The 139,671-nt window shown below is 38.0% G+C and overlaps 3 protein-coding genes across 20 annotated transcripts; 2 read left to right on the top strand and 1 right to left on the bottom strand.

Moving 5' to 3' along the window:
- The first annotated feature begins 31,650 nt into the window (after window positions 1-31,650).
- On the top strand, window positions 31,651-87,557 carry ZRANB3 (zinc finger RANBP2-type containing 3). Of its 13 annotated transcripts, XM_068949232.1 has the most exons (24): window positions 32,032-32,485; window positions 32,777-32,903; window positions 33,153-33,261; window positions 33,911-33,993; window positions 40,142-40,300; window positions 55,985-56,003; window positions 60,177-60,355; window positions 63,265-63,496; window positions 65,505-65,590; window positions 68,332-68,503; window positions 70,147-70,275; window positions 71,681-71,800; window positions 72,525-72,644; window positions 73,172-73,351; window positions 73,649-73,801; window positions 74,463-74,931; window positions 76,684-76,887; window positions 77,739-77,830; window positions 78,024-78,125; window positions 80,680-80,822; window positions 82,040-82,183; window positions 82,723-83,116; window positions 85,312-85,443; window positions 86,496-87,557. In XM_068949232.1, the coding sequence occupies exons 3-24, from the start codon at window positions 33,223-33,225 to the stop codon at window positions 86,595-86,597; spliced, it is 3,453 nt and encodes a 1,150-aa protein (XP_068805333.1). In that variant the 5' UTR covers window positions 32,032-32,485; window positions 32,777-32,903; window positions 33,153-33,222; the 3' UTR covers window positions 86,598-87,557. The 13 variants fall into 13 exon arrangements, with proteins under 13 accessions (XP_068805336.1, XP_068805334.1, XP_068805343.1 ...); XM_068949235.1 differs by lacking the exons at window positions 32,032-32,485; window positions 33,911-33,993 and adding an exon at window positions 31,651-31,826 and having other exon boundaries at window positions 33,032-33,261; XM_068949233.1 differs by lacking the exons at window positions 32,032-32,485; window positions 33,911-33,993 and adding an exon at window positions 31,712-31,826.
- A 1,044-nt stretch (window positions 87,558-88,601) lies between these two features.
- On the bottom strand, window positions 88,602-117,734 carry RAB3GAP1 (RAB3 GTPase activating protein catalytic subunit 1). Of its 4 annotated transcripts, none has more exons than XM_068949213.1 (25): window positions 117,672-117,732; window positions 117,507-117,562; window positions 116,169-116,244; window positions 114,707-114,839; window positions 112,100-112,178; window positions 110,377-110,496; window positions 109,544-109,709; window positions 108,561-108,660; window positions 105,821-105,902; window positions 104,743-104,811; window positions 103,876-103,949; window positions 103,019-103,111; window positions 101,776-101,945; window positions 101,315-101,413; window positions 100,757-100,929; window positions 99,920-99,974; window positions 99,240-99,617; window positions 96,989-97,126; window positions 95,139-95,366; window positions 94,515-94,611; window positions 94,322-94,425; window positions 94,107-94,222; window positions 92,723-92,825; window positions 91,104-91,124; window positions 88,602-89,888 (listed from the first exon to the last, which is right to left on the bottom strand). In XM_068949213.1, exons 1-25 carry the CDS (start codon window positions 117,687-117,689, stop codon window positions 89,646-89,648), a joined length of 2,991 nt encoding a protein of 996 aa, XP_068805314.1. In that variant the 5' UTR covers window positions 117,690-117,732; the 3' UTR covers window positions 88,602-89,645. The 4 variants fall into 4 exon arrangements, with proteins under 4 accessions (XP_068805314.1, XP_068805316.1, XP_068805315.1 ...); XM_068949215.1 differs by having other exon boundaries at window positions 112,108-112,178; XM_068949214.1 differs by lacking the exon at window positions 91,104-91,124 and having other exon boundaries at window positions 117,672-117,734.
- A 114-nt stretch (window positions 117,735-117,848) lies between these two features.
- MAP3K19 (mitogen-activated protein kinase kinase kinase 19) lies at window positions 117,849-136,033 on the top strand. 3 transcript variants are annotated; one of them, XM_068949212.1, is made up of 10 exons: window positions 117,849-119,327; window positions 122,519-122,649; window positions 124,670-124,740; window positions 125,285-125,369; window positions 126,192-126,433; window positions 127,114-127,157; window positions 129,306-131,768; window positions 133,067-133,216; window positions 133,430-134,127; window positions 135,691-136,033. In XM_068949212.1, exons 2-10 carry the CDS (start codon window positions 122,636-122,638, stop codon window positions 135,755-135,757), a joined length of 3,834 nt encoding a protein of 1,277 aa, XP_068805313.1. In that variant the 5' UTR covers window positions 117,849-119,327; window positions 122,519-122,635; the 3' UTR covers window positions 135,758-136,033. The 3 variants fall into 3 exon arrangements, with proteins under 3 accessions (XP_068805313.1, XP_068805312.1, XP_068805311.1); XM_068949211.1 differs by having other exon boundaries at window positions 133,064-133,216; XM_068949210.1 differs by having other exon boundaries at window positions 118,446-118,641; window positions 133,064-133,216.
- The last annotated feature ends 3,638 nt before the right edge of the window (window positions 136,034-139,671 follow it).

Here is a 139,671-nt window from a genome sequence, read left to right as displayed (position 1 = left end):
AAGTAGCCATAATAAAATTCTGTTGGTATTTATAAGCAATACTCTGCTTCTAGAAGCAAACAGGTATCTTCTAGAGTAGCCTGAAGAGAGTTTGAATTAAGGAGACCAGCAGGCGTGGAAGAGTAATTGGCCATTAAAGCTCATCAAACTATGTTAGTGTAACTGCAGCTTCCTCTGTTAATGATCTAGAAGTACAATATATAATCCATGCTTTGAGGCAACTTGTGTTAGAGCAAACATTTTTATTCTATTCAAATTAAGTAATTGTCCTCAAGTGAGGATTTACAAATACCTAGAAAACTCTTTTCCAGATTTGCTTTCCTAAAAAAAATAGCATCACCACCCACAAGGAAGCATGTATTTGAAGTGGTAGGCAATGACATCTAATATCAAATGAAACAAACCATGAACATAACAAAAATATACTAAAGCAAAGAACACAGGTAATTTCATCTTTCAAATATCTGTGAAAGACAGGTTGAAATAAAACAGCAGAAATGTGTTGCATTCCCACTTTCCTGCTAACTAGTGAGGGGCTTATGACAAACAGCACAAGTGGGGTGTGTTACAGTAAACACCAGAAATATTTTCTGTCTCTCCTGGTGAACTACTACTTTTTTTGTTTGTTTGTTTGTTTTCCTGAAATCATTCTAATTATAGTAATCACATGAAAATTAAGACCATCAGAGTTTTGTTAAGTGAAAGCAAAAAGCAATAGACATTTATTCAATGGTTATAAATAAAATTTGGATCAAAGCATGTAAGAACTGACACTGAATTATTTTCATTTTTAAAGTTTCAGCTTTTAAAATGAATTTAAGAGTTGCTCTACACGCAGAGAGAAGGGATGTATGGACAAGTCCTACAGGATCCTAAATGCCCCCAACAAGCTGCATCTTAGCTCAAAAGAATTTGAAAGCATTTAAGTATTCTGCAGTATGAGGTCACTAGAAAACAAACATATATCAAAATTACAAGGCTAGGCTCTGACAGTGACCAGCCTTTTATCAGTTTAATGTTTTCTGAATGCAATAATTCCACAAAACATTAATATAAAATAGCATAATAGCTAACACTGATTTTACATTATGAGAATATATATACATACACATGCCACTACAGTGAATACCCACAGAACTGAGGATGGGAAGTAGGATGTGCAAAGAAACAAAAGAAAGCAAAAAACTTTCTTGACAAAATACATTTTCTTATGTTCTTTACATTGCACAACTGTAAATAATACCAACGGCTTATACTCAAAGTGCCTTGTACACACATAAAGACCCCTAGCTGAAAGGCATCAGCTGTTAAAGCAGCACAACGCAACACTTCAGAAGGTGCACACACATAAGGAATGAAATACTGAATCCAAAAGGAAATTGCAGAAGAGAGCTGGGTAGGAAGGACTTGAAATTATCCTTTCAGCAGTGTGTGGCAGTTAATATCTCCTTCTTAAGTGCTAAGGGATCTTTAAGAAACGGTTACAGATCTGAAAGGAACACCTTGAATATCTTAGTATCAGACTGAACTACTCCATCAGTAGACTGAGAAGACTGCAGTGACATGAAATAGCAGCACAATGGCCCCCAGACTTCCAGGTTTATTTGGAGGTAGGATTAAGTCTAATGACAATTAGTTTTTAGATCTGAATAAATATATAGTTTGATAAGATATATACGATACTACAGATATAATTTGACTTAATAAATCTCATAGTGAAGAAGCAGGGAAAAAAGATACAAGAGAAGTGGACTGTGCTTCAGGCCTGTAAAAGTTTTTAAAAGCCCTCTATTCATTGAATCATCAAGGAGGGAGGAGTATAGATGAAATAAATTGAAAATAAGAAAGGTACAGAAATGCAACAAAAGATATGCAGCACTGTTGGGTTATTGAGTTAATTTCTCAAGAAGATCCAGATGGTGATTTCAGTCTTATGAAGAAGTTGGCATTACACTTTACTGTCAGCAAGACTTAAATATATTGTGTGATTTTGCTGACTGATAAATTATTTGTATTGCATTCAGAGAAATCTCTTAAAGGCTATAGGTTGAAGGCACCGAAAAAAACCCATTTAAGTCTAGTTGCATAATTTTAAGGACCTTAACCTGATCTTGAAAATTAAGTGTTATTTAATCGTTATTCCCTATACAAGTCATAAAGATAGTAGCTGTACTCAAGATTTACTCAGTACATCCTGAAGGCTTTTTAAAATTCAGATTCACTACAAGCTACTGTCCCTTTTTTACCATCACTTTAAAAAAAAGCATAGTCAATTTCATTAAACTCATAACTGCAAACATGCTTGCTTGCCTACGCCAATTAGAATGTCCTTGTCCATTCTAGAAGACCGATGCACAGAAACAGTATCCTTATATTTTCTGAAAGAACACCTATAAACCAGCATCAAACTTGTTAAGAACAGATCCTTTTGTGTACAGATAGATTTGGAGCCTGTGGATGTTGTGCAGCATAACGTACAGTGAAAGTGACAAAAATCAAGGAAAAGTTGTGCAGTTTCAATTCACATGCAACTATGAATAACATGTTTTGTTTTTTTATTCTGAATCAACTGGAATTGCCATATGTACACCCATGGGTAAATGACGTACTCTGAGCTTCTGATTAATAGAGAAATATATATAATAGAAAAGTGAATCTTTGCTACCTGAAAGATAATAAGGACCACAGATTCACTGTAACACACTTGTGGTTTGTGAGCCACAGTAATGAGCTACAGTACTCAGATAATGCTCCATCCCCAAAACTGAAGTTTCTGCCAGTTGAGACAATTTTCATAGCTGAGATAATTTCTACAGATTGAGTTAAAAAGACCTTAAGTATGTACTATAAGCTGAAGGGGAGGCAGACCGCAATTCATCCTTATGAACCCCCTTTTCACTTCCTTATATATTTTGATGCTAATTCCTTGTGTCCTATGCAGGGAAGGAGGAGGGAAAAGAATGAGAACGGGCAGATGATAGGACTCTGTTTGGGGGGCAGGAAAAAGCATTCTAGCAAGTTAATACGTATTTTCTTATTTTTGTTAGATTAATCTAGTCTATGTGTCCACTACAGTGGCATTTACGTGGCAGCACTGGAGGAGTTTTAAATACATACGCTCAGAACAAAATATTCTTCATCAACAGCTCTGTTTTTCCTTGGATACTGAAGCATGAAGTAGATTTCCATCAAAATCCAACACTGTCCGTAGACTACACAGCAATGTAGAGGTTTAGCAGATTTTAATAAGGAGGACATGATATATCTACCCTAAAATTATCCAAAAAGTTTTAAGGATTGGATTTGAATATTGAAGAGTAGAACATCAGAAAGCCACACGAGGACAGCTTGCAGTGATTACTTGCCTGAATCAAATGCATAGCAACAGGTCTCACTAAAAATGGCCTCCAGTTTTAGCATCTTTTATTAACAACAACTATAGACACCTACTTTAATAGGAAGTACAATGACAGCTGTTTCAGGACTTCAGTTTAGACAGTATGCAAGGGAGGAAGACAATATGCCATATTTATGCTCTTCAACCTTTGGAATCGCTGTCCCTAACTGAATACTTATTGTTGAAACGTATACATTTCCCTTTCTTCATCATGTTGATAACACTATACCACCACCAATGATCCTAAATTCTACCTCACTTTTTGGAAAGTGATAATCACTTTATCTAGGCAACTATTCTGAACCTCTCCCAATTCAGAAGGGAAATTTACTAGCAGCTAAGGAGCTGGCAGTCTACAGCTAGGTAGACATACACTTTTCAGTTAGAAAAATCATAAAACACTGTCAATGCGGTGCTCTTATTGCTTTCTTTCCTACAACCCAAAGGACGAGCGATTTAAAAAAAAAAAAAAAAAAAAGCCACGAAAACATCAAGCAAAGCCACTACTGAATGTTTTGACAGAAGCCTCCTGAATCATGACACATGGAAAACCACTAGATCCTTTGTTTCAATTTTCCTATTGAAAATCATCAATGTATTGGGTTTGCAAATGATTTGTAATGAGTGAGGATATTTCTAGGAATAGGATCTACTCAGCTTAATCCAATTTCTGTAATAAGCATCAAGACTTACATCTCCCTCTTGTTAGGCAATGTAGATAGAGATAGGAAGCTTTGCGCTGCCCATGACAGAAGAAATCGATTCTTTTTCTTTTAAAAAGAATACAAGAAATAGAAGGTGATTTTTCTTTCTTTGTTAAAGCTATTACTGATACTATCATTCTGGAAAAGACCTCAGGAACAGCTGTCAAAATAACTGGTATCAATCAAATTCAGGGCAGGAAATTGGATTAGAAGGGTGGGGGTGGAAATCTATATGCAACACAAAGCAGAAACTGTCAATAGAAAGGCAAGATGAGAATACATTTCTGAGAGAGGCTTCTGTTCACCAGATATTTGAATAGATTCTTGCACAGGTCTAAACAATATCCTCTGCCCTGGGCAATAGTCAGCTCTCTCACATTTACTGGAGTTATAAGTAGTTTACCCTCTAATCTGACAGTCAAAAAGTCACAGTCAACGCTAAATTCCAAATCAGTCTTGTTGCAAGTCATTCAGAAATCTCCAAACTGTATGAAGCAGCTGATCTTGTCTCAGTCCTGAAGATTTGATCTACATACTTGCAAAGTTGTACTTCTCTTTAGAAATGGTTTTAACTTTATTATCCTAGAAGTACAGGCTGAAACTCCATCTGTACTTTCCCGGAAACCAAAACCCTCAAGTTTATGTCAAATAGCATGGAGAAAGCCATACCTGCTGTACTATATATCGACATTAGCGTTACAAAAAGAAAGCATAAAGAGAATTAACAGATTAAATTTTGAAGCTAAAAGCAGCAGTATTTTGAGTTTTTCTGTGTGTGTGTGTGTGTGTGGTTTGTTTGTTTTTTTTTTTTTTGAGAAAGGACAAGATCTTCCTCCAGGCTGGGAAATCTTTGAAGACTCTTCTATAAAGGGCTTACCACCATAAGAGCTTTTCCAGTTATTTTTCACCTTGATTATCTTAGGTAACATTTAAAGAAGACAAACTTATTACACTAGCATCATAAGGTTAGAGCAAATATCACCCCTCCCAACCAAACAAAACCACAGACAGTTACATATGTTTCTTTGTTAGGATTAAAGGGGAAAAATGTTTCAGCCCTCAGCAGAAAACTATAGGTCTGAATTATCTCATTCTTATGTTAATAAAAAATAAAGGCGATTTATTGCATTCAACCACTGCTCAGTTCTTGGGGACCACAAACTACATACAGTTCTCTGACAAACTCAGAGTGGACGAAATGGTTAATTTTGGCAAGTAAGACTCTGGTCATCAGCAGCTATATCAAAGAATTCACGGCTGTCAAAAAGGGCAGGTCTCAATTTTTCCTTCTCTAGAAGCTTCTGCTCCTGCTGGAGTGCAGTCCCACCTCCATGTCTGGACCAGCCCTGGCACTTGTTGAACCTTTCCATGATGTGATTCAACTCAAAGTGACAAAAAACTGTCTAGCTGTTTCTCTAGGGAAGTTTTTGCTGGGCTAGTGAGTTATAGTTGTGCATAGCAAGTTTTGATGAGCACCTGCCAGCACAAAGGAAGCAGCAAGAAGGACAGAGACAGATGTGCCTCCCTGTTTCTGTAGTGATGAGTTCTGTCAGCTCTGTGTTCTATCCTTAATTTCCCACTGGAACACATCTCCTTAGTTTTAATTTAGTTGGGCTGGTGCTGTTGAAGAAATAGGTGAAGATGAAGATTAATACTTTGGGGGGAGGGGAGCGTGCGGGGGGGGATCAACTGCTACTAACCAACAGCCTGTGGAAGAATCCCAAGACTCTAAAGCTGGGCAAGCTGATAGTCACCTGTATTTGGTGTAGATTAATCCCTTTTGGGATGCTTTCCTTAGGCAAGGGGAGGGAAAAGGACTAGAAGAAATGCTCTCAGGTGAAAAAGAAAAGGAGGAATTAAAAAAAAAAAAAAACCCACACCACACCTAAAATCCTGACTTGCAGAACAAGGCAGGATTCCAGAGGGGACCACAATTCTCCTGCCTGTCAAGGGGCCAAGTTACATTCACACAGATCCTTTGGGTCCTCACTCAAAAGCTTTGCTCTCCCTCTTTCATTTAGTGCTCTCTCTCTCTCTCTAGCCTGTAGATGCAAAGACTATAAAAGCTGTGTGGTGCTTTAAAAAAAGATGTAGCAACTGATCTTACAACTACTATTCATTTAACAGAAAACGCAAAGCAACTCTCCAGGTATAAGACACAAAAAACAGAATTATGCAGGGATAGCTCCTTCCTTCTTCCAGAATGCCAACATACAAATAACTCTGTGCACATGCTTCCTACATGTTTTCTTATGTCTTAAGTTTGAGACCCATTAAACTACTAACTAGGAGTAAAGACCTCCCCTGGGCTCCCTATTAACTATATTTTGATCATGCAGGATTTATTATTTATGTAGCATTCAAATAAAAAAAAACCTGTCTATCTTTGAAGTATGAATCAAAACAAAAAAAACTGATCTTGTTTACATCTATATACTGAAAAAATGCTATACAAATGTATCCATGCTGCACTAACTTTAATACAGTTACATAAAAGATTTAGATTTTTCCCCGATGCTAGCATCTACAGAGATTTTTTAAGCTACACATTAATCAGTTAACAACTGAATGCTATTTACTGCATTAGCATTGAAAGATGCTAAATTGATTCAATTTAGCAAGCTATTTAGTAATCCAATTTTCAAAGAAACAATATGATAGTAAATCAGAATACAAAAGCATAACATATTGTTGCTCTGCTTCTTCAGAAATGAATTAAGGACAGGATGGGTTCCACCATCTATGCAAGCTATGTTCTATGACCTACTGAGTCTAGATAGCATTAAAAAAAAGTCAATTGGATAAAAATAGCATCGAGTTTATTATAAGATATTTGTAGATTTACTTGAGAAACCTCTCTCCAAAACAAATTCAGAAGACAGAAGGAAAATCCCAGAACTGTGATCCTGATAAAAGGCTCTCATAGATGTGCTCTACTTAATCTTGCTCCACTGGATATACAAGGTTATCTCCTCCCTTACTTATCTGTCCTGTTCCTCTATCAGAGGTACTACTCCAACAGCAAAAGTTCGCAGAAGAGATGTTTACACCTCAAGCGCTCATGCTTGGTCTGGCGTCTTAGCTCACACAGACCTTCACTGGCTGCCTACACTAAGATATGGGGCTTCACACTTATGTGACCAAGACATCGTCATATTACCTTCCACTGACTTCAGTGCAAAGTCAAACAGCCTTGAAGTAAGGGAAGACAGAGACGTCGTCTTAAAGCACTGCAGTAAGATTCATCAGAACATAATCGTCAAACACCTGTCTACTTCAGACCTATATGCACTTCAGATAAGTACAGGTTAGCAGCACTATGTTATCTGTGCATCGCAACAGTACTGCACGTCAGAAAGAAAAATTGAAACTTGACCTCACAATCTTGTAGTTCATTGTACTTAAACACCTCCTTTTCTTTACTTTTGAAGCTTTGCACATTATTTGTATTTAAAAATTGTTCGAGATTGTACAGTGCTGCTCTTTGTCACAGTTGGACTGACTTGGGACAATATCATTGTTCATAACATTGCTGACAGGTTTGTAAAGAGGACACCTTTCACAGTAATATGCATATGAGAAGCCACGAGATACTATTACTAACTGCCCCCTGCCCCTGTCTCCAAACAACAATCCAAGCCTGTTTACCACTGCCTCTCTTTCTCCTGTTAGTATACTACTGAACGCAATAAAGACACTTGGCTTTCACTGACAAAGAATATTAAGATAGTGCATTCAGCAATATAGTTGCCTAAATGAGAATAAGAAATTTAAGAACCAGGAAGACCAGAGTAGTCTTTATTCTACATAGCAATAGAAAACTACAATATTAAAGCACTTATGGAGATCAGCAGAAGTCTACTGTTGGCCTTTGTTATCCATAAACTCAAGAATTCTACCCTAGAAAGGTTTAAATGTACATTGATAGTCTGTACAGCACTAGCATTATAAAGCGCTTCAAGGTCATCTGCAGCACTGGATCTTCAGGAGGGTCAGCTGCTCCATTCTGGACAAAGCACTATTGTTCTGGTATTAGTTCTCTTCTTGGACTTCACTTTGCACTTTCAGAATACAAACAATCAGACCAAAGTACCTCAAAGGAAGTAAACAATTCAGACTGGTTTCCTCACGGTGAATGAAACTGTCTTAAGGATATAACCACTGTTACAACGGAAGCTGACAAGGAGGCTCCTCTAAGGTTCCTTCTTCACAGTGCCTCCCTCTTACAGTTAGATTTAACAGGCTTTATGAATTTTTCTTCTTGTATACTGCCAAAAGACGTACTTTTTGTATAAAAATGCAGACAACTAATCTTTTTAAGCAAAGAGGTCTGCACAGTAGGATACTGTCTAAAAAATGCAATCCTTGTTTTGACTAGGGGAACTATACAACATCAAGAACAGAGGTCCTTCTTCTGAAAGACCAGGAAAGTTCATGTTCCGATTTTCAATCCACACGTTTCAATAGATGCAGGGTCCTGATGAAACTGAAATTCTAGTATTGAACAATTTGTGTAGGATGAAAGGAGAGGTGGCTGACATATGCATATTGTTATAAAACATAGGTCTGGGGCTATTCCCCTCTCATTCAGGCAGCTAAACCATCAATGAAACGGTTGTAAATGGTTTATGCACTATTTAAAACTGCAGCGCCATTAAGATCTGTTCTTTTTATTTTTTGGCTGGAGGGAAGAAACTGAAAGAATTTCTGAAACAGATTTCATGGCAGTTCATTCAAAACAGTTTTTAATATTATTGTTTCACTGGCAAGCATCTGCACAGGGCACCTTACGATGTCAGAGAAAGCCCATTTTAGCCAGCATAACATTATAGCATATACCTTTCAAAAAATCCACAGACTTCTGAAACAGCAAAGCATTAGGTTAGTGGGAACTACATATATCGAGTGTCTGAGCACCTCCTCCCCAAAGGATGCGCATGTCTGAAAAGGTATGAGGAAAGAACTATTCAGAAATGCTTAAAAAACACTACATGACTTATCTTTAGACTTTTGCTAGTGTAGTTCTGTTGGCTTAGGATGTGAAAAATGAATGCCCTTCTCACATGACATTGCTGTGCCAGCAAAAGCTCTATAGATACAGCTATGCTGACAAAAGATTTTGTTGGCTTAGCTTACACCGTTCAGAGAAACCTAACTGACAGCAGAAAAACTACTCCTATCTCTTAAGCTGCTTCTAGTCTGGGAGCTCTGCTGCAGATGTACAGACAGCTCCACATCCATGATTCCACACGAGCGCTCTCCCCAACTTCACGCCATTTTGTTTCATATAAACCACAACTCTTCCCTTTCTCCCCTTGTTTTCATCCAAAGCGCATGCTTACCAGTGCTCCTATATCAGTTATTTTCATTGTCTTACCTAATTTTAATTTTTCATATAATTTATCCTTATTTTCAAATATATATTTAAAAAGTCTCTAACAATTCCATGAAACAAGCTGTGACAATACACAGCTGCACAATACAAAACTGTATAGTACGGTCACGTAGAGTTTCCTTTTAATATTTTTAGATCACAGTCATTCAGATCAAACATGTAACATCAGATAAAGTATATGCCTGTCCTTATCCTCAGATAATACAGAAATAAACTAAAATCTCAAAATATTCAAAGATTGATTTTCGCAGTAATGCTTTGAAAAAAAAAAAAATCTTATTTTAAATGGGTATATAGAAGTATTGCCTGTGACCATTTTCAATGGATAGCTTTCAAACACTTAGCAGCTTTCTTGATAATCCAAACCTTCATTTCAAAACAGCCACCTAGAGCCGCATGCAGCCTCTAACAAGAAATGCTTATACGTTCTAAGACTAAAACCTGAATTTAGCATGAGTTTACATTTTTCCTCTGATCTTTACGTCCATAAGAATATGAAAAAACGTCCCTGGAAAAAGATGCTTTAAGTTTTCAATTCCAACAGCGGGTGGTAAAAAATAGACTCTTAGAGTTAACAGGACAGATGAAAGATTCTGTTCAGGGCCCTAGATACTAAAGATTATGAAAGGGGTTTGGTAATCAAAAAAGTTACAAAGCAAATGCTTAAAATATAATAGACACCATTTTCCCCATAAAAAAAAAAAAAAAATCACCCCCCCCCAAAAGAAACCAGGCACCACACCAAACCCAACAACCCACATGCAACTTTCCATGGGCCAACATCAATACTTTCATTTGTGTGTTGTCAGATAAGATGCATACATATATCAGCTGTAGTTAAAAACAAGTCTGTTGATTATTCCTATTAGACATGCAGTTTTAAAATTCTGATCTGCCATTTATAACCTAATAAACTTGAAAAAAATAGTCCTTCAGCAGTGTATTTTCGATGGTCTATAATAAAGCCATAACAGTTCTGAGGGTTGACTTGTTAGTGCCCTAACTTTTTTTAAAGAGATAAATGAACTTGATTAAATCAACTGTCATAACTTTTAATAACCACCTAAAAATTACTTGTTATCTCAAAGGGAATTTGATCCACAAAAAAGTCAGTGTCCTGCATAAGAAAAAAAACATTTTTGTGCAGCCTGCTGTAAATAACCTTGCTATCTTGATTTGAAGTCTATTCTTCAGTTCAAAGCATCTTAATATCTTTATAAAAAGTATTTTAATCTCAACTATATTTCCTTGTTAGAACGGAGATAACAGAAAAACTATAAAGAAAAAATAGATTGCAAAAGTAGAGGGAGCCATAAGTAAACTGTCTTGTCTTAGCAGAAGACTTTACAATGGTTTTTCAATCTTAATATAAGCATCCAAGTAAATAAAAATCAGCAAAAATATCTTTATTAAGCCAGATGATAGGAGAAAAAGCACTATTTTTAAAGTCAATGTTTTAAGAAAAGATTTAAGGACAATAATCTCTCTGCTCATTGATTAGGCCTGAAATGGGTTTAGCGGAGAAAAAATGCAATCAAATTTGTCTATAGACATTTTATTCCTCTACTTTCAGAATATTATTTAAATACTCTATTTCAGAATTCACATACCTGCATCATATTGTCATTTCGTCTCATTATGCGGAGTGACCGAAGACATGCTTTCCATAGAGGGCTCAGTGCTGCTCCTTTAGAGAGCTTACTGCACAGACACGCTTAGCTGATCACTGGGGCGTTCATAGGGCCGTGCAGAAGCAGTCTGCTAAGGCACTTGCTGAAGCTCCGAGACAACAGAAAAATCAACAGCTGGGCACCGCGCTGCCAGTGACACCCAGCCAAGCCACTGTAACGCGCAGAACTCAAACTGAGCTCCTCGTTAGCAAGTCGTAAGCAACCAATGCAAAAGCTCTGTAAAGCTATGAATGTGCTATAAAAAGGCTGTACAGATTTTAATCACTTCCTCCATTAACATTCTCTAAAATAGTCAGACTACTCCCCAAATAAAAGTTTATACTACACTAAAAGAAATTCTGGTGTTTGACACAAGTAAGTAGTACAAAACTGCTCATACTGTAAAGGTAACAATTTCCTCTCAAAACACTTATTTCCAACCGATTAAAAAGTTGGTTCACAACGCCAGCAAATAAACAGTTGTGACCATGGCTTTCATACTGCCATGCCAGTGTTTTCTGGACTAGCACATAACAACCATCAGCACCCAAATAAGGGTGAAAAGTATTTTCAAAGTGGAGGGGCAAGAAAAAAAAAAAAAAAAGGGCAATTATTGCGATACATTAATTAACATACTTCCAAAGCCAGTGTCCTGACCAGGGATCTGTAGTTTCTCATGGAGAAGAAAGCTATCACTACCTCACACGTAGCATTAGCATGACACTCAGCAGTACTACTGCAGAGAAACAATCCTCACTTTTATAGTTTTCTAACTACATCTCTGAAGAATCTTGCATGTCAAGTAAGGCTAGTAGGGAAACAGGAGCAGCATTTCTCATTTGGAGACTCCACAGAAGGGAGGTGGGATCTTGGAAGGCCATCATTCCTGGTAAACAGGAGATCAGGATCATATATTTTTGAGTGACAAGGGAAAAAACAGAATAGCTCTTTTGGTGCCTAGACTGCTACAGGCCATGACAGCTCTAAATCTTCCTGTGCTGCTTATACTCTTCCTCTCCTCCCTTCTGTGCTGCATCTTCAAAGCCTCCATTCCTACTGGCTGCAAATGGCAGCAGAGCACACTCCATGTGTCTCAGCTGTCACCTCTGACCAGCAGGATCACACAGAAAGTGCTACACCTTTTTCCTTCAGCTAGAGACAACAGCTTCTTGGAATAGCTAGTCTTTCTTACACATGCCATGCTCGAGGTAATGGCTGACAATACCTCTCCTGTGCTCAACAGTTACCGCCTCATCTTAGCATGCAAGTCAGCTATCGCTTTCATTGTGCCCCAGGCCATGGCTTCACGTATACAGACTACAGGTTTTTTTTGATCTAGATAACGCCATTCCATCTAACACAGGGCTCACTGACAGATTTGATTAGCTTACTCATTCAAAGTACAGTTGCTGCTGTCCCAGATAGGTTGGTGCAGGAAGGTATGCTTTTTAGTGACAGATTGTATTACAGTGGGAGACGAGAAAGGAATGGTGAAGTGAGGGGGAATGAAAGAAAAAAAGATAGTGGCAGTCTATGGTAGGAGATCCCAAAACATAGGTCTAGTTATCATAACTGCACAGAGGCTTGTTTACAAGCACTACAATGAAACCAGAGAAAAATCACCAATGCCTACAAGGATCAATGTTTCTCAAAGAGCTGAGAAAGAATTTTCAGCTTAACATTAAAATAGTCTTCAGTGCTTCTGTGCTCAATATTAAGAGGGAAAACAGAAGTTAGGCAGGAAACAAGTTACCCCAAACTGCATGGATGGTTATTTGATGTTGTGTCTACAGCTTCATGAATGTCTTTAGACAGAGATTATGCCAAACCCAGCCATGTGTTAAAGAATATAGAAATAACTCATTATAATATGTGAAGTAGGAGAATAATTTGGACTGAATATATAGTAAAAATAATGTCTGTAAGACTTCTCAATAAGATAACACACAAAGAATACGCTTGGAATAAATAAAAAACTTACATCCTGGGAACAGGAGTTAGAGTGCTCAGTGCTAGTTTACAAGTGCATTAGTGACCTTGAGTTAGTTGATCTTCAACTAGAAGCATGTGTAAGTTTTATCTGTGTTATTAAACACCCAATTACACATGCTAAAAGACTATCTGACAAAATAGGCATTATAATCTCCAAAACAGATATGCAAATATCAGTTTCGACTCAATTTAAATTTCAAAGTAATACAACAAATACAGCTCATCAAACACACAGAACGGTTATTTAAGAGAGAAATCATCTAGGAAGCGATCAGATGCTTGCTAAAGAAGGAAGGATTCTCTAGGCTCGTTGAAGAGTGAAGATGTGTCACACAGCCACTTCGAAAACAATTCTCCTGACAAAAGAATACATACCCTCTATGTTAGTTGCACTGAAAGACTAAATATGAATAAGGGATTGTGGAAATTGTCATCTTCACTTTTTATATATATATATAATTCAGGGAAATATTATACAACCTATTAAATGGACAAAGTTGCCTCAAAAGTTGCCCCAAAACTGGTATGTGACCTACAAAAGAGACTGAACCACCCCGAATTAAGTTTCCTTAAAATCTGAACATGAGTTTACACACAGACAGTAAAGCAAATTGACCAAAAACCCCCAAAAGATAGTATGCTCTGTTACATCAGATACACTTGGGAGACAGGCATTAGTGACACAAAGGCTCTATATTCCTCAAGAAAAACTCATGACGTTTACAGGCCTTTACATTGCAAGAGCAGAAAAAGAAGGACAAACTCCTGGAGGAGGCACGTGGCTAAAAAAGATTGAAATGTTTTTAACTGTAGGCTTTGCTTTTAGCAAAAAGGCTGAAGAGAAAGTCAATGAGTTCTTCCAAGACACACAAAGAAAGAGCTAAAAAGTAGGCTTCTAGACCAAGAAGACACTGAAGAAAAAAGGTAAACAAACACACAAAAACAAACAAACAAAAAACCCCATACCCCAAAAAGGAGCACTTCTTTTACTAAAGAAAACAAGATTAGAATGGGATACCTTAAGTAGAACACTTACCAGAATTGCAAAATGAAGTTCATCTATAAACCTAAAGGAAAAAAGAACAACTTTTCTCAGTTAAATAAGAAATTGCTCAAGGAACACAATTAACAGCATTAGTAATGTTTGGTACATCTACACACACATAAAGGTTCCACACGAAGTTTTTTCTGATCACGCTCTGAATTTTATCCACTTTACTGATTTATGTTTTCTGAACCACTAGTAAGCATCAAGACATTTGATTGAACAGAACGAAATATCTTGATCTCTGCCCTTGGAGAAATGACATTAGTCCAGAGTGGTCATGAATGCCTACTCTGTATTTAGTTCATGTGATCTCACTATAAAAAAACCCCTTCCGGGGGGGGGGGGGGGGGGGAGATACAGACTCTCAAGTCCTGCAATTTCATTCATTTGCACCATAAGTACAGTTTAGAAAGCATAAGGATGAAGCCACAATAAATATCTTTCTCTGTTCTTATTTTTCTTCCAAGAAATGAAATATACCCTCTTTGTTACTAGCATAAAAGAACCAATTTTACTAATGTTTAGAAACTAATCACCAATTAGCTATTGCTACAAAATTTGACAAAGTGACATACAGACCTAAATACAGTAGACCTCAGGCTACACGCAGCTAGTCCTAAAGACTAAATGCAATTACATTTCCCGTGCCTTCTGGGCAACAGATACTAAACGTGTAAATGTCCGTTTGGTGGGGATGATTGTCCATGAAAGACTACAAATAAAAAGCCTAAGTCCAGTATGCTAGGAAATAAATAAATAAAAGCTGGGAAAAATACTTTTAGCATCCACAGAATATCAGACAAAAAAACTCTCACGAGTACCCCTGTAACAATCTACTAGGTAAATACTTTAAAAACACCAAATGTTCACTTATACCTAGAGTTACGAGTGTTACATACATGTCATATTATTTATAATTTCTATAAAAAGAGTAACCTTCACATGACCAGACTTTTCAAAGAAAAAAAGAAAGAAAAAAAAAAAGCATCTCTCACAGTTAATAAAAGGTATTACTAAGAATGTGGAAGGAACGCTTTTGGGAACACAGGGTGAATGAGGCGCTGAAAGATAAATTCTCTCCAAATCACAGAGTGGACAAGGTTGGAAGGGACCTCTGGAGATCATCTAGTCCAACCCCCCTGCTCAAGCAGGGTCCTCTAGAGCACGTTGCACAGGATCATGTCCAGGCGGGTTTTGAATATCTCCAAGGAAGGAGACTCCACAACCTCTCTGGACAACCTGTGCCAGTGCTCAGTCTCCCTCACAGGAAAGGAGTTTTTCCTCATGTTCAGATGGACCTTCCTGTGTTTCAGTTTGTGCCCATTGCCTCTCATCCTATCTCCGGGCACCAATGAGAAGAGTCTGGCCCCATTCTCTTGACACCCTCCCTTCAGATACTTGCACACGTTGATCAGATGTGAGAATCTTCCCTCCACAACCAGGTAATTCTAGTCTTGGCTCTTAAGAAGAGTGAGGAAGACTCAACAGAAAGCAAATTTTGGTAGGAGAAAATCCTACAGTTATTAAGCAGTCATCTGTTTCATTAATTCTGGTCCTTAAGGTCATGCTTAATGAAGTGGGATGGAAAAAAAAGAAAAAAGAAAGCACTATCACAGAATCACAGAATGGTTTAGGTTGGAAGGGACCTCTGGAGATCATCTAGTCCAACCCCTCTGCTCAAGCAGGGTCCTCTAGAGCACGTTACTCAGGATCGTGTCTAGACGGCTTCTGAACATCTCCAGGGAAGGAGACTCCACAACCTCTCTGGACAACCCGTGCCAGTGCTCTGTCACCCTCACAGGAAAGAAGTTTCTCCTTGTGTTCAGATGGAACTCCCTGTGGTTCAGTTTGTGCCCGGTGCCTCTCGTCCTGTCACTTGGCACCACGGAGAAGAGGCTGGCCTCATCCTCTTGACACCCCCCTCCCTTCAGACACTTGTACACATTGATCAGATTCCCCCCCCCCCCTCAGTCTTCTCTTCTCCAGGCTGAACAGGCCCAGCTCTCTCAGCCTTTCTTCATAGGAGAGATGCTCCAGCCCTCTAATCATCTTGGTAGCCCTCTGCTGGACTCTCTCCAGGAGCGCCATGTCTCTCTTGTACTGGGGAGCCCAGAATTGGACACAGCGTAGAACTACGAGTAGAAGCTCTAGCCTAACTTCATGATCCTGAATAAGAACCACTCAGATTACATTTAACTACAGATTGACTTCCGACATCTAGAGAAAACACTGCTGATTAATAAAGTAAACAAAGCATGACTTCAGCAGTTTAAGCAAACAATCAAGAGCAGCCTCATGCTAAACAGTGTGCAAAGCCAGGAAGAGGGACAGACTATGTCATAAAAACTTTTAGTTACAGACTAAAAGTCAGTTACCTAGTTTTGTCAGATGTGTTTTATCACTGTAACCTTCTGTCCTTCCACTCCCAGCTGTTTGTATTACTGACCATTCTCATTCACTGGGTTAAGTCTAAAATAGACTTCTATAGGCCTTTCAAGGCCTTCATAATTTCTCTGCAGATGAACTAACCGATTTCCTTGTCCAGAAAAAATAAACTAAAAGAAAAATTTTGACCAAATGTCAGTTTAATCTCAAGAATAACAACTTCATGCAAGCCTAATGAACACCGTATGTTTGTCTTTGAATTTTAACTTTCTCGTGAACTGTAGTTTATATCAAGGTATGAATACAGTCTGTTCTAGACATGCTCCTTCTATGCATTCTCATCCAACTTCTTGCTTCCCCAGAAGTGGCTGAATAAGCAGACTGACACAATAGGGTGCAGATATATGAAAGTCTCAGATGCTGAACAGGAAAGTTTTTAAATTATATTATGTATTTTAAGTACCAGCACTCAGAACAAGCTTGTGTTGTTATACTGGATTCCTCCCCCCCCCCCCCCCCCCATTTTACTCCCAAATATCAGACAATTTTTTCCTGTAAAATAAAAGCTGGTCTCCATGAGGTACAAGGTGCGCAAATAATCTTTCTTTAGAATGTACCGATTTTGAAGCCATGTTGTCTAGAAACCATGAGCAATTCATACAGGGCTTTCAGATTTGCGTGGGTGGATGGGTGAGTGGGATCAAACCTTTTTTGGTAAAGTCATTATTTGGCTACCAATAAAACTAAGCATTTGTCTATCCCAGAAAAAAGTCCTAGCAACCATCAGATTTTAACAAGGGAGAAGTGAGAGAAAATAGTGATCTGCAAGAAAATGTTTATTCTAAACCACCGTTAATTTCTGCAAAGGGACAGCTGAAATAGAAGTGCCCAAATAATAACATCTATCCCCCAAAAAACAGAAATAACAAAAACCCAAACAATAAACCTTTTCTCATGTTTGTAAAAATCCATGTTTGGAAAGTTGACTTTAAATCGTTGTGTTATCATCCCAAAGAATTCTAAACAACTATGAGCATGGGAATAGGGCTTCAGATGTCAGACACCTAAAAGCTAGAAAGATATGAAAGAGGGAAGGTTCACCTAGAACACACTAAGAGCAACGTAGTTGTAATCTCACAGATCTCCCTTCAGTTATTCCTTATCATACTTCTCTACAACCTCACATTTAATGCATCTTTAGTTATCAGGTGCCTAGATTACCCTTAAGATCACTGTAAACCAAAACTAGATGTTTCTTAAAAATAGTAATATTACTCCAGCCTTCTGGAAAGCTTGTAACTTCTCAGAAACCCTTTCCAACTATACTCTCTCTTTATAACTCTGTATACTCTTAAAACATTCCAGACTGGCAGTAATGGCTACCAGCATTCTTTTGTGTCAGTAAGCATACACTACCACCACCCCAGAGGAAAAAAAAACCAAAAAACAAAAACCACAAACTTCTCATCCAGAACTTCAGAGGAGTCTGCTAATAAATATTTTTGTAAAAGTAAAGGTTGACTACGGCTTGCTAATTTGGTAGAAACCTTTTTGGTTATCTTCTACCCATACAAAAAAGGGAAGGAGAGCAACTGTGGGAGAAAAGTGAATAAGGGACAACACAACATGGAAGGTGGATCTGAACCACACAGAATAAAGGGTAGGAGCGGGCTTTGGCTTTTTACTTGCTTTATGTCAATATAGAGGATTTGAAGAGTTGTGTATTTTTACTACTTATTTTTCCTCCCTCCAAAAAAATCCAGAGCCTCAGCTCTACTCCTTGATATTACTCCAGAAGTAGATGGTATTGGTGTATTTTGAAAGATGAACACATTGAACTCCTAATATCAAGACCTGAAGTTGTGTGAGAGTTTTCCTTTAGCTGTGGCATTAACAGTTTCACAAGCTTTGTTAAGTCTGCCATCCCTATTTGGCTACTGTTAACCTCACAAGTGCAAAGGCAGGAGGGGGAGGAAGGAGGGAAGAGAAAGAAGGGTAGGAGACAGAGGGAGAGAAAAAGGCACCCTGAAGACACCAGAAGGTAACATGTGATCTTTTACTTTCTTGCATAGCTGTACAGCCTAGCATCTCTACTCAAATGAGATAATATAGCTGTACTATCACACACTGAAGTCAGACGCTTTCCAAAAAGGACTTTGAGGTAAATAATTATCATATTTAATACTTATGAATAGTAAAAAAAAATAAACAGAGAAGAAATTTCAATTAGTGCCTCATAAAAGGACATTATTTTTTTAAACAACTATGGCTGGGACCTAGGAGTATCCACTTGAGATGCATCCTGCAATAATACAGATTGGATAGTGGGCTTTTCTAGATAAATAAAAGCTTTTCCATAGATGCAACACTAATTTTGAGCATGTTGCTAGGGCAACAGCAGACTAACCAGAATTTCTGAATAATGAGCAGGTGGCAACACATGAAGAGCTCAGACTCCAGACTGAATTATTCATATGTACTCCTGAATAGTGAGATTTATAAAAGGAATAGCCTTATTCCATCACCGCAAGTGGAAACACTATATACCCTATCTGGAATATTTATCTGAGTTCTAAACATACATCTCTGTTGCTTTAACACAATATAGAAGATGATTGCTATACTGAACAAAAAGCCCCATGGCTCTAGTGTAGAGAGAGACATAAGCAGCAATCTTGCATAAAATCATGAGATACATGATACACAATTTAGAAGAGTAGTTTTATAAGCCAAAGGTAAATCTAATTTTCTGTCCAAGATTCTGCTTGTACTGATTCAACAATTCCAGAAGGACAGGAATAAATATAACCGATTAAGATGTAGGGACCAGAATAACTGAGTAGAACAGTATACATTTTATCCATCATGCATATAAGCAGCAGGACACACACAAAACACCAGATGTGTGGGGAAGCCATACGCACAGTCTAGAGATACTTCTGAAAAGCAAAGGCAGCAAGATGTGGCAAGATCTTCTTAACTTGAAACCTTTGATCACTTCTGATCAGTCAATACACTATTAAAACTTCAGAACTAACGTTAATTCCTTCATTGGTTTTCCAGTAAAGTCTGATAAGTGGCCAGTAATGATCTGAATACCTGGAGAAGGCCAGCTGTGACTACTACTCTTTCGCCGAGTGTGACAAGAGATAACTATTTTAACTCATTCTAGGTCTCATCTGACCCTCCCTGTGAGTTCACCAAATTCAGACACTGTAATGGGATAAGCAACCCTTCTCTCTCCCCAACGTATTTTTTGTTAAAGATCTCAGGCCTGTTTTTTAAAGATCAATAAAATCTGCAGTTATTTCAAGCAAAGTTCCTAGACAATTTCTAGAGATTAACATATTCTGCTCATTGAGGAGATAAAAATTCATGTCACAAAAAAAGTATATTAATGTTTTTAAATGACTGTTTTTCAAAGCTGACAGTATCAAAAGGACTTTGCAAAAACACAGTATAGATAGACAAATGATCAAATTATTTCATACTGTTGTACTGATGAGAACTGTTCCATCCTCCATAAAATATCTTTATTTACTGTAGTGCCATCGTTTGTTTAGCCAGTTTTCAAATAACGTGGATTAATATGAGGACAAGCTCCAGAACAAACCACACGTTAAATTGCCATGTCATCATGTGAGACAGCTGTACAAATCTGAATACTTCACAGACAGCTAGAAGTAGTTTTCAATCTGAAGTTCATCCAGCGAAATCTCACAACAATAAAAAGTTGACATCTAGTCAAGTCTCAAATTCCTCCATGTCAACATAACTTCTCGCACTAGGTTATGGCTAAACCCCTTCTCTGCAGAATCCACAATTCAAAGAATGTCCAGGGGGAAGATTTAATTCCAGATGCTCTTCCTTACCAGAGGATTAAAGTGGCTCTTAAAGCCATCCAGTCCTCCCATGTTGTTTATAAATGAGCTACTGTCCTCTGCAGCAGCTTCAGTCTGAATGGGTTTAAGATCCAGTGCTGAGCAGTGCCCTGCACCGCAGTTGAACAAAAGAATAAAAGAATTTACAAGATTCAGCTTTCTGGGCAGAGAGATGACAGAAGTCAATTGCCTCACTACTATGATGGCATCATCCAACAGTTGTTAAGCTTTTTTTTTTTTTTTTTTAAATCTCTAAACTGAAAATCCCGGTAACACAGGAAAGTATAGTAGAATTAGCATCCTGCTACTTCCTAATGAACATGGATGATAGCACATCATCACAGGAACAGCAGCATAATTGGTCAGATCTAAGCACAAGGGAGATGGAGAGCCGACCCTTCCCTTTCCTGTAACAGGAAAATATGGACCATCGTCTTTGCTTTGTGCACTTTTGCAATGGCATTTCACTTGCCTAAGCAGTGGAGGGCTCAGTGAAGGAAACTGTGCTAACTTTTACACTAAGTTTCATGTTTTTTGCAGTGGCATTCCCCCCCCCCCCCCAATCTTGGGTATAATCACTGAAACATGGATACACATTAAAGAAACTTGCTAGGGTCAAACACTGCACAGTTATGTATCTCTTTGGAGGAGAAGGAGGAAGAAAGAATGGACTTAATGAAGACTTTTTGTTTAGCGTATGATAGAATTTCCTTTAAACAAAATGAACATAAGACAAATACTACTACAAAAACTAAAATGAGTTTATATTCTGAAGGATCTTTAACTCTTGCCCTTTAAAGCTTAGATGTGGAACTAATACAGTGCATTAGAACATAAGGAATTTTTATTTGAAAGTTTGCTGGAAAACTAATTTAGAGATGAGTAAAAATGCATGAGGCAGATTACAAAAACAAGTACCTCTGTTTCCTTCAAAAACACCTCAAGGACTGTATGAGAGAGTCATTTCCAATTTGATAGGAAAAACCCAAATACCAAAGGCCCTTTTCCCTAGCTAAGTACAGGCATAATTACCCAAATTTGGAGGCAGAAAGGTTTTCAAAGCCTAAAAAACAAACAAACAACCCACAACCACACACAAAGAAAGATGTTTAAAGAGACAGCAACCTTTGACTGATTCAGTAACAGAGCAAGGTTAATCTTTAGGAGTCTTATTCATATTTTCAGACTATTCACACAAAGAAGAAATAACAATAACATTAATAGAAGAGCTGTTAATGATTATTAGAATCCTGCATCTTTCTGACTAAAAGGCTTTACTTCACAGGAATCCAGGACAGGGACTTTGATATAACCTCATAGTGCAACAATCCAGGGATAAGGATAATCCGGGTGTCCTTGATCTATTTTTTTCTTTATATAGATACAGCAGTTACAATAATCTATATGAAAAAATATATTCATGCATTTTACATAATATGTAACAGTGTTATGCATGTAGCTTACTTAAGGATTCCTCTTTAAATTACCTATGCCACTTATCCTCACTTCCAGGGCAGAGCAAAGAAAGGTCTGGGAAAGGAGAAGAGCCCTTTATATGGAAGGGCTGCAAATTCAGCTGGATGAATACATGCCTCAAAACAAAGCACAGAAGAAAAAAAAAAAAAAAACCCTTACAAAAATCAGACTGATCAACCAAAAGGTAAATCTTGAAAGTCAGATAACAGAAATAGTTAGCAGCCTGAGTCAGAACTTCCTAACAAGATGTTCATTATCCCTGAAAATAGGAAGAGAACAAGGAAAACTACTACAGCACATATAGCACAACTGAACTGAATTTTAAAAGGCTACATTCAAAGGAAAAACAAGATTCAGTGTTACATGCTCAAGACAGCGTACCCAGTAACTATAGAAAATTAAAATTGTGTTTTTAGATCAGAGGTCCCAAAGCAGAGATTTTCCACAACAGTTCAAAACACAGAACAGTATTATTTGACTTTAGAATGAAAAAAAACATAAGGAAAAAAATAACAATGCCTGAATTTTCAACAAATTTTAAAAGAAAAGCACGAATCAAAGGCACCAAAGTCAATGGAAAATGAGCTGAGAGAAAAACATGTGTAACGCTGACAGATTGCGCCAAATAAGCTCCAATAAAGTAGTATTTCTTAGGAAAGGTAAATCAAGTATGCCTAATCTATTTTAACTGCACATGGTATCGCATAGGAAATTGATAAAGTGGAGAAAAGAGATTAACAAAATAAATGGGCAAAGGATGGAGGGAAAAAAACGGGCAAGGGGGTTAGCAACGGCATTTCATGACCCTGGGACCAGTTTTATTTCATTTTGACCCTAGTGCATAATAAGGTGTAATACTAACATATTTGGATCACAAACATAAGAAGTACCATCAGAGGCGAAAAAGACAAAGATGGATGATCCTGAGGACTTTGATGAAGGAAGAATACAGTGTATCACTACTGTTAACATTAGAACAATTCTTAAACCAAGCATTCTTCAGCTGGAAGCAGAGATGGAAGGTAAACAGCTAAACACAAAGGAACTATACTCACAATGCAATGTAGCCATGAGAACAGCAAATCCAGTAAGAGGTACTATCCAAGGTAGTCCCAAAAAAGCTACAGAAACATACGCCATTATAATAAAGCCCTAGTGAGACCTTACACGAAAAAGGGTATTTTCACTGCTAAGAATTTATATGCAAAATGGCATTTAATTCTAAGAATAAGGTTAGCAAAAGAAGGGACTGAAGGAGACTGTCTTCTTTAGCTTAGTGTCAAAACACAGACTGTACAGGAGCAGGTCTTTATTAGACGGTATGTGTGGCTCTGGGACACAACAGGGGGGTAGAAGAGCTATTTAGGCTGGAGGAGAATGGTTGTCACAAAAATACACGTCTAGAAACCTGCCACAAGCAGCCAGGTTGGAAACAAGAAGACATCACAGAATCAGGTTTTGTAACAGGTAACCAGCAGGAAAGATGACAACTACCATTCTAATTAATTTTAAGATACAATTTGAGACTGTTATGAATGGATCATTATTCCCTGCAATAGCAAGGAACTGGGCTAACAAAGTCTCTCTTTTCAGTCTTCAGCCACATTCTTGCAGTACACAGCGCATTAAGTTGCATACTTGTCCAGAAATATTCCATTATTTCGCTGATAATTACTGTTAATTTAACACCTGAGCACCTGGAAGGCCTAAATTCAGTGGGCGCCTAGTAAACTTTTTCTTTATCCAATCCTACTTCCAATTAGCCTGGTAAGAAGTCTTGTTAGCATTGGTATGGGTATTTTCCCTAAAAATTGGAGAAAGTCTGCCTACTTGAACAGGAAGCCTACTTACGTGCTGAATACATCTGCTTTTTCTTTTATTTCTAAAATTAATTTTAAATTTTTGTTTTTGAAGTTATGACCTCCATTATTTTCTATGAAATTCTATTTTATAAAATTGACTATTTGAGAGAATCCAGTTTCCTTATAGTAGCAATGCTTACATTTAACCTATATATGTAAGTCCATACACAGTCCGTATTCCCAGTTTAAGATTTTTTCATCTGTTTTTATAACCATGTACTTGCGTGGTATGCAGAAACGAATAAAATATGGATACAAAAAACAATGACTGATACTGCAAGCGTAAAGAGTCCTGAGGTTAATGAACAGTATTAAGGTTGAATGCCTATCAACTTTATGCTTGAGGACTGCCTTGCTCATCATAGTAAGAGCTAATCAGCTGCCCAGATACAGACATCTAGTGCAAACAGATATAATGCAGTTCTACAGGAGATCCCACTGCCCTTCTGGAGTGGCAGAGGGAGCCCAGATATTTAGGATGGCGCTAGAGAACCAGATCAGTCTGATCTTAGTCAAAGAGGAGGCTTCAGAACAGTCACCACTAACCTAAACGTGCCTGAACTCGCATATCTTGACTGATCAATGCTGAAAATTTTGTCGAGGTCCTTCCCCCTGCACCATTAATCTCACATTAAAAATGGGCTAAACTGTTTACTACTAGAAATTAACATCTGTTTTGTTGCATGTTGGAAGTTAGGACCAAATAAAACAAACAAACAAATCCAGATACTGTTTGAATACCTAGACACTTACACTTCCTGACCTTTATGGAGCACCATAATTTTAAGTCTTCATATTGCTATAGACCAAGAAAGATGAAAAGATGCAAATCTAGCTTCTAGCATCATCCAGTATTTTAACAGAGAACACTAGAAAAGAAAAAAAAAGCTGATTGTATTCTGGCATGGGACAGTTTTCTCAACAATTTTGATAATGCAAATCTTGAGACTTCTGTTCTTTGTGATTTGCAAGTTAAACCTTACGGTGTCAGTAAAGATAAGATTAGGTAGCAACTAACGGGATGCAGTCATGCCTAATGATGAGCAGCCAACCACTGGAACATCATAACTTGCAACAGTTGGGTTAGTTCAGTAATTTCATTTATTCTGTTCAGATTATTGCTGTAAATATTTAGAATAGAAGTACCTTTCAGAGCTCAAAAATCATAGTCAAAACATGGTCTTACCTATGAAGCAGGATGAAGGCTGTGCTGTGTTTAAATTGTTACTAGCTAAGCTCAGTCTGCACTCAACTGCTTCTCCCAGTAATGAGAAGGCCCATAGAAATACAGATGGTTCTCTCTAGCAGCCATTATTTGAAAAGGTGGGGAGGGCGAGGGAGAAACAAGGAACTGGATAGTCTTACACACAAAGCAGCAGGTTCAAAATGCTATTTTTTTTTAAATGAAAATAACACAAAAATTGAAGTGGTAAAAGACTACCACCCTTTTCCTAGACCACAAGTCTAATCAGAAGGCATCAGTAGTCCTATAGCAGCCTCCACAAAAAAATCACTTGTCGTCTTTGCACGTCCTTTTCCTCCTCCCCAGCTGTACCACACGGATGATACCTCAGAGCAATACCAGTACTGGCTTCTAGTACAGCACTTTAATCCCTTGGAAAGGGTAGTTTATTTTTCCATAGCAATAATGCAATGTGCAGTGAAACATGTGCCTAGAATCCTTTTAAAGATTATTTGCATTGAAAATACATTAAAGATCTCTTTGATGTGCTTTAAAAAAAAAAAGAAAACCCACAACACAAACTAGGAGGCTAATCACTTGCAATCTTCACTGCAAGTAAAAGTCAAAGACTCATTATCACCAATTCTAACAGTAAAGCTACAATCAGCAGATACTATCAGGATCTAATTACCCATTTTACCAGTTTCTTCCACTGATGTATATGCAACAGTCATTAACACAAAAAAATTAGTCAGCTTCCCTTGGTTGGGAGGATAGTCCTTTGGCAGAAAGTTCTCCTTTGAAAATAGTCTGGCTTTCCAGAGTAAAAAGGATAAGGCTGCATCAACTCAAAAGGACAAACCAAGTTTTATTTTGAGTCAAGGTACTGCTGTCCCACCTAGCCATGCCAACCAATCTAGCTAGTTTTATAAGACGACAGAAATCAACAAGGGTTCTAGCTTTAAGTTAGGGAATACATGCAATAGATTGTTAAAGAGAGGAAAGAATATACTCCTGGCAGCAAGTTTTACTCTTTAAACGTCCTCAGGCCACCCTGAATCTGAAATGCAGCTCTTCACTCAAAGATAGGATTTATGACACTTTCAAGGAAACAGGCTTCTTTCTGTACCTTCTAAAGAGATGCTCCAAATAACTCTGTGATGACATGGACAAGAATTCCCCACAAACTGATTTACTGATTTTGCTGTTTCATCATTTGGGTACCAGAGCTGAACCTGTGATCAAAGCCTGAATCATACAAGGTCCAATTTTTCAATGTCCCTCAAAACTCTTGCTGCATTTCTAAAAGGACATATCGAATTCTTCTGAGCTCACTTAGAATAAGTCCACAGATGGAAGTCTTCTTGTGGATCCAGCAGGCTGGTCAATGATGCAGCTGCTCCCAGCTACTCACAACCAGCAGGACATTTTTATGCCCAAAGCTCTCACGTCAAAAGGGACTGTGAGAACACTCCTCAATGTGCTGTTGGCAAAAGCACTTGAATTAGTTCAAGCTTCCTTCACCAGCTGTGCACCAACAGCTCTTCTAGATTTGGCTGTGCTAGGAAAAGAAGTCACCAATCTTGTTCCCAGTCAGTTTCCTCCACCTGCCAGTTAAAGTGCTCCTGTGAGTCTCCCTAAACGTGTTTCAGTTAGATAGACAGTCTAATGGAGACCTACATCTTGCACATCTAAAGTGAAATGTCCAGAAACTGCTCACAATAACAGCTCAATTAGCAGCTTCAGATGAGATGATACACAGGAGCAACAAAAAGCTAAGGATATATCAGCGCGATAGCCTGATGGACGCAGACACAGCTATTTGCAAGAAGAACCTCTATTTATTTCATGTTACAGGAAGATGACTTCACACTAACAGACAGAAACTATATCTCACTTAGCATTAAATATACCTCTTCAGAACAAGCGTGGTAGCTTAACTGCTAGGCAACTCTCTCATCACACAAAACATTTTAGAAAAATTGTAAATTCAACACTGGATCTTTGCTAAGAATGGTCCATTACACCAAGAGTAACAATAAGAGCTTCTACGTTTATGCCTTTCAGAGGTTACTCTTTGCCCTAGTAATATAAGTTGTCTGAAACTATGCTTTCAAAACAATGGACTAACTATGCTACGCTATTCAGCCATAGCTTTAATGATAGTAAAGACGTTTGTCCTGACAAGCTTCAGTCTTCAGATCATTCTATGCACGTGATTAGACAGAGACGTTTCATAAATGGGAGTACAAGCTTACTAACAAATAACTTGGTGGGGGGAAAGGGGAGAGGATTATTTTAAAGCAAAGGACAAAATTCCATTTTAAACACAAATATCCATATTATAGAGTAAAGAACAACAACAACAAAAATATGGATATTGGGAAGCAGGTAGAAAAACAGAGGAACTTAGCAGCAGACAGATGAGCAAGGTAGTAGATAAGAATTTATGCAGAAAGCAGTGGCTACACAGAAAAAGCCCCACCCCCTTTAGAGATCAGAGATCAAAGATCAAGAATAGAGAATAAATCCTTGAATAAGCACCCCACAACCAAGCTCTCCAAGTCTACAGTTTATTTCAGCAACCTGGATTCAAGACTATAATAGCCAAATATAATACTCTTGGGAACTTATTTCTTTGTACTGGAGAAGAATTCCTATTGCAGAATGACACATTGATATGATCCTCATAACACATTCTCGTACTTTAAACTGGAAGAGACTAGACTAGCCTACGTACAGGAGTAGCAGTGGAGGCTGTTTTGTAATTAAAGCTGCTGAGCTTTCATAAATCTGGTTTCAGACAGTATTTCCTCTAAAGCACTCCTCCAAAAATGAGCAAACAAACAAAAATAAGATTACAGGCAGGCCTAAAGTACAATTTTTCCCAACAATATTTAATCACAAACCAGTGCTGATGTATGATCTCCTGAAAATAGAACTTTCCAGTTTTATCTTCCAAAACCTCTTAACCTAACAATGTTATACAGTGCATCCATCCACCACCTCAAAGAAAAGCCAACAAAAACTCACACAGAAATATGTAAAACCCATTTTAATGGGCTTGCACAGATGCTACCTATCATTCAGAATCAGCACCAGATGAAGGCATTCACATAAATTCTTCTCTCCTAAAAAGAAGTACAGCATGAATGACCTTATATGCAGCTCCTACACAGCCAAACTACTCAGCTATTATCAAAAGGCTTGATTTTGAATGCAGTGTTTGAAAGCTCCCGGGTCATTCCTATCTAGTCATTCCTGCATGGGATACATGAGAAAACTGCTACAACAAATCTTAACTGGGCTCCCAAACCCAAATATTTCTGCAGTACTCCCAACCTAATAGTGTGAGGATCAGAGAATAGTCTATCACTTCCATGAAGGCTAATTAGATGAAACACCCACTACTTAAAATATTTTGCTTTTACTGGCTATTGTGTAACTGCAGATATTTATAGAATATATGAGCACAGTTAGAGTATACTAGAAAACTTCAGAAGCTATACCTGCCCTCTATAGTATTTGTATTTTCTAATACTATCCAAGACATCCAAAGTTATTGCTATTTTTGCAAGTAGTAAAGTTATAATAGAGTAGTTCCATTCATCAAAACTGAATATTCTCAATATATTTAAAGGTTAAGAATTGAATCTATAATACATTGCAGCTAATTCAACATTTATACAGCTCCATGGAGATAAATTGACAGTCCAGCCCGTAGGAACACACTATCAAAAGTCCTACACACTCCAAAGAGACCAACAGATGCAACTGTATCAACTACTTTGAAACCTAGAATATAGTGCCTTGAAACTTGAAATATATCATCTCATTTACAAGATGTGGCACTACATTTCTTAGTCAAAGTAGCTTTGGGAAGAAATGAACATGTGAAAGTGGTAATGTGTTACTACAGGAACAAAGATACACGAATTTAACAAGTTAACCCAGGCTAATGGAACAAATCACCAGGACTTTTCAACTGAATAAAACACAAAACAAATAGGAGATTCATGTTTCTTATTGAAAGCTATATTTAAGGTGATGAAGCACTTCATCTAGAACATCCAACTGGTTTGAAGCAGTTTCATAGACAAAACTTGAAGCTAGTAGTATAAAAGAGGTAAGATTAGAATGTAAGGCAACTATACCGAAACATGAGAAGAAACAAAAAAAAAAAAAACAAACATAAACAATTCACAGAAGTTAACAGAAGTAAGAAGCAGCTACAGACAGAATTATGGATAAGAGAAGAGAAAGGAAAGAAGTAGCATCTGTCCCCTCAATTTTTTTTTTCCTCCCCTCTTGAGGAATAAAGACAATCATAGGACCACTTCCACTCAAGCAGTTCACCCTCCCTAAAGCTTCAACAAATAGTTTTTGGAAAACTGGTAACAAACCTAACCTGGTGCACTGCACAGCCGTCACAACTACTGGTATTTAGTCATGTTCATTTTTGCTCCTCAGAAAAGTAGCAGGAGATCTTGACAGCAATTTACAATTTTGTAAAATAAAATGCAGAAGTGACTTACGATAGTAAACAATGCAGCTTTACATGTTTTTGATCTCCCAAAGTTTAAAAGACATGACTTGCCTTAATATTTTCTTTAACTTAAAAAAAAAAAAAAGCCCCAATGATAAGAAGCACAAGCTATAAGTTACAAAATACTGTGATTTACAAAGCTTGAGTATTTATTGTAAAAAAAAAAAAGTTAAAAAGTTAACACTTTAACAAATAAAAGAATGCCCAAAAGAAAAAGATCATTGTTATTTCTTCTTCCTGAACAGTAAATTGTTTAAATAAAACCTTTTGAAAAATAATATAATTTCAGTTTCCTTTATGTCATTCATTTCAGCAGTAAATTCATAGTCCTAATCTAATATTCACAAGAAATATTGCACTGGATTGCTGGCATCATGTCTTCTTATAATTGAACAAAAAAGTAAGTACAGCACTCGCTGTAGAATACAAGACTTAACAGAGTAACCCACAATTGAAAACTGCAAATTTTCAATGGAAAAAAAAAAAAGCTAGAGTCTCAGACACTCTAACAAATAAAAGACAAATCAAAAGCCATCCCCTATCTGCATTATAGGTACAAGATCATTTCAGGCTCAAGAAGGGTGCATTTAGAAAACAAATTTTGTGGATTCTGCTTTCTGACAATGCACCCGTAAACAGACAAACAAAACCTAGCACTCCTTTTGTTTTTGTCTGCCACCTTCCTCCTCTAACTTTCTATACGGTTCACAAAAGTGAGATTTGCCTTGGAGTATCACACAGATCCGCTGAGGTGAATCTTACACTACAGGCTTAACTATGAAGAACAGAGATTGTCCAAATCTCACAGTGTGAATAACCTGAATTCTTCTAAGGATCACTGTAAGAGACATTGACACTTCATTTATTTTTCTTTTTCATTTCCAGATAAAGTGAAATCATTCTTCAGTGCTGAAAACCCATTTGAAAGTATTATTAAGAAAGACCGTAAAAATAGACTGTGACATAGCTTGCACTCAATTTTACCTAGGCACTGAATTATACTATGCTAAATACATCCACTTGCAGAGTAACTGTCGGCTATACTATGGGGAAAAAAAATTGAAAAACCATCTTCCAAGACTACCATAGCTAGCATGAATAAAACATTTTCTTTCAGCCAACATAAAGAAAGGATTAAATGACAGCCTATGTACAGCACGCTTACAGAGAACTACGGTTTAACCGAGCGGTTACACGCAACAAAAACGACCCCTGCAACATTTTGGGCATCTAGAGCCCAGTTGAAGGGCTCAGAGCCCACCCAGCGATTGAACACCCCTCACCACCTACGCAGCGGCATCCTCCACAGGTGACCCCAGGCACACGGCAGAGCCGCGGGACAGAGCCCAGGCCGCAGCGGCGCAGGGCTGCGGCGGGGCGAGGGCGCAGCCCCGGCGCCTGCCGCCGCCGCCGGCGGGCGGCCCCCGCGGCGTAGCGCAGCGTAGCTCCGGGGCGGCCAGCCCTGCCTATATTAGGGAAGGGAAAGCGGGCCAGGCTTTCCCCGCCGCCCCGGGACGGCGCCGGGCAGGCACGGCGTGCAGGTGCAGCCAGCCCGCGCCCTCAGCCGGCCCTAACGGCCACCAGCCCTAACGGCCGCCGCCACACCCGCCTCGCGCGCCCGCCCGCAGCAACGGCTCGGCGGCGCCCGGCCTCCCTCAGCGGCTGCCCCCCACTCTCCGCACTGCGGGCGCGGCCGCCCCCCCCCGCCGGCGCGCGCCTCAGCGGAGCGCGCGGCACCGCCGTAGCTCCGCGCCCTCGGAAACCGTCTCGCTTTCCCGGTTGGGCTCCTTACCGCAGCGGCGGCGGCAGCGCGGCCGACGGGCTCGGGCCGGCTCCGCGACGGGCTCACGCACGAGGGGCAGTTAACCCCATCGCCAGCCCCGACAGTCGCTCGCCTTCCTCCTGCTGCCGCGGCGGGGAGAAAAGCCCGCCCCGCCGCCCCGCAGCGGCCAATGGCCACGCGGAATGCTGTTGAATTACGGCCATGCCAGCCAATCAGCGCCGCGATTCCCGCCCCCGGCGCCGCCGTTGAATGGTGCCCCGGGCGCTGACGCGCGCGCGGGCCCGCCCACGAGGCAGCGACCAATCGCAATGCCGCGCCGCACTGACAGACGGCAGCGACCACCAACAGGAAGACACCTTGGCGGCGAGACCGGCACACCGGCGCCTGCCCACTGCGAGCGCCCGGCGACCATTAGAAGCGCGGCGGCGCGCAAGACCGACCGTCCCGGCGGCTAATGACAGCCTGGCCGTCACCTCTCCCTCTGCTCCCCGCCCCCGGGGGACGGTAACTCCTCCCGGAGTGCAAAGTGCTCGAGCAGATCCACAGCCGTGCGGGATCCGCCTTCCCTGACCTGCGAGTGCCCCGTGTACCTCCCCCCCCCCCAAATCCGCTGGGAGCCCCCGCGCGGGGAGGCGGCCGCGGGGCAGGCTGGGAGTTGTAGTCCTGCCCCCCCCCGGCTCTGCGGGACCGTGTTTCCGGCTCCTGCCCTCAGCCGCTCTCTTCCGTCAGCCTGCAGCCTCCTGTCCGGGCCTCTGGCTCAGCCCGACCCTTAACTACGCTCCCGGCTTCTGTTCCCCCCCCGCCCGACCAACCCTTCCCTCCTCGCAGAGCAGCCTCCGCTCTGTCAGCTACCCGCCCCGCGCCGCTTTTCTTTCCCCTTACCGCCCCCTCAGCCTCCTTCATTCCTCCCTCCCCCACACGCCCTCGCGTCACCGCTACAGGGCACCACCAGCCGCTTAATTCGCTCCCGGGGAGGAGTGAGGCGCGGGGTGGGGGGGAGGGGAAGGGGGTTGGGAACGGTCCTTGGCCCCGGAAGAGCCGCGCGCGCGCGCGCGCCGGCCGGCGGCGGGAAGCGCGCGCCGGCCCCCTCCCGGTGGCGTCACTTCCGGCTGGCGGCAGTTTGAGCTGGCAGCCCGCGAAGGCGCGGAGTGACGGTTGGAGCCGTGAGTGGCTGTGGGGGCGTGGCGTGGCGTGGCGTGGCGTGGCGTGGCGTGGCGTGGCGTGGCGTGGCGTGGCGTGGCGTGGCGTGGCGTGGCGTGGCTGTGAGGTGGTGGTGGCGGCGGCGGCGGCCCTACCTGGGCCCTGCGTTATGGGGGACCCTGCTCGGCGGGGGAACTGCGTGCCGCTGGGAGGCAGCGGGCTGTAAGGTGCTGTGAGTGGCGTCGGGGCGGGCCCCAGGCCTGGCTTGCTCCTTGCCAAGGGACGAGCCTCCAGGTGCTTCTTGTTCTCCGTAGCTCATGTTTGTCCCAGAAAGTTGCGCCAGTTCTTCTTGCCTCACCTGCTAGCGCTGCCGCTGGGCCATCGCAGCGCCTGCCTGGATAGCTGTGCTGATACAGGACGCTGTTGTATACAGTGAGTTGTGTAAGTCAGAAAGTTAAGTAGGTATTAAGTATCCCGTTGCCTCGTGCCCAGTGCATTGCCCTATGGAAGAAGCTTGTTGTGTGCTACCAGAGCTTTATGATGTCCTTTGTTCTGATTGTTTTTTCTAGTGACTTTTTTAAAAAAAGCTCTATTTTGCTATCATGATTGGTTTTTCAATTTGTTTGCTACTGAACTGATGGAAGAAAGTGGATGGTGAATCAGTCAGCTGAGGTCCCATATTTTTCTTAGATCCTTACTTCTCTCTCAAGTCATTTGAACGTGCACTCGTGGAGCAGCTAAGGCTGTCAAGAGGAGATTTATGAAGCAAATGCTTGATGAAAATACTCAACTGTTTCAGGTGTGTGCTACTGAGGTGCAATTAAAAGGCTGTACTTATGGCCCGTAACATAAATAATGAGGATTATATTATGATATCAGCTTGTGATGACAAGCAACTATTGCAGAACATGAGGCCCCTCTTGAAGTTCTTGTCAATATTGGACCCAGCTTTCTAATAAAGAAATATACCATCAAGGCTAGCATCTTCAACAAGTTGAATCTCAATGTATAGCTCTTGTTCTGGAAGGATGCTGAGTGTGCATAGTAAAATGCAGTGCAGCAGCTGCAGTGATGGAGAGAATTCCCTTTTTTTTTTTTTTTTAAACTCTCCTTTTCTTTTAGTAGTATTTCCACTGTTCTTATCTCTCAGTGCTTACTTCCTTTTCCAGGTCATTTATGAGTCCATTGAACAGAATGGATGCTGGAGCAGATTTCTTTGAAATAGTCAGTTTTTGCTTAAATCTTCCTCTCATCTAGGACTGACTACTTACTTGCATTAAAAAAAAAAAGGCAGTTAGTGCAATGACTTTCCCTTTTTTTCCCTATGGCTGCTCAGTTTCCTTAAAAGTTTACATTGAGGGACCTGGAAACTATAATTACTGTACCAATATGTTAAGAGAGCTTATTCTCTTACAACTTAAAACTTATCACTTAATTTTGAAAAATAGTGGAGCCTGGACTACATCAAACAGATTATCTGCATGAATGTTCTTGTAGACCACCTTCAAAGAAACTTCAGGAGGTGTGAAAGGTAGGATTTACCTTTACAAAAGCTGTGTTGACTCCCTCCAGGTAGATGCATTTATCCTGCTGTTCACAAATTCTGTACTTCGTTATTTTTACTAATTTACACTCTATAAGTGGATCATGCTTATGGGTCTGCAGATCCATGAATCTTCCCTTAAAAAAAAAAAGACGGCATCACATTTACTGCTTTCCAGTCCTGAGGCACCAAAGCAATTTTAGATGAGCAGTTACTACTGTTAGTAATTCAGCTGTTTCATCCTTGAATTTCTTTAAAATACTTGGGGAAAATACCGTACAACTTTTAATTTGTTTTGATGGGGTTTTTTGCTGAAGTGTCTGTGTAGAAGGGTGTGTGTTTTTTGCTTTTGTTCTTTTTTTTCTAAAAAGAAACTTCTGTGGCTGCTGTTTACTCACTGAACCCTCTGAGTGAAAAGTTTGGTGTCCAGCTGCTATTCCTCTATCGCTGTTTAAGAACCCATGTTTCAGTGTTTGTGATCTCATGATACAGGAGGGTTGGCAGGATGCATATTACAACGTATTAAGAACACAAGCAAACAAAGAATTTTAGTCACAGAAAATGTGCACTAATCCTTTCTCTCCTTAGGGCTTCTGAATCTGCAGTGGGTAGAACAGCAGAAACCTACTGGTCTCCTTCCTCTCAGTGTAGAGTAATGCATCTGTTACACTACTTGACTGAATTTTAAAAAGACAAACTATTTTTATTTGATTAAAATTACCCGCATTGGTGTACACAATTGATCCGTTTCAAAGCAGACACAAATGATACTGAAGCACAGAAAACACTGAAGCAAAATCTAATGGTTACATTTTCCTTGACTACCTTTACCAAAGTGATTATGCACAATTAAGACATCAATTTTTCAATTTTACTATTACTTTAACAAATCAATAAAAGGGAGTTTGTTAAAAATCTATTCTCGCTCTGCCTTATTTTATTACTGTTCATTCTCTTGTTTTCTGTATGCCCAAAATACATCTGTCACAGGGTCAGTGCGTCTTCAGCAGTGACAGTGATTCTACAGCATGTGGTATCATAAAATAATTTTGCAGGTATGAATTTTGCAGATGTGAAGGTAGACGGAGTATGGGATTTTATCACTGCTGTTTAATTCAGAAATTGTGGCAAAAGTCTTTGAATACTTGGTGTATGTTTTTCTTTTTCAAAATGACTTTACAGTGTATTTATATCATAACTTGAAAAAAAATAAAAGTGGTGGGGAAGTACTGCATAACACTGCTTTTCTTTAGATGTTCACTAAACTATACCTAACTTTTTAAGATTGTATTTTGAAGTGATTGTTCTCAGGCAATCATATTTTGAGCATCAGAGATCTTACTTGAGGAGTTTTTTACTTGCTATGTACTCCATAGTAATCAGTCACCAGAGTGTAAGTTATGTACTCACAGAAAGACACTGTCCCTCTTCAAAAGCTTAGAGTCCAAGCTAAGATAGTGTAGATAAAGCAAATGGAAAGGAATGGAGCATAAAGATGGTAGTCATGAGAATATTCGGATTAGTTGATGATGCATGCTACTTTGCAGTTCCAGAGCCTGATACATGAAGTGTTTAGTAATGCACAATTCATATCGCTCCCTTGTCTCGTGCTCTCACTAGACATTGCATTTCTTTATAATATTCAATGTCCAGTGTATGCAGATGTATTGTTTTTTTTTAAATTGTTCACCTAGAGAAAAGGGGGCGGGGGGAAAACACTTGTGCGTATTTGGGAGTTAGTGCTTTGTAAGTGTTGCTGTTGCTACTTTTTAAAAACAATTTGCAAAGCTAGTTTTAACTTAATTAGTGAATACAATCCAGAAGCAGTTTTTGATAGTACCATTATGTTCCAATGAATCATGTGTTTCCTTTCATTTGAACTTACACTTTGGAAACTGCATCTTTTTATTCAATGTTTCCGTCAAAAGAACTTTGTCATAATCTTATTCAACAAAGTTATTTATGCTAACATTTCATTCTCATGTTGTCACTTAAAACAAGCTATATAGCAAGCTGGTCAGAAGTATACGATTTTCTCTGCTTTTACAGAATGGAAAATCCTCATAGAAAATGAGTCAGATTTTCTTTAGGGATGAATCACCAAACTGAGTGTTGAACGGATTTGTTGGATCAACCAGTCCTCCAACAAACTTGTTTGAGGTTGGCTCTAGAGAAGTGTTTAGTGTTTGCTTTTGCCACCAGTCTCAAAGAACCTTACTCAACTTTTAAAGGAAGAAACCTACTTCGTGAAAAATACTGTGGTGGAAATACTGGAGTGGCTATGATAGCTTTCTCAGCTGTTAGAGCTGAAATGTTTTTGTTTGCCCAGCTCAGAGATAGAATAAGTATATACAGAAAAGAAGCCATAACGTTCTGGTGAAATGCATCTCTTGAGCATAAAGAGCAAGCCATAGGTTTTCCTTCCTCAATTAAGCAAAATCCAGTGATGGAAATAAAGAGCCTTGATAGCGATCATAGTACTTTTATCTGTTGTTGAATGCTCCATAGGCCTAAGATGAAAGAAATGAAAGAACGTTAATTCCTTAAAGATGTGAAAGAGATTCCATTCACAAAAGCCGTCACCAACAGTGGATTCATACTTGAATCACACAGTGATAGTCTGGTTTGCAAAAGAAATCCTAACTTCCTTTCCTCGTAACTGACTTGCATCAACATTAGAAAGATATATCCCCCTTTACCTTTGTATTGGTTGTGTTCTGGGGGGTGTTTCATCGGAAGTCTTTTTCACAAGTAGGGTTAGCAGCACTGGTCTTGTCTCTCGGTAGGTTAGGACCTGAGCGCACCACATAGCGTACATCTATGCATCCTATCTTTCTGCTAATAATGCTCTACAGGTCACTTATGAGAAATGGACTTTCTGCATCTTCATAATGCTGTTGGAGGCACAACAGCAACCTCTGTTTCCAGCCATGAAGTTCTTACTGCTGCACAAATCACTATCACAAATCATTAGCAATCCTTCATTGATTAACATCAGGTGTTCCAGGCCTTTGAGTTACATGCTTTGGAGACTAGGGATGTTGAAACCATGCTCATACATGAGTCTTATATGTGTGTGTGTGTGTGTGTGTGTATATATATATATATATATATGTATACACACACACACGTACATATGTCAGATTCCAGTTTGCATTGATGTCTTCATCCATGTGTAATTATATAGTTAGGACTTAACACACAGGGCAAAGGATAACTCAAGTCAACACAAATATGCTTCTTAAAAATAGATTCTCTGGTAGCTGAATAATTTGATTTAGATGAAGAACCAAATCCGTAGGAATGGTAAATACAACTCTTATGACTCAACCTTTGTGTGTTGCTTGACGTCTTAAATTCAGAATCAAATGTATGGGATTGTTTCCATTCCTCAGCAGAAGGGTACATGAAAACTATTGTTCTGTAGCACCTCATTGCAAAAGTGATGATAGATGCCCAAGAATGTATGTATGAAAGTTCTAAATGTTACTCTGTTAAATACTTTAACCGTGATAATCTCCTGTAGCTTGGCTATGAGGCTGGTCTGTAGAGTTTTCCTTCAGTTCTCTAAATATGTGACTCATACCTTGACAGGTATTCCTATAATTCACTGAATAAGCAAAAAAGCACCTACTCTTTTTTTTTTTGTCTACCTGAATGTCGTTAGTCTGGCCAGTGATGCCATTGACAGGATAATCCTAAATCCTCATTTTCTAGGATTCTAAAACATCTTAGTGGATATCCAGAACAACCAGGTTGTTGTACCACAGGTCTCTCCCCCCCACCCCCCCCATCCAGTTATAGACCTTTTTAGCAGCAGTGTTGGAGCTGTGCCCCTCCCACCTTTTTTTTTTTTTTTGCTGCAGAGGTGGCAAGTTCCTCTCAACTTCTTTTGGCAGTGGCCCTGTTCCTCTCTTCTTTGAATTTCCCTGACTTTTGAGATGGCATTAAATACCAAACAAGACAGAACTCAGGTGGCCCACTTGTCATCTTACTGGCAGTAGCCGTTAGATAGATAGATACATACATGTCAGTGAATCCAACCCCTGGGTTACTCGAGTTGTATCTTGCAGCACCATGGCCAGAGTCTCCACATGGAGACTATGTTGGCAGAGCTGCTACCTGGATAAGCACCATGGAGAGAGTCTTTATAGGCCAGGAAATTTCAGTAGTCTTGGAAAAAATCCAGCAGAAAAATCCACCTCTCTGAGTGGAAGAATTTGTGAGTTTTAGTAATCTTATGTGGACCCTTGGAAGGTAGAGTGTTAGTCAAAAATCTTCTATCTGCCCTAGAACAAAGTCCAGGCTGTTTCAACTTAGGATATATATTAAAGCAATATTAACCTGTTGTGCTGGAACTGCAACAGTGCAGTTATAGCTAGATTCTATTCACTAAGGTATAGAGAACTTCTATGAATGGTTATGGGTTTAACTGTTGTTTGATGTTCTTGTAGTAATTTTTTTTTCCCAAATTTTATGAATATTCCTTTAAGCTGTATTTGTAAGATAACTTTGTCTGGAAGAGAGTGCTTTGTTGCTTTCTTCATCTTTAGTTGGGGCACTGCTACTGAACTCTCTAACCTATTTTCTATGGAAATCTTAAGAGAATGAAAGTTAGCATTTCTCCTTTGACCTTGTCTGCCTGGACAAAAGTAAATGAAGAATCCATGCTTTTAATATGATGCATGGCCTGAAATTTTTAATTCATTTAGTCTGTGGTTTAAGTTTTTTTTTTTTTTTTTCTCCCCTTTTGGAAGGGCATAAAATTTCCTTCCTTTTTCAGGGAGAGGAGGGGCATGTTATGACCTTTTTTCCTAGCTTGAATCTTAAGATTAAAAATTTTAGAGGACTATTTTTCATCATCAGAAGGTCAAATAACCTTTTTTCCTGTAACTTGTCTGGAAAATCTTTATTAAAAAGAGTGACTTTAATGTCTATTTAGAAAACAATTATTGAATGACAAATAGCTTTGGTTTATGAATAGGGAATGTTCTAAAATAGCTATTTCCTTCTGTTGAGGAAGTAAAGCAGGCTAACATCTTTATACTAGAGTAGTTTTGACATTTTGTTGATGCTAGCTTGTGGTCTGTTTCTCCGTCATCTGTATTAATTTCTGCCTTCTAGAGAGACTTCTCAAGACTTGATACTTCATGAAACCAGCCCTCAAACTGGCTCTTGCAGCTTACAGGGAAAATAACTCTCAACTCATAAAGATTCCCAAGCTTGTCTCCTGTTGTAGCCATCTTAGGAGCTTGCCTCTGCATGCCGTTATAAGTGAATTTCTTGTGTCCAGCCAAACAATGCTCCTTATGCTCATCAGGTCCGCTTGAGATCCCTATTAATGCCAGACAAACCTAAAGATGTAAAAAAATTAACTTCAGAAAAACAAAATTTTTTTTGTTTTAGAGGGTATTGTTAGAAAAATAAAGTACATTGATAAAACACTATTAAATGCATCTGAGGTCAAGATCTCACTAGCTTTCTTTTATTATCTTGGTGACATATTTTTTTGTGTAGAAGTCAGCATTCTCCCCCTACCCCCTTCCATGAACAGTGTCTTTTGCAACTGACTTTTCATGGGTAAAACTGCCTAGTTGCACCCAGGAATTATTAAGATTTTATTGAATGCAAAGAGCACTTGGAAGGTTTTCTTTTTTTCTCTAATTCTGAATTCAGGCAGACTGCTTTGTTGCATCTTGAATTAGTTCTTGGTTTCTGTGACAGCGCAAATGAAACTATGCTACTTTGGAAATAGGAAGGATGCATGAAGCGTAGGGGCATTTTGTTTGTGGGTGGTGTGGGGTTTTTGTGTGTGTGTGGTTTTTTTTTTTTTTTTTTGGAGAATTTCTAGTGTGTTGTTTTGATGGTGTTAGTCTGTGACAAGTATTAAGTTGTCATATGTGCCATCCATGGAAAGCAAGATGAGTTAGGTTTGAGAAATGCATAAGTGATTAGTCTGAGCATTTCCTTTTACTTTCTTCCCAGTGTTGTCTATATTAGACCAACTTATGTTGTGGGTATCGAACATTACAAGGTAGAATGATGACTATTGTTCCACGAAGTAATGTACCATTCTGTAATGTACTGCAGACCTGTCTTTTAAGTAAGATACCTTTTTTCGTTTTGTTTCCTTCAGGCTCAACATGGCTAGTACGTTCCAGGAAATGCCTACGCGTGATGCTTCTCTCTCTGAAAATGTTGATGCTAAGCTGTCCTTTCTACCTGAAAAACTGAGAAAGAAACTGCTTCCCTTTCAGGAGAAAGGCGTCATATTTGCACTTCAAAGAAGTGGCAGGTAAAATCCTTTTTGTATCCTGTGCTGAAAAGAATTATCTTAGGAAAACATTAATGAATGGTTAGAAAAGCTGTGCGAAATAGCATCTCTTAAGGTGAATTGTATTGTAGAAATCTTGTAAACTGTAAGTCAACATGGTTTAAAATGAGGGGTTGTTTCGCCTTTTTTTCCCCCCCAGGAGATGAACAAATTTTAATAGTACATTATGCAAAAGTATATTATGCTTATATTATCAAAGAACTTCTCACTTGAGAGAAGACTGAAATCAGTAAGACCATTCTTTTTGTCCTGTTAATAGAGGGTTCTTAAAATAAGTTAATTCACGTTTGTTTCTGTAGTTCCTAATGGCGTGGTAGAGCTGTTAAGAGAATGACTAACAGATCTTGACGCATCTGTGTAGCGTTCTATTTTAAACTTGGTACAATTGTAGCATGTAGTCAGGATGTTCTGGAACTCGCTGAGCTGCAACAGCAGAGTCTAGCAGCGTGCGTTTTGTAAGTGCTCAGTTAGCAAGTGCAACAACTAACAGAGCAGGTGTTCAACAAGTAAGTACCTGATAAATTAGAAAAATAGCTTAAGCAAGAAGCTGGAGATGTGGCCAGCTCTTAGTGACTTACAGAGACAAAGAAGAGGGAAGGGAGATGCTATTTCTGCTTAATACATTTTAGAAAACTTAGACAATTGCAACTCAAAGTCACGGGACTACTGCATGTTGTTCTTACGGGAAATATTTCCATATTTTTTCTCCTAAATTATTTTTATAGTTATTATTTTTTAAATATTTTTGAAAGTAAAATTTTGAGTCTTGTACAAATGAAACAGCTTTAGCTTTGGTGTAAGGAAGGAATTAAGTTTTTTTTTTTTTTTTTTCTGCTAACTTAATCATCTTGCTCATAACAAGAGACAGGTTCTAAGGTGGTGTTTGCTAATGTTTGAAATTATTTTGCAGGAGAAAATAAAATGTGCATGTCTTCTCTAAAGATGAAAAATTGGAAATTAAATGTTTATCCTCAGGTCTTGCCATTATATGGAACTTTTGATCTAGTCAAGTTTCCTCTGAAATTCTTCATTTAATTCTCTTCACCTGGCCAAACAACATCCGCAATTACAACGTTGCTGTCTTGAGGGGACCGAGTAAGCTGTAAATGTATTATGCTGCCAGGCTAGACAGCAGAGTGGAAAGATGGGTCCAGCCATTAAGGCACAAGTCTGGGATTGAAAGAGCTTCAAGCTATGTTGCACTAGCCATGTTAGGTACTTTCCTGCCTCACAGTAGGACTGTGAGAATGAGTGTGTTTTAGCGTGTCACTTAAGACCTTGATAGAGTAGACAGCAAAGTCTGCACTAAAGATTTGAATGTGATAAATCCAAAGCCTTAGGCTACCAAGTCTCAGTTGATCTCTTCCTAGTAATAGGAAGTGAGGCTTGTAATGTGCAGTCGAGGTACAATGAGGTTGAGTTATATACAAATATACAATTGTTTGTATAATGAAATAACAAAAGACACTTCAACGTATGTAGTTGCTTTAATGCTAACTAATATAGGCTAGTGGATACATTCACCATGGCTGCAAAAGATCTGATTTGTTGGCATAGTAAGTTCTATGTTACCTGGGTCAAAGTAAGGAGTTATGTGCATGCTATCAGCCTTCATATAAAGTAAGATGTATTAAGTTGAACTTTACCAAAGAGTGTTTTGATTTTTTTGTTTATTTTTGTTTTTTTTTAAATTTGTCCCTTACTCAAGCAGATCTAATTTTCTTTCAGTCCCAAAACAGAAAACAGGAGCCTGTGCTGCTTGTAGCTGACTTTTATTATTGGTCTGTCAGCCCTTGGCTCACCCAGATCTCTCCCTTTTGTGTGCTTCTTTATTATTTAAGTTTTCCTTCAGTATTCCGACTGGTGCGTTTTAGCAAGATCTGGTACTTTTCCATGAAAGAGTCTTTTTGAGTTTTAAAAATGTATAAGCATAGGACTTGAAGAAAGCAATATGTGGATTTGAGCTCTTCTTTCTTCTATCCCTCAGGCTGTGCACTCCCTGCGCAGTCATCACTTAATCCATGCTTTGCCATAGTGGCAAGAAACTGCTATAGAGAAAGTGCTCTATTGTTGGCTGGCTAGATCCAATAAATACTATCTTCGGTTAGACAAGTGCCTGGGATCAAAGGAAGACTTTCTGATAGAGCAAAACTTATTTCTTGCATGAAATATACCCTCTGAGATGACTAATGGGACTGGGATTAACTTATTAATCCTCTCCCTTCCCTTCCCTTCTGCCCCTCTCCCCAGTTTTCCCCCATCGTAAAACAAATATGCTGTTGTGATTTGTGCTTTTGCTTTTTTAGAAGAAGAGGGGCAGCAGAGGAGGCAGACAGATCCTAGCCTTTTCAGTGAAATGTTACACTGGCGTTATCTAATCTAACGCATACTGCCTAACATTTTTCTAAAACTATATATATATATGTGTGTGTGTGTATGTATACATATATATAAAATATTCTGGAGCCAACAAGATAGTGTAATTCCACATGTACTGAAATACTTTCTAGCTTACATACGTGCCTTAAAGATATAGAATAACTGTATAGCTGCTTATTCCTTGCCAGATTATTCTTCAAAAGTGCACTTGGGAATAGGTGCCTATGACCGCAGATATGTTCAATATTAATATGTTCAAATATTAATGTGCAGAAAAGATATGTCCACACACATTCTATCCATGAAAACTTTTTTATTTTTGTAAAACTGTAACTCACTTTTAAAAATAAATATGTATTTATCTTTCTTTTTTTTCCTTTCTCTCCTTTAAAGTATCTCTTGAAAAGAACAAACTTGCCCCTTTCGTGACCATGAGTTCTTAAATATGGGATTAGCAGATCTTTAGGGCCTTCCACTTGTTATTATTAGTATACATTGTACAGGGTGGGGAAGAGCAAGTCTTTCTGCTGCTCTTTGCAAGCTGTTAGTTACAGTGTGTTGGGCAAACCTGGATAAATCCCCATTTCCTAAGAGCTCAGCAAAACCTAATGGCAAGTGAGAGCCATAAACTGAAAACCTTAAAGCAAAGATGTCATCGTGCTTGTAGGGCTTGGGAGTTCTGAGTAACAGTGTGTACTTTTCAGGCCTGTTTTATTCTTCCTTGTAAAATCTATGAAATATGCAAGAAGAGACTGACTTGAGAATAAAGGCCTAAACTATACTGAGAAGTCACCAGCCAATGGCCAGGTGTTAGGCAGGAGGAGATGTGACAATGCTGAAGAAGATTACTTTAGATGATATAGTAGAAGTTTGGCCAAATATCCAAGATGGGGAGATATATCAGCAAATGGCTTAATTGTATTGATAAGGACTGTAGTCTGTCTTTTTTCCTGAAGCCCACATCTCTCTTTAGATGGTAATGGTTTTTATTGTTGTGATCGCTTGGAAACTCAGTCTCTTAATAGCCTGCGTTCTTGTTTTGTATCCTGTCTGTATAAAAGTGTGCGACTTCCTACCTCATGTTGCAGCCAGTTTGCAGACCTGAATATGTATTAATGTTTGAAAGTTAGCTCTCTTGCTGCTGGGTAACATCTACAAATCATGTCACTAATTGCTTTTTCAAGTCATAATGAAAACCATCAGCCCAACATTGTTATTTAGCATTGCTTGTCTTGCCAGTGGTGTCAGAGAGAGATGACTTCAGAGACACAGATATTTTTTCTAGAAGTGTTGGCAGAACAATTTGTTTTAGCTATCTTGCTTGTGGATGAGAAAGAGGATTTGAAGATGTTTACCACTCATGAAATAAGCCTTTTCCATTATATTTGCGTGCTAGAACAATATTACTGAGATAATCTAATTGCTTGCTATGTGTTTTTTGACATTTCCTTCCATAAGACTCAATGTGTACAAGCCCATTAATATTATAATTCTTATTTATTTGGCAACAATTTTTGATATAAATTTAGATATTGCAACACTTATTGGTCTGTTTGCCAGTGCTGATGCATAGATATTTCTTTCTTTTTTTAATGGTACTTTTATAAGTTTTAGAGGTAATACATTAACTCATTTATACATTCTGAAGCATGTCATTTTTGGTTTTATGTACATACTGGCTTTGTTTATTATGATTTGGCACAATAATAAGGTACATGACAACAGATGGCAGTAAAATAGTATTCATATGCTCATATCTGGCATTTAGAGCTATCAGTTGTAATGAAAAGGCATGTCTTTTGTTAACAGTTTTTCTTGCTCTAGAAAACATGCCTATATTTTTTAATGTTGTTTTGGATAATAGTCTACAGCACATCACTGATGGTAAATTCATTAAGGAAAGGAGTGTTTTCCCTAGTGTAATAGCAAGTCAATTAGATATACTTCAAAACAGTATGTTTTTTCCTACTGATTGCATCTATGATCTCTAGCAAGCTACACGGGGAAAGCCCATAGTTATTTTTTTCATTAATTAAAACAAACGTTTACCTTAAAGAATTTTCAGCTTTTAGATAAATAGATGTTTTCCCTCTCCTCAAAGTGGACCAGAAAAACAGAAGCTCAAATCAGAATTTCCTCAAACTTGCAAATATGGCTGAAAGGTCCTAGCTCCAGTTTCTCATTGTAAAGATAGAGTGCAGACGTGCAATCTGCTGAGTGTTTAGTACTTGGATCATAGAAATGATAGATCTAGGGCAGGAAGCAAATAGCTGTGTTCAGAATTCCCAGCTGTGCTGTACTGCTTTGTGGGGGTTGTGATTTTCTGATATAAGTCGTACCTAAGTTCTTGGGTCTGCACAAATTTCTTTAACTTCCTAAGATGGCAGTAGTTAAGGAATGAGAAAAATGTCTGCACAGAAGTTGAATCTGGATGTCTTTGCATCGCAGTGGACTAACGTTGTTCTCTCCCTTGAGATCCAAAGCTGTTAAAAATCTGTATTCAGAATCTGCTTTTTTATGATTGGCTTAGCCTGCCTGAGCATATAAGTACTACAGTCTGCATGTCCAGTGCATAGAGAGGAAAAGACTTCTTTTAATAGAACTGTTTAAACCTTGAGGAAGAGGTTATCTTTGTTAAGCTTTCTTTTTCTAGACTCTGCAGAAGATAGCCTGAGTGAGGTGGATTACTCTGTATTAGCCAGAGTAGTATGAAAGGTATCATTTCTATTTAGGTTAAGTATTTAAGGCGGGGGGAGTATTTTTAGTTTTTGCAAGCTGACTTAATAAGAGAAGATATATTCAGTCTACGTTTTTTCATGCTGATTTTAGTTGCTGCTAGAACAGTAGGTTCTTTTCTCATGTATTTTTGTTTAACCATTTTTCCCTTCCACTCTTTCATCCTTTTTACTGAGTTTGATTCTGATTTTATATTATCTTTTAAATTTTCTTTTTCCTTCTGTGTGATGCCACTGTCCCCTTTGTCTACATGTAATTTCTCTCTCCTTTGTCTAAAAGGTCATAAATTGCTGAAAGTCTATTTTATGAACAAATATTAGACCATTGCTTTTTTATATTTTGTTAAAATCATCTCTCTTTCAGAATTAGCTACATGGTTTAAAATAAGACTCCTCAAAAATATTTTACAGGTTCCTATTGGATTGTTCCCCAGCAGTGTTTCTAAATATTCGTCTTTGGAGAGATACAGCGTATTTGTTTTCTGTTAAATTTTGCTTTAAAATTATCATCCCTGTTTCTGTAAGTCCTCAAAACGCTGCAGTGTTAATTTATTTCAATATTCTCATTTCATTTAAGAGAGTAGCATACAACCTTTTTTATGAAGTAAAAACATTAACCGTTCATTTCTAAAGAGAGAAAAATGTAGTAGAAGAGCTTGGCATGGAGAATTCACATATTTTATGCAACTGTAGCTATTTGATAAGTATCAGTATATTCTGTTTGACATAAGTATTCATGTAGAATATTTTTGAAAAGAATTTTCCTTCAAGTTTTATTCACGATGGACTTTTCTGAGCAATGTGCTGGAAATCTGAGCGAGCGAGCCTTCTGACTGTTTCCTTGTAAGCACATAGCGACGATCCATTGATCATATATGCTACAGATAAGGAAGTAAAATTGGTGTAATTACCAAATAAAATACTAAAATATCTTTTACTGACCCAAAATGCTGTAATATAACTCTTATTGTGAGATCTGAGTTCCTATTTTTAAACTTTTGACTAATTTGATCTTAAGATGGAGAGTTCAGAATTTAAAATAAAACAAAAAAAAAACCCAGGACTTCCAAAATAGATAAGATGAAGTTACCTATCTGCCTTCTGTGGGGGATCTACTTACTCCCCCCCCCCCCCCCCCAGAACATTTCTAGGAATGTTTCACTTTTTTAATTTGTAAGCCTCAAGTGCCATCAGCAAGTGCCTCCCTTAGTTGTAGATCTTCAGATGAAAAAGAGACTTGGGAACAGTGACGGGGGAAGGGGAAATGAGTTCAGTGTTAGCTGTGTGCAGTGCAAGTTGGCAGCCAGAGAATCTGTGGTGATAAATCAGTATGTCGTTCTGCCCTTTTCCTGCTACTTAAGTTAGAAAGTGGTCAAGTGATTGGTTTTAAGTATGTGAAGCCACCTGCTTAAATGCGAGGAAACATAAGGTCTAAAGCAAATATTCCAATTTGCTTAAGGGAAGCTGGAAGGAAAAGAAGAACATGATCACAAAGAGAAATTTACCCAAAAGGCAGATGGCTAAACAATTTAAATCCACGTACTTTATGATGCCTTTCTACTGAATAGAAGGGGTTACAAGTTATAGTAGAGAAGATCAAGTCAAAATGGAAAAGATCAGCAGAACTGCTTAGTTCATAGGTAAATGCTGGAAAAGAAGTGGGATGCTCTGTTGGCAGTTGAGTGGATGGTTGGTTTGGAAGTATTTGAAGGGTGTGGGGAAGGAACCAGCTGTGGGAGAAAACTAAACACTGGGGCTGAGAGCCTGGGGTACTGGAGGGGAAGGATATCTGAATTGGGGACTATTGAAAATGGGGAAACTATGAAAGATGAAGAGTACTATTAAATGAGAGGCTATTTACTTTTCTGGATAATTCTTTCCTCTGTTTTCTGATTCAGCGAACTTTAAAGAGGGAAGACCTGAAGAGATTAGTTCTCTGCCTCTTGCAGTGCCAATCATGCTGTCTTTACTAGTATTTTTATCAGTTAACACAGTCCAATTAACATAATCTGATAAACCTGTCCTAGTCTCTGAGCTTAACCTTTAACTTAACAGCCTTGATATATGTTAGCCGCACATCCTTGTCCATGCTGAAATATTGGAATGTGTTGGCTAAAGTGCTCTCATACCTTTCAAATTTTAATAAACATGGGGTGTTTTAGATGTTTTCCTCAGTTACAGGTTGAGGAGAGTTGGAGAAGAGCATAAGACTTAGCATAACCATTCTCCTCTATAATCCTTTAGACATTTAATAATGCTGCAGATATGGCAGTTTAGTGCATCTTTCATACATTAGCTTGAGGATTTTTTTTTTTTGTTGTGAATACCTAATGTAATTCAACGGCAGGGCTATCATCTAGCTTACATCTTCTGGGGCTCTATTTTTGGTGAAGCAACCTTGATTATTTCTGCGAGGAAGTCATCTCTCTTTGTTCTAGTTTTAGGACTGTGTGCTGTGATTACTGACACATAAATGTAACGGTTGCTTGCGCAGTTTTATATAAAAATGTGCTAAGTTCAGATTCCTTAAATAACCCATGGTTGAGATGTTAGTGCTAAAGTGTTGGCTTGTGAGTAGGAGGAAAATTATATGTTGTAGTGTTATATAAAACTGACTCACAGGAGTAGGTGAGAATCCCAAGAATATCAGAACACCCACACTAGTGAAAGAAAAATGTGTGCGTCCTCTGTACAACATGTTCCAAAGACTGCATTAGCAAAAATAGTATTAATTTGTTTGAGTAGTAGCAACATTTTTCAGAGTTTTAAGCAATCAAGTGTTACTGCTTTGATGATCTTTCCTGAAAAATACATGGAAAAGTGGAGAAATGTATTCTGGAAAAGTTACTTGCAGCTCTTACCATTTTTTCCTGGATAAATAACTGTTGTGCTTTAATTGGAAAGTTAATTTATATGTAGAAGCAAGCAGTAATTGTATTGGATTGCTGTATCCCTTAAAGTTTTAATCCGTGATGTGTAAGGAGACAGGACTGTTTAACTGAGACAGAATCTTTACTGTTGTAAAATATTTCTGTAGTTAAAAGAAATATCTAGTACTGACTGCAGAACTTAATAGAATTCTTCCTATATAGACCACAGATTTATGCTTGTGTGTTGTTAATCTGTATTCTTGCAAGAGCAAAGTTCAAAAACAAATTCTTTGTCCTTGCAAAGACACCTGGCTTGAGTAATCATAATGAATGTAACCATCTATTGTTTGCTCAGGAATGTTGCTAACATTGCAAAAGGGAGTGACTAAAGTGAAAATCATTTTATTTCTGTGTCTCTGGCTTACATTTAAACATCTTTTTCTTTCCCTGAAACTCATTTTATGAGACTGTTTTAGTCTCATAAAACTGCTTTCTAATGCAGATTATTTTCACAAGCCTAGCCTCCCTTCTGTTTCTCCAAGTAACTCATCTGCATAATTTTTTAAAGTAGCTGTGTCTCCTTCTTCATTACAAAGTTGTTTCCAGTCTTCTTGGCATCTACAAGTCCAGGAGCTCATTCAGTGCTCTGAGAGTTGAAAAATTACCCTTCTATTCTTTCGGACTTAGAACTTTTCTGACCAAAGTTGTCCTAGGTTACGGTTTTCTTCCACAGTTCCTTTACCTACTTGGTTATTCTTAAGTTCTGGTTTCTTTCCAAGCTTTGCTGTAGTAGGAATCTGCAAATTTACCTTTGCTTGGTACTTGACAGCCTTTACAAGACTGTTCTGATGTTGTGTGCTTGCTCTTGAATATCTGGCTGTGGGGTTCTGCTTCATCCAGATTTGTGTGGTCCCTTAAACTGTCAAGTTCTTTATCTTTGGAAGAAAGCTTTAAACACACAGATGTGGATTTTGTGTATAACCTCAGCTGCTTTTACTGGTTCTCTTTTGTGTGGGGAGAGATCAATAGTAAGATTTTGGACCTGTGTGCACCTGAGGTGAGCCAGCAAAGTAGACCTCTTGTTCTTTCTTTGTATGCTTATTCACTTACAAGAGTACTTGCTCAGACAAATCTTTCTATTTAGTTCTTTGTGTTTGCATTTCAATGGAAAACCTCTTTCAAACTTTAACATAAAACTACGTCTTGAATAATACAGAATACCTCTTGAAACGAGAGGGTTTCTAAATCCAAGTGGAGATTGGACTGCATGGTTCCCTTCTATTTATGAAAGCTATTCCTGTGTCCAAAGCCTGTTGCTAACCCTGCAATTGCAAAAAGATTATAAATACCAGGAGAAGTGTAGCAGCATATGCAATGCATCCCAGTGAGATTCTGACATTTTCTGCTAGGGGAAAAAAAATAGCTGATTTCCTTGATAAAAGGACAGAGCTTAAAATGCTAGTCACAGGATTCGCTAGGGAGAAGGGAAACCTCTAGAACAGGAAAGAAGCTGAAAGGATTTGTCATCGGCTGTGATGCTCGTTGTATTGTTGAACCCTACTGCTGAGGGTAAGTGTAACTGAGACATTTAAAATGATTCTTCCTGCTTTTCTGAAACTTTTGACCATGTGGGCTGAGCTTATAACAGGATATGAAAATGAGTAGCATAGCTCTGATTTGTATTCTTGGATAGAGCTATTATTAAGGTGTCATATGAACAGATGGGATATGCACGATGAGGCTCAAATTGAGTAACTACCAGTTGAGAGGAAATGACTAATTGAACGGATTCAGAGAACAAGAAGTCTGCCTTCTTGCAGTCAAAATATGTGAAACAAAAATACGTATTTGTCCCTTCAAGTGTATCTGAAGATCTGTTTCTCCTGCTTTGACAGCATGGAACCTTTATGCTCTTGTTGGCAGCTTGTCTGACTGCAATAATACAGAACATACTGAAGTTTGTTTTAAGTAGAGGTGGCATATTTTAAAGATTATGTAAAGCAAAATGCAAAGTCTTGCTTTTAAAGAGCTTAATGTAACTACTGCCTATCTTATGCATTCCATGTGTTCTGAGCTATAACGATTGGCAAGGTTTTCACATTTCAAAACTAATTGCTGTGATTATAAGCTAGAGACACTTGATTTCTCTCTCGGTGATACGGAATGTGACTATACCCTATTTTTCATTTCTCTTGAGTCTAGTGAGCAAACTTTGGACTTGTAATATTTTATAACTACATTAAGCGGGCACGTTTAAGACTCTCATTCTAAAACTATGAAAATTACAGAGGATGAACGCTCTTAGAATGCTTTGTCATTAAAAAAATTCCTCAATTCCTGCTTGCGTTAGTTTTATTAACAACTACCTGTATCATAAGCTCATCTTGTGTACCATGTCAAAACTTTGATCAAGCTAAGTATTGATAAAATGTTAATTTGCATAAATCAGCAATTTTCAAACTGCCGCATGTTGGGAATTTGAATCTGAACAGGTGTGGATCAAAGCAGTGATTCATGCTGCCAATTGTATCATAACAGAGGACTTAACAGATTCACAGACTCTTCTAAGCAGTTAACTGTGGCTTTGAAAATAATTCTGTGCACTTGATACATATCAGTCTGTGATGTGTCTAGTCCAGCGTTTAACTGGCTAAAAGCAATTGATGGGTTGCAAGTATAGGAGGAAAATCCAAGCTACTTCTGGCAAAGCTATTCCAGCATTGTGTGGGAGAAGAGAATTAATATTTAACTAAATAGCAAAATGTCACTGTAAAGCCATGAACGTTTGCAGCGTAATTCATTATGAAGTGTCAAAGTGAAAGTTACTATACTTTCACATATATATTCTGATAACACTAACAAAAGCAAAAAATCTTGTGATTCAGAAGCGGTGCAGGCTAGTTATTTCAGGTAAAGAAGGGGAAATTTTGCTCCCAGAATCTGCAGTGCCTCGGATTCCCTGTTTGGTGAGCTGTTTTTCACTTCCTCTAAGTAGTTTCCCTGTTGTTGCCTTTGATTTTTACTGCAGATTTTCTTGGAATAGATGGGTGGGAACAATACTTGAGGATTTATTCTCAAATTATAGTACTTTCAAAGAGATTCAGACCGCTTAAGGTGCGAGCTGTATGTAGAAGTACCATCTTTTTGAACTCTGTAAGCATGAAATACATTGTCAATTTGGAAACATAGAACTGGAAAAATCTCCTGTGTCCTAAAGTTTCTGCTGCTGCAAGCAGCCACAGAATTACGGAATGGTTGAGGTTGGAAGGGACCTCTGGAGATCATCTAGTCCAACCCCCCTGCTCAAGCAGGGTCCTCTAGAGCACGTTGCACAGGATCATGTCCAGGCGGGTTTTAAATATCTCCAAGGAAGGAGACTCCACAACCTCTCTGGACAACCTGTGCCAGTGCTCAGTCTCCCTCACAGGAAAGGAGTTTTTCCTCATGTTCAGATGGACCTTTCTGTGTTTCAGTTTGTGCCCATTGCCTCTCATCCTATCTCTGGGCACCAATGAGAAGAGTCTGGCCTCATCCTCTTGACACCCTCCCTTCAGATACTTATACACGTTGATCAGATCCCCCCCCCCCCCCCTCAGTCTTCTCTTCTTTTCTCCAGGCTGAAGGGTCCCAGCTCTCTCAGCCTTTCTTCACAGGAGAGATGCTCCAGTCCCCTCGTCATCTTAGTAGCCCTCTGCTGGACTCTCTCCAGTAGCTCCACGTCTCTCTCGTACCGGGGAGCCCAGAACTGGACACAGTTATCCAAAGGAGGCCTCACTAGGGCTGAGTAGAGAGGCAGGATCACCTCCCTCGACCTGCTGGCAACACTCTTCCTAATGCAACCCATTTGTTTAATAGCAACAAATGAGAATGAGTGAAAAAAGTAAAACACAACAACTACTTATTGTTCTGCAGATACTGATATTGTCAAAGTCTGTGGCTACGGTTCACTCTAATGCAAAACATTCTTATTTTATAGAGAGATATCTGTTCCTGTGGTTGAAGTATTTTTAAGGCTTTTTATTTTAATTCTATTCAGCTTGTAATTGTTAAAGCAATTTGTAAATCACTCTGAATTTATTCATTATAGCTTATTATTCTAAAAGAAGAGTGAAGATTCAAGTAATTCATTCACGTTCACCAAAGAACAATACGATAGAATCTTATTTTGAGAAATCAAAGAGACAATACATATGTAACTCTTGTTAGTGTAGATTTATGGAAAGTATATAGAAAATGCCTATGTCCAAAGTGAAATTATTAACATGTCATTATTTATGCAATTACAGTAAAATATAGCTTGGTATGCTGAGAAGTGCTATATTTGTCAGCGCAAATTGGCAAGGAGCACTTGTATTCCTGTTCTTTACCACATTTCCTTATTACCAGATGCTACTCAGAGGCAGTGTACTTTCGGTTTGTACATTTCCATTTGTGCATTTGCTCTGATATCCTTTAGGTTTAAATTTACTATACTGTTGAAGAATGTCTTTGATTTATTCTTGAGATTCTTCTGCTCTCTAGCTGGTTGCTATGGTCATACTCATTTTCAGTTTTATGTGGAAGGTATTTCAAAAAACCAGCAGCACTGGATTGTTAAACATTCCAATTGATTTCAGGCTTCAAACTCTTTTTTGAAAAACGTGATTAATGTACTGAAAACAGGTGGCCTCTGAAAGAATCGGCAAAAAGGAAGACTTACTCTGTGAACTTCAGTTCAAGCAATTAACAATAGGTATCAATTGAAAGAAAAGATCCCTCTTTGAAGTGAGCAAAAACTAACATTGTTTTAAAATTGGAATGGTCTATTAGTTGTCTGCAAATAAATGTCTTTGCCCAGCTGCAAATTACAGACATCATGGCCCCACAGTGATGAGCTGTCCCTAAAAAGAATTCTCTTTCTGTCTTTTTTCCTTTGTAAGTTTGTACAAGTTTGGATTTTTTTTTTTTATTGTTCTATTTTCTTTCTTTGTTTTCATCCATACATCTCTACCAAGGGTGAAATGAAAACATCTAAAAAACAGTAAATATGCCCAATTAAAATGCAGTGGACAGTCAGATGGACTTCCCAAAACTATTACAAGTAGGTAGTGTAAGTTTTTTTTCATATTTAAGTTATATAAAAATATATTTTGAATTACTTTTTACGTTAGATGTTTGAAAGAAAGATTATGACATGTAATTCTACACGGGCAGATTGAGTGGGCCAGCAAACAACAGTGTATGGTATTCCTGAGCATACCAAATAAACGTCCTGCAAGTCATGTCTGAAAAGTGCCAGTGTATATTTTCTGCCAAGACTGTTATTTTGACCACTGAAATTTCCATTCTGGCCACTAGGCAAGATGAATATTATTGGGTATTATGTCAGATATAAGTTGATGGTGCTGCTACAGTCATTGATCATTAGTGAAAGAAAAAAAAGCGGTTCGGTGGTTTGGAGCAGATACACTGACTTCAGAGTACCTGACACTAAAAAAGCTGTTCAGTATTATTTAAAAGGCTTTCAGTATCAAAATACAGAAATTTTATGTCTTTTTGGCATGTTAAATCTTTTCCGTCATTTCAGGGAAGGAACATCTGCGTTTGGGTTACATGGTGCGGTGGGTGCATATCTAATTAGGTGACAGTGGGGGTAGGAGAAGTTTCATTTTCCTTGGAAGATGCAGTGGCTGGGAACAGACCATACAAAGAAACCTTCCAGAGCAATACAGCAAGATTGGTTTGTGCCCATTGCTGAAGGCTACTGGGAATAAGAAGTTAAAAGCGCAAGCCCAAAGGGTACTTTGAGTTTTGGGGGAAAATAAGCAGAGTAATGGTGGCCTTTGAAGCTTATTCCCTTCCAGGGCTTGAAATAGCTTATAATTTCTGAGACTTGCTGCTGTTCTGTGAGTAAACATTTATAAAGGCTTGACCGAAGAGATGCACTGCGTAGAGCTGACAATCAGTTACTCCTATCGTTTAGTTCAAGCAACAGCAGTCGGGGATGTATTTCTAAATGGTTTGACTAAGCCGGTGTCCTTTGTGTGGCACTGTGATACCAAATGGTGGGAGTTATTTTTCCTGTTTGCTTTTTTGCAAAACTTGGAAAAGTGCACAGGGCTTGAAAAACTTTCCAATTTACTTAAGAGCTGGAGGATTCTTTACTTAAGAGCTGGAGGATTCTTTTAATTGCCACTTAAGTGAAGCCCAGGGAGGTGTGACTATTGAACTCTGACAATTCTTACGAAGATGCAGAAATTCATACTTAGTACCTGCCCCAGACCTCGCCTTTGAACTCCCGTCGTTGATTTTCGTCAGAACGTACGTGGTAAATCTGTAGTTCTGTGCTGTCTGGGGTGGGTACAGGAGGAAAAGGAACTTTAAGTCGTTGTCTTGCTGCATGACTTAAAGGGAATAGATTTTGTTCGCAATCTGCTTGAATTCGAGTGTTTGCCTCTGAATTTTTCTGTATACAAACTTTTATATGTATGAATAAAATGTGTGCGTCTATTTTATCTGCTTATAAAAATAGAACAAACTTGTAATTCTTTAGATAGTGCTTTTGAATTGGATAGCTTTTCTGGGTGTATTTTTGTTTTGTTGCTGCTTGGAAAAGTTTGTAAAATAGCCGAGGTAATAGGGAAGTCCAATGCATATGTGTGGAAAGATGCAGCCATGACAGATATTTTTAAAATTGCCTGCAGCCATAGCTATTTTTTCTTCTTTAATTATACTTATTTCACAGAATTTATATGGGTGAGTCCCTTGCTTGCCAGTGTGATATTCCAAGTAGTATTTTTGATCTAAGTGAATGAATGGCGTACGGAGGGCAGGGACCCGATGAAGTCCTGTTAACTCTGTAACAGCACCGTGCATTCGATGACATAGTTAAATGTCAGTCAAGTAATTCCCCTTTTTCTTCATCCAGTCTCAAAGATTTGCTGAGGAAGGCTGGGCTGGAAGTGTTTAAGTTCCCTCGACCCTATTTGAGCCAAGAATGTACATAGGAAGACATAACATATCTCTAAGGAGTTTATATCAGAGGCAACCTTTGTTTAGAAAATGTAAATACACTGAACAAGATTTACTAGTTTTTTTGACTGTGGGCTTGGAGTCGTCATTGTCTTTACATGAAGTAATACGAGCTAAATGACTCCAAAATGGAAAAAATCAAGTTCATTTTCTAATACTCTAGCTGGCCCAATTTATGTGGGGGGGTCCATTTTATTTCAAAACAAATGAGAAAGGTCTGGAAAGCAGCTTTGTAAAAATCAATCTGACATATAAATCATCTGTAATCATCAACCAGCGAAAACATAACCGTTTCTGAAAGGCAGTAAAATTGAAGATAGGCTTTTTCCGTCGAAATTGTCTCTCAAGATTTTATTTAATATAGCACTAGACTGAAGTAGCAATTCAATTTTACAGTGCAAGTTCTTTAGTAATTCTAGCAAAATGAATATATTTTTTGAATGTAAAAATAAATATGGCAATTATTCTTACCAGAATTACATTTTCAGTTGACTTCAGAGATACTGTAGATGAAATGAAAACTTTTTTCCTTTAATTCAGTAATTCTATAACTTAAATCTTTAGTAAACCATTTATAAGTATTGGGTTATCTATTGTATTTACTAATAATTTCTACTGATTTTTTTCTTATCTTTTTGTTTCTTATTTAGATGTATGATTGCTGATGAGGTAAGTGATATTTCTCTTCCTTTAACACTCTTCTTGTCATTTGTGTTTAGCATACGTTATTCAGATGTGACTTTTCTTGTTAGAGTGATGTGGCCTGGAGTCAGCAATGAAAGACTCATAATTCCTGTGATCTTCACTAGATATTCTGAAAACATCCATTTGAAAAAATGAAACCTAACATAAGCTTAGAACAGCCTATGAGAAAACTTCATAGGTTATTTTTAATTGTGTTTAGGTAGGTTAAATCTCCTATACTGTGGAGTCTTAAAAATATTAACTGAGTTGATCTTTAGCGCTTTTATAGCTGCATAGATTAGTATGGATTAAGAAATATTCATGGAGCAAGGAGATGAATTTTGAACAGGTATATCTTCCAAAGATGAATTTTCTTAAAAGCACTGATCAAGTACTAATAGTGAAATTCATGTCTTTCATAGATTTGAAAAGTAATAATTTATTTCATATTCCTCATGTGTTGCCAGTACAAAACCTTACTGAAAAAGAGGTAATGCTTGGGGGTTGATGTAGTCTCCCAATTCTATTTGAGTAAGTTTCTTCCGGTGCTGGAAAGGGGCAGGGGGAAGAGAGAGAGAGAGGGAGAGGGAGGGAGAAGGAAGGAAGGGGAGAGAGATGGAGAGAGAGGTATTATTGGGAATAAAGTGTCTCCTCATAGTATAAAAATCTCATAACAATTGGAGTTAAACTGTCCCTGCGTAGAATGTGAAATTTCTGGAAACTTTGGAGAAAACAATTCAATTTTTCCCAAGCTCTCTTCTGCTCTGCCTTGAATGCTTTTATCTGCAATAGCTCTTTGTTCATTAAAACAAAATTTTTTTTCTTCCTCAAGGAAGGAAGTAATACTATGTATAATTAATCAGCAATAAAAAGTTCTGCAAGATACATTTATCCTGAAGTAAATAATGTACATTTAAATCATAAGGACAATAGGCCTGGCAGCGGAGGAAGGGTTGTGCCAAGTAGCATGTATTTTGCACCTGTTGATGCATCTCTAAAATACGAAACAAATATTGATAAAAGAAAACATCAATATTGTGAACTTGTATAAGAAAAGGAGAGTTACCTATGAAAACTGGAGATTATTACAAGTACTGTAATATGTATACATACCTGTATTATGTAGCATGTTTGAAACAAGCTACTCTACTTTTAAGGAATGAAGTACAACTTGCAACTTTTTGTGCATATAAAGTTCTAAAAATATATTACTTTGCTTTCCTGGAGCAAGGAAGATAACACCTTTCGTTTTTCCCCCAGACTTTCAGTTTTTCCGTTTTAGCCACTTCCAGGGCTAAGAAGGAGATGTTTAAATAAAAAATAATTGCATAAATAAATCTGCCCTTTATTCCCCTTATTCCCCTTATTTCTTATGATCCAGATTGGTGCTTGGCTTTATGGGATCTAGGTTATGGGTGCAGTGCTGCCAAAAGACCTACCTTTTGTCTCTTGGTGATTTCCACTCAGTTGCTTGAATCATTACCGGTGCACTAGTGGCTGGGCAGCCCAAACACGTCGGGGAGATGCTCTGGCAACAAACTGAAAATGAGTGGGGTTTTGGTGGTGTGTTGGTGGTGGGGTTGATTTGGTTGTGTTGTTGTTGTTTTACTTGGATTTGTTTTTCGGCTGTGTCATCACCTATTGGTGACACGAGGGGAGGGTTGCAGGAAGGAGAGTGGAACTTGCTTTTTCAAGAGCAGCAAGTACTTACTTGACTTAACAAGGAAATCTCTTCCTTAGCAGTGTATCAACTGTCTCCTGATTTTCTTTTCTCTCCCACATTATGCCCATTTGTATAACCGGTATCCTCCTATGTATTACCTTTTTTATCATCTTCCTCACTGCAGCAGCCTATTCAGATTGTACGCCATTTATTGCAACAAAAATTAACTCTGAATTCCAAATGTCAGCTGATCTGTGATCTATCTTGCCATTGTTTATGGTATTCCACCATGGTTTAGTGCTTACTGAGAGTTTCTGTCTTATGTTTTTACTGTGTCCATTCAGTATTTTGTTTGGCAAATATTATTAATTTTATATGTTGCACCACTGAGAGCCGTAGAAAATGGGCATCGAGGAAAGTTTAATGAAAACTTTACAGTATTTTTCCTCTCAAGAGTTAGTATCGTAGCAGTTCTCTGATTATATTTCATTCTAGTAATAGTAGAGATACTCACTTTGTTTTCTCCTGTAGTTGGGAAATCTCCTGGTGATATCCTTACATCAATTCTTTTAAACTTCATACTGAGGATATAAGGAATTGGTTCTTTTATGTCTGCAGTTGGAGTAGTTAGATAGCAGCAATTAAACTGAGAACGTTCGCTGGACTCTGTGAAAACCTAAACAGAATATTTTGAGACCAGTCTCTGTTTTAGTGCGTTAACAGGAACCCAGAGGTATTTCTTGTCATGTGAACAAGTAAAAAAAAAAAATAGCTGTATTATCTTGACTGTTTTTAAATTCAGGATCTTAGATTCATGCATGCTATCTGTGTGTGTAACTCACTGGATGGGAGAGTTCCTACCCTGACAGTGTGAAACTTAGTAGTAATCATTTCTTATTAAATACGTCTACATATTGTATCTCTACCCTTCACCTTGCCTATAAATCGAAGTTCCCTACTAAGTGGACATCGTTTTCTGTGCTAAAAATCGAAGAGGAACTATTAGCCACTACTCCTGAAAGCAATAGTTTCATTTTGTTGACCTGCTGGGTTAAAGCAGAGTTCTTCGTATAGATCCTCCCTCATTCTTCAGGTGCCTATGCAGCCTTGGACAGCGTCATTATTTTCATGTTAAGAAGATGCCTTGTATTTTTCTAATTTTTGGTCAAATACATAGTGGGATAATGACAATGGATCGCGATTGTCCTTTGTTGCTTAAGGATGTCTACTAATTAAAAAAAACGACAACACACTCTGCTTATTGCGCTGTTGCATTAGAGAACAGGTATTTCTAAACTCTTTTGATAATGGGGGGAAAAAGGGAGTTACTGGAGAAAATAAAGCTGTAGGTAAATTTTTCTTGACACCATTTTTAGTCCTGGTCTTTCCCATTGCATCTTTTTGCATAATTTTGAATCTCTTCTATGTGGTGCTCACTGGGAATAGGTATCAGTACTAGGCCTGTATATCATACCCTTAGAGGGTCTGCAATGTTTTTGTTGTGTCCTTGCTCACAGTGAGCAGAGGTAGCATACTTACCGAGTTTGTTGAGTGGGAGTGGGGGAGGAAGTTCCACTGCAGATCAGTTTGGAGTTTTAATTGTGGTTTTTTCTTTTTCTCCCCCCACCCCGAAACTGATGCAACACTTATTTATTTTTTAAATCTCATCAGCAGACTTCCCTAAAAATCTGTTACTGAGCTGTTACAAAAAGCTGAGTTTAACTGCAGTGCTGAGATTTGCAGTTTTTTCCCTTGTGCTAAATTTACTGAGCTTACTTGTTTTTATACAGAGAATATATAATGTGGTTTAGAGAGATACATATTATCTCTGGCAGCTCTTAAAGGAAGAGTTTCTTAATCTCAAAGTACTTAATCTCAAAGTACTTTTTTTTTGGGGGGGGGAGGGGGGGGAGTAGCTTATAGATAAATGTTCGGACTGATATGTTCTCCTAAAATACTACTTGACGATATAACTTCTATCTTATAGTACAACTTTTTTAAACTGATGTCTTTCATCTGCCTAAATATATACCACTTTCTCTATGTGATATTGCAAACTTGGATATTACTTAATAAAAAGGAGCTAGAAGCAAAATCATCCTTAAGAAAGAGTTATCCTTGTTTTGAATAGCTTTTTTAAAAGGCTTTTGGTAACTTAAGGAGTTGAAGCGGTCATCTGTAATCTGTCCTACCAAGGCCATGAACCAAAATCTTCTGAAATGAGTGGAAATGCTTCTGTTAGCTTTAATGAGCTGAACAGAAGTACTCTTCAAGTGCAATATGTATTGATAGATTTGAACAAAAGCATCTTTTTCATTGAACAAAAATCTGTGGTAACAAATGGATAATCCAGTAGATACTATGTAACTAGCTCTTTGGTTTGATTTCTTTTATCTGGTTCTATCTTAGCAAAATATTTTTGGCCTTTCTGAATGGAGTACGCTTTCTGAGTATAGACCTCAGTTTTTAATTTTTTTTTTTTTTTCTTTTCCCAGATGGGATTGGGTAAAACAATTCAAGCAATTGCCATTTCCTATTACTATAAAAAGGAATGGCCTCTCTTAATTGTAGTGCCTTCATCTCTGAGATACCCTTGGGTTGATGAGATGGAGAAGTGGATTCCAGAACTCTCTCCAGATGATATTAGCATCATTCAGAACAAAACTGATACTGGGTGAGTAAAGTTCTTTATTGTTCTGTAGAAAGACTTTGTTTCATTGAGTGAACTGATTGCAGTACATTGTGACAAACATGCAATATAGCTTATGGCTAAAATGGGAAATTAGGATTCATGCAATCTGGATCCCAGGGGCCTAATAAAACATTTTTCATTTACATGCTTTATCTTTCAAATGAGTGAGAGTTGGGATTAAGGTAGTTTCTTATCTCCTTTGAAGTTGAGGGATCAGAGTTTTGCAAAACAGCAAGTGCTTGTCTACTGAAAATTAGATCCCTTCAAGGTATCTCAGTTTGAATACATACAGTTATTTGTCAGATCTGATGAATTAGCCTGCATTCGTTAGTTTCTGTAAAGCATTCTGAACGTGGTTTTTGGAGAGCTCCTGGAATGCACTATAAAATAAGGAAGTAAGTACTGTTAATATTGTATGTAGTGCGCTGAGAGACTTTAAGTTAGAATAACGACTCTCTAAGTACTTGAAAAGGTCATCATGACCTGGTTTTTCCATCTTTAGACTTAATAGCATAAATTCATCAAAAAGTAACTAAAAGTGCTGTGTGTTATTAATATAACTCTCCTATTGCAATTAAATACTGAATTACAAAGATATCTTAATCTTTTCTTTTTGTATATGATTTGGTTGGTTCAGTGAACCACTGAACTTCATGGTGTCTGGAGAATCAGAAAGTCACTTGACTACCAAGACATGCAGATGAGAGGGTAGCTTGGAAAAAAATCTGGATAAATCCAACTGAGACTACTTTAAAAAGGAAGAAGAAGAAGAAGAAAAAAGCACTTAAATAATGAGGGAACTACAATAAAGATTCATTGAGCCTTTTTAGTTGTTTACTAAAAATCCACATGAAAACTTATGCTTACAATGCAGAACACAGAAGGGTGCTGAACACATTAAAAATATGGAGTAAAAGACATGACTGTTGGCAGAAATAATAGTTAGGAAACAGAGTTCTGTTCATTTTATTTTTTAAGATTTTTTTTTTTAATGAGTATTCCTTAGCTGTCATCACTTACTTTTATTGACAAGAAGAAAAGAGGAAAACACGTTTTCCTGTTTGTTTAACTCCCAGCAGGCTTCCTCGCTATGAGAGAAGTAGCTGTTGAGCTAATTAATATTTTAACATAGGAAAAATGTCTTACGCATTTGCGAGGAGATATGCAACTGCCAAACCTGTTGAGCACTTTGGTAAATTGTGCCTCCGTATGTTCAGCCTTCCGTTTCACTCAGTTCAATAATTTGCTTTTCTTAAACTTCATTATTGAAGTTTACTGCTTGAATGTTGTTTTTAACTTCTTAATTTAAATAGGTTAAAATATACTTAGAGGTCAGTGTAGGTTGTCATAACTTCTAACTGCATTTGAAATTGGATATTTTTGAATAAACCGATTCAGCTGAAATTAAGTAGTTTTATTTTAAAAGTAGTTTTTTCTCCACCCTCCACAGAGGAACAGGGGAAATTATTTTTCACTAGTTGCTGCGTTTATCTGCACAACAACACCCAGAGTCTGTAATGCTTTGGTCACAGTGCCAGTGGTCTAACCAGTGCCTTTCCTCCCATATCTGCAAGCACAAATGTACACGTGCACATACTTTCATCCTCTGAAACTGTAAAGAAAACTTCAGCTTAGTGTACTTTGTCTGTTACTACCAGGGAACAAATAAAAATCATGCTAGTAGGCTGTATGGCAGATGAGTAGACCAGCTATGACTCTCATTGTGGAAATCTGTGTTTGTCTAAGAACTTTAAAGAGTTCCTGTGCTGCTCAGAGTGGCTCAGAGTGCTGTCTAGTGATTTCAGAATCGGTTGGTGCCTTGGGCCTAAATATATCTTTGAATTTCTTGCAGGAGGTTCTTTTCCAGCTAAATACCTTTGTTTTTTGGTCTCGTGCCTCATGATTCCCTTTTTTTTGGATAGACAACTTGGGTATGAAGTTGTTCTCAGATGATGAGGGTCAGCCCAGACTATTTTCACAATACCCAGCATCCCAAAGACAGTCCAGTTAATTATTTCAGGCAGCTATTAAGGTGACTACTTAGTATATAGAGCAAAGGTAGCTTTGCATGGATAGCTTGCATAGAGACATTACTTCAAGTTTTTCAGTACTGTTTACAAAGTGTGCTCTTAACGATTTGATTCCAGTGTGTATTTTTTTTGTCCAGAAAGTAGTTTTGTCCCATCTGATATTCCTGGAAAAAGACAAGTGGAACCAAGGCAACCAAATAAAATCTTAAAACTTGCTTGTAAATGCAATGTGTGTCTTCTGAGAATGCTTGAGAAATATGCACGATTTATAGAAGTGTCAGCTGCTGGAATGTTTGGAACACCAAAATCCTGTATGAGCTTGACAGCAGATTTGAATTAACCAATACAAAAGAAGAGAAGATTGAGAGGGGATCTCATCAACGTGTACAAGTATCTGAAGGGGGAGTGTCAAGAGGATGAGGCCAGCCTCTTCTCCGTGGTGCCCAGCAACAGGACAAGAGGCAATGGGCAGAAACTGAACCACAGGAAGTTCCATCTGAACCTGAGAAAAAACTTCTTCACTGTGAGGGTGACAGAGCATTGGAACAGGTTGCCCAGAGGGGTGGTGGAGTCTCCTTCGCTGGAGATATTCAAAACCCGTCTGGATGTGATCCTGGGCAATATGCTCTAGGTGACCCTGCTTGAGCAGGGAGGTTGGACTAGATGATCTCCAGAGGTCCCTTCCAACCTAAACGATTCTGTGATTCTGTGATTCTGTGAAAATATGTCTTACTTAGCTTAATAAAAATTTGGTTTTATATAATTTCTTTGTTCTATTAATTTTCCTATCTCTGCCTCTTGTTTTTTCATCCTACTATTAAAAAAAATCACTAACAAAACACCTGGATTTTTTTCTTTTAGGAGAATATCAACCAGTAAAGTAACAATTCTGGGATACGGCCTGTTAACTACTGATGCACAGACTTTGGTAGACACTTTGTACAAGCAAAACTTCAAGGTAGTTGTGGTTGATGAATCCCACTATATGAAATCCAGAAATGCCACCCGCAGCAAGATTTTGTTGCCAATTGTGCAGAAAGCTGTTAGAGCTATTCTTCTTACTGGAACTCCTGCTCTAGGAAGACCTGAAGAGGTATTAGAAATATTATGCTGTTCTTAGGACTGGTATAAGTCATGAATGAACAATTTTGTAATTTCTTTGAATATATACAGTTGCATACATTAGGGAATAAAACAATGCACTAGTTTCTCATACTTGTGCTTCGTAATGTAAGTGAAGCAGTGTCTTTTGGTTTGAGTTGATTACATTGGTGTTTTATAAACCTGTGTCAAGCTCAAGCACAGATGACATGAGACTGTTTCTCATAAGAAATTAATATTACATGTAACAGACTAGATTGGTGGGTGAAATAGAAAATAGCCTAAGCTGCAAAATATTTGCTCCTACTTGGGTAGGAGAGTTCTTCATATACAAGAACTTGTATTGATCTTCTGCTTCCTGATCTGATTTGAAGTCCTTTATTTCTCTCTGTTCTTTTTAGTATTCCTAAAGTTCACTGGTACTGTGTAAGGCAAACTTATTTCTTCAGCTTATGGAATTGGGGAGGACCAGATAAGATAATGCTTTCCTATACTGAATCCAACTAACTGAGGCAGCTTTTTTTTTTTTTTTTTTTAAATCAAGTATAGGAAAAAAATTGAACATAAGGGTTAGTTTGTGTGCAAGGAACTTATAAGGATTTTGTGAATAATACTTTTCACTTCAGAGTTTCTTGCTGTGTCAGTATGACTTATGCCAAGACCCTGTAACAATTTGTTTGGAGAGTTTAGTATAACTTGAAAAGATATCCACAATATGCAAAAGGACTTGATATATTATGAGTATTTGGTTAAAACTTTTAAATGAGTATTTTTATCTGTGGGTGTGTGTAGTTATGAAACTTCCTGCACATGCACCAAAGACATTGCAACCACCCTTGGAAGGAGAACTGAACTTAGCAAGCATTATGTTTTATGCGGAGCACTCATATCAAGACCAGTAAGCAACATTAGTAAAGGCTTTCAAAGAAATTACTTATAAACTGTCCTTGATCACAATACTGTGGTCAAAATTCTCAAGACCTTTGCTAATGGAAGAGAGTTTGAGAGATTTTTATAGCGATACAAAAGTTCTGCTGTTGTTCATAGGGCAGAGTATAAAATTCATTACTTTAATCAGTTTTATAACTACACAAATATAATCTCTCTATGAAGTCTTCAAATGGAATGTGCATAAAAATGCGACACACTACTCGGTTATTTTTATATTCATTTGTAGCAAATAATTACAGGCAGATTTCTTGTTGAGTTTAGATTTCTGTTAAAATAGTGGCACTTTACTTGGGAGAATAAATATGTATTTTTATCTTAATACTCCTCTTCAGTTCTCAAACTTCTGCCTTGAAAGTAGCCTGTGAAGGACAAAATCTGACTGTAGTAATTTTCTCCTTGGGGAGAGGTGTCTAGAATGTGATTAGGTCACATGAAAGCTTAAATGGTGAAAACTACGTATGGCAGATTTAAGAAGACAGCAGGGAAATGGAATTTCGAGGGCCTTCTCGGTTACTGTTGCCTCTGTCCTTTCTGTTCCCCCTTAACTTTTTTATTAGATCTAACTGTGATCTCTGAATCCAGAAAGCTTTGACAGTAATACAGCTTGTAAGCTTTCTTGTTAAGGTTGTCTGGACCTTCTGTTACTCAGCTGGGAAGAAAGGCGTGAAATTTCTGTCTGTATTGGCATTGTCTATTTTTTGAAGTAAAACTTAAGAATTAATAGGATTTCTTGTATTGAAGAAGAATAGTATTCACAGAATACCTGCTTTGAAAGTTTGCAGAAGTGCACGTACCTGGTGAATGACGAATACTGCATTTTTAGGAAGAACGTCATCTCATCCATGTTATCTCCTTCAGTTTAAGTCTTTTCCAAGTCTTTGGCACTGTGTAGTGCTGTTCAGGGTATCCTGTGCAGCAAGTGCACCAAGCTATGCGTTTCCTTTGCACCTGATGAATGCAAGCTTAACAAAATATTCATGTAACAAGTGATAGTTATTTCTGAATAGTCTTAGTTTAAGGCAATCTGTCACTTCTTTTTTCTTATACAGCTTTTCATGCAGATTGAGGCACTTTTTCCAAGGAGATTTGGAACTTGGAGTGAATATGCCAAAAAGTATTGCAATGCTCGTGTCAGGTATCGTTTTACTTGCCCTTCTATTTTCCTATGAACGATTTAGATTTTTTTTTCTCATGTGAAGTAAGAGAATTAGTAAGTATTACCTCTATTACTGTATCATACCATCACACTTAGAAACCCGGGATCGGAAACCCTCTCTCATTAGAAGATTAGGGGCCTTGCAGAGGAAAGCACTACCTACAAGATGCATCCTGTATAAGCATAGAAGATAGCTTGGCATCCATGCAGCGTTTATTGCCAGAATGTTTAGAACTGCTTGGAAGGAGGATTAAATAGATCAGAAAGCCTACCCAAGGAAAAATTTGGAAGCTATTGAAGTTTGAGAGACAGTTCAAGTGACAGCATTCTGTTGCATAAAATTATTTACAAGTTTACTGTCATTAGTGTGAGGTATATAGGTGTGACTTTTATAGCTGGAGCTGGAGGCTCAGCCACAGCAGAAACTTAAGAATTTCTGATTCTCAGTCCTGTGCCCATGTCGTGTAATCACGTCCTTTCTTACTATAGGGTCCAATCTCTTTGCTATCCCCTCACACTTGAGAAAAAAAGACTAATACTCATCTCTGTATTTTATAGATTAGTTGGGTAAAAGTAGATAAAAACATAAAACTCTCAAAAGCACAGCAGTGTATTAGTAGTTCAGTTTGAGGGACTGAACGTAGGTATTGTAAATTCTTGTCCGCTACCTTGCCTCTCATTTGCTCGGTAAAGCTGCTCATTATGCTTTTCATACACCTACCTAGTAACTTTTTAAACTCATTTTTTCCCCCTGCATCTTTTGTGAGTTTTCATGTTTCGTGTGTTAAGGTTATTAACTTCATAAGGACTTACTCTCCTCTGACGTACTTCACTCAGTGTTGGTTTAAGGATCAGTTTCTCTAGATATGCTCTGAAACAGAGGGGATGGCTAAGAAGCTCTGATTTTAAGATACTTAGTTTTACCCATCTTAACTTATGCAACAGTGTAACACACTCTGGAACAAAAGAAATTAGGAGAAGGGAAGAACATTGTTGAAATTTCTTAGCTACAATTTCATGTGTATTCAAAACAATATTTTTTACCAGCTGCATTGGGTAGTGGCTAGATTTAATTTATACAGTAACAGTTATGTAGTTTCATTTTCATATAATTTATTTTCCCTCCATCGTATGCATTTTATCAGTATTTAACTTCAAATACCGTGGAGCCGTGCTGTCTGATTTTTTCAGACAGAGAAATGCTATTTTTTCTGTGGTGTTTTGACTGAATGTATCTGTAATTTTCACACCACAAGTGTGCGTGGGTACATCATGGTTAGCTACTCAATCATAGATGATTATCTCATTTTTGGAATACCATAAATGTAATAAAAATCAAGTTCAGGGTTTGGCAAGCTCTCAGAAAATAACTTCATCTTCATGACTTGGCTGAAACAAAACATCCTGTGGTAGTAACCCTGATAGGGTTATTTTATGCAGCCCTTTCTGTGAAAATGTTTTTTAACGTAGGTGTTCCTAGACCTCTATCTCTAAAGATGAGGTCCAAAGTATTTCTGTGAGTTCTCGTCTACCGTTTCTTACTTATGTTCTCAATGGTCAGACTGGGGAAGAGGAAATCTTTCTAAGGACAGCCAGATAGATAGGCCCAAGAAGAGGTGGTATGATGTACCTATCTTCTATCTATATAACATTCTGAATGTGTCAATACTTCACCAGTTAGGAAACAAGTTCTTCAGCCCCCTTCCAGACTGATTCTTGGTAGCCAACTAAAACACTGTGGATAAATAGTTTTAAGCCTTACTGAGCTTGAGTAATATATTTCTGTAGTGTTTTTTTTTTTTTTTTTAAATGATATAAAATTAAATGCTTGCAAAACGCTCTCCTTTCCTTGGAAGATGCTACCTGAGCTTTCCTCCAGAGTCAGTGGAATCTGTCATGCTAGTTATTTTGTTATCTCTGGGCGGTGCTGACAGAGAAAAGGAAGAGTGACAGCCGGAAGAAGAGCTTAAAAACGAAACAAAAAAATGTTTTGGGAGAAATGGGAGGGGAGAAAAATGGAAGACTAAATTGATGATTCAGTTCTCCTTTTAACTTTTGATCTCTTTTTAACCTGAAGCCTATTTTCCCTATTTAATCTTGCTTGTTAAATAGTGCCACATTTAAATCTGGTACATTTAGCCTAAAAACCTGTCCGGACGGCAACCGGTAGGAAATTCTTGGGGGAAGGAGAAGGAGGAGATTAATAGCGATATTTGCAGCTCTTGTTACTTTATCAGCTGTCCTCCTCTGTAGTATAATGAAGAGCTTTTTCATTATGATATATTTTTCTCATTGCTAGTTTTATCAATAGCTCTTTTAATGTGAAGCTGTAATACCTTTGAGCCATGCCTCTAGTTCCCTGTGATTTCTGCCTTCAGTTCAACGCGGCATTACCTTGATACAAGAGTGTATAAATGATACCCAAAGCTTCTGCTTCCTGTACAAAGGGAAGTACATCTGTGATGAGACAGAGGACTCTATGCATCTGACTGGAAGTTAGGCCTGCAGGTATCTGCTGGGAAGTTTAAACAGCTCTAAGACTTCAGTATTGGAAGGAACTGGACAGAAAGCAATCATTCTTCTGCATAACCAGAGACACTGCAAGTCACTGTCCAGCACACATATCTAACAGTGTATTTTAAAATTAGTTGCATACTGAAGGTTTCTATTGAAATTGGAAGAGTTAGTTTTCACCTTCACAGTTTATTTTTCATTTTCAGGTTTTTTGGTAGAAGAACTCAGTGGGACTGTAGAGGAGCTTCAAATTTAGAAGAACTGCATCAACTTTTAAGTCAAATAATGATCAGAAGACTGAAGAATGATGTTTTAACTCAGTTGCCTCCCAAAGTTAGGCAACGTATTCCATTTGACCTCCCGCAAGGTGCAGCTAAGGTAAATTTTTCTCTTTTGCTAGAAACACATTTGTTAGTAATGTCTATGTATGCCTATGCATTATATGTATATCAAAGGTATACGTTGACAAGCTGATGAAGTATGAGCTAGATAAGTGGTCAGAAAGGTGAATTGAAAATTGGCTGAACTACTGGGCTCAGAGAATTGTGATCAGTGGCAGAAAGTCCAGCTGGAGGCCAGTCACTAGTGGTATCCCCCAGGGGTTGATACTGGGACCAGTACTGTTTAATATCTTCGTTAATGACCTAGATGACAGGACTGAATGCACCCTCAGCAATCTCCCTGATAACACAAAACTGGGAGGAGTGGCTAATACATCAGATGGCTGTGCTGCTGTTCAGAGGGACCTCAGCAGGCTGCAGAAATGGGCGGAGAGGAACCTCACAAAGTTCAACAAAGTTATGTACCTGGGGAGGAATAACCCCATGCATCAGTAGAGGCTGGGGGCCAACGAGCTCGAGAGCAGCTTTTGAGAGAAGAACCTGGGGACCCTGGTAGACAACAAGTTAAACATGAGCCAGCAATATGCCCTTGCGGCAAAAGCAGCCAAGTATATTCTGGGCTGCGTTAGGGCGGAGAATTGCCAGCAGGTCCAGGGAGCTGATCCCTCCTCTCTGCTCAGAAATGATGAGGCCACATCTGGAGCGCTGGGTCTGGTTCTGGGCTCCCCAGTACAAGAGAGACGTGGACAAACTGGAGCCAGTCCAGCAAAGAGTCATGAAGGTGATTAAGGGACTGGAGCATCTCTCATGAGCAGAGGCTGAGAGAGCTGGAACTGTTTAACCTGGAGAAAGGAAAGCTAAGGGAGATCTGATCAATATGTATAAATACCTGATGGGAGTGTGGAAAGAGGATGGGGCCAGACTCTCCTCAGTGGTGCCCAGTGGCAGGATGAGAAGGAATGGCCACAAACTGAAACAGGAAATTCCACTTGAACCCAAGGAAGCACTTCTTTACTACGAAGGTGACTGAGCACTGGAACAGGTTGCCCAGAGAGGTGATGGAGTCTCTGTCCGTGGAGATATTCAAAACCCAATGGGACATGGTCCTGGGCAACCTGCTCTAGCTGACTCTGCTTTGAGCAGGGGTGTTGAACCAGATGATCTCCAGAGGTCCTTGCCAACCACAAACAATCTGTGATTTTGTATTTTTAAAGAACGTGAATTTGTAACATACCATCTGTTTTATTCTTTATTTTAAAAATATAACATGAAGAGTATGAATATGACAATTTTTTGCATCAGATAATCATGAAAGTTGCCCTAATTTTAGTATGATCTTTTTGATGTATATTCTAATCCCAGAAGCTTTATCGCACTTAAGAAATAATACAGCTAAGAAGACAAAAACATAAATTCTTATAGCAGTCTCTCGTTTAAACTATAGTGCTTATCCCATAAGCTGGCTTTTTCCACTGAAGCCCAAGAATGAGAAAGCCTGTCTTCCTTTCCATTAGTTTTTGAACCCCTTAGTTACTTTTAGCCAAAGTTGATAGAATTGTCAAACGTATTCAGTCCCTAGACATTCCATGCAAATACACGGTAAGGTACCATGCTTTGGTACCTTACCAAAGGTAATGCTTTGTACCATTTCTCTAACCAGTAATCTTTTCTTCCAATTAGAATTTGAATACCACTTTTGCAGAGTGGGAGAAATTAATGAGAAGTTTGAATTCAGATGCCACTGAAAGCCATTTTGTTCAAGTCATGAGTCTAATCACACGCATGTATAAAGAAACAGCCATTGCCAAGGTAAGCCTGGAAGCCTTCTCTTAATATATTTGAAATAACCAGTGTGTTTTAACTTAGATAAATATTAGATGAGGTTGGTTGATTTGTTTTATATTCGCAATACAGGGGAATATTCTTGTCTTCCCTATGTGTTTATGGACTAGACTGAATCCCAGTCATATGACCTGAGCTAAGTGTTAAAACTGTTGCTGATTATATTTCCACAAAGTTGGCTGAGACTGTCCAGGCATAGTTGCCCAACAGCACTGTGAGTGCATCTCCCAGGCTTAGGAATATACTGAAGGTGGGTGCTTAGGGATCTGTGTGTCAGCAGCTGCTGCAGCTGGCCCAGCTGGGACTGTGCTGCTGCAGCCCTTATGCTGCAGCTTCTGTTCCATCAGCACTGGTTCTCCCCACGGATAAACAACGCCAGAGTAATCCTTGCTAGTTGGTCTCTTTCTTTCTTATGAAATGGGACCCCACATTCCTTTTTTTTACCTTCTGTAGTGCTATAGCCTAAGATGTGTAAAAGCTTGGTTATTAACTTATTTTCCTCGTACCTACTACTTAGCCTGTTATCAGGTTTCTTTATAGCTGTTTTTGGAGAAGGTCAGTTCTGCAGGCTATGGATCAATGACAGCTGGGAATCTGACCAACTACTTCAAATTTTTCTTCCTCTTATCTTTAAAATATCACCGCTTGTTTCTATACCTTTTTCTTCCCTGTTTTTCTAGTGTTTCCCCTACCCATTTTAACCATTTCCAAACAGGAGGTTGAACGAGAAAAAGAAGTTTGAGTACTGCTGTATTAAGTACTGCATGAAGTGTCGATCACTGATTAATTTTATTAGTAACTGTTATCATTATTACTTTAATAGTTTTTATAAAAGATATTGCAAATGATATTTGGAACAAAGGAATTGTATGAATTTTTAAATAGAGCGATGTTTCATCATTACGGTATCATGAAAGTAACTAGATTATTCTTTCAGTTTTGGTATGTGCCTTTAGGGATAGAGATACAGAAGTTCTAATTAAATGTTGCATTATCCATTTAAAATATGTTTATGGGCAGAAATCAGGGGTTTTCTTCTAATATGACTTATGTCAGATAATTTTTTTTTTTTTAAACTAAAATATTTTATTTACGTCTTAATCCTGTAGAAATGGCATCTAACTACTCGATCTTTTGGAGATAAAGGTTCTTTTCTCTAAGAGTGAGATAGGTCTCTCTGTTAAGACATAAACTTATGATATTTAAAAATGAGTTTAAATAATTGTATGCTTACCAATGTTATCTTAGAACGGATAACCAAAAAATTTAGCCTTCTGCCTTTTCGCATCACAGGAAACTGAAGGATGTCAAAGTTAAAATCATCTTTGAACATTTTGTTTGTCTAATAAAAACTCAATCTCTCATCATCTAGGCAGGAGCGGTAAAGGACTATATCAAAATGATGCTTGAAAATGACAAATTAAAGTTTCTAGTTTTTGCTCACCACTTAAGCATGCTTCAAGCCTGTACAGAAGCTGTTATAGAAAATAAGGTAATGATTTAACATATGTGCACTCAACTTGTACTTCTAAAGCTTTAATATTAAAAATCGGCTATATTTGAGTCCAGTGGAACTACCTGCGTGTGCAGGCGTTTATGGAGTTTATATACGTACAGTCCAGATGTCACTGGATTAAAAGGATTGCAGAGTTTTGCAGACTGTTTTGTATTTGAGAGATAAAGTAAATACTCCCATCTATTGTGATACATTGTTATTGAATAGACGTTGTAGGTAGTTGTTTCCCGCCAATGTACTTCTGCTTCCTTTCTTGATTTTGCAGAATGCCATCAACTTACTTGAACGTTTAATTCAAAGTAGTAAAAATGTCTGCAAACTACCTCTATATTGATCAAGGACTGTCAACCATTGCTAGGGAACAGAGGCTTAATTTTATTTATAATAGTAAGCTGCTATTTTTCAAGTACTTGAAATTAAAGAATTTTAGTAACTCCTGTCAGTGGAATTATATGTTATTCTGCAGAGTATTTCATTTTAAGATCCCACATTCTTTCTGTGTTCCCTTTTTGTAAAGAGGGAATACTATGTCTGCATTTCTCTAGATGTAACCCAAAGGGTATAAGGTTTACCTCTATCCCCAAGTAGGAGTAGAACAAATGTTTCTGTATTGGGGGGGTGGAACTGGGACGGGTGAGTGATTGCATCCAAAAATAGTCAAGGGTATCTGTATTTTTGTCTCTGTCATGATATGTTGTAGGCTCGCTACGTAAGAATAGATGGAAGTGTTCCTTCTGCAGAAAGAATACATCTTGTTAATCAGTTTCAGAAGGATCCTGATACCCGGGTTGCTATTTTGAGTATTCAGGCAGCCGGTCAGGTAGGTTGAGAAAGAGAATGAGTGAAATTGGAAACTTAAAGTATATAAATACTAAAGTCACTTGGTGACTGAAGATATTTACTGAAGGCCGTTCATGTAATGTGTCTTTTGTGGACTCACTTATTCACTTTTTTGCGTCAACAGTGTAAAGTCTTTTGAGCCTCCATGAAATTACTTAAACAAAATTAAGATAAGCCACAGCATCTCATACTTGAATAATTAGTGAAAACTCCGCTGCTCTAAACGTAGCAGATTAATAAGAAACAGATGTTACTTCCACAATGAAAAGCAATGAGCAATATTTGCAGAATATTTCAACATTTTCTAATCTTACTAACATCTACCTGAGGCCCAAGAAAGTAATCAGTGTAGCATCTCTTATCCAGATGGTCCCTCCCCTCTAGAAATGTTCTGTACAGCATGTGGCCTTTTTTTTTTTTCTTTTTTTCTTTTTAACTTCTGATATTCAGTTGTTTGTGTGTAGAATCTTTTTTTCTAAAGTACGTCTACTTACTAATTTTGTTTAGGGTTTAACTTTTACTGCTGCTACTCACGTTGTGTTTGCTGAATTATATTGGGATCCAGGCCATATTAAGCAAGCAGAAGACAGAGCTCATCGAATTGGACAATGCAGTTCTGTAAATATTCACTTCCTTATTGCAAAAGGAACACTGGATCCTCTTATGTGGGCCATGCTGAATCGTAAGGTATGTGTGCTGGAATAGAACCAAATAATCAAGAACACACTGTATTCAAGACAGTGCTTAAGGGCAAGCGCCAAATAACATTTTTCTTTTCTAGGGCACTGTCCTAGTATTAGACAGACTGATGCACCTAGAATTGTCAATTGCCAAAACGATTATTATTTTGAATCACTACTGAATTTCTCACTTTACAAATGCTGAACTGAATTTGCAAGAGAAGCAAACTAAGTAGATGTAGATGGCTAAATTTGTTCCAACATACGAATTCCTAGGAAATTCTATGCAGTCTTCTTTCTGCAGGCCAAAGTTACAGGCAGCACCTTGAATGGCAAGAAAGAGAAAATGCAGGCTGAAGAAGGTGATAAGGAGAAATGGGATTTTTTGAGTTTTGCTGAAACCTGGACCCCAAATGAAAGTCTAGAAGATTGCAGAAATGAACTTTTATTTACACATGTAAGACTCAAAGCTTATGTTTTTTCCAGTGTTCTTTCACTAAAAACAAATCTAACTTGTTCACTTATGCTTTGTGTATACTGCAAACTTTACTAACAGAGAAACACTAAAGGAGTGAAAAATTAACGCCAGTTTACCTTCAAAATTTGAGGGGAAGCTGGAGGAAGCAATCTGCTGGGCCCAAATGTCATCTGCCGGCTAGGGATTGGTGCTTATGTTATGTTTAAGGTGATTGACTCATGCTCAGAATCAGACAAGACCGGATAATTTTTGTTTAAATTACAGCTTCGTTAATAGTCAATTAAATTCAATACAGTAGTCCTAAGAAACATGTTTAAAGCCTTCCCTTATGAGGGACATCATCATAAAAAGGCACGTAGCATGCCAGTTCTGTGTGTTAGTTCTCAGATAGCACTGTTTCAGAATTTTGATGAGAATATTGAGAATATTCTCTAGAAAAAGAGGAGAGCAATGTTGCATTACACTGCTAATTACACTAGCTGTTCGTTGTTAAAATAAGTTATCTTTTGTTTCTGTTTTTTAACTAAAATTACCTCTAGTAGCGATTACTATTAATGGAGAAAAATGAGTATGATTTTTAACAGACTCTGATGCCATAATTATAAATAAGACTTCTGTTTTTTTTTTCCCCCTTTCCTAGTTTGAAAAGGACAGACAGCATGACATACGTTCCTTCTTTTCCCCAAAATCCTCCACTGAGAAGAAACGCAAAATATTTTCTTGTAATGAGCCATTAAATCTTGCTCCAGATTCACTTGAAGTCACAAAAGAAGAGGATTCAGAGAAGAACAATGAAAACCTGGAGTCCACAGAAATAAGTGGTGGGGATTCACTTTGTCATAAAAATACCTGTGAACCTGAAGCTAAAAGATCAAGAAGCATAAGTGGATCTACTCCAGTCAGCTTCAGTAAGAAGAAGAAAAATTCTTTGACTGGAAAAAACCCCACTTTGTTTGCAGAAAAAAACAATCAGGTCCTTCCTTGTGACTCAGATTCTTCAAGCAAAAGCATGGCTTTAGATAAAGTTTGGCACTGTGATGTTTGCACTTACAGTAATAATGAATTACTCCCTTACTGTGAAATGTGCAATTGCCCTCAGAGCAGTAATGGTAAGTGACCTGTGCTTCATGGAAAAGCGTGCATACTCCATACCACTTGTGATTTGCTTCAGAGACTATAGGTTGTTTTTTTTTTTTTTTTTTTTAATGTTTACATATTCATAAATCCAGCCAGATTGTGAAGAATGATACTTTGATATGAGCAGATACCTGTTAAGTTATCTTTTTTCATATATTATTAATTTTACTTTCTCCAAGGCTTTTTTACATGATGCTGATTTGGTATAAATGGAAAACTCAGGTGAATATTAAAAGGATATAAATTTTGTGAGCAAGAATATAAATTCAGTTTCTTTTGCAGCAAATATGGCTTTAGAAAGTTTGTGTTTATTCTGACTCCATTTAAATGATAAATTTTTTTCTGTAGTTGATGATGCGGTATAGATGTGTTAACTCTAGTATGGTATAATTGTCATGAGAGTCATTACCTTGAAAATAGGACATTTCTTTCTCCAACAGGTCAAAATAGGTATCTGTTATTAAATTTAGTTAAGCTATCTGGAAACATAATAAAACATGTTTTTATAAGTTTGTTTCTATAATTATGTCATTTAAATAGGAAAAGGAGGAATAAGGTTGTCTGTCTTTTTAGTTTGAGGGGGTTTTTAAGTCTCCGTGTGCTTGTATAAGTCCTTTCTGATATTTCAAGGACAACTTCTGAATTTCTCAAGTAGAAAACAGAACAATGCCTGGAAATTATTTAATGTGCTTATGCTAGGCAACAACTGCATATAATATATGATTACTAACCACAAAATTTATTGCAAGTATTTTGACATTAAGCTGAGTGGATGAAATTGCGTAAATGGAACATCTTGTTCCATATGTCTATTTTCCTAATATTAAAACTAGCATGTAAGAGATGCTTATTTGCCATTACTTATAGCTTATAATACTGGGTTTTTTTGTCTAATACTTGAGTGATAAAACTGATATGCAGAAGTCTCTAGTGATAACGTCAAGTGTCATCAAAGGAGATGGAAGGTGCAGAACGCTGACCTCTCTTCTCGGTGGTTCATCCATCCTCAAGATTACCGAAGATATTGAAAAATTTGCACTGTCTGGTGTTGCTCTTGCTCCAAAGAGGGAACACACTTTGGGCAGTTAGATCAATTCAGTCATTTTACATAGCTCTGTAAACCTTGTTCTGATAAACACTTCCAGGGCCACTCATGTTCTGCAGCTTTCCTTCTCCTTTTATTCCTACCTACATGACACACATTTTGCCAAGCCCTGAATTCAACTGGCCGTTGATCTTCTGTGGATCAAATAAGACTGGAAGTGCTTCTGGAAAACACTGTTGGTTCTCCCCACCGTTAGGGAAGCAAGAGCTAGCACTCACCTCAAGAGCAAGAGTAGTTCTTGCATCAAAGCAATTTTTTACCGCCACTGAGCTTTGATTCCAGAAATATGGTAGGAAGAAGGAAGATAAAACCTATATGCATGTTTCCCTTGAGTAAATATTAGTATTTGCACACTAGTATGCCGTATAGGGTTGTTTTTTTTTTTGATAGTAATATACCGAGTTAGAAGCTTCTCTTTCAACATAGCTAAAACATGCATGGTTTGAGATATAGCTTAAATTAGTCTAACTTGTTTAGTCTCATAAGGGATTGTGCCATAAGAGTAACAGAAAATGAAGTGTAATTTCTTTATTATTTCAATTACATAATGTTGTCTCCATATGAATATTGATTCTGTTTTTACAGGAAGCATAAATGATCACTTTTCTTGCTTCTCTAGCTGTAGTTAAAAGAAACTCTGAATCTCCTACTAGCCAGACTGAAGATGTATCAAAAGACTCTGAAAGAACTGGAGAGAAAGCAGTGTGCGATGAAGAAGACGGAAGAAGAGATTTTGTGGAACCAGCGACCCAGCAGTCTGATGCAATCAGTGAATTGGAAGCTATTAAAACTGAGAATGAAAGTGAAAAGAAGTGTGAAGAAGGTAAAGGAAAGTAGGACTCATATGAAATGAAGATTATAATATAACATCTATGAAACTGTATTAAATGTTACTGACATGAAGAATATTTTTTTAATAAAAACTACACATGTAGAAGACAGACAGAAGTATATAGGCTAACCTATCACTTTTTAGTTTTAGCTTACGATGCCTATTGAATTTTCAAGAGGGCTGGACTCGGCCTTTTCATACAGCTCCTGAGTTGTAACTCCTATGGAGTGTTGTGGTTGGCATATGAACAGCTATCAAATTAGATACCCTGAATCTTAAGTTAAAATGTATTATTTTATTGAAACTTATGATGGTATTTACATGTGTCCAGGACAGCTAAGTGTAAAATAGACAACAGTTAATTCAAGAGAAATGGAAAAGTAAAATGTACAAATAGCTTAACACCTTGCTGTTTGAGCTGTGCGTCTTATGATGTTATGTTGTTCTGGAATCAGATACAGAAACCTAGTGTGGTGGTCATATATATTCTCTTGGGTTTTGTTCCATAATTCCTGAAGACTTGGAAAAAACAGTTTTACAGTGTTCATTTAAAAAAAATGGTTTTGCATGTACACCAAACTGGAAAGTTCAAGAGATAACTTCTTGAAAGACAGGTATGACATTATTTTTAACATCTGAGTAGACTAAATGAAAGGAATGAATGAAAGGGAAAACTAAGGGTCTCTGCTAGCAGATAATTAAGTATAACTCACCATGAATGTACTTGTATTGGTATCATGTTCGTATTAAGTACCATCTAAACCTATTTCAAAAGGTTTTAACCTAGGCATGAAAGATTTAAGAAAACATTTTTTTAATTTCAACTTTATTTATTTTTGTAGAACATGTAGATAAATCAAATATGTTGACAGTGTATGATGGGCTTATGTTCTGTGCGAGCAGGAACACTGATAGAATTCACCTCTATACAAAGGTAATACTGAAATACACATACATCTGTGGTTTTATCATGCATCTGTAGCTAATCACTTATTTCGGAAACATCTTACCTTGAGGGACTAAATTTAGTTGGAAGGGAGAATAATCCATCTGAAAAACAGTTTGAAAACAGTTTTTGCTAGATTGTACTACTCTGCATCTGTAAACAAAACTGTTTCCTTGTCCAGGATGGTGAACCACTGAATCATAATTTCATTCCACTAGACATACAGTTGGATAACTGGGAGGATTTACCAGAGACTTTCCAGCAGAAACGAAATCGTTTGTTGGTAAGAACAAATTTTATTGTGACAGTGATATAACACTTAATTTGGTTTGTGGGGTTTTTTTGTGTGTGTTTGTGTGTGTTGTATGGTGTGTCTTGTGTGTGGGTTTTTTTTTTTTTTAATAAATGTAGAACACTTTCTGTTTCAGGGCTTGTGATCTAGGCAGTTTCATCAATGCAAAGAAATCTTAATATTCACATCAACATGTGTAACTATACGGTCTGTTACTCTGGCAAATGATCATACCTCCTGTTAACATTTTTGTAAATGAAATGAACTAGGCATCACTTAGTTTCTCATTTACAGGATTAGTAACTAACATTTGTAAGTCAACAAAATAACATTTAAAAGGTTATAAATTAAATGTGGCACGTTGTGGATAAAAATGTGCTAGATTGTATCAGAGCGGCAGTTCTGGGCAGGCCGCCACACTTTCGACAGAATGTTCAAATCAGTGTAGGGCACAAGTGCACCCAGACATGCAGCTTCTCTTACTGCTGTAATAAAGACTACATCCATAATGGCATTTGACGAGAACATTAGCACTGTAAAACCAAGGACTCAAAGTAAGGAAATCCAGATTGTAAATCAGCTGAGCAATGTTAGCTGTTTAGAATAGTTTTCTTCAGTTTCTGCCATTTAAAGAGAAACGTGACTTGGAAAATCAAATTATATCATGTAAGAACATAAATGATTCTTTTAGTAGGTTCTCCAGCAAGGCTGGAATTCAGATTCGTGAGACAGATACCTGTCTGATGGAGTCAACGCTTTTGTGAAGCAGCTAATGGTGATGGGTAGCACAGATTTTGCAAAATGATTTCATAGCTATTTGCTAGAAAAAGCAAATAGCTTTGAAAAGACCTGCTAAGAAGGCAGAAGTCCCCCTGCTGTTGGTTCCTTCTAAGTCAGACTTTGGCTGACAAGAGAAACAGTTTTGCTCAGTTCACCAACTGCAGGTGTATTTTGAGTTGGCTTTGATAAAGATTTGCCTCTAAAATGGGGCATGTGTAAGAACGGTAAAATCTAATGAGCCAAACAAAGCTAGCTACACTGCTTCAGTTGTCGTATTGTTACTCCCTGTTATTTTCCTTTATAGAGATGGAGTGGGGTGAAATCATTGTTCCCCTACTCGCATCCTCAAGTGAACAGTCATTTTATTAATTCTAAATTCCTATGTAGGAACCTTTCCCCCCCCCCCCCCCCCCCACTTCCTGACTTTTCTGTGGTTATAATTATTGAGGAACTCTATTAATCATACCATTAAGATCAGTTTGTAACTTCAATTTTTATGCATCTTCCCAGCCTGAAAAAAGATGTCTTAGGTTCAGTTCCAGAAATAATGAATTTCCTCTGAGCTTCTTTATTTTGTTATGCTGCTTTCAAATTCTGAATGCAAAATAAGGAAAGGTGTTCAGTATTATGCTATACTCTCTATTTTCCTTCTGGAGTACGCTGTTTAAGAGTACACCAATTTTTTCTTAGGACCCCGTGGATGTGTCAGTTTGAGATTGCTGTGAAAAAGTTAAATTGCAGGTTCAACTGGCGAAAGTTTTTTGTCTTTTGATTATTTGATGATAAAGCGTATCTTTCCTTGGTGGTTATAGATCTTTCAATGTGCTTCAGTGGAATGCCACAGAAAAGAGAATGGCAGTATTGACAGAAAAATGTGCATAATTGTAAGATGTTTTGGTAATCTGCTTTCTCATTAATTGCTAATTTACTATAGTAGTTTTTATTAGCCTTACTGCATGTACATCAGTGATTCTGTGAGGATTTTACAAGTTGGAACATTCATTGAGAAAATCGAGTGATACCTAGTTGGATAGGTAAACTGAAAGAGCTGTTCTATGGTTAAGCCTTTCATGCTAACCTTACAGAGTGCACGCTCCAAACTGTTAATCCTACGTTAAGCATGCGTCAGAAGGTTAGAGGCAAGAAGAACGGTGGTCTATAAACCCACTTATAAGTCTTGTTGAAGTCACTGTAGTGACCTGTCCTTTTCTGAAAGACTTAGTGCAACAGAAATATGGCTCTTATAAGAAAACAGTCTTCCCTGTTTTTCCCATTAGCAAAGTCTTACTTGTAAAAGAAGGGCTTACCTGAGGCTTTTTTAAGGATCCCGTCTCATAATGCTATGGCTTAGACTGATAAGGGCCGTTTCTAGCCTTTGTGGTTCAAGACATTTCTCTGGAGAAAATGTAGTCTTCGCCAGTACAGTGGTTTTTGTGCTATCAGTTTTTCTGGCATAACTATTTCGATTAGGGAGCATGCTTTATTTTCTAAATTGTGGATCAACAGGCCTATCGCAGCAGAACTAAAACTGTGGACGATTCCATAGCCATCTAGATTTGTCAGCAAGTTATTTTTTGCTGCTGTTTTTGTTTTGTTTACTTCTTTCTTTTTAGCATGTGTCAAATGAGTTGAAGGGATCATCTCTGATCATGCCAGCTTTTTCCATCCAATTTTGAATATACAAATTTATAGCACCCTCTCACTGTATATTTAAATATTCCTGTTTAATGCTTGTTACGTTGCTGACAATAGCATTCTCTACCAGATACTGAGGTTTGTGAAAGAATGGAGTCATCTAACAGCAATGAAACAGAAAATTGTCAGGAAAAGTGGTCAGATATTTTATAGTCCTATTCTTGCTGCGGAAGAGATGTCTAAAAAGCAGTCAGTAGTTAGCAGCACAAAAAGGTATGTATTTTTTTTCCTTCCTCTTAATAACTGCTACAGTAAGCTTGATGTGTTTTATGTAACTTTTAGTTTGAAAGAAAAGTAAGGTCAAAATATATCCTCTTGTCTTTCTATGCCTGCAGGTAGGAATAAATTATTACTTGCCATCAATAACACAATGTTTTATTCAGAATGCAGAGTCTACTCCAGCTCCTTCTCATACTAATGTTTTCTTTAAATAACTTCCTGTCCTCTGTGGATGACATTTCTCAAAACTATTGTTTTCCTTGCTGGGTGTCACTGAAAAGTGGTAGCACTTAATCCTTGTTAAGATACATATTTGCCTTTCTTCCCACTTCTGTTCCTTTCTCTGATAATGGCACTCTCTTTCCTGATGTATTTTTGCATCTTCAGTGTTGTCACTGCTCTTCACAAAACTTGTCATGCGTACAGGCTTACTCATCAAGGCGCCTCTACAAACTATCTAAAACCTGTTTTTATTTCTCAGTCCCTACTGTTACATTCTCCAGGGTGGCTATATTTTGGCAGTAGGTAAGAATTCAAGTAAGTAAATAGCAGAGCTTGTAATTCCAGTAATATAAGAAGGACAAGTTGCAGGAAGTATAATAGTGTTTCTTAATCTGATACCTGATTGTTTCCTTCCATAAAATACAAGAAAAATCTAAGCATCTAGTGTAATACAGGGAAGGTATATTTATGAGAAGTTGCCTGAATAGCAGTATTTTGAAAAATGATGAGAATGAAGGGATTTTAAGAGCTGTGGGGTTTCCTGTGATGATTTCACAATAAAATAAAGACGCACGTTCAAAGATAAACTAACTGAGCAAGGAATCCTCCAGAGCTTTTCAAGTTTCTCATATTATCTAGAATATCAGTGATATTTCATCTAACTGAAACAAAATGACTTTCAGATTTCAATTTCAAGCAATATCAAATCGCTTCCACCTTTTTAATTACGTTTTATGTAAAACAACCTATCTATTTGCCGAATAGCGCTGAAGCTGGTTTTAGAAAAAGATATCTTATGTAATGTGGAAGAATTACAGAGAAGCACGCTTTCCCCAGACTTCATTCCTATCACATATGGGAAACGAGGAATATTTTAAAAGAATATGAAGTATCAGTCTTGCTGTAGACAAGTGTGTGGATATTCTCTGAGGGAGATTGTTGCTTTGTAGTACAATACCACGTACATTGACAGAATTTTGAATTTTTAGGTATGTGACTAAGGAGGATGTTGCAGCAGCCTCACTTAGCAAAGCTAGCAGTAGCGGGGGCAGCGTTCGCCTCATCTCCAAAGAAAGTAGGGTTTGTCTGAAGAATAAAGATGCATCTATTGATCAAACTGGTCATGCCACAAAGTAAGTCTATTAATATAATAAAGTGATTAAACTGTTTCTCTCTCTCTCTCTCTCTCTCTCTCTCTCTCTCTCTTTCTTTTTGGTTATGACTGTTTACCTTGCTGAGCTAGTATTTAGATCAGAAACAGCTGCAGTGCTGGTGGGCTATGTTTTATTCTTGTGTCTGTTCTGATTTCGGTACTAATTAACTGAGCCTGATAAAATTAAGCGTGAAAATAAGCTATGCTATTAGGAAACTTAGCTCAGGAAGGTTTTTTTGACTTTTTCCTCCTATTGAAGGAGGGCTGAAGTGTTTTGCATTTATACGTGTGCATAGCTGATACAAACTACCTTTTCTGTATAAATAGAGCATTATTTTAGCTAATAATTCAGCATACATGTGTAAATGCAGTAAAATATGCAAAAGGAAAACCTCTCCCTTTTATTGGTATTTTACAGCAAAAAAAAAAAAGTAATGGATATATGCATTGTATAAAAACTCCTGAATTGTATCACTGAATTCATGCTTTATCAATAGCTGTACTCTGTTCTCTGAACAGGTTGCTTGTGGAAAATGGAAAAGATCCTTCAGTTCTTCATTCAGTTCAGGCTGAAGGTGAAGGTTCCTCCCTTTCCAAAGGCTACTTGCAGGCCCTGGATAGCAAAGGGAACCCACTGTGCCTCAGCTGTCAGCAGCCAACGGTTCAGCTTGGCCAAGGCTGCCAGGCCCCTGCCTGGGACACGCGATTCTGCTCTCACGCATGCCAGGAGGACTTCTCGATTCGCTCTAGTCAGAGCTACCTTAGGACTAAAGTGTTTGAAGTTGAACGTGGTGTTTGCCAGTTTTGCAATCAGAACGCCCAGGAGCTTTATCTCGGTATCAGAGATGCGCCCAAGAGTCAACGTAAGAAACTTCTGGAGAGTTCTTGGATGTCTCACCTTCCACTAGGGCAGGTAATAATACTGGCTTTTAAGCAGTTAACAGCCCATCTGTGTGTTCCTGTAGTAGACAGTTATTTCGTTTCAGGTTATTTTAAAAAAACAAATGTCTAATGCAAACTATCAGCTACCAAAGGAATCCAAAATGTTCTTCCTATTTTTAAACCTTCCAGGTTTAAAATAGAAGGTTACGCTGCACCAACAGAATAACAAAAGAACAAAGAAAAACTTTTTTTTTTTTTTTTAAAAAAAAAGTATCATGCAACACATTTTTCATCCCTAAAAGAGAAAGCTGTCAGAAGATTTGTTAGGGATGTAAATATTGGAGTGATTTCACTTAAACATGCACTTCATTAAGTGCGTTTCATGAAATACAAATTAAGAATGGAAGTAGTCAATTTGAAAATATTGCATAGCTATGATGTAAACGTTATTTTAAATCGGTGTTTGTTCTGTGTGCACAGAAGGCTATGCTACCACTGACTGGAGTGGGGGATTTCTCGGGTATATTTGGAGATGGACATTGTCGAAAGTATGAGTTCTACCTTCTCCTTTGGATATCCAGTATGTTTAGCATGTAGAATTCCCCTTGTTTTCTGCAGTGTAGCCTATGTAGGTATGAAATGAATGCTTAAGGACCAAATATTGTTCATATGTGCATATTGAGCCTGTTTGTGGCAAGGCAGTGTGACGTAAACATGTAAGATACTTTCTGATGACTGAAAGTGCGCACAATTTTATCCCATAATAGCTGCGTGCACCAGTGAAAGGGGAGTGAGGCACATAGTTATTCAGTGTTTACTACAGAGTAAGAGCATATATACTGCCAGCTACTAGAGAGCATCTGTCATACTGTACGGTCACTTTGTCCCACAGGGTGTTTGTTGTCCATGCTCACATCCTAAAACACTGAAAAGGAGAATGAGATAGGCAGTAAGGATAACCAGTCAAATAGTGAAATACCTGTTAAATCACAACCGCATGAACGAGTTTTAATCTTATTCCTAATGATAACTTCACCCAGCACCAGATGAAGCTGCTTCTGGGATAAAAAACCAGCATAATTACCAATATACAGACAGAACTGAAGAACACTATATTAACTTAAACCAATAAGGGGTGTAATTATAACCTAACTACACAAGAAGCTAACCAGCATACTAAACTAGACTATTCCTACTTTGCAGAATGTTCAGACAGAGCTTCACAAAAGTCAGTTATCACAGCACTGTCTCCTCAAAATGTGTTTAAAAGCTGACTGTATTCTTTCCTGGTTGTCATTGTGGCTTCATTGACTTGGAGGCAATGGAGCAGGAAGGGGGAACGTTCCTATGTAGTGGTATTTGTATTCGGAAACTAAAATATTATTTTAATTTGCTGCTTTTAAAGGTTGGAATCCTAATTCAGAAGTTTAAACAAACTAGCTGTTCTAAACTGTTTAAATAAATTCTGCTGACACTCGTATAAACTTGCAAAGGAGAAAATCATCAGTGTTTATAATGCTCATAGGTTCAAAATCAGTGTTGTATTACTTGCAGCTTTTGAAAATGTAAGTTAGTGCAAATCTAAAAGACTGAGATAAGTAGTTTGGTGGGGGGAGGTTTCATATAAACATTTAAGTAAATGGAAGTATGACATGCTGTGTTTAAGTTACAGTAGTCCTTATTTTCGGATACTGTCATAGGGCTTTGTTTTACAGGGTTTCTCAATGGTCATTACTACAATTCCCAGTGACTCAATCAAAAACTTAAATGACAAAGATCTAATTAGAGTCCAGTTCTTTCTTTTTTGTAATGGGGCATGTTTTTACTTTAGCGTTTTTACTTGTGTACGTTTGGTTTTAGTATCAGCTCTTGATGTTAACAAAAGGGGATTAAAGATAAATTATTGTGTCTGTCAAGACAAACTGAACCTTTCCCTCTGTTTTTCCTTGGTAAGGAAATGCATTAGAGTGCACCTTCTCTTGATCCATTGTAGTGTGCTTCAGTATGCTGCAGTCTAGGTGAAAACATGCCAACCAGGCTTATGGTTCTTTGTTGTCCACTCGAAATAACAAACAAAAGCTAACATTCACTTTCCTTCTCTCAACTGAAAACTATTATAAATAGCTACTTTCCTGACTTATCGTCTTGTTCTTACTATAGAACGTGTGTAGTTCGGGAGGGATATTTAACGCTTCCAGTATCATGTATGTCCTTTATTTCCTGCAGTTGAATGAAATTATAACAAACCCAACAGAAGGCCAGTTTTGGCAGGTGGATCATATCAAACCGGTTTACAGTGGAGGAGGACAGTGCTCCCTGGAAAACCTTCAAACTCTGTGCACAGTCTGCCACAAAGAGGTTGGTATCATCAGAAATCATCTCCTCCCATGGAAATGTGTAAAGGGCATCACACCAGTACCTGTGCACTCCTGTGCTTAGAATCACAGAAAATCCTAGGGCAGAAGGGACCTCTGGAGGACGGACCTGGTCCAACCCCCAGCTCAGAGCAAGTTGCTCAGGGTCATCCTGTGCAGGCAAGTGTCGAACATCTCCAAGTGTGGAGGCTCCGTAGGGTCTCTGGCCCCTGGTCGGCACCTGAGCACCCTCCTTCGTGTCCCATGGGAATGCCTCCACAAACATCTCTAGGAAGAACCTGGCTCTGACTTCTCTGTGCCTCCCTTTAGGTCCCTCCTCAGCTGCCTTGTCTCCAACTGAACAACCTCCCGCCTGTACAGCCACTGCTGTTTCCTGTTGTCCTCGGTACCCCCTCCCAGTGTGTGGTTTGCCATGTGCCATCGCTCAGGTGTTGTGGCTGGAAAGCTGTGCAGCAAAATGGGAAATCGATCACCTCAGAATAACTGCCTGTTGCTAGCTTCACTCCTCATTTTGATCTGTCAAGAGCTGGGAACACGTAGCTCATCACAGGTTTTCTCCAACAGCAGACACTAAAACTGTCTTATAGGTAGCTGAGGACTTGACATTATAATTATGATATAGCTCAGTTACTACTTCCTGTGTATTTTATGAGTAAGAGGCATTGTCTGACATTACAGATGAGGAGTGAAGCTACTGGTAGAAATTAGTTTAGTCAGAAATGCTTCATTGTTCATTCAGCTTTTTTTTCCTTGCTGTTGGAAGCTTCTTCATGCTGCCTTGTCAGTGAGGCTTGGCATCAGTTTTCTCCCTCTGGGAAAGCACCAGTAAGGATGGAAGTTACTTTTATGATACAACAGTTTAATCAGGCTTGGGAAAATGTCCCCTTAATAAACACATCTGCATTTTAGTAGATTGTCTGCTGCAAAATTTGATTGAAGAAGTTTAACCTGAGAGCTAATGCTTTCCCTGTAAAATGCTGTTGCCTAGTAACTTAATGTTTACTGAACAGCTGCATCTTTCTTTCTCTTTTGCAGAGAACTGCAAAACAAGCCAAAGAAAGAAGTCAGATGAAGAGACATTCTTTAGCTACAAAGTATGGCTGCGATATCACAAAATTTTTTGTGAAGATGATGTAAAATATATTCAGTTGCATCATAATTCAGTTTTCCTTATGCAATGATTAAAATTAATCTTTATAGTCTATCATGCTGCTAAGAAGAAGAAAAGTGGAATTAAAAGAAAAATCATTTATGCTATTTTCAGAGGACCTTGGATGATTGCATAGCACTTGATCATGGTAGTGTTTTTACGGTGCTGTGATTCAAGCGCTAAAGTCTGGGTATAACCTTAATGCAATTTCAATGTATTACTGTTTTCATAGTCTACTGTAGTTGCACCCATAAGAAGTGGAGGAAGGTCTGCTGAAACTCGTGCTGGTTTTATAGTGCTCAAGTATATTGGGGACATTATGGACAGAGGATATTTTACTTTACTCATCCTTTCTTTTTTAGTTCAGCTATTAAAGTTACTGGAGGAAATACAGGCCCTGCTCTCTGTTATGATAAAACAGCATAATTGATTTGTCTCCTCCAAAACAACTGTATCATACCTGCAAAACAAATTAAGAGCAGTCTTGGGAATACTCTAATCAGCTATGAGAGGCCTATTGTTGGCATTGGACTTGACTTAACTTCAGAAAAACTTGGGCATTTAGAATTAATGTTTACTGAAATCAGCTTTCCTTTTAAAGCAGCTTGTGCTTAAAACATAATTCACAATACTTGGTAATATCCATTGTTCCTGAGCTCAAAGGTAACTTCTGTGAAAATGCTATAGTCACAGCCTAACGATCTTGTTCTGTTTAACGAGATTTCAGAGATTTTGGTTATTTTGGACTGTTTGGTTAAGTAAGTGCCTTTCTTTCAGGTTACTTTAAATAAATACTTTTTTTTCTAGTATCTTTTTTTAGTGGTTTATATAATGGATTAACATTTCAAAACTAGCAGGATTGAATTGGAGTGAGTAACGAATGACAGCAGCGTCTATAAGTAGTTTCATTTTCACTGAGAATGAAATATACTCAACTACCAACCTTTGCAAAGTCTCCTTTCCAAAACTGTTTCACATTGCTTCTGTTGCCAGCTGCAGCTCCTCTGAGGAGGAATGCCAGAGCCAGACACCCCTCGTGGGAGAGGGTGAGAATTAACAAAGGGATGGATGGCATCAGGTCAGCAGTAGGTTCATAAGTAAGTAAGTGATCAGTAGCGTACTGACAAAGGCATTGCTAAAAGTGCTACAGGAGTCTGCACTTTATTTCAAGTAGCTCTAACTCCAAAAAGCTTTTGGAGCTTATTTTGTTATCCTTATGAAGAAAATGTTTAAAACTCTTAAACCCTCCTTTTGTCAGCCTTTTGTACGGATTAACACAGGTAGCTTGTGAACACACCATGTTTACATATGGTGGAACTGGTGGACTCTCCTGAGCAAAAACCCGAATACTATGTTTGAATGTGTTGTAAACATGACTGACTGAATGAAGCATCCATTCAGCAGTTTAAAACACCAAGTGATGATAGCCTGATCGCTAGATAAGGGAACTTTTAAAATTTATATAAGCTTTAGAAGAGGCTATTTTAATGCAAACTTTCATTAGGAGATTAGTAAAACATATCGGGAGGGGAAGAAAACAGTGGTACTAGGAATACATTGCGGTTAAAGAAAATATTCACGAGTTAGCTCAGTGCTGCTACTTTTTCAAAAGCTAGACCGTTAAACAACAGCTAAATTGGGCTTTGACCACATCCTCGCCCAAGCTAATAAAGGAATTGCCTCAGCTGAAACGCACAAAAAAAAAAAAACACCTAGAAACCTAGAAAATAAATCTTATGATGAGATTCTGTGAAGAAAACTTAACCTGAAAAACGTATTTCTACTTGATACAATTTATCCGACAAACACATTCTACCCCCTGTCCTTTCAGGGTAATTCCTGGGCCCCTGCAGAGATGAAACTTAACCGTCTCTACTTAATATGGTCATAAGTCACAAGCAGTCTTATTCCTCGGTACAATTATGCAAGTATGACATTTAAAAGATATTATGAGACACCATCACCAGTAACTGAAGCCTGACAGTCAATCATAAGTTCAGATTTATTTATTTTTACTGTAGTTATTTTTACATTTCAATTTGCATTGTAACTCTGATCTTTTGCTGATTCTGACCAAAGCACACTAAGATCACTGTAAAGCAACATTGGCACATACAAGTCATACTGTTTGCATGATCGCCGGTAGGGTTAGTTCACAGCATGTGATGGAATTGTTTTACCATATGCTAAACATATGTTTAACAAATCAAAGAAACAGTAAGCATTCAAAAGATCTCTATAAATATCAATAAGTTGCTTAAAGTAAAACACCTCTGTACACATAATTTACATACAGCTTTGGCCCTTGCATGCAGGGAAGGATATACAGTATCCAGACTTTAGTTAGTGATCCACTTAAGGCTATTTGCACATTAGGTTTAATATCCAGTTACAGCCCAAACTATACTTATGTCAGTGTTTGGGAGGAGTGCCCAAGAGATACAAGAGCTTTTTGGACAGCTGCTGCAATATCAGAAGTTTAGCCTAAACTACAATTTACTGTGTACTTTAAACGATCAAGACTTTAAAAATAGGCAGTTGCAACTTAGTGATTAGCCAAAAAAAGCTCAATATTCATGTGATAGCAATAAATACAAATTATTTAATATTTGCACATCAATATAAGTAGACTAACATCACTTTATAAAGTCTGATTAGGAACTAAAGCAGCACGTCTGCATAACTTTTAACATGAATATTTGCATAAAGCCTATTAGTGTCCATTATTAAAACAATCTAATCCAAAAAAAATTTTTTTTCCCCTTTGAACAGAGGGGAATAGCGCTAAATTTTCTTCCCCAAAAATCTGATTAAAACTACTAGCTGTTCTAAACATCCAAGTTAAGGTTGGTGCAAGCATCCTTTTAAGATGCCAATTCAACTCTATCCTTGGAAATATTATTCTCAATCACTAATGACAAGTGTTTTCTCCTCACCACAAACCAGATCAGTCTATAAGTATTAACTAACTTCCCTGAAGGAAAACAAACAGTTTTCTACTTGTGAAGACACACAAGATAACATAGGTAGCTACATCAGAAGAATGTTGTATCTGCTGAAAAGGCACCTGCAAGTCGAAAATCTTCTTTTGTAAGCACACTGTACATGCGCTGTGGCAATGGTTTAGAGTAAGGTGCAGGGCGGGGGACAGTTGTGCGTAAAATGACCTCACGACCCGTGGGCGGCGGGAAATCTGAAACAGCTCCTGTATTGAGTCTTCGCTCGTCCGACGAACCTGATCTCCTCAATTCTTCGTCAACTGGAGTCACTGTAGAAGCCTTAAATAAAAGCAGAGATAGGATTACAGGATGAGCTGTTTCTTAACATCAGGATTCAGAAAATGCTTTGTAAGGACTGGGGGCAAGGGGAAAATTAGAAATGGTAAACACATCAAAACACCTTATATGTACACAGAGCAAGACACTAATGGGATGTCAAGAAATAAACTGCGCACAATCAAATGCAAGAGCCTTCAGCTGTAGACAGTAAGCTCAGCCAAATTAAAGCTTCATATTTTTGACAGTGTGAAGCAAGGGTTTTGACCAGACAGAATGCCCCTCTTCTCAAACAGGGCTCCCTTTTCTCTTTATGGCTACACAAAAGTCTTAAGTCAGCCTACTCTGAAAAATAATCAGTGCCACTACTACAGTCTTGACAAAAAGTCACCTGCTTTTTCAAACTCAACATAGTACTCCGAAATGTGCTCTTTCATGGCCAAAGAGGACAACTACTGAGAACAGCACTACATTTAAATGTACACAACTGAAAAATCAGTGGGGGGCAATGCCACCAACATGTGGCAGAACATGCAGGACAACTCATGCCTGCTCCGTGCTGCCCCCTGCACCTCTACCCCTGCCCCTCTCAAGGCTGGCGGGCACCCAGCTGTGGGGTGCTGTTGGGCTTTGATGCCTTTGTCATAGCATAAATCACCAGGCACAAGTTGTTGCCACAAGAACAGGCCGAGGAAACCAAGAGAGAGGATATTTCCTGTGCTGTTTCTTCACACAGTTACTCTAGTAGTTCTCCCTGTCAAAACCCCTCTGGATCTTTCTCCAAAAAGCTTAGTAACTTTAATTTAAAGTGTTGGTATCTCAATAATTTTGGTGGCCTCTGGATTGTGACCTCCCCCCTAAACATCTGGTTGTTCAGTACAAACAAAAAACAGTGGTTGCAACAGAGAGCAAAATAAAGGTAAGGCCACATATTCTAGCATCAGGCAATTTTAACATTCACTTGAAGAAATGTTTAGGTTTTTTTTTTTTTAAATATATATTTAAGATTTTTCTGTCTCTCTTCAGCACCTGTTAGGCTCTAAAAAAAAGTCTGTGAATGAGGAGAAACCAGTCCAGAAAAAAAAAAAAAATCATTTTTATGCCTAATATGCAGACAACAGAACAAACCCAATCAGGCAGTTGTACAATATCTACCAAAAGGTTCAACTCTATGCAGCTAGGGAAGATGAGTGGGAAATGAGGGACAAAGTTGGTTACCTCATCAGAAGATTCAGTCAGCTTGAAAAGGGATGAGAAAAGAAGGAATGAAAGATAGAAAAAAAGGCAAGTCAGAGATGACTTACAAGAGGTTAGACAGAGATTGTAGGTTTAAGAGACATCATGCACTCTACCTCCAAGGACATGCATTTGCTGTCATAATCTTCCATGAGAAACTTTTGAGAATATAACAATGCATTTTATACAACCTATACAGAGGAGTACAGGTTCAAAGGGTAGTGAACAAGGATGCCATTCAATTTCTGTTTGCCACACTTCTTTCTGCTAAAATAATTCTTGCTAAACTAAACACAAGGAGGGGTTTTGGAGCGAGTTAGCAAGAAGTCTCTCTTTAGTGACCAGCTACTAATGGAAGGTATCTATAACCTAGCTTTACTAATTGCTGTTCCAAAAGAAACAAAACCATAGAAGTTACATACATCTTTATCAAACATTAACATTAGAAACTTCTATTCAACTTTGAAAGCAGAAAACTGCATTATTAAAAAAGCAAGTGCATATGCTTGACAGAGTATTACATGGTGTTAAGAGTTACAGAAAAGCCTGTAGTTAAAGCTGGTGGCTTAGATGTTGACATTTGTTGACATCTAGATTTTCCCTAGAAATTCAAGCTCTCTTAAAGATACAACAACTGTTCTAATTTTCTGTTTCTCGGAATAATCATGATCTGTTTTGTAGAATGGTCCTTTTTATGTTGAGCTGCAAAATATGGATCATTATAAAAGAATCCACACATTTAAAGTGTCTAATTCCCAATCACCGAATCTTTAAAGCAGTGATTCTAAACTGGATTTCAGGCTCTAAAATGTCTGCAAAACCATGCCACCTCCACCTCGTTATTACTTTAAATTTTCATTAAGACAATTTGATGCGATGAGCAGGTAAAATTCTGACAAAAACCGTCAGAGTTCACTACAGTCCAAGAAGTTTAGAAATTAATACTTTAAAGCTCATTATTACAAAAATATCACTGTTTAAGAGAAAAAGGAAGTATTTGTAACAGTATAGACTGGAGCAAAATTTCAAGAAAACAGATGCCACATTGGCAGCAAGTAAACTGAATGTAGAGTAGTACTGGAAAAAAAGCCTGAAACTCCTCTTAAGCACCCTACTTTCCACGGAAGAAATGTCAAGTATTCCAACCTCAGTCTAAGAAGTTACCCATCTATAATACCTAATATTAACATGTGTTCCTCCACGTTCCTGTGTGAAGGAATCCGCACAATCACTTGGTTCTTCTTGCTGTGTTGTTGCATATGTTCTGCAACTTGATGAAATCACAAGTGTTTGTGCTATAACAACCCTTCTGATGTTATCATTTGAAGTAAATCTAATATTAACGACACCTCTATCTACTCAGCTGCTGCCAACATTTCACGTCCCAGGTCTTCTATTCTTCTTTCTTCTTGCAAGGTTCTGTTATTGCCAAAATCATTTTGATCACTGCAAACGTGCTTGTGTTGTTTGTTTTAAAAAAAAAAAAAAAGCATATTTGTATACAAAGTAAACTGGTATCATATGATAACATATGATAAGTAGTTACTTCATACTGTTTAAATTAGAAGCATTAGTAAAAACAATCAAGAACTTCAGCTTACCCTCTGGGCATTCACAAACAGCTTGTGAATGATGCTACCAGCAGGCCCTCTTCCTGCACCAACGACTGACACTTCTGGCTGCTCCAGGAGACAGTTTACAAATCTGGTGGCACAAGTTATTAAAAAGAAAGAATGAATGCTTAAGTTCTCAGCTATAGCCATTTTTCTAATCTAAAAAATGGGACTGTTTACTGTGAAGACTCCCAGAGATCTCCATATAGCATTCTTCATGCAGAATGCAGAACTGGCAGACACTCCATGTTCTCCATTCTAGAAGTTTGGGGGTGGGGGAGGGAAGATATTTCCCAGCATCCCACACAACCACTATCATTGCCTTTTCATTCCTTTATTCATTTCCCTCTAGCCTAAAGAGAAACCTCCCCAATAGCCTTCAGTTGCTCCTTCCTCCCTTGTTGCTTGCTCTTTCATGCCAATATAAGCAGCTGTTTTTTCCACAGCTAACATAGGTCAACACTAACAGAAAGAAAGTATCCTCCCAGATAAGGTCTGGAAAGGCAGATTATACAACTGCTTACGCTGCAACCCCAGCAGCGGGGCCAATGAACACCTAGGGTGCACATCAGCCTCTGAGAAGACCTACTTCTCTCAGTTAACCCTACCTGGAATCAAAGCTTCTAATTCAGGTGCCAAGTTCAACATGAAGCGTAAGCGGTCACAGAAGAAACAGCAAGACAAATTTTTTGAGCCCAAAAATATTGCATTGGTCAGACACCACTCCTCCAAATTCCAAACGTTAATGAGAAAAAAGGCCAGCTCTCCTTCTCAGCACAGCAACAAGAAGGTAATCTGTTTATTTGACACGTTACTATTACCCAGTTTAAGGTTACTATTACCCAGTTTAAGCAATAAGCAAACAGTCAGACAGCAGGTAGTGAAGCCATGAAACGTGGCTTGTCATTTTTCATTCACATGGTTCCTCAGGAAGAGATTTCAAATTAGTAAGGAGACTAGAACAGGAGAAAGTAATTCCTGTTGGCATTTCACTCCGTATTAGTTATGGAAAATATTAAATCCCTAATTTTAACTAGATAGTAACAAAGTTCAGCAAATGCACTTTTTACACACATAAAAAAAAGATATGAAACCTCCAGTAGCATCTAGATAAAAATGGACTGCATTAAAATAATCTGTATCACATGTACATTTTCAAAAAGATAGTTAGATGGGCACTTAGGGTATCCACATATCACATCTCTAGGGATAGGGTAGCCTAGTGTTCCTAGCTAATAAATATGATTCATTAGTATTTATTTTGCAATACAATTTGTAGACAAGACTTGTATATCATTACTTCCATCCTTCTTAAGTGCTGAGACTACCAAAAAGAATCAGAGGAAAAAAAAACAAGGAAGAATATTGTCACCTTTGTAAATCCTCTCTCTGCTCGTCATTTTCACATTTCTCCACCCCAAATTTTGCTTTCAGAGACCTGGCCCTAGCAATGATTGCTTCCACGCTCATAATCTGAGCAATGATTTCCTGTAGAAGTTTAATAAAAAAAAGACATTTTTTAAGCACTTCCATGAACACTGTTCAAGTCTACCAAGTTTTTAGCCTTAGCTAGCATAAAAGTCTTACCTCCAATTTCTTGTCCTCTGGATTTGGGAATCGTAGAACTTTACTGGAATGGGATATTATCTGCTTAATAATCTTCTTAACTGAAGAGATATCATCTAGTGTTTCTATTAGGAGGAAAAGAAACAAAAGGGTTTTAATTATTGCATCAGTGTTCATCCTAAAACATCTTACTGATTTATTAAACGTTATTTACCTTCTTCCTTTACCTTGAGTACAGCTGCATGGATGATGCAAGGCAAAAGATGCCTTGCAAGGTCAGCTGGTTTCTGAACTACAAGATAGTGAAGCACCTGTAACATCAGAAAATTTAACACATTAATGCTCAAAACTGCTTCCCAAGGATAAGGTTAACGACGGAAGATGAGCACCTACATGGGAAAAGTGGCAAGAAGGGAACAACACTGCAAGACAGGACTCAACAGCTAGTTGTTACATGAAACACCAGCAATTGCTTACAGTCCCAACAGGTTAAGAAAGGAACTAAAAATAAGGGAGTTGTAGGAACGCTTAGTTTCATAACGCATGCACAGACAAAAATCTGGTTTACCTACTAGTAATTCAAAAAACCACCTAAATAATACACCTTGTAAAGTTATGTTCTAAAATCTCATTACTTCAAATATTTCCAACACACTGTTGTATGACAGCAAGTAATTCTGATTAACACCGGACTATTTACAGAACAGCTTAATAACTCCAAGAATACAGTGCAATGACATGTTAACGTTTACATTTTGCAGAAGGAAGGAAAAAAAAGCTGCTGTAAGTTTTGTACAAGCATTACAGAACAGAGCTTCAGCAGCCAAAGAGCTTTTACCTTCTCTGCCTCTCTAGTGTCATCAAAGAGTCTCTTCTGCCTCCGGGCTGGGACAGGTTTTGCTGTCTCCCAGGCCTCTACCCACATGTTGCTAGGAATCTTCATTCGGGCGCTCAGCTCACCCTTAATTACTACATTCCCCTTTTCATCAACCACTTCCTCTTCAATATAATCTCGAGGGGAATACCACCTCACAAAGTCCTCCAGACAACAACCAGGATTAGCTGCCTGGAATGAAGAGAGAAAATTTGTATCTGAAAAAATCCTATAAAAATGTAGTAATCTGGGTAGCAAGGCAATGGGGTTTAGCGGGCAGAGCGCAGGCTAGAAGCCAGGAGCTCAGGGAACTCTGTTCACGGTCACCAAACCGTACATTAGGAAAGGAACCTGGGAGGCTGAGGAGAGAAAGTAAGTATAAACCAAAACCCGGGGCAGGGGCACACAATCAAGGAAAACAAAGAAACCTTCCTCTTAGTCCCAAAACCAAAACATTTATGAGTTATTTCAGGCAAGCTCAAAATTGTGCTGTTAAGTCAAAGGCTCTACATGACATCTAATGCATGCAATAGATATTTATTTGCACTAATTTTTTCTTTTTTTAAAAAAAGCTTATGCCATTCAAAACCTAGATAATAAACAGCCCAAGCATAAAAGCATCAAGAGCGGCATGAATATACTTCCAACCTTGACTTTCATATATAAATACTCCAGTAACAAAAGTCATCTTTTCTTCTTAACTTAAACAAACAAAACCCCTTCACAGATGCAGCGTCAATGCAAGTACGTGTGGCTGAAGGTCTAGAACATAAGGAAACCCAGCTAACTATGCAATGGACCGATCAAGAGTATACTTCCCTGCAAATTATGGGTTCTATACTTCTACTGCAAGCTTTTAGTTCTGCAGTGCAAGTGATTTAGAACTGCTACATCTAACTGATATGATCTGAATTACTGCCAATAAGTTCATATTGACATGTGCTATCAACATTCGTAATGTACAGTAGGTCTGTATCCTTGTCATACAAAGCAATACTGCAATAATCTCCTCCAATATATACAGTTACTTCGTGACAGAATCTCGAATCTTTTTAGAGTCTTGAGATCTGATGAAAACAGTATACGTGTTCTGACCTCCCTCTGTGGAGTTCAGCAGAGAAATGGAGCAGTTTACTCAAAACCACAGCTAGTCCAGATCAGTATCATGAAAAGCAAGTATCATTCTAAATATTGACACCTTATCCTTCCTACTAAGCAACAAAATGTCTTCATCTGTACATTAAAATTAATGTCTATCACCCCACCAAAATCTATAAGCATAATTGTGGAAACACTAGTGTTGTGTGTTTTTTTTTTTTTTTTTCTTTCCACCACCTTTACACCTTATCCATTTGGAGTCCGATTAAAAGATGTATTTTTATGAGGCTAGACACAGTAGTTAGTGCAGGGAAGAGAGACACCAAACAAAAGCTTCAAGCTGGGGGTAGACATTCAATTTTGATTCAGAACTCTGATCATCAATTTTCTTCTGACATCATTTTGTATGGGCAAGTCTGAATATTAATTCTCAACGGAATATTGTCTTTTTGTTTTTTAAAGGAAGCTTGTACAATTAAGATGATGTGCAAATTTACTGGAATATTACAGTATAACAGATTGGATATTCACAGATTCTGAAATGCTACAAGAGTTTTTTCAACAGGTTTTTATTTTCAACTTCATTTTGAAACTGTTTTGAGGAAGAAAAAACAAAAAAAAACTTCAGAAAAGCCTTCAAATTTGTTGAACGCAAACAAGAGAGGTAATTTAATTAAGAGAAAAGCAGCCTCAGAGAATTCTTCAAGCAGTATTACCTTAAAAGACTCCATATCTGAGAGCAAGCAGGCACTCTGCATGCGTGCCCGAAGGTGAGCGCCTTCTGCTGACGTCCCTAGTTTTGCCAGTACCTCAGACTGTTCTTCCAGCAAGTCTTCAGTCATGGGTGCGGGTTCCTGCAACATGGAAAGAGAAAAGCTTGTAAACAATCTCTCCTAGAATTAACGCTGATTAAGGAAGAAGCAGCTGAAAGCTCCCCGTCACCAACAACTTCATTTGTACTGAAAGGAAATAACTAAACTGTTCAGCCTGAAACTATGCATCTAAAAAGGACACTGACAAACAGAAATTAAGAAGGACGCAACCTGAGAATAAAGTAACTATATACAAATATATTGTTAAAACATCAAAAATGAGATGGAGCCCAGGAAGTGTTTGAATGATCGTTTTTTGATCAGGTGGATAAAAATCCACTAAATTAATGTAGAATTTTGCTATTGATATTGTTAGCACATAACTAATTGACGACATTGTGCCTGAACACGCTTTGCTCATACATTTTACCCATGCAAAGTAACATATGTTAAAAATAATTTCTTTCAAATGAACGAAAAACTACTGTATTTTCCGTGCATGCCTGATTTAAAACTACTTCCTTTGACATCATAGCTTCCTCTTTCATCCCTGGCCACTCTACGAGAAAGTACATCAGATAATACTGTTAGTCCAGTGATGATAAGCCTGCTTTAGATAATGGGACCCAAAACTGATTACTGCAGCTTTTTACTTAGATACACAAATTAAGAAAATTAAAAAAAAAAAAAACAATACATTTAAAGAAAACAAAACAAAGCATACCACATCAGAAAGGCCGAGTACTCTGGTCAGTTAGAAGCAAAAATCTGATTTGACTCTGATGAGCAAACACACTGAGCCTCAATGCATCATACGAGAAGAAAAGAAGTCCCAAAAATTCTCTGTGTCAAAGACATTAATATCTTAAAAGCGAGGCATCAAAAAGCATGGTCACAGGTTGGGGGGGGGGGGAAATCAATTTTGGGGTGGATGAGCTAGATTACGGCGTTCAGTGCAACTCTGCAATCATAAAGTAGCACGTGTTCCTGTTACTAGGACAGGCAGAAACCACTGCTGAGAGCTGGAAGATGTTCAGATGGCATATCCTACTGCAGCACTGTACCTAACATTATCCACATACTATGATAAAACCAGTATTTTCTCATTACAGTTTGGGAAGTAAAGACACCCGTTACAGAAGAGCTCTGTATACGCATATTATGATCGCACATCAAGCGGTAGAGAGAAAACTCTTAAGAACGGTTGAAGATGCATGAAAAATACCTGCTTAGCTCCAGCTAAAGAAGTACTTTAGATTTTACCTTAGAAACTACTTCAATCACCAAGATCAATTCCACACCACCAATATTTTGCTAACTGTTTTTTTAATTCCAGAAGCACCCAATATATATGCGGACACGTGCATCCATACACACACACACGGAGATATATATGTGTGTGTGTATATGCATCCATACACACACACACACACTGCTGTATGTACACCCATATGTATATATACAATTAAGAGAAAGGTATTGTCTTCCACGTGCATACAGAGCTCACTGTAATTAACAGTGTTCTTTTTCTGAAGCACACAGCCATGGACTGAATTTTCTGGGCAAACTATTTCCCCATAATGAACCCTGAACATATTTGAAAGTGAACATATTCGAGTTACAAAAATGAATACTTAAACAAATTCCCCCCCCCCTCCGAAAACACCTGCGCAAGCTACATTTAGCTTCTATATGTTTGTCCTGCAGTACAACTTTGGAAACTAAGAAACTTTTCCTTTCCTTAGTACCAGGACTTGATTTCCAGGTAGAAGGACCACAGCAGTTCCTGCTTTAAAGGAAAGAAAATAGGGAGGGGAGGGAAGATGCCTCAGGAGCTGAAAATAAAGGGAAATTGAATTTAATGTAGGCAAGACAACTCGATTCTCATCAAAACAACAAATAAAAGAGTTGTTTTGACTGAAACTTGGTAAGGGGACTCATCCTCAAATAAACAGACAGCATGTGAGATTTCCAGTTTATACAGCCTCATCAAATTTTAAAACAGGAAAACAAGGTCAGAACCTGAACAGACTTAGCAACTTTAAGAATAAATAAGGCTATAATCTACAAACTAAATACAATTTCACAGTCCCAAGAATGAGTCATATTACATGACAGTCCTGTTACACATCCTGTTCAGCTCCTGCTGTCTCACCTGTGTTATTGGAACGTACAGAGGCTCTCCCGGATGAAGCAACGTCAGCTTTCCGTGTGGATGTAGACGACCTTCTGGTTTTAAATTTACAGACTCTTTGTTGCCTTCTTTTGCTCCTCCTTTCTTTCCATTTTCCTGCCCATTTCCTTTCAGATCTTCTGTGTCACTCAGACATTCAAAAAATTCTTCTTCACTGTCACTCCACGATTCCCAAGACTTGCCAACTTCTTTTTCCTTATCTGTCTCCTTTGGATTTTCTCCAGAGTAGTCTGCCCCTTTTCCAGCATCACCAGAAGAACCACCAGGGGAACGATCAGAGGTGTTCCCCCTTTTCCCTTCATCCCTTGCTTTCTTTCTTTCAATACAACAATTTAACATCTACACAAGTTAAAGGGGGAAAAAAAAAAATCTGTTTAGCAATTACTTAACTAATGGAAACAATGTCACCGAGAAACTTGAAGAGTCACCAAAAAAAAAAAAAAAAAAAAACTCTTACAATTCTAAAAGACACTAATTCCACTGAACTTCTTGCTATAACAAAGATTTTCCCAAGAAATGAAGTCCAGACCCAATAATACAAACATAATTAAATCTACAGCGATAAAATATTTAGCTAATAATTGCTTTATTTTTGACCATTTCCTTTTGAGAACAGTCATTCTCAAAACGGAGATACTTACCTGAAGTTTTTGATGCAATAAACAACATCTCAGATCCGGAGGGCCATTAGCTAATCTAACAAAAGGTAGAAGCGTAAACACTTTAAGTTATATGGTCAAATCGTCTACACATTGTCTTAAGTGATATCAAATCCAAAAAAGGGACAAATATCCAGATAGAACCACCCCCCCGCCCCGCATTTCAACTATGTAGCTGGTCTGTGGTCTCAGCAAACAGGAGGTAGTGACTGAACAAGCCCAGAAGTTACTCCCAAGATGTCAGTTCTGAAGATCAGGGGATTCACACTAGTACAAAGCAAATATACCTTGGTTTCCTGGTCAGTTTTTCCATTTGGGTGTTAAAAGGGTAACATTTCCAAGCAATAAATAAAGCATCTTTGACTTTACTTTTAAAATAGCAATGGTACAGCAGAATGATCTCTACATATTTCAAGTACCATTTTATTTATTAATGTGACCGTTTGAAAGAAGCTAATAAGTAAATGGCCAGTCCACCCCTTCAAAAGGGTACGATATTTTTGCTCTACATTGATGTTCTCTCCTGATAGAGCCCTTCATCTGGCCTGCAACAAGCTCTGCTGCAGCAGACCTGAAACTTGTAAGGGTTTGGATACGTGAGGGCAGCACTAGCTGCCTGAAAAGGCTACTGCAAGTGCCCAAAGGGAAGCCCCTGTAACACCAGCAGGAACTTGGAATTGCTCTCTTAAGAAAGAGAGGAAAAGCCATCACCACAAAGCAAAAGTGTTCTATCAGCTCCTTCATCTTCTTTTTAATGTCATGACAGAAGTCAAGCATCAGCATAAGCTTTTCAATGACGAAAGAACCAGAAACTCTTACCCTGGAATAAGGTAGTTGTTCTCCCATCTATAGCGCATTTCTAACACAAATTCTTGCCAAAGATGTGCCACTCCTTTTACTCCTCCATGGTAGAAGTTTATCATACAAAGACATAAAGCTAGTTTGTACGTCAGACTATCTGAAGGAGCAGATTTAAACTGACTGAAGAGATTCTACATAAGAAATAAAAGAAAGCAGAAAATTCAAGAAGAACTGCATGTTTAAAGTTTCTTTTCCAAAAGCATACGATCTGTATCCTGTTTGTCAATACAAGCAGCTAACATCTTCAGTCTCTAAAAGTAAACCAAAAAAGATGGTCTCTAGAAAAAAAGGGGAGGGGGAAAAATACAAAAAACAAAACCAACATTCATTTACTTTTTCAACCTGGAAGTTCCACAAACAGAAGTTTATCTTTCCAACAATTCTCTGTTACAAAACACAGGGAGACCACAGCAAAAGCTGTATGAACCAGCACTCAGTCTTCCTCACCCCCTCTTCTCCTCCCTCCCCGTATCCCCCCCCCCCCCGCCACTGCCCCATCCCATCAGTAAAACTTACATAATCTTCGTTCTCTGGAGGAGGATTGTTTCCTGTTGAAATGCTAGTTCTGCTTTCAGACCCATCTGTGAGTTTGTCGGCAGCATCAGGAAATAAGAACTTAAAGAAAGAAAGAAAGAAACAAACAAACAAAAAAAACCTTACGTATTTTTTTCTGCTTTTCGCCTCCTTCTCCACAAAGCTATCGCTGGTTATAGACCAGGAGTCACTATAAATGTTAACGGAGTTCAGAATTCATTTTAAATCTATTTGTTAGACGTCTATACAATATAATCTAGGTTCTTATTTCAAGCAGCTGATCAACGCAATTCAAATAACGGAAGCTACTTGTTTTGCATCAATCAGAAACTTATAATTCCACTAGGCTGCAGTATCAGACTATGAATTATAAAAAAGGCATTAGTGAAAGCATGAAATATGCTTTATGTGAATATAATGTGCATAGACAACAGCTCACTTACCAGAAGAATAGTATTCAGAACTTCATTATTTAAAGGCGACTCATCTACCCCTCTGTGTTTGCGAATTTTTTTCTTTGCACTGTGAACCATATTTGTCACAGATAGTTTATGGATTGGGACTGGTGCCGGCTCTGTGAGTTTCGACAAAGCATGGGTAATATCAGCAACCTCTATAAAATGAAAAAACGATATCATCTTTTTAAGAAGTTTGGCACTCATATTCAGACTACTTGTTTTGTACTGATTCTTAAAACCCTGTTAACCTGAGCTACATCAGGTTCCATACCTGATATTCACTGTTCTTAGCAACAAAGATAAATAGCAGAATCAGGTCATTAAACAGTCACAAACGAGCCTTGATTTATTTCGCCGAATGAAGACTAGATTGGGCTGGCTGTAGCTAATGCCTGCCACCTACTGCAAGTACTGCATACTTCAAAACAATGATAGGCAGCCTATCAGCAATAAGCCTAAGGAGAAGCCAGAGTTTAAGTCCTGTTTATACATTAATACCCACAAATATATTCTAGATAGTGAAGCTTGTTAAAGTAGTGTACACTAGAGTTTTAGATTAGCATTAATCACTGTCTAGAACCTTATATGGTCTAAGCACTGTTACGCTTTAGACACCTCAGGTGAATGTCTCCGTTCAAAAGTGTTGTTGGTGAGCTTTGTAACGCTCTTATAAAATGCACTGACATTGTTAAAACTAGGGGAGATAAACCTGTTGGTCAGATAATTTAGGGTTTAGCTGTATTACACTTTTCTTCCTCATCTGGTAGGAACAAGATAATCCCTTAAATTGGAGAGGAGACTAGAATAGATTAGACTCTTCAAACAAGCTGTTAAAAGAGGAACAATACAGTACTTCAAAAAGCAGAAAAAGAATTGCAAAAACATACAAAACCACAGAAAATAATACAGACCAAAAAGAAAAAAAATCTGTTTCCACAAAATCAACTAAGTACAACACATATCAAATTAAAAAGTCTCACTTTCCAATAGAGAACAAATAAGAAAAAAAAATTTTCCTCTGGGACTTTGGGAGCCAAGCTACGCATAGAATTCTTGAGAAACGCTACTATGCGGCACTGACAGTTCCAGAAAGTGCCTAGGAGTAACAGTTACAGAGTAACGATCAAACTGAAGTCAGGAATACAAGACAGTAGAGATGAGGAAGGTAAAATAATTGTGGAACAACTAAAAATCAAATAATGCCAGTTGGTAAAACTCTAGTTTCTACCTTTTCCATCTTCTTCAAATGCAGACCTTCCAAGTATCTCATCAGTTGACTCCTTCCGACGACAAAGCTTGAAGAACTCGGTAAGAAAATCACCTGAGAGAAATCAAATTTATAAATCACTATTAAATCTAAACCGTTCAACTAAACGACTATCTGGACAATAAGCTAACCCACAAAGTGATTCTTAAGGGACAGCAAATGGGCCAGTCATTTCATCTTTTAATCTGAAAGAACATGATAATTTGCTCTGAAGCCCCAACATCCTAAACCACATAATTAAAGCTTAGGAAAGTGCACAGCTAGAGAACTATCAGCCACCCCTACAGAGCACAGTTCTTCATGCAGTGTAACCCACTTCTTCCCTCACTGTGAGTTGAAACCTCACCAGTATGTTGTGGTTTCTTAATTTTGAAGCCCTTTTTCCCCACAAGCTAGAAGACCAGGACTGAGAACAGTACAGCTCTCCAGGCCTATACACCTTCCGTGACCGTCACGGATAGGTGGAACTAAGGAAGGTTCAACTAAGGAAATAGATATAGGTAGAAAGGCTTGAATAGTATCTTAAGATTTTAGGAAGTGTAGTTCTTTATAGAGCCACACAGAATAATTGCATATTCTCTGGAACCTAGTGAGGTAGATCGCTGAAGCTGATGGTACATAGATATAGTATAACCAACAATAAAAGGTTTGCAAATCTTATGTTCTTGAAAAAAGAGACCCAAAATATAGTCCACTCAGACAAAGAAATGAGGGGCATCAGGACAGAGAGGTCATCAGGTAATCAACCATTCAACCCTAACTTCACATCTTGACAGCTTAAGAGCCATAAGAGAAGATAAAGAATTCTGCTGTCTTACCCAACAGACACTGAGGATTATCTGCTTTTCTGACTCTCACAGACCACTGGGGTGCTTGGATAGGATCAAGGTCACTTAAAAAAATAAAATAAAAAGTGACAGGGACAAATAAAATAAAATACTGATGATGAGAGGATGAAAGAGATGAGTATCAAATTCTTAATAACTGGACTGTCATAGCTAGCTAGGCTAAAAGTCATAACATAGGTCACATTATACAGAAGAATATGACAAACAGTATTCTCAAAGGTAAGCAGGAGTCCCCATTTCACGTACATACATAAGAAACACACAAGAACAACTCCAAGTTAAATATTTAAAGTAAAATTGTCCTCCTAATTTTCATTAATGTTACAAACTCATTTCTGCATTAATAAGACAACAACTACAATTTTTTTTCTTTTAAATTTTCAGAGATCAGTACACACTGTTCATCATCTTTAGGAAGCATAGCAGAAAGTATGGATGACACTCTTTGGGGGAGGGACAGCAATCAGTGAATTCTTTTTGCTTTCCCCAGTCTATCTTTTGCTACCATCTTTGTCAAGAAATATGCAATACACAAAACTCCTAAGTTTAGCCTGAGCATATGCCCAAAGATGGTGGCACGTGTTCCACGTTGAGATCACGATATGATAGCGTTGGCTCACACAGAAATGCATTTCTGAAGAAGCTTCTTCTGAAGAAGCTTCATTTCTGAAGAAGAAGCCTTCCCAAATTAGACGTTCTATCAACTGACCTCAGCACTCCTCAAAGCAGGTTCCCTTACAAACAAATCCTTTAAGTTCTAGATGTCACTTAAGTAGGACAGTTAACAAATGAAGAAAGTAGATTTCTAGCTATTTACAATTCAGATAAAATACTTACGAATAAACATCGTTGTCGACGATTATACCTTCCGTTAGGTGAGGCCATGTGGTAGCTAAATGGAGCTCACTGAAACAAATGAGATTTAAACTTCTGAGCGCTACTAAAAATGTGCTCTCCGTTGCAGTTAAGATTTTGAAAGTCATACTAGCAGTCCATTTTAATTCCCACTATGTATTTGGCAGCTAAGTCACATGAACCACAGAATCAAACTCTAAGGTTATCAAAAACACATTGCTATCTAGACAATCTTTACTTCAAACTCATACACTTTTGTCAGATTTTGAAGCAAGGTGTCTTTCTTCAGGGTAGGGTTTTTTTCTTTCAGGGGAGAGGATTTTGGAGAAAGTGGATGACTGAAACATATTTCTCTAACAAGAACTTAAGGAAATCTGCATGTTTTCAATGAGCTTCTTTTTGCTGAAGACATTTTACTAGTTATTCTACAGCATGGCACTAAACTTTACTGGTATCCAGCATACAGGATCCTTTCGTAACTCCTCTCCACAAAAGGAGAGATTGGGCACCACATTCTAGGTATTCAAGTACACAGGAAAGAACAATAAGCTTTCAAAAATTGCCTACAACATTTAACATTGTCTAACGCATTAAGCGCTTCTCGGATTTGCCAAGTGGTGACAGGGTTTTCAGAAGAGGATATAAGAGGTATTATAATAATTCAGTTTACAGAACCTCTCAATTTAAGTCTTCTACAAATGTCACAATAAAAAGAAGAGAGCAAGTCCAATCCTTGAATAAAGGCACATCATTTTAAAACTTTATCTCCAGTTAAGGTATATTTCAGCATAATGGCTTCAGATGAACAGAACACAAAGTTTATGGTGAAGCATTTTATAAGCTAAAATTCTGAACATCAAAACACAATTTTGTGAACGGTAGCATTATTTGCTATTAGAATATTGCTTTTTGCCGATACGTTTTATATACTCAAATTATGAAACCTTCCGTTATCAACATAGTAGGTGACAGGCAGACAAAGCTAAGATTTAAAATAACATACCTTTAAGTCCTCCATTAGGCAAGTTATAAAATTCAGTTTTTTGAACTCTTATCTTACCTAATCGGATCCTCACAGGCACCAAACGGTAACTTCCCAAATTCAAGGCCTCCAACTTCTCCTCCAACTAGAGCATCTATATCTGAAGAAAGATCAACGCATTTTCCATACAAAACTTAAGAGATACTTTAAGAAGCATATCGTTTTAACTTCATAGTAAAAAGACTGTAGTGCATAAGCTGATCAGAGAATAGCTGAACAAGCTAAGGCGACAGAGCTACGAAAAAGCAATCCTAGCACATAGCCAAAATAATTGTTCCAGCAGAAACAGGGAAGCAACCATGTAACTGAACATTCAAAAACCCAGACACAATTCTGCATCAGCCATGTTAAAGGAAGGTTATTCTCTTTATAGCCTAGTAAAATCTACTCTAGTTTGAGTTAGTTTACCATTAAAGAACTTATTCGGTCTAACAAAAAGATGAACAGACAGGACACACCTCTTGTGCTACATATAATAAAACAATAGACAGCAGGAATAGATGATAGCTATGAAGGTAACCTAAAAGACTCAGTGTTGGCACAAGAACAGGGAGTATAAATTGGCCATAAAAAGATTTAGGCAGGAAATTAGTTCCAAGCAGAGAAGGGAGACTCCGGAAGAGCAACTCTGCAGGTACAAAAAAAAAAAAAAAAAAAAAAAAAAAAACCACTAACTACTTTTAAAAGGCAGCTTGATGGATTCTATTAAAAGAAACATATGATGCGTCGCCTGCAATAGCAAAAGACTTGACCCAGTGACTTGGGGCATTCCTTGCAAACCTAAGGCTCTAAAGACTTCTCCCAGCATCCTCATCCACTCCCCATTCTACATCTTTTAAAATACAAACTATTAACATACAGTCTTTACTAAGCTGAAGTTTAAATGGGTATAACATACTATAACATCATTATAATAATGCCATTATAATATTTCAGCCTCAATTTTAAGTGCAACTGGCAAGCTGTTTACATACAAAGTAACTGATATAATTAATTTATACCAATACTTCATCTCTTCCAGTACCTCAGTTCTCCAACTTAATTCTTCAGAGAGGATATGAAAGACTTATTTAAATTCTCTTTTTTTATTTGAGAAGAGCTAATTGAGTGTTTGAGGGTGAAGTCCCAGGCTAGTTATTCACAATTAACATAAAACTACAAGTGAGTGAAGCAACAGCTATAAAAATGATATTGTCCATCTTCAGTTTCTGCCATACACTAAGCTCCTCCAGCTCCCCTAACAGGAATCTTCAAATAAACAAAGAAAAAACAAACATCTACCCAAACTGCTCAAGTCAAGAGACATGGTCAGAGTACCACAACTCATTCATTTGAAACAAGGATCCTGACTTAGTGAAGAACTGCAGCAAGACATAGAGACTACAGAAAGTATTTATTACACCCATCTATTAATGCAAACAGTTTATCTGCAGGGGAAAAAAAAAAAACGTAGAACTAGCCTCCCAAATTCTATAAGTAAACCTGGTTTACCAACAAAGAGAAATGACCACTTACAAAGGCACTGATTTTCTCTGCCCCTGCAGAGCAAGACCCATTAAACACTTTCATACATTAAGCGTTTTCAACACTCCTAACACGTAAAACACACAGGATCGAATGTAATAGAAATTTTCTTATGCTAATCAAAAAGATGTCTTCTGAGAAGTCTCTGCAAATGAAAGCCAAACAATTAGGTATCCAGACCAAGGTCATACAGGGTCTGTAAGCGTGCCTTAAATACCTTTATCTTGTTATGTAAACTGACTACCGAGCCAGGAATAGAACTTGGGCGTTTTAATTACTCCATCTTGCGCCTGAAGTACCAAATCACTAATAAAAGTATATGTTAAGATGGAACTAACGTTTACCATTTTCCTACTGATTTGTTCAACCTTGAAACGTAAGCTTATAATTCATTCCCTCATGCTACCTATGCATAAATAGGACTGTTAAATCCTTAACACCTAAAGGAGAAAGGGTGTTACAACCAAACAAGCATGCGACAGTTCACTGTGAGACTACCAAGTGGGCAAATCAACTTAGTTCTTTATAAACAGCATCATTGTTGTGTAAAGTTAAAGCACATACACCAGACTTTGTAAATTTATGACTGTAACTTCTTTCTCCCCCTAGACTACCATAAAAGGCTACTATAATAAAAAGCTTGAACAACAATTTTTCCTCCATGAAAAAAATATTTGGCTTACTTCGGATTACGTGAACCTCACCTGAGGTGAAGTTTTGGATTTTTGTAGTTTACACAGTCCTTTCTCACTCCCCCACCACTAGTACAGGGAAATAGTGAAGTATTAAAAAACAGCTATTGCACTGAAGTAATTGACCAATACTTCTGCAAAGGACTATTACCTACGAAAACCTGAATCTGACATGGTTTCACTATGGAGCTTAGGGCAGAATTCCTTACAGATCCACAGACAGGCATCAATTTCTCTCCAAACAGATACTACAGCTTTACAGGTATCACTACCGGTATATCATCTCTGAACACTAATAACAAAGCATGTTTCTAGACGTAGTCCTAACCAAAACACCTATCCCAAGCATCAGTCACAGACATGATAAAGGGACAGCTTTCAAGCTGCTAGCTTATCACAGGGAGCAGAAAGGCATTCAGTTTAACACAAGGCTTCTGTAGTAACGCAGAATTTGTAATTCCTCCGGCAAGATACATAAACATTTCCCTCAGCATTCACCACTAACCTTAAGTCAAGTTATTTTGAGGACAGAAATCTCCCACCTGGTGGCTGCTGGGGCCAGAAATACTGCTGCCAGTCTTGAAGCACATACGTAAGCCGAATGGCCATGCTAACTGGAGGCAGGGGTGTTAGCGGACATCCCTTGAAAACAAACAGTATAGGAAAGATTTCAATTTAAATAGTACATCCTGAAGAACAATATTAGGGCTTGACCAGATCTTAGTTACAATAGCTTGCTTTAGAACTGTTCTTCTCAAAACTGCCACACTCTAAGAATTACTAAGAAAACTCTATTAGCTCAGCAAGACCCTTGCACATAAAATTAAGCCTATTCTGCTGAAGTCCATGAGATATTTACACGTTCCCCTTCACTGGTAACTTACAGGCAACTCTGATCCAAAATGTGTTAGGTTTTCATTAAGGATTTTTTTAATTATTATTTTCAGCTTTTGGGTGAGATTGCTGATTATCAATACTAGTTGCAGTCAGCCATACCACTCTGTAAAAAGAAAGTTCATTCAGACCCTTCAGATTTCAATCATGTTGTTCTTCACCCTTAAATTTACCTAAATATAGGTAAATTGAATTATTTAATTATCAATTACATTTTTTTATATATTTATCTCTAATTATCTACAGCAGGAGCTATAAATTATCAGAATAAAAATCCACCCTGTCCTTTCCCTCTCCTGTTAAGCAGCAACCAGGTTTTTTTCTGGGAGGGAGGAAGACAGTGTTGTTACAAGCAGACTAAGACATTCTATCACATGCTGATGGAAAACGAAGAAGGAAAAATGTGATCAAACTGAGTAATAAAACTCATGTTGATTTTCGCTATTTATTGTCAGATAAGAAATGCCAGTATCTGGAAAAAGTCTTTGTTGATATCAGCAGTGTGAGCCTCATCCTTTAAAAAAAAAAAAAAAAAAAAAAAAGTCTCTAGGCGTCAGAAGTCCATCTAACGGCAAACAGGTAATAAAATAATTATTCTAAATACTAGTTATATGCACACAAATACACTTACAATCTTGGATTTGAAGATATCCAGTAAACCTGATAAATGAGTATACTGATTTGGCACTTTGCGAAGATGAACCATTTCAAAGTCGGTTCGAACTCCTGGACCTTGACATTCTCCAACATACATTCGTCGCCATTTATGATGTATTTGCACAAAGAGTGGTACCTGACTATAAAACATTAGTATTTCAGATTAAAGTGTTATACTGTCTTGCAGGCTTTAAAACTACTTACATGTTTTGATGTAATTTCATATCTGTTAACAGATGTACAAAAACATTGTCATAAAGCAGAATTTTTCATTTAGTGGAACACTTTAAAATACTTAATGGCAGTCACAACAGATACTGTTAACTCCACCATTAAATGGCATGCATAACAGACCATGTCATAAATAAAGCCCTATGAATAACTGAAAATCAAATAACTGAAGATAAGACATTTCTTCAGAAAATTCAGAAACTTGCATTTATCACACATACAGAAGTAGTCATGTTTGATGGGGGGGGGAGGTGTGTGTGCGTGCGTGTGTGCGTGCGTGTGTGTGCGCACACGTGTCCCCATATTCTGCACACTAGCTATTCTAACAGATTATATGAGCTTTTAAAAGCCTTTGAGGCTTTTAAGTAACAGTGAACATAAACAACATACTGAGTCAAAAGTTTCCATGGGAAGATTTTTAAGACAAAAATTTTTCTCTAACAACATTATGGTGCACATACAGCAAATTTAGATTATACTTTGCTAACAAGTTAATACTTTTTCTCACAATAATTTGTATTAGCATTAGAAAGTCGTATCTGGACACATTAAAAAATGGTTTATGCTTTCACCTACCAACCAGTGTTCCCCAATGCAATGGAAACGGAACTCAGCAGAAGGTTACACTTGGATTCACTAAGAACTGCTTCATTATTTACAGCTGGAGCAATAACCACAAATTCACGTAAGCCATACCTTGAGAAAAAGAAAGGCATACATTTCTGTTTTCCAGCAAATCAGCTGAAACATAGAGTTTTTAAAAATAGTATAAATGAATAACCAAACTGTCAGCAACAGATTGTGGAATCAGTTATTTTGACATCTTTCAAGAGAGGTCAGGAACTGACTGGGCATAGAGTACTGCAGATTCTTAAATCACAAACTAAGGACATTTAACAGCATTCAAACACATTATTCAAAGTCATGTGAAGACTTCCAGGTCCATCAGTCCTGGGTTTCTTCAGACAAAATATTCTGCAAAAGGAATGGAAAGATAAACCCACTATGGGGGGGGGGAAGGGGGGGGGGGGGTTGCCCTCATTTCTTGAGAGGGTAAGATGCCAAGCAAGAACATTCACATGAAACAAGCCCTTCTGTGAGAACGCTAGAGCACTGTCTAGCAAAAAGATACAGTGAAAAGCAAATATAAATTTTAATGATTGAAGATACCTGTGGATAACTTGAGATCCTAAGTGACAAGTTTCAGAAAACTGCTTTTAATAACAATGACAGAACAGAAGCTGAAAATACTGTTAATGCATGCATGAATGAACTCAAACCCATTCCAGTAAGTGACATAAGACTATTAAAGAACAAGGTACTCTAGCGAACAATTTGAAGAGTCTGGAACAAATAACATCAAGAGGTCGAGACAATAATTTGTAAGTCCTAAAGCAGCTGGTTCAACCTTATTTCCTTTTTCAAACAGTAGGTTTCCAATAGTGGAGACTTAGCAAGTCAAAGTACTTCAACTCAGACTGACCGGAAGACCCCTGAGCAAGCTGTGAAATAAATAATTAACTCTTTTAAAAAAACGAGAGACCTGATATAGGAAGTACAACGGAAATAGTGCTATTATATTACAAAAACCTGTACAATTTGAGGGTTTAAGATTGAGAATACGTGCAAACAAAATACCTTTCTTATTTCACTGATATTTTCTTCAAAAATATTCCTATTAGAAATAAGGTATGCTTCGCTCTGTTTTGAAGAAAACTCCTTTGAACAGATTCTGTTTTACTACAGCTACTGAACTAAGCAGATAATCCTGCTAAAAGGTCAGTTAATGCACTGCTTCTAACCTGTATCTCAAGTAGGGCACATTAGTTCAGTCTCAGCATCATGCTGATATGCTCATACAGCTTCCAGACTAAAAAAAAAATTCACTGATATATTGACTGTCTGCATTTAATCATGTAAACATCCGAGCAGTTTTTCAGAATGACCAATTATCACAAGCATATCACAAGCTTTAAGATGGCATTTTTCAAAGACTTTTTTTCTGTAATATATACATTTTTTAAAGTACCATTACTATGGAAAATAATTAAAATTCTCTTTAGTGTAAGTACAAAACATTATGCCTGATGCTACTCGAAAGCTTTACATATCCAAATTTTTCAGCTTCATTTTTAATTCTGTCATTAGCTAATCTACACTTTAACCCAATGTTTCAAATACAAAGAATCATTTTATTTAAGCTTTAACTCCTGACGTAAAAAATATATATTTTGCCAGTACGAAAGATTTTTACACTGCTATGCTTTCTCATATTAAGACAGACAGTAGGCATACATACCATCTTACCAGACAATGAGCTCTAGGAGGAAAGTCATTGTTCATACACAGCAAGTCCTGCATAGGCAGAGGAAGGGCATCTGTGAAAAAAACATGATACGTAAGAGCATCAAAGCCCATTCAGCAGATTTGCAGAAGTTTTTCTTAAATTAAAGCAAAAAAAAAAGTTTTAACTAGCTTTATCTTCTTTTAGAAGATTTCAAATAAGTTTTTTATATATATTTCCTACATTTTAATATATAGGTAATATTGAAATAATTTTGAAGTATTCTTTGGTCAACCGAATTATCCTCTCAGTTTACTCTCCTGGCATTAAAAGAAGCAGAGCAAAATATATGCCTGCTACAACAACCAGAAAGTAACTTCCAGCTGCTACCTCTTCCAGTTTTCCCTCCATTCAACAGTATATCCTTCAGGACTGAAGAGGATATCTCCCCTACTCAAAACATCATTCTTCTGAAATCTATCACACACAGCCACGAGGTCTCCAGAAAGAAATAGGAGTTAATTTGCAATATATTCCAGCAAAACCAGAAGAATACAAAAATTCCATTTTTTATCCCAATAAGTGAGCCAGCTACATCAGAAAGCGAAAGAGTAAAATAATTTAATAAGCTCCATAAGCCTATTAACTCAGCATACCCGAGAAAGCACTGCCACAGGAAAGCAGCAAGAAGGCAAAACACAAGAACACAATTGCATCTTGGAAAGCATGCCTATCCCTCACAAATATTTCTCAAGGTCCAAGGGGACATGTGCATATTTGGAGGGGAAGGCAGCCAGGAAGCCTAATCTAAAACGTGTTGCAAATCACTGCTTGGAGGTGTTCAAGGATGTGAACATTTTTAGAAGCTAAAGGATGATATACAAGAAGATAGTACTGCAGGATCTTGCATTTTTGAAGAAACACTATTTCGCGACCATGAGCCTAAATATAAAACATTAATCATCACAGAGTATAAGCACTAACAACAATAATAAAAACTGAACATTAAACTAAAAGGCAATATATCCAACAAAAGATGCCACTTAATTTGCCAGAAGCCATCATATGCTACAGATAGTTGTGATTTGCATGAATGCACCATGATCACTTATGAATTGCTAAGCCAAAAGTGTAAATTTTCAGAAGTACAAAAAAGCATCCAGCTCACAGTCGTACCTTTGAGAGTCCTACACAAGAATCAGAATACTGGGAAAACTAAAGCTACTCTCGTATGCTTTCTGGTTTCTCAGAACAGCAAGCAGATGATACAAAATAAAAGGCATTGTGGATTTCTCATAGGTGCAGGAAGATAAACATTGAATTGGGGCGGGGGGGGGGGGGAAGGGGGAAGCACACAAATATCATTTTCTTTCCTTAGGAGGATTTGCTAAGCATTTCAGGAAAAAGAAAAACATCTAGCCTTAACACAGAACTGTAAACGGACGCTGGTTAGGTATCAAAGCAATAGAGGACACTACCGCTATAGAAATTCGTAGACAATACAGTAATATTCCTAGGAATAAAATCCTACGTTATCTATCATTACTTGTCAGGAAGTACTGTAACGTAAGCATATCCTGACTGCATATCTGCATGTCTGAAACTGAAAAAGTACCCTAAACAGCAACAGGTTAACTTTTTCTAAACTTGTATCTATGCACCAAGTGTGATATTACAGCAATGTAACACAGTTCACTTAATGTTAGCAATTTGTTGAACGTGAATTTGTTGAACGTGAAAGGCAAAAATGTCAGATCACCCCCATCAGACCCCCAACATCCCTAGTTTAAGTCAGCACAGCATACTCCCTTTTCTTGAAAAGGGAAGTCAAACTATGAGTTTTATAAAAATCAAGTTCAGTGAACAGTCTGCAAATTAACAGCAACAGGTAGGTGAATTCTGTACTTCATCATAGGCTTGCTGATGCTGTTAATAAATATTGAACGGTGCACTGGTTTGCTGGGAGGAGGCTGCTTGCATAAAAACTATGGATATATGATCCTTACTTTGAGTAATTCAAGAGATTCCCTCTGCCTCCCATTCCCTTTTTAGAACCAAGATTAAAAAAAAAAAATGAAGAAATAAAAACTAACTATGGTAGCAAAGTTAAAGACATAGTTAATCTTAGTAAGTTTCCCTTCAAAACTGAAGGGAACATGTTTTATTTTGCTAATGTGCAACTATGAACGGAGGAGTAAGTGCTCATAGATTACTTTTACTATCCAAAGACTTGAGAGACCTGTTAATTTTATATGACATCAATTACAAAAAGTTTCCAGGACTCTGCAAACCAATTATTTGTTATTTTCTATTTTTCTAAACTGAGACTGATGAAAGGATCTCCAGGAACCTACTGCAATGATTAAAACAAAACAAGCAAAAATAATCAAAAACTTTGTATGTATTATTTGAGTAGAAACAATTTAAAATATTAAACAGAAGATACAGATTCCTAATATTTCAAACACAGCAAGATATGCAGCTGACAGTTTAAGACAGCATTCTGAAAACCTCCAAAAATTTCTAGGAGAATCAAATTAACGCACTGTAAATTCAACACTCCAAATTATCCTTTATCACATGATTAAGAAACTTATCACACATTTTGGACATACCACCTACCTTCTACCAATTCTTCTTTCCCATCTTTGTCACTGGGTTCTTGTGCAAGATAATGATGGGTAACTGAGAATTTGAAATCTGCAAATGAAATTTCATCTGATTTCTCTTCCCATGCTCCTGTGGTATATACCCCCTGCATAAACAGGTAGGAAAAAAATACTATTTGATCACAGATATTTAAGCTAACTTTCATGACCCTTAAAAAAAAATATATTGCCCACGTGATTCATAACATTTATCCATCTTTTTTTTTTTATCTTGCTTCTGAAGTTTTATTCTAAATAGCTAAGTATGCTTCAATTTAAAAAGATAATGCTCAAAACTCTTCATAAAGTTAGCTGAATGCCGAAATCCACGTTCCCAATAAGCATGTTCATTTCAAGGACCTGATATCTCCCCTAGAAGTCTTCATAACTATATGGCAATCAAGAGGGATCCATATTTCCTTTTATGGATCTTAAGAGTATGCACTGCCAACTTTGTCCAAACACAGAAGCTTCCCAACTGGGACCCTATCCATACCTACCATTCTATGCAAATATTTCTTTTAATATTTACCGCGAATCTGATCTCATTGATACATGACTTTGTATCTATTATTTGCAAAACCTGTGTGTCTGAAGGGTAACTAATTTTTAAACAGAAATACGAGATAGGAAAACATATATGAAAAAGTCACATCACTGTACAGAATTGTACAGCTGCTACTAAAATAAAACAACCTGCAGAATTCTTTGATTTGTAAAGGGTGTCCTCTCACCAGAAATCAAGAAGGGAGGGCTGGCCTAGAAAACAAGACATGTAGGAGTACACTGACAGCTAAGGTTGAAAACTATTTCACTAGACAAGTGAAGTTTAATCCTGAACACGTTGTATGCTGACTAAAATTAAGGATCACAAAACTCCCTTTGGAAACACAGCAGCCATTCAATCCAGAGCAGCTGAATTTATCTGCACTTGTATGCAAAGAGCTCAGTAATTTCCCATGTGGTGTATGTGACTGAAGAAACACTACAAAGACTCTAATTACACTTTGAAAAGAATCCTTCTGATCGATGAAATGTACTGAGTCAGAAGTAATACTATGCAAACCTCAACCACAAGCACGAGGCGTGACAAAGGCAAGGGGACAAGAGAAAAGAAATTCCTTGAGAATCTCAAACAGCTTCAACCATGTTTCCAGACTCATAACTGGGAAATAAAAAAAAAAAAAAAATACTAGACTCTAGATGAAGATCCACCTTTACCAGGAAAATTGACAGGTTGGCAGACAACTCACCAATAACTAATTTACAACAATTTTTGGCCACATATTCATTTTTATAAGTGAAATTCCCCAAAGCAAACCATTTTCTACCACACTTAAGAAAATGGCAGTCCAAAGGATAAGTTTAAGTATATACGTGTGCATTACAAGTTACTAATTCCAATTCTAAAAGAAAACTCAGAAGCAGTAACTGACCTTTTCTAGAGGTTTGCCTGAAGAAATCCCAATAAGTTTCCAGTCATTCAATACTTCTTCTATTCTTGAAATAAACCTAGCAGGGAGGGGAGAAGGCATTAATATTTCCTAAACACTAAGCCCACCTCATAATTCGGCTCCCTAAAAGCACGCAGTATGTTGTCCTACTATGGAATTTCCGAAAAACAAGTATTACCTAACTCATTTTTAAAATGCCTATACAAAAGCAGCAATTTGTAACAAGACCGACCCATATTTCCTGTTACTAGTCTCTCTTGTGCTGAATTCAGGAGGTTTTAATACACACCTCACAGTGAACTCAAACCAACAGTAAGCAGTCCGCACATAAATGTTTCAGCTCTGTAGCTTGACAGCTTCCATTCAGTGAAGACACCTAAGCAATATTCAGTAACGCAAATAAAAGGCTCTGTGTCGTATCCATAGGTGGCAGAACGCAATCTACCAAACCATGCAGTATTTATGGACAACTCTGGTGTGACTGACTCAAAATGTATATTTTTAAGTAATGGAAATCTTATTTAAAAGGCACGATTAACTCTAATAAAAGCCTGTTTACTGTCAGATACAGTAAAGCGAACTTTACCTGCAACATTGCTTTCCAAATAAAACTATAAAGGCCTGCATGAAGCACAATCCAAAGTATAAAGTTAGTCAAATACTTAAAGCAGTAACCAACACAGAACAGCTACGTCCTTACACAAAGTTGGACTTCTGTGTCCGCATTTCAGGTGCTAGTGCTTTTTCTTGACTGCTATGAGCAAGCTTGGAGTAACACAGAATCTCCACCTCTTCCCTCCCCCCACCCCCACCGCCGGTTTTGTAGCCTATCAGTTTTAGCACAAGAGACTTCTGCCTCATTCTCCACAGGCAAAGCAACGCAAATACAGGATTATAAACCAAATTCTGTGTAAGAAACCTAGCGCTTGGAACCTTCGTCTCCTTCTGTCACAGACATCGCCACAGGAAAAAGCATTAAAACAAACAAAACCATACGTATATGTAATAGGAAAAACGCAAGCGCATTCTTAGATATTCTTGTATATCTTTAGCTAACTTGTAAATGCCTTCGCACGTGACATGCCACATGACATTAGGAAGTTACGGTAAGGAAAAAAAAAAAATTTAAAGAGGCATATAAGCCTCCCAGAGGTTTACCCTAACCTTCCGCAAGCTAAACCCGGCCGCTGCCCTCACAGGCGGCCTGACAAGACCCTCGCAGCGGCCGTTGGCGGGGGGGGGGGGGGAGGGCGCGGGCGGCCACCGCCTCCCCCCCCTCCGCGACGGCCGGTCCGCGGGGCCGGCGGCGGCGGCGCCTACCTCTCCCACTCGGAGGCGGTGGTGAAGTCGGTGATCTCGAACACCTCCGACTCGGGCTGCGGGGAGAGAGCGGGAGAAGACCGTTGAGCGGGGAGGCCGAGCGCGGGGCGGTCCGCGGGGAGGGGGCGGTGGGAGAGCAGGGGAGGGAGAAGGGGAGAAACTCACTTCGCTGTCCGCCGCCATCTTGCGCCGCCGCCGCCGCCGCCGCCGCCGCCGCCCTCCCCCCGCGCGCGCAGGGGAAGGCGGGAAGGCGGCGCCGGGCGAGGTCCGCCCGGCCGTGGGCGCCGCCCGCTGCCGCCTCGCGCCAGCCGGCCGTTGGTGACCGTTGGGGGCCCGCTGAGGGGCGGCCTGAGAGACCGCGCCCGGGGCTGCTCCCTCGCAGCGGGCGGGACGCGGGCAATGAGTTGTTCCCCGAAACTTCCTCGCGCCAGCAGGGGCAGCCCGAGGGCGTGAACAAATTAATTCCTTTCACTACTCAGCCGGAGCCCAACTTTCAGTCTTTTGGGGCTTTTCTTCCCTCCCTTGCACCTAGTTTACTGCTCCCCCCCACCCCCCGCACCAAAAAAAAAAAGAAAATTCTCATCACATCTACTATTTAAGGCTACCTGAAGGGAGACAGAGAACTATTAACGAGAACTTGCTGGTTAGGGGGACTGAACGTTTAGAAGAGTGAGGGGACTTAACGCCCAGGAGAAGTTTCTTACCAGTTGATAAGAAATACGTACAAATAAACGAGGTACTAAAAGCGTGAAAAGGACACAAACGGGAGAGAGCAGTAGGCTTAGCTTTGGGGGCTGGGGAGCCTACCATCTAGCTTACCTGCGTTTGTTTTCACGGGTCACTCTCTCTGAACCGAAATGCTCCGAACAAAACGCCCAGAGGGAGAGTTGCCTTGGCAACGGCCGGTAAACTAAACAGTCTCCTGGTAGCAGCGGCAGCCGGCGGGGTTTCACTCCAGAGCAGCCGGCCTTCGTGGTGGGAGCCATATGCTCTGCGGTCAGAAAACATTCAGAAAATAACACCCAAGTCCGTGGCATTCCTGTGGGAATTTCTTGCTGTCCGGCGAAGGAAGGCAGCTGTGACCTAAAAAGGCGCTCTCGGTTCTCTCTGAGTTGATGTTTTGCTTTCACAGCAGGTAAGACGTTGCGTCTCTATTATAGACCCTTTTCAGCTCTTATTTACGAAGTTGTTATACACCTCAGAGGGGAGGAAAAAAAAAAAAAGGCAAAGTTTGGAGAAGTTCGCCGGCTAATCTGATTCTAAAAGGCGGATTTACCGGATAGAGGTTGTAAAGGATCGTGCAGTGTCTCGCACAGGGACGACAGATGGAGAATGCTGGCTTCTGTTGCTGCTTTTTGCACAGTTCATCGTGTGAGCTTGGACGAAACAGTCAACTTCTCTTTCTCCGCTTCCTCCCCTGTAAAACCCAGAATCACAGTACTGTTGGATGCCAGAATTTTACATAGCTTAGTATTACCGTTTATAAAACAGTGTGCCTTCCTCGGATGAGAAGTGTCATATCAAATGGTTACAACAACTTCAATCGAGGATAAATGAATAATTCTCTTGGGGAAGCTGTGGCAAGTAACGTGCTTTCCAGTGATCATGTTTTTTGCTAATAGAATCAGAAACAAAAGCCTGGTTCTTTTCCCGAATAGCAATATGGAATGGTAAAATGCTCCTGAATCTAACAAAAGCGACATAAGCCCTTCAATTCCACTGACCTTTCAGTGACTGCGTAATGGGATGGTTGGTTCCTTACAGACAAACAGCTACACTGGCTGCTGCTTTGCATCTTTTGCATACATCTTACCATTGACAGTAAGTAATTGTTGCTACTGATTGGGAGCTCAGCTACAAAGGAAAAAAAGGGTGAAATGTATTGATGAAATGCATGAGAGTTCTGGGCTGTATCAAACAGAGAAAGATTTCTTCATTTTGTCACTTACAAAGTAAAATAGTGTATGATGGAACCTTAAACTGTAGCTAAGGCTGAAATAACTTGTAATAAACGTTATGATGAATACTGGAAATTATGTATTATTAGCTGTGGAAGCTGTATAAAACAGAGCATCAGTTTATTCCACTGAGTCATGTAAGGACAAGCAATAAAGTGTTAAAATAGGCATATGAGAAAAAAAGCAGAGAGAAAACAGAATTTTTAGAAGAAATGAGTAACACAAGAGCCACTAGATGCCCTATTTTTTTCATAGTTCCATCTATCTATGGACTTGCTTAACCTAACTTTCTAAAAAACATAACTGTCTTTTAGCCTGCCAGACAAATTAATTTCTAAAACCACTTTAATTTGGTAGCATGTATGGGGTGGTTATGTAATATTTTTGGCAGAGGGGAGAATGTAATCGCAGCAATTTAAATTTTGGACTTTATGATCTTCCTCTGTAGCACCTAGAGCTATCCAATATAAGAGTGTTAGATCCTGTTATTTGTATGTCTTTAAACATATATATTCATATTCATCCATATATATGTTCATACACATAAGATACATATATTTTAACTTATAAATAATTTGCTAAATAATAGAGACATTGAGGAACATCATAATACATATATTAACTGATATTAATGACAGTTGTTCCTTTTATTCATTTCAGTTCACTGTCTTTAATTACATTATGTGTTCTTGTCATTTGAGAAAAGTAAACAGAAGTTCATTGTGCATTTTTCAGAAAAAGGGCCAAATCCATCAAACCTATTGTTTTAATAGTTAGCTACCTACAACTTCAGATCTTCAAATCCTTTGACTAATCTTCTTGTCTCTTCTTAAAGAGTCTGCTATTTGTGATTTTTTCTGTGTTGTCTATGTCACTATGAACTTTATGGTACTGTTAATCTTTGGGTTCCTTAGAAAAGAGGATTGATGTTTTTGTCGTCATGAAACAGCTCACAGTGTGGTTACTCACCATATTCAGGAAAGTTAACTGTAAACAGGATCAAGGTTGCCCGTGCATAGCTATGTTATCCAAGAAGTTGAGGTCCAGCTCCTTCAACCTGTGGTTAGGTGGGAAAGTTTCAATACAATCTTTTGATTATGCGTAAGCCTGTTAAAATGTCTTTGTCCAGAAGTGCCAATGTTTGGGAACAGCTTGTTTCCATTGTACATTTAATAATGCCTTACAGATAATATAGCGTAGGGGTTAATAGTGACATGAAGCACTGTATTAAAACTGAAAATCAAAACAGTGGCATTTCTAATTAAAGGTGTGTGTGTTGGGGGGGGTGTTTCTATATTTATCTGTTTAGTGTTTGTCAGAAATCAGCTTTCCATTTTTTACCAAAAGACACCATTTTATTCAGAAAAAAAAAACCACTTTTTTTAAACTAGCTGTATTTAGGAATACAGGTACAGTCAATGCAGAGTTTTAAATGCACAGTATAATTAATTCGAAATATGTACTGTTTTTTATTTCTGAAAGCAATTTCAAAAATGAATAAGCCCCACTGAATCATACATATTACAAAACTTTACACTTTCAGGTATTTAGCATATGTTGTTTATGTGTTAACAAAGGTTTCTAGAGCTTATGTATCTTTTTAAGTCTATGTAAACATCTATACTAGGTCTGAGAAAAGAATGTAGATCTGCTTCACAGGTGTGTGTGTTTTAAGCAACTAGCCTATTGTGACATTTTGGTCCCAATGGAGTCAATAGCAGGGCTATCAGATGTCTGAATTTCTCCAAGCATGTTCTTTTCTGCAAAAACTATAGTATTACATTCTCCTGCAACTAAAGTACTTGCATATAATGTCTTGTATACTATAACTTTGCCGACAGTTTAGACAAGCAAGTGGCTGTCTACCATTACTTCCATATAAGAATGTAACATCAGGTTTAGAAAATAAATGTAGAAGGAGAGAAAACACCTTTTGTCTTAACTTCCTGGAAGCAACTTCTGCAAATGATTTGTTGTTTGAATTTGCTATTGGCAGCTTTCTTTAAAAGTCTTGTTACATTAAAATGGAAAAATAAGGCACAGGTAATGAACATGATTCTTACTTGTATTTCTGCCTGAATTTAGAAATACTTTTAAAAGCATAATTCTGAATATGCAAACAATTGTTTATTCATGAGTTAATCTCTGCCTGTAAAGACTCAAGGTCGTAAAAGTGAACTCTACAAAATGTCAAGCCATTATTTGGGAATCCTGATGGAAATCTTTTAAGTCTCTCATGTAAGTGTAGAGAGCTCAGTTATCCTCAAAGCAAGGCAACAGTTTACAGTGTTAGACTACAGATGGTACATACTTCTGTTATCCATTTCCTTGAGCTACTACTATGTCTCTTGTTTCCATGGCTGATACTATTAGCAAACATTCCCAGCCTATACCTTGCACAAGTAGAACTGTTATTCTGCAAAGGTATTTGTGAATATGTCTGTATTGCCATAGCAGTAAATATCTGGTAAAAAGGACTTTATCCATGGCATGCCTTCTGCAAGTCCATTTTTAGTCCCTCAAGGGCCATGAAGGTGATTAAGAGATGGCAGCGTCTGACATAAGAGGCTTTGCTGAGAGAGCAGGGCGTGCTCAGCCTGGAGAAAGCTGAGGGGAATCTTATCAATGTGCACAAATACCTGTCGGAGGGAGTAAAGGAGCCAGGCTTTTCTCAGTGGTGTCCAGTGACAGGACAACAGGCAATGGGCACCAACTGAAACCCAGGAAATTCCTTTTAAGTGTAAGAAAAAAAACTGTTGTATTGTCAGGGTGGTTGAACACCGGAACAGGTAGTCCAGGGAGGTTGTGGAGTCTCCATCCTTGGAGATACTCAAAACCCAGCTGGACATAGCTGCTCTAGCTGACCCTGCTGGTGCAGGGGGTTGGACCAAGCGGTCTCCAGAGGTGCCTGCCAACCCCAGCCTTTGGTGATTCTGTGATTCTCTCCTTCCACATGTAGCACACCTGCAGTGTGAGTGTAGGCGCTCACACAGTTTTGAACCATCACTGAAGTCCTAGCTGTACTCATGATACATTATGTTATTGTTCTTTTAGGAAAGACTCCACAGGTCGCTTGCCTGCCTGGTGTCAGCCATATGAAATCACTGCAGGGGCAGATGAGCTACATGGTAGCCGCTGAGTTGGTCATACTGCAGTTCTTTGCAAGAGTTCATGTTTTCTCCCTGGTACGTACTTAAAGCCTGGTACCTGGGTCTGCTTCTATGCAAAATCCCTCCCCAAACCCTAAATAATACAAAATTCCACTTGCATTTTCATATTCTCAAATGTTTACTCTTAATGTAGTGTACTTTGTGTATAAAACAGTTCAAATAAGACCAAAGTAAAAGGAAAATTGCTAACCTGTTGGTGTTTCTGATTTGCACAATATTTAGCAGAATGCTTCTAAATTTTGAGATTATTATGTGCTTCCGTCAAATATAATAATTACAATAAAATATTTCTGTTCTCTAGTATAATTGCTTCCATGTCATAGTGGAAGTCTTACATCTTACAATAAGAAAAAATACTCCCTTTTCAAAAATACAATTTAGATCTTTTCATTATAAAATAGAAATTCCTGCATTCAAAAAATATATGTATGTGTACATATATGTAGATGTATGATAGAAAAAGAGAACTTAATCTGTCAGAACCTCAGAAGCAGAAAGGCAAGATATTTTATACATTGACATATGCTGCAACGTAAGTGTGTAAACTAGGAAAGTGGAAATCAGGCAGCTCAAAAGTTAATGTAAGAAATTAATAACAAGCAGGAAATTTTGTAAAAAATGTCCATATATTTGCTACTGTAATATTGGAAAAAAAGGTTTAAAAACCATGTACAAGTTACCTAATTTCAAGAAATATATTTTTCACTATACAATTTTCTGTATTATAATTGAATTATTTTAATAAGCTGTGTAATAGAACAATATTTTAATTCTATTTACTTGTGATGATTTTACCAAAATTTCAAGTCAGTCAATCAATTGCATTTGAAGAGATGTAATTCTGTAACACAAGAGCAAACAATGGCATATATTAACTATCTAAAATTTCGTTTAGGTTATTTCTGATTTCCCAAATACAATTGTGTAGAATAAATTGTATTTAATATGCTCATTACTCTAAACTATACAGGGCTCCTTAGAAATACTGAAAATTACATTAAATTTATAAACAGATTACACATATTTCAATAACCAGAAGTTAAAATATCATATGATTGTAATAATAATTTCACATAAGCTTTAAGATGTTTTGGTTTTATAAATGTAGTGCAATTTAAAAACATTTTTTTTAACCTACAGAGGTACTAAGAAGCTCACAGGAAGATACACTTGTGGATAAGATACCATTTTTGATGTTATGGTAGAACAGACATATTTCAGTTAGCCTTATTAATTCAACAGACATCTATGTTATTAGAGTCAACCCCGAGTTGTTTTCTGTCTTATCACAGGAAATTTGGTAGAAATGCGTGTGTTAAATTTTTCGATGATTGTGTAATAAGATTGCAAGTTAATATGTTTATAAATATTCTGCATGTAAATTAATAAATTAAGCTATACAAGCTTTAAGTGAGAAACAAAAGTTTACGACTGATACATTAATAGGCTGACTCTGCCTTGTTTAACGATAGCTGGTTGTACCAAATTCAAACAGATGGCTAGCACAGATCACAGAATCCAGTGACAATGAAAAAGGCAATAATGTAGAGGCTAATTATTTTTTAGAATATATATGATTTAAAAACACCTATGAAATTTACCTTCATCAATATCCAGAAATAATACATTGCCATGCCTGTATTTAAGAATTTATAATAGAATAGATGAAGGTGAAACAGACAAAGACAGATAATCGTTCAGTTCAGGTCTGGATTGTCAGTAATATGTTAAAAATACGATTATTTCCCAAATGTAAAGTGTTGGCTTTGTGGTCCAAGAATAAGGATGATATCAGCAAAATAATACTGGCAGTTTTCATGCCTTGTTTCTACACAGTATATGCTGAGTTTTTAGCAATATGGGAAAGGCTGTGTCCAGACTTGCTTGGTTCTGTGTTTGCTGGATGGGACATTGGATGTTGAGTTGAATTTATTATTTCAATCAAGTACTTCTTAAATGTTGCTGTTGTCTCACTTATGATAAATATTAGTTTGTGCACATGAATTGGAAATCAATTAATGAAACATATTTGCAGGTTTGGGGACCTTAACGCATTGAAGAACAGTATGTCTGGCAACGAACAAAATAAGAACAGAGGAAAAGAAGGTAGTCTAACCAAAGTATATACATATAGGGTGTAATGTAGGGGATCTGAAGAAGAGAAAGGACAATGCTGGTTTGAGATCTGGTCACCTATCAAAACCAAACAACCACAAAGAAACTTTGAAATCAAGCTCGAGGTTAATTTCCACCTTTGAATAGCCATGAGATTTGGCTTTGTTTTAATGACGTTCCTATTTTTAAACACTATACTTTTGTAAAGTTTCTGCAAGTATTTTTCTTATATTTTTGTTCTATTAAAATAGGGACTACAACTGGAATGTCTTAAAATGTTCTCTGCTTTTATATGATACTGGATTAATGCACTTAAATAACTACAAGCAATTTAGATTTATGCATGCACGTCTAAAAGTTATTAAAAATATGTATCTGAATTGTATGAGACATGCTCATGACATTTTTCTGGTGGTTACATCATGTATGTCTTTATGATAATATTTTAGCAGCTGAAAATAAGTGCATTTGTCTTGTACTGCTGGTTAGTGAATTATATTGCTTTTATGGTAGTAATAATAATATACTGTTGCAGGTTGTAGAATTTTTGTTGCTCTTCAAAATGCAGATAAGATAGTGAAAGAAATGCATCAGTCATACAAAGCTCTGGAAAAGAACAAGTAAGTAGAATTAGTATTTAATTTGCAGTTGAGCATCCAAAAAATGGATGCAAAGCAGGAATTAGTCTGTGAGTGAGAAAAGGTTTCCTTAGTGCCCTGTGTTATATGCAGCTATATCGGTTGTATGATGTTTCTTCCATCCCAGCATTAATTACTGGTCATTGCTAGAAGCAGGATAGTGCACTAGATGAACAAATTATTTGGTATAATATGAAAAATTTTGTGGTATATGCCTTGTGTTTTACATTACATTTGACTTTATGAAAACAGATGATCATCTCGCAAACATCTTTAGGATTAATTTAGACTATTTTCCTACCTCTTTTCAGTCAGATTTTTTATCTTTTTGCATTTTTGGATTTTTCATTCTTCAGAAACCAAGTGGCAGAAATACGCCTCTAGCCCACAGAGCAGCTATTCTTTCGGGTGGTCCATAGTATATTTTATAAATAACAAAGCTTCCTCTCGTATTCACAGTTCTTCTAACAGATTTTCCTCATGGTTCATAAAAACTATATGCTGGAAACAATAATTCTTTGTCAAGGAGGGGAAGGTGGGCAATATGTTTTCCGATTCCCGTTGTTATTTGTCTATGTTTTTTGTCATTAATTTTCACTTGTAGTCAATGCCTGGCATTGCAGTCGGATGCTGCCAGAGAGCCATAACTTATCGAATGGACCAAGAGAAAAAATATACTACAGCATTCTTGAATTTTACAGACTTATTGGTCATATTATTCCCCAGTCACAGGATTGTTTAAATTGAGTAGGCTCCTTCCACTTATTTTCACACTATATTTTGTTTTTTATTTTTGCCTTTTAGTCAAGTAACACCAATGTCCATACTGTGGCCAGAAAAACAAGTGACATATTTACCAATTAAAAAAAAGTTAGCTTTGCAGATGAGAGGGCACAAGTTACCTTTCTTCCTGAAGAAAGAAGAGAACATACGATGTGGCTTTGACTTCAGCTTTCTGCTACAGGCCTCATGTCCAAAGTCCAGCATTTCAAAATCGCTTATGGATTTAGATGCATTTCAGACAATAAAAGCACAAATACAACAAGGTAAGTATAATTCTAAAAGTTGCAACTTTTAAATAATGCTATGTATCTCTGTAAAGTAAGGAGGCAAAGCCTCAGAAGTCCTTTTTCTTTACATTTTAAATTATCTTTATGTCTTGATTCCCTTCACATAGAGTAGGCTTCAACCACATTGACCCTCTTCTTTATCTCTGTGTGTGTGTGTATTTGGGGAATGAAGGAGGTAAAGAGAAGCAATGACACAGAACACTAAAAAGGGACTTCACCATTCCTGTTACCCAGTATGGTGAAACTCTGGTCCCACAAAATATATAATAAAATTATCAGTAATTGAAGTGGGATAATGATGGCATCTCTTTCACCTTTTTTCCTCATACTGGCAAAATCAGTTAGTCACATGTGGAAGCTAGGAAGTATCTGAAATTAAGAAGAAATTAATCCCCCAAATTATTAGAATCAAAGTATTTTTAAATCTCCACATTTTACTGTGTTCTATTAAAAAAAGTAATTATAAAATTCAGTATCACACTGAAATTTCAGCTTATGACTTTTCTCTGCATAGCAGATTTATAGCCTAGTCCTGCAACCACACATCAAATAGACTCTTAGTCCTCAGAACGCTACTTTTGAAATTAAGGGGTGAATGAAAATGGCAGTCTGTTTAAGTATGCCAAACTAACATTTCATTTGTTTTGATTTTTAAGGGTTAAATATAACGGTACTAAAAACCAGGAATAAGAGAACTGAGGTAAGATGGTATTATGTGTAAAACTGAACACTAAATTAAAAGTGTTATATGCCTTCAAAACTTGTACAACAGCAATATAGAAGAACTATAGATAGCTTCCTCTGCTTACTTTTCAGCTTTGCAGATGAACATCAGGTATTTTTGCGTATATACATCAGCAGATCTTCATATGTATGTCAACAAATTTGTCCGTGAGGTGTTACACCAAGGATTATTGGGGTTAAGGGAGTTGGTAATTTTCAAAGATATAGAGCCTTTTAAAGTGTAATTAAGTAAACTAATTTCAGATATAAACATGCTGTATGTTAGATGTCTAGTTTAGCTGTATTGAAAAAAAAAAAGAAAATATTGTATTGAGTGGTAGTTGAAAGTTGAAGCCAAATAGAATATGAAGAACAATTAATATTAGATGTTTACTGAAACTTACTGTGTTAGCAAGTAAAAAATAAGAGCTTACAAATTATTAGACATATCTGACATGAAATTTTGCAATAAGTATTAATAGGATTCCTGACAAACGGTTTGTGTTGTTACTTCTGTACTTTCAGTGATACCAGCAATTTTACGTGACTCACCGCTCACACCCAGTCAGCTCTAAAAGTTACAAAAGATCAAACATACTGTACCTAGAAAAAAAGAGAATGTGGTCTTTATGGAAACTAATTAATAGTCATTAGTACAAAGGACTTGTCTTACTGAATCGTGTGTACTGTAGCACACCTGTTACAACAGTGTTCACAGGAAAAAAGTAAGGAACAGATATTGTGAGTTCTGATAGAAGATCATAAAAGGGCTATGGAGAAAATAACATTTCAAACTGAGGGTAGTGTTTAAGAAGAATCATTTATTTGACCTCAGTTTGATTTAATACAGCTTTATTTCACATGTTAGGATCTACTGATTTCTAGAAGCATATCATTAGGGATAAACTGAGCATCCAGTTTAAAGCCATGCACACTAGACAAAGCTGTGACTTTGGAAACAGCACTCACTGCCCTTCCTAGCACGTTCAAACATGAGTTTGCCCTGGAATACAAACAAAAATTTCCTGCAGATTGCAGATTGATTTTGAATATAGACATGCAAATGTGTACTCAGAACATATGACTGTGTATTTATTTTATTGTATTCTTTTGCATATAAGTATACAGTATATTCTTCTGGCTTATATTATTTCCTATAACGGAAGAATAAAAATATTTTTTGAGAAAATTATCTTTACCCGAGTCTTCTGAATAATCACAACAAAGTACTCAAATTCTCAAGGCCTCTGTTTCAAAGTTATACAGTACCTTGCAACTAACAGGAAGGGAAGGAAGAAGGGAGGAATAAAAAAATACATCCTAAACACAACAGACTTTCCATTTAACTTAACTGATAAAGTGTAGTGAAGATTGTGCTAGCTTCCAACAAACAACTCCTTGAGCAAGATCTGTGGCCCACCTAGCATGGTTGATGGAATTTTTCATAAGACTCTACTGGACATATTGGGAAGCTATATGTTCAGATTTATTATAATATCTTTTAAAACCTAGAAATAATCTAAAATAATTTCTCAACAGGTAAATTGGCATTCTGTTATAACATTATAATTTTTGCTTTTTAAAAATGGCTTGCATGAGATCCGATTTAATTGGGAGTATAATTACTAGCGTCAGGACACACTCTTGGAGGGTTAAAAAGTGATTTTAAACATCAATGTAAGAATGGCTCTCCCCTTCAGTTAAAGTGCACAGCAAGAACAAAACTTTGGTACATGAAATCACTAACCAGCCTTTGAATTTCTATAGCAAACATGCAAAAATCATATAGCAAAGTCATAACTATTAAGGGATGAGATGTATGACAAATGTATGTGTGTACAAAGCTTATGATTTTTACATCATAAGTAGTGACATGTGCCTCGTAGCAAAGACCCTCACTTTCCCTACTACCAAATACTTAGAAATAATTGTGGATGTGAGAAAAATCACATCTTTTTTTTTCAGGGCATTGCTATTGTGCTTCACAGTGGGTTAATTATGGGAATATATCAAAGAATAGTTTTCTTTTTTCTTGTTGTTTTTTCTCTTTTATCCTACTTGGTTCTCAGCTATTAGGTTTATACATATATATATGCTGTGTAGCAAGTTATTAATATTTTCACAGAAATTACAGTTTCATCTGCCACCAGTGACTTTTCAACCGGTAAGGACAATTCAGCTTGCTCCTCTAGAAGGTAATAATGTCAACAAAAGTACCACCAACAGAAATATTTTGAATATTATGAATTCTATCCCTCTGCCTGTAAAATCAACGGCTAAATTTTATGAGTATCAATTAGACAATCTATTGCACACTCAGAAGTCATCAGACCTGACTGTGGTTAGTATTTCTGATAAATTCACTCCGAGAAATGACCTGTATTCCTTCAGCAGGAATAACTGTTATGAGTATCCTAGAGACAAGAAAGAGGAAAATGAAAACAATTTACAATGGAAGGAAGCTGATGTAGCTACTAATAGTGAAAAGAATGACCTGATGAATTATCAGCTTTCAGTGACTTATAAGAATGTAGACATTATGACGCAGGCCAGTTTTGGTGCTGACAGTGATCCCTACTTGACCTCAGGTGACACTCAGATAAACTGTGGAATATTTACAGCCCTATGTCCTGTATCAAACAATGCAGACACCTTAAGAGCTGGAAATCATGAAAAATCTGTGGAGAAATCCCTTAGATGTGGTGTAGAAGGAGACACTACAGGGATGATGCTGCATTCTGGGCCAGATGAAGATCCTGTTAGTACAAACTTTGTGCTTGACAATCATGATTTGGATTTTTCTTGTACAAATGAAGTGATGGAAGCTTCCCATGTCTTAGAAGATCATTCTGTGACTGAAATAATTCCCAGAGTAGAAGTGCAAGATCCTTCTGGAAAGCAAACAGAAAATAGTGTTTGTCTCTTAAAATTTGAAATGGAAAAAGAAGTAGTATCAGAAGTAACTGCAAAAGACCGAAGTAAACTTGTACCTCTTGTCCATGTTACGTTCTCTGAACAAGAACCAGCAAGGGAACCACGCATTGCTAAACAACCTACCAGAAAAAGGTGTGTCATCCGAAGCCTGCCTCCTCATGCTAGTCAGAGCTTTAACATTCTTGCTCGCCAAGAAAAGGACAAAAGTAAAATAAAGATAAATAGAAACAAATATTCATCGAAGTCTAAAGCGAGGAGCAACGTATCTGAAGATTTAATTGTTTCTAATGAGAGTTCCACAAAATGTAGCACACACAAGATCGGTGCCAAGAGTCAGATTTTCCCATCTTTAGAACTGCCACAAACGGAATCTGAGACTTCTCTACAGTGCCAAAAAAAAGTACCTCGAGTGGACAAATACCGTTTTGCTCAGGGCGCTCAGAAATCTAAAAAGCAAAGTTTCCCCTGCAGTTGCAAAAATGCAGTTATCTTAAAGAAAGCTGCCACTCCATTTTCTCCACCACATGCAGTGTCTGCTTCAGGTTTTGTAGATCTGAAATACAGTGACATGTTCAGGAAAATAAATTCAAATGACAAAGGCCCAGGTATTTATGAAATGTTTGGAACTCCTGTCTATTCCCACATGCGTGAACTTGACCAACATGAGAACAGATTTTATAGAGATGTTTGTTCTGCTCCACCTGGGAGATGCGCTGCTAACACCTGCAAATCTACCTGCAATAAAGGGCGAGAGAGCAGCCAAGTAAGAAATACTCAAAAGAGAACATACTCTAAGCCAACAAAGACCATTCCTGGCACTAAACGAAAGCAGAAAGGCTTAATTCCAAAAGACCAAAGTATGGAGTTGAGTGATAGCAACATGGAGCAAAATAACATAATAATTTATAGTCCAGATTGTCAAATGAAGACTTCAGAGAGCGTGACATTGTTTCATGAGGACAAAGACCATCAGCTTCCATTTTTAGAGGAGTTCTCACAATCAACTGAGCAAAATAAAAACTTTTCAAATTCAAACTTACCAACTATTAAGGAAGTCTCTTTAGAGCAGTCTTTAGACAGTCAGGAGGTATCCAACAGTCAGATATTTGCTACCTGTAGCCAGAATCTTCTTCAATTCCACGATAAAGACTCGAAATGTGTTGCTCTAAATAGCAACGTACTAGCAACAGACCAGGACATATGTGTACCCCAGTACAGAGTGGGTATGGACAGCGTCAGAGGCCTGGAATCAAAGCAGACCTCCTGCAAGACTATAAATAAATGTGAAGCATTGCCCTTTTCAGATAGACCAGAATTTCAATCCCCTCCAAAAGTATTAAATCAAAACTGGGCACACACACCTCAAAATAGTGATTTGCCAAATGTATTGACTCAGCCTTCAGTGATTCAGACGACAAATGTTACAAGCCCCGCTTTCCAGACAAGTCAAAGCCTTCTGTCCTGGGCAGATAACGAGGACCTGACTGATGAGTTGCTTTGTTGTCTGGCAGCAGAATTGCTAGTGCTTGAAGAAAAAGACATCAACTCTTCAGGAGCAAAAAATACAGGTCCAAAAGTGCAAAATGCACATTCTAAAGAAGAAAGCAGCATGCTGAATGGAGATGGTGAAACCGTAAACTGTGCTCTAGAGAAGGTAATTCCTTGTGCCTTGCTAGTTCCTTTGAGTGATGCTACAGCACAAGTTGGGATGAATGATGAGCCTTAATATTGATGAAGAAAATAGTGATCATTTAGGTAGTGGTAATAGGTACTATGTGCTCATTAATGATCAAGTGTCTTTTTCCTGGCCTAGCTGCCCACCGAGTATCCCTGGAGGATATCCATGTCAGAGGCCACCTGTCAGGACACCAGCCAGACTGTACCCAGGCACGATAGGAATAGCTGTCATGGCTAACGTGAGCCTTCAAGATTAACTGAAAAAATCTAGTGTATAAAAGTAAGGGGCTATTTCAGCCCAAGAGCACCTACAACAAAAGGCTTTTACCTTCAGATCAAGGCAAAAGCACTTGAGATCTTGAACCCTAAGGAATATGAAAAGAAACAACAAATGGTTCTTGGGCACCCGCTATCTAAAAGGGCAATTTCCTTGAGTCCGTGAGGGCCACCAGATACTGTTCTAGATATGAATACAAGTATTGGCTTATCAGACACGCTATTCAGTTTATGTTAATTAAAACTTTAAGCTTAAATTCCCCCCTCTTTCAGTGGGTGAAAGATGCTGTTCCAAAATCAGAAGGCTTTTAGATTCTGCCACCCAGCTTGCTCTATAACTTTCATTTGCTAAGGTGCTTATCTACCAACCCTGCTTCTCCTTGACCCCTTTAGCTTTTTGTCTATTTAAATTGCAAATTTATAAGGAAATTTCTTTCACTACATGTTGATACCCTTCTTATGCTTCTGCAGACAAAGATGCAGGCTATATCTCTGTTCTCACTTCTCCTAGGGATAGATAGCTAGATGGAGAAATGGTTGGCCTTTTTTCTCTTCCTGTGATGTCATATCCAAACTGTTTTCATCAGGCTTCAGTTAAATACCTTTGTCCAGAGCAAAGCTATAGTCATAGTCGCCCTTCAGCTTAGCAAACTGCAGCTACGTGACAAGAAATAGTAGGAAGCAGGTGTATATCCTGCTCTTCTCAGTGTTCTTTTCACTTGACTTAATATTAATGGCAAAAAAGATGCCATGCTGTAAATGCTCTGGTTATACACTGTGGTGATAAACACTCAAAAGTATGTACATAGTTTTACGTAGTATAGCCTTCTGCATCAGTGAGCTGGGCAAGGGGCCTATATAACAATTTACAGAAGAAGAAGTAATTTTTCTTCTTCATGCCAGAAGAAAAATTACTCCTTATAAAAAAAGTAACGGTAATATGAAACCTTTATCTTCCTCCCTGCCTTTTCCCCACACTGACCGTCCTCTTTCAAGCAGAGTTACAGTGAAGCCTTTTTGGCATCAACTGAGGAAAGTGACTTGCTAAACTTTGAAGAATCTACTAAATTATCTGAAAGCAGTTTGACTAACAAGGAGCCTATCATGTGGACGAGAGGTGAGGTCCTTGGAAAGGGAGCCTATGGCACGGTAAGTTGAAGTCCAGATATGTTTTAAGAGACACGCTGGTCATCTTTGAGCTTTGAGCATCTCACCTTGTAATTGACTGTTGTCCTATTCAACAAATAACATGTTGGATTATACAAATGAGACCTAAACAAATGCAAAGATACTTTTTTTTTTTAAAGTAAACATATCTTTGTAGTTCATGTTTGATTTTAATAAATGCCAGTTTCATTGCAGGTGTACTGTGGTCTGACAAGCCAGGGACAGTTAATAGCTGTGAAGCAGGTTGTTTTGGATACCTCTGATCAACTCACTACAGAAAAGGAGTATCAGAAGTTGCAAGAAGAAGTTGATCTTTTGAAGACATTGAAGCATATTAACATTGTAACTTATTTAGGAACTTGCCTGGAAGACAACACTGTAAGCATTTTCATGGAGTTTGTTCCTGGCGGCTCCATTTCCAGTATTATTAATCGTTTTGGTCCATTGCCAGAAATTGTCCTTTGTAAATACACAAAACAAATTCTACAAGGGGTTGCATACTTGCATGACAATTGTGTGGTACACAGAGATATCAAAGGTAATAATGTTATGCTCATGCCAAATGGTATAGTGAAGCTGATTGACTTTGGCTGTGCCAAGCGTTTAGCTTGGGCAAGCCTGAGTGGCACACACAGCGAGATGCTCAAGTCTGTGCATGGGACTCCATACTGGATGGCACCGGAAGTTATTAATGAGTCTGGATATGGAAGAAAATCAGACATCTGGAGTGTGGGCTGCACCGTATTTGAGATGGCAACGGGAAAACCGCCACTGGCTTCCATGGATAGGATAGCAGCCATGTTCTATATCGGGGCCCACAGAGGACTGATGCCTTCCCTGCCCGATCGATTCTCCGGAGCTGCAGTGGATTTTGTGCATGCATGTCTAACCAGGTATGTAGATTTTTAACTGAAAAAGGAAAGGGAAAAATCAGTCTGAATGGCGGAGACTGTTGATGGAAGCTTAGGTTACCTCCTATATGGTACATTTCACTGTGTAGAACTATTCTATCGTAAACGTTTAGTTTTTTGAACATTTCAAGAAAGCTTTAAAATGATAGTATACACATAATATTTTACCATCTATGATGGTATTGAACAAAAGTTACAAATTCTGTTTTTCTAGGTCTTATACTCAGCGCATAACTTTCCCTATAATTTTCAGGCAGCCCACATGGCACCATTGAGTTTTAGACAAAATGTTGGATTCATTTCAGTGAAAAACCTTGCTGATAAGCTCTCTCATTGGTTGAATCTAGCCTATATCTAGCGTGTTGTTTTCAGGACAGTATTCTAAAGGAAAGACTTTTCACATAACTCTCATCTCTGCAGTAGAAAAATTTTTGCCACTGCTAGTACAGGAAATATATACTTTTTTGAAACAGAAAGTTCTGTATATTCTAAAAGCTAGCCATCACCCATCATAAGACTTATTTTTAAAGTGTTTATTTTGTTTTAAATATTGGCTTTGTCTGAGACTTTTAAATGTAGTATAGATCTCAAGAGCTAAGCTTCTGACTTCCACAGGTATTCTACTGAAATTAATAGCAGCCTGTTACCTAAAGACCACATTTGGACGCTAGAGAGAAGTGTGTCATTTAGTGGGTAATACGCTGGCCTTGGAGGCCAGAATCCTGAAGTCTAACCCCTGTTGGAGTACTGTGAACCACATAACAACAACTACAAAAATTGTTGATTCTAAAGACATCATCTATAACTCAGTATGGAGAGAATAGTGTTTAAAAGGCAAAATGAATTGGTAGGTAGCAGGAAACGTACAGATATAAAACATTTTTAGTAAAGCATTTATCCTTTAAAAATGCAGGATGCACATATGGTGGCAAAGTTTTAATATATGATCTCACCATGTCCTAAGATAAATGCCTCCTTCTTCCCATCTTTCCCACTGGTTTATTATTTAAGAAATCGGTGTCCTTTATGTTCTTCCTGTCACCTGTTCCTCCAAACTGATGGTTGAAAAACAAACAAACTCCTTGGTTCTAGCAATACTGTAATTCCAGATGGAATCCTTAACAAGAACGTGGTTGACTGGAAAGGAGAGAGCAGCCTCAGCTATATTAAAAAAAAAAAATACTGACCGATACAAGATCAAACAGATAATTGCCACCCTCCTTAAAAACATTTTTGGTGCACCTGAAATAGCCAAAGTAACAGAATTATACCAATTTTTAGGAGGAATTGAGAGCAACAAAGAAAGATTTCTGTAATAAACTATTTCAATTTCATAATTCATAAATGCCCACAGTCTCTTCCCATAAATCCTGCCCTCCCTTTATCAAAAAAACAAAATCAAACCACCAACTAAAAAGGAATAATAACTGGAGAAATGAAAGAGAGAGAGAAAAAAAGCTAAGATTGCATTTAGATTTTCTGAACAATTACATGACAGGCATGCGTGTTCATTTTATGTACTGATTTTTCAAACCCTCAATGCAGAGATCAACATGAACGCCCTTCTGCTCTGCAGTTGCTGGAACATCCCTTTGTGAAAGGAAGACAGTGAATTTTTCAAAACTTTTGCCAAATGAGTATATGTTCTCTATATAAAAACCTTTTTCCGCTTGTCACAAAGATCAAATGGAACTGGACTTAAAAGTGACAGCATGACCTACTAGAGATCAATTGTGCATGAGAAGTCTATTATTAGACAGTAATATGATTAAACTAACTTTATTTTCAATATATGTGCTCATTGGAGTGGGCATTCGTTCAATGAATCCAGTTTAGAAACTTAAGCATTTATAGGTATGCTTTTGGAAAAGAACACAGGACCGTATTTAAAAACAACAAAACAAACAAACAAACAAACAAAAAACTCTAAAAAGCCAAAAACCTATCACCAGGCCATGAAAAATAAGCTAAATTGGGAATGCCAGTTCATCTGTAAATCCTATGCTATCAGCAAAAAGCAACTGCAGGTGCCAAAAGCCCTACGCTCAAAGCACGGTCAACTAAAGCAAGTTGCTCAGGGCTCTGCGTCCAGTCGGGTTTTGAGTACCTCCAAGGAAGGAGACTCCACAACCTCTCTGGGCAACCTGTTGCTGTCCTCAGTCACCCTCACAGTAAACGGCCTTTTTTTCATGCATTTAAATGGAAGTTGTTGTATTTCAATTTGTGCCCATTGCATCTTGTCCTGTCACTGGGTGCCACTGAGAGGAGTCTGGCTGCGTCTTTTTTACTCCCTCCCGTCGGGTATTTGTACACATTGATAAGGTCCCCTGGAGCCTTCTCTTCTCCTGGCTGAACAGACCCACCTCTCACGCTCTCCTCATGCGTCAGGTGCTCCAGTTCCTTAATCATCTTTGTGGCTCTTCGCTGGACTTGCTGTTTGAATCACTAAATGGTCTACTGCCATTTTCAATATCCTTGACCTGAACAGAACAGTGAATTTGAAGTGTTTTGAAAAACACTTGAGTTAGCACTGTGTAATTAGATGATATGTAATAGTCATCACGTGCACGGGGAAAAATAAATTTTGCAGTTAGTATAGCTAGCTACTAACTCCGTGAAATTAAATAAAACTCAAAGAACGTTTGATATTATATTCAATAAAACAAAGAAAGATGTAGGTTAAACAAACATGTTGACTGTCCTCTTTCTGATGAGGTTTCTTTCTCAATTTTTTTTTTTTTTATATTCGTGACTTCAGGAGAGTGAGACATTGTACAAACCATCAAAACACTGCGAACCTTGTGCCTTTGTGAGCACCTAGGTTCCAGGAACGAACACAGTAAAACTCAGCTCAGCAACTGTTGCGGGCTGAGACCTCACCAGTTAAAGACCCTGACTTCAGTGCCAGCAGGAAAATTAAAAGTGGTAGTCTACAAAAATGGAAAGAAGGCATGCAGCAGAAAGTTTTAATTCCTCTTTCCCCATGGAGCTAAACATTTTAATTAAATCATTTCCGAGTTTTATTCCAGCAGTCTGACTTTAGAAAGTTGTTTGGTCTAAACTTGAAAAAAAAAAAAAGTGAGGAGAAAGCAGTACTTCTAGCAAAATCTTTATTAATATTTTCTATAGGTATAATGTCACAGGATAACAATGACAGAACATTATGCCAGTACAAGAGAAATCCTAACATCACAGCCATTCTCAAAGTTCCAACTGTTGTCAGTTCCATTTTGAGGATACCAGTTGATCCTCTTGCCAAAAATCCATGCGAACTTGAGCATCTTCATGTTAAAGTAACTTGCAGAATAAAGGTAGGAGCCCTGACATATGATCTGAAGTGGGATGTACGTAATTCCGTGATGTATATTAATTCCTCTCAGATTGTGTCTCCAAAGAAGCTGCAAAGTAAATAGGAACTTTTATTTAGCGTGATATGATATTGAGATGACAATCATAAATGGGGGAGGGGGGGAATGCTCTAGGATGTGCAGCTAATTAAATAAAAACTCCAAATTTAAGTTATAAAAAAACCTACACCTTATGTATTTGTGTCTTATAAGCAAAACTAACATTTTTGTTGGCAAAGTCGGAGAGTTCTCCGATATTAAAATTATTAGTTAATTAGAATTTAAACATAGTGTTCCTTCTAGCTAAGAACACTAAAATTAGCGTCCCTCTTAAGAGGTTTATAAAACATTACCCTGAGCAGTTACTGAAATCTGAAAGTACATTTTTGTTTGTGTTTAACTAGATTTCAGACTTACAGAATGAGGCTGTTGTTTAAAGCCAGCACTTACAACAAAGTTTTTTCAGCTTAAACATGTTGGAGACTAGGGGAGGTGTGGTTGCATCCCAGCCCTGTCTTGGGCACAGCTAAAGAAAGAAATAGGTTAACTGTGTGCCTTGGGTCTCTAGACCGAGTCCAATACAGTAGAACATTCCATAAAGAAGTCTAAATTTGCATAGTTCTTACTTAAAGAGAGCATAGATTTTTCACATCAAAATTCAGATAATTTAGATGTCTTTAATAAGGGTTCAAATTTAATAAGGGAAAAAAGTGAGGAACCTCTTTAAAAGAAGTTCTTTTCAGTGAAAAGTGATGCAGTTTAGGGAAAAGGGACATACTTGCTTATGCAAGTATGGTAAAGCTTGCCCTGCTATAAATATTGTTTTAAAAAAGGGCACAGCCTTCATTTCTTAAAAAATACTGGCTAGGCGCAAAAGTGAAGGGAAGAACCCATTATAAAGTATGCAGGCTGTGACTGCTTTACTGTAACACAAGGTTTCCTCAAGATTTGGAGGTTAAAGTCAAGAATGTGAACGTGTCTGTCATCTGTGTAGCGGATACCTGGTATTTCTTTTATACAGTAAATTTTAAAGCTCTGAGCTGTTGTTCAGATCTCAGGAAAAGTGGGGTTTCTTTGGCATGCCACCTCAACTGTTTTGTACCAGTCTTGAAACTACAAATAGTCCTACTAAATAAAAGTTTTCATCTTAGAATATATGTATCAGCCTTTCTTCTCAAGAAGCAGACATCAAGCTCAGAACACTCCCAGTTTTTTGAGATGATTCACTGTTCAAAAATAGTGCCATGTCGTGCAGCTCCTCCAGAGTTGACTAGGAATAGTGTCATTTTTAGAAATCTCCTGTCAAACCTCTGGTTTCCTACACGTAAGTAAAAACCCCAGTCACCCTAGAGAGGGCCAGGGAGCGCTCGTGAGGAGGGTTTCCAAGTAAGCTGGGCAGCACACCCTTCTTCCTATAGTTTCTACCAAGGTTTGGGAGCAGTCTTGGAGACTCTCTGACAGGGACCCATGCCCTGTGCCATCTTCCAGCTGTTGTCAGAGAACACAACATCTTTGAACTATGGTAAGAAAAATGGTGCAGTTCAAAGTGCAGGAATATAGAGGAATTGAAATGAAGTACTTAAAGACAAGGGGTGGGGAGAAAAAGTTTGAGTTTGCTATATCCCCCTGAGGAGAAGCACAGGCCACAGTCATTCCTTGTAACAGTGTGAGCAAACTCCTGCTATTATCACTTTTTCTTTTTTTTTTTTTTTTAAGGCTTTTAACACATTTACTTTTAGAACTTATTATGGGAACATGTATTTACATCCCTGTTAAAACAAAACCCAGGAATTACTTGCTTGCTCCATCCCCTATATAGAAAGCAAGGATAAGGAACTTTTCCCTTAGGGTCTTTCAAGTATCTTTGGCAGGCCCTTGCTATCCCTTCCCTTCACCCCTTCAATCGCCCCCACTTGCCCCCCGCCAAGCATTGTCAGACACGGCACACTGAAACGGGAGGGTACAGGCTTTCTGCCCCAAGGTGGGGCAGGGGAGCGCTGCCTCTTAAGAGGGCATAAGATTTCTACAGCTAGCTTCTCTCGGGTGCAGATGGTGTGTAGCACACGTTCCCAAACCTGATCACCGTAACGTAAAGGAGGCAAAGAAAACAAGTTACGCTTAATTTTTATGCAATCCAAGATTTGTTTCAGGTGATGAAAAACAGCAGTGTTTTGCTAAT

Source organism: Struthio camelus, chromosome 6 (assembly GCF_040807025.1).
Source record: "Struthio camelus isolate bStrCam1 chromosome 6, bStrCam1.hap1, whole genome shotgun sequence".
NCBI classification, from domain to species: Eukaryota; Metazoa; Chordata; class Aves; order Struthioniformes; family Struthionidae; genus Struthio; species Struthio camelus.
Note: the sequence above shows the minus strand (reverse complement) of the source record. Positions and strands in the feature narration are given on the sequence as shown.

What these genes read in the sequence shown, in the direction of transcription:
- ZRANB3 (XM_068949232.1), top strand. Translation starts at nt 33,223, where the DNA reads ATGAAGCAAATGCTTGATGAAAATACTCAACTGTTTCAG. An exon ending in AAGCTGTTATAGAAAATAAG is followed by an intron (nt 71,801 to 72,524) that starts GTAATGATTTAA and finishes GATATGTTGTAG; the next exon opens with GCTCGCTACGTAAGAATAGA. An exon ending in ATGAACTTTTATTTACACAT is followed by an intron (nt 73,802 to 74,462) that starts GTAAGACTCAAA and finishes CCCCTTTCCTAG; the next exon opens with TTTGAAAAGGACAGACAGCA.
- RAB3GAP1 (XM_068949213.1), bottom strand. An exon ending in CAGGCAAACCTCTAGAAAAG is followed by an intron (nt 114,840 to 116,168) that starts GTCAGTTACTGC and finishes CTGTTTATGCAG; the next exon opens with GGGGTATATACCACAGGAGC. An exon ending in ATATCTTCAAATCCAAGATT is followed by an intron (nt 108,661 to 109,543) that starts GTAAGTGTATTT and finishes TTTGTTTTCAAG; the next exon opens with GGATGTCCGCTAACACCCCT.
- MAP3K19 (XM_068949211.1), top strand. An exon ending in AAAGCTCTGGAAAAGAACAA is followed by an intron (nt 125,370 to 126,191) that starts GTAAGTAGAATT and finishes TTTGCCTTTTAG; the next exon opens with TCAAGTAACACCAATGTCCA. An exon ending in AAAAGCACAAATACAACAAG is followed by an intron (nt 126,434 to 127,113) that starts GTAAGTATAATT and finishes TTGATTTTTAAG; the next exon opens with GGTTAAATATAACGGTACTA.